This window comes from Nicotiana tabacum, chromosome 22 (genome assembly GCF_000715075.1).
Source record: "Nicotiana tabacum cultivar K326 chromosome 22, ASM71507v2, whole genome shotgun sequence".
NCBI lineage: Eukaryota > Viridiplantae > Streptophyta > Magnoliopsida > Solanales > Solanaceae > Nicotiana > Nicotiana tabacum.
Genome location: NC_134101.1, coordinates 28,817,483 through 28,961,661, shown reverse-complemented (window position 1 = coordinate 28,961,661; position 144,179 = coordinate 28,817,483). Strand labels below are relative to the sequence as shown.

At 38.9% G+C, this 144,179-nt stretch overlaps 4 protein-coding genes and 1 non-coding gene across 13 annotated transcripts; 4 read left to right on the top strand and 1 right to left on the bottom strand.

Moving 5' to 3' along the window:
* The first annotated feature begins 12,154 nt into the window (after positions 1-12,154).
* On the top strand, positions 12,155-21,590 carry LOC107767464 (bifunctional 3-dehydroquinate dehydratase/shikimate dehydrogenase, chloroplastic-like). Of its 6 annotated transcripts, none has more exons than XM_075244139.1 (12): positions 12,268-12,608; positions 12,879-13,120; positions 14,852-14,908; positions 15,416-15,521; positions 15,946-16,164; positions 17,116-17,462; positions 17,775-17,838; positions 17,979-18,084; positions 18,169-18,306; positions 18,390-18,538; positions 20,847-21,009; positions 21,111-21,590. In XM_075244139.1, exons 1-12 carry the CDS (start codon positions 12,600-12,602, stop codon positions 21,149-21,151), a joined length of 1,641 nt encoding a protein of 546 aa, XP_075100240.1. In that variant the 5' UTR covers positions 12,268-12,599; the 3' UTR covers positions 21,152-21,590. The 6 variants fall into 6 exon arrangements, with proteins under 6 accessions (XP_016441958.1, XP_016441957.1, XP_075100240.1 ...); XM_075244138.1 differs by having other exon boundaries at positions 15,946-16,173; XM_016586472.2 differs by lacking the exon at positions 14,852-14,908 and having other exon boundaries at positions 12,155-12,608.
* A 40,862-nt stretch (positions 21,591-62,452) lies between these two features.
* Positions 62,453-69,764, top strand: LOC107767466 (uncharacterized). The gene is made up of 2 exons (XM_075244786.1): positions 62,453-62,580; positions 66,154-69,764. The coding sequence occupies exon 2, from the start codon at positions 66,274-66,276 to the stop codon at positions 69,475-69,477; it is 3,204 nt and encodes a 1,067-aa protein (XP_075100887.1). The 5' UTR covers positions 62,453-62,580; positions 66,154-66,273; the 3' UTR covers positions 69,478-69,764.
* Positions 69,765-74,433: 4,669 nt separating this feature from the next.
* Positions 74,434-74,505, top strand: TRNAP-UGG (transfer RNA proline (anticodon UGG)). The gene has a single exon. It is a non-coding gene; the product is annotated as a tRNA-Pro (tRNA).
* Positions 74,506-75,439: 934 nt separating this feature from the next.
* On the top strand, positions 75,440-82,081 carry LOC107817964 (uncharacterized). Of its 2 annotated transcripts, none has more exons than XM_075243966.1 (9): positions 75,440-75,643; positions 75,812-75,933; positions 76,517-77,017; positions 77,676-79,942; positions 80,025-80,294; positions 80,370-80,450; positions 81,360-81,471; positions 81,567-81,633; positions 81,825-82,081. In XM_075243966.1, exons 2-9 carry the CDS (start codon positions 75,822-75,824, stop codon positions 81,913-81,915), a joined length of 3,501 nt encoding a protein of 1,166 aa, XP_075100067.1. In that variant the 5' UTR covers positions 75,440-75,643; positions 75,812-75,821; the 3' UTR covers positions 81,916-82,081. The 2 variants fall into 2 exon arrangements, with proteins under 2 accessions (XP_075100067.1, XP_075100066.1); XM_075243965.1 differs by having other exon boundaries at positions 81,819-82,081.
* A 493-nt stretch (positions 82,082-82,574) lies between these two features.
* On the bottom strand, positions 82,575-128,505 carry LOC107817965 (FHA domain-containing protein PS1). 3 transcript variants are annotated; one of them, XM_075243964.1, is made up of 11 exons: positions 127,996-128,505; positions 112,091-115,195; positions 111,785-111,900; positions 105,450-105,576; positions 94,461-94,527; positions 86,491-86,557; positions 85,835-85,907; positions 85,583-85,689; positions 85,383-85,501; positions 82,907-82,978; positions 82,575-82,806 (listed from the first exon to the last, which is right to left on the bottom strand). In XM_075243964.1, the coding sequence occupies exons 1-2, from the start codon at positions 128,300-128,302 to the stop codon at positions 114,957-114,959; spliced, it is 546 nt and encodes a 181-aa protein (XP_075100065.1). In that variant the 5' UTR covers positions 128,303-128,505; the 3' UTR covers positions 82,575-82,806; positions 82,907-82,978; positions 85,383-85,501; positions 85,583-85,689; positions 85,835-85,907; positions 86,491-86,557; positions 94,461-94,527; positions 105,450-105,576; positions 111,785-111,900; positions 112,091-114,956. The 3 variants fall into 3 exon arrangements, with proteins under 3 accessions (XP_075100065.1, XP_075100064.1, XP_016455234.2); XM_075243963.1 differs by lacking the exons at positions 85,383-85,501; positions 85,583-85,689 and having other exon boundaries at positions 112,091-112,366; positions 112,702-115,195; XM_016599748.2 differs by lacking the exons at positions 82,575-82,806; positions 82,907-82,978; positions 85,383-85,501; ... (2 more) ...; positions 86,491-86,557; positions 94,461-94,527 and adding an exon at positions 102,315-102,883.
* Positions 128,506-144,179: the final 15,674 nt, after the last annotated feature.

The following is a 144,179-nucleotide window of genomic DNA, read 5'->3' as shown; positions in this document are numbered from 1 at the left end:
TTTCAAAAAGTCAACAAAAGTCAACGCGAGGCTCGCCTCTCATAACCCGACATAATTTTTATGAAATCCGAACACCCATTCCGATACGAGTTCAACCTTACCAATTTTATCAAATTCCGATAACAACTCGACCTCCAAATCTTAAATTTTCGTTTTTGGAAGATTTTGCCAAAAATCTTAATTTCTTCCATAAACATCCAAATGAAACGATGAATATAATCATATATTCGTGAAATATAAACACCTTAAGATATAGAACACTTACCCCAATCCATATGGTGAAAATCGCCTCAGAAATCGCTTCAATCCGAGCTCCATAGCTCCAAATATGTTAAAAATAGCTGAAATCTCGAAATATAGCTATTGCCCGGGTATTTACTCTTTGCGATCGCGGAAAATGCTTCGCGGTCGCGAAGCACAACTTTTCTCGGCCCAAAATTTGCCTTTCGCGATCGCGGAAAATGCTTCGCGGTCGCGAAGAACAAGTACCCAGCTCTTTCCGATAGCCTCTACTATAATGGTCATATCGTTTTGTACAAAACTCCAAATTATAAATGGTTTAGCTTTCTGAAAACTAAACACCAAGGAATATAACTGTTATTTGTTGATCATTTCCCAATTCCTTATAGATTACTAGATATAATCTTTCAAAACCAGCCCTGTGCAACAGAGATTTCCAAACTCTTACCAGACAGCCTATAGTTTATCTACCGTAACTCTTTGTATACAACTCCAAATGAAAAATGATTTACCTTTATGAAAACTAGACACAAAGAGCTACAACTTTTATTTTTGGATCATCTCCAAATTCCTTATAGATTGCGAGATATAAGCTTCTAAATTCGGGTTAGTGCAGCAGGATTTTCCTCTACGCGATCGCGAAAAGGCTACCGCGATCGCGATTCACAGTGTCCAAACAGCAAAATTGCTCTTCGCGATCGCGATGCATACCTCTGTGGCCAAAAACTAGCAACTTAAAATGTCACGACCCCAAATTTCCTCCGTAGGATATCGTGATGGCACTTAGTCTCTAAGACTAGGTAAGCCTATCAATGGGGAATAATAATAAATATGTGAAATAAATAAACTACAATTCAAACAATTTCAACTCCCAAAACCCGATAAAAATAAGTCACAAGCTTCTAAGAATTTATTCTCTATGTCTCTATACATCAGAGTCTAAAACAAATAAGAAAGCAACATAGTAAGATAGAAGGGGACTCCGGAGTCTGTGGACGCTGGCAGGTATACCTCGAAGTCTCCTCGTACATCTAGTTTACTGATACCTAGTCTGATAAGATGTACCTGGATCTGCACAAAAAAATGTGCAGAAGCGTAGTATGAGTACACCACAGCGGTACCCGATAAGTGCCAAGCCTAACCTCGGTAGAGTAGTGACGAGGTCAGGTCAGGCCCTACTGAAAAATAAATAATAACATGGTAAAATATTTAACAATATAATAAGATAAAATGACAATGGAAATGAATCAAGTAGCAGGTCACCATTTAATTATGCAAAATAATGGCAAATAATATCTTGTAGAAACCAACAAAATTTCCTTTCAACTTAAGAAAATCTCAACAAATAATCAACGACAACTACGGCCATAAATCAATATCAACAAGGGCACTCCCGAGGTACCGCCTCATAGTCCCAAATCATAAATAAATTCACAATATCTCATTTTCTTATCTCACCGCAGGAGCCTTCACAATTTATTTTAAAGAAAATATTTTTCCCGAAATAGCATCCCGCGTTTAAGCCATCCTTATCATACCGCATGACTTCTAATAGTTCCCCCTACTAGCCACGCATATCAAGCCACCCTTATCTCACCGCATGCGTTTCAATACCCAGACCTTATACCACCGCATGCGTATCAATATCACCACATATCACAAATTGCACCTCAAGTGCCCAAATATTTCAATTTGCCAAAGTAAATCAACAACAATATTTTTTCACAATAAAGAGCTCACGGCTCATGCCAACATAAATCATCAATAATATTTTTCTACAATAAAGAGCTCACGGCTCCATCACAATGAGTACAAAAATCTTACAAAAATATTCGGAAATAAATAATTTAGCAAAATAATATTTCAAATCTTTAATACGTTGCTTCAATACCAAATTTAAAAATGTCAAATACTTCATATTAATAATATTTAATTTAAAGGAAATCAATTTCTAATAATGCACAGAATAAAAGAAATCAAGTTTTAACTAAGCAGAAAAAGATCAAGCAAATTTTAAGTATACAAATCAAATCAATGATGAAGAATATAATAAGATTTAATAATTTAATTAATGTGCAACAGTGATCTTCACAATTTAAAAACATAATTCTTCACATTTAGTCCATGTACACACTCGTCACCACGTGTACACGACTTTCATCACATTACAATTAATACCAATCCTATGGAAAATTTCCCCCACACAAGGCTAGACAAGTCACTTACCTCGACTTGCTCCAATTTAACCAAGTAGTATACTTTTTCCTCGATTTTCCGATTCCGGTTTATCGTATCTAGTCATAATTAATTCGATACAGTCAACAAAAATTATAGAATTAATTCTATAAGAAAATACTACAATTTTTCAATAAAAATTCGAAATTAACTTTAAAAATAGCCTGTGGGACCCACGCCTCGAAATCCGGCGAAAGTTACGAAATATGAACGTCCATTCAATCACGAGTCTGACCATACTAAAATGACTAAATTTCAATAACAATTCGACCCTCAAATCTATCCATGAGGGTTTTTCAAATTTTTCCAACTTAAATTACCAATTAAATGTTAACAATAGTGATGGATTCAGGTAATCTAACCTAGATTGAGTTAAGAACACTTACCCCGATGTTTTCTCTGAAAATCTCCCAAAAATTGAGTTAAGAACACTTACCCAGTGGTTTCTTCTTCGCGAACGCGACCCTTGACCCGCGTTCGCGAAGTGCAAAAATGTGCTGCCCGACTTTATTCTTCGCTAACGTGACCTACGCTTCGCGAACGCAAAGCTTTGCAAACTCAGACCTTCGCGAATGCGTCCCTTACCTCGCGAACGCGTAGAACAAAAGACTGGGGTTCCCAGCTGCCTCACTCTCCTTCGCGAACGTGACACCACTCACGCGTTCGCGATGCACACACTGCCCTACCCTTCGCGTTCACGTCCTCACCTCTGCGAACGCGTAGAACAAAAATCTCACCAGCTCAGAATACTCTTCGCGAACACGAGGCTCCTCTCGCGAACGCGAAAGAGGAAACCAGAAAAATTGTAGCAGCAGATATCAGCTATCTCACCAAGGCCAAAAATGATCTGTTAACCATCCGGAACACGCCCGAGCTCCTCGGGACCTCAACCAAATATACCAACAAGTCCTAATATATTATACGAACTTAGACGAGTCTTCAAATCACATCCAACAACACTAAAAACACGAATCACACATAGATTCAAGCCTAATAAACTTTGAAACTTTCAATTTCTACAAATGACGCCGGAACATATCAAAGCAAGTCCGATTGACCTCAAATTTTGTACACAAGTCATAAATGACATAACGGAGCTGTTAAAATTTTCAGAACTGAATTCCGACCCCGACATCAAAAAGTCAACTCCCCGGTCAAACTTCCAAACTTAAATTCCTATTTTAGTCATTTCAAGCCTAATTTTACTACGGACTTCCAAATAAAATTTCGATCACGCTCCTAAGTCCAAAATCACCATACGGAGCTGTTGGAATCATCAAAATTCCATTCCGGGGTCGTTTGCACATAATTTGACATCCGGTCACTATTTGAATTTAAACTTTTAATTTTTCTTCAAAATTTCATATCTCGGGCTAGGGACCTCGGAATTTGATTCCGGGCATACGCCCAAGTCCCAAATCACGATACGGACCTACCGAAACTTTCAAAACACTAATTTGAGTCAATTTGCTAAAAATGTTGACCAAAGTCAACTTAGTTGAGTTTTAAAGCTCTAATTCACATTTTAATTCATTTTTTGCAAAAAAACTTTCCGAAAAATTTTACGGACTGCGCACGCAAGTCGAGTAATGATAAAACAATGCTTTTCGAGGTCTTAGAACACATAATTAATTATTAAATTTAAAGATGACATTTTGGGTCATCACATAAAATGGCCTAGAAATGGTCTGAAACTACCCCGAAACTCACCTGAGCCACTCGGAACCTCGTCCGAACAAACCAACAAGTCTCAAAACATATTACGGACTTACTCGAGGCCTCAAATAACATCAAAACGAAGAATTTTACCTCAAATCAAAATCTATGAACTTTGAACTTTCAAATTCTATATCTTGTGCCGAAACATAACAAATCAATCCGGAATGACTTTAAATTTTGCACACAAGTCATAAATGATATAACGAATCTATTCAAATTTTTGGAATCAAAATTCGGCCTTGTTATCAAAAATTCAACTTTCGGTCGGACTTTCCAAAAATCTTCTATTTTCTAATTTTCGCCAAAATGTGTCGAATTGTCCTACGGACTTCGAAATTCAAATTCGAATATACGCCTAAGTACGAAATTATCATACAAAGCTATTACCATCATCGAAATTCCATTCCGGGGTCGTTTGCTCAAAAGTCAATTCTCCAGTGAACTCTTTCCATTTAAGCTTCTAAATAAGAATTGTTCTTTTAATTTAATTCTGAATCTTTCGAAAATCAAACTCGACCACACCCGCGGGTCATAATACATATTGCGAAACTTCTCGAGACCTTAAGTCACTGAGTGGGGCATTAATTCTTAAAATGACAAGTCGGGTCGTTATATTCTCCCCTTCTTAAACATACGTTTGTCCTTGAACGTGCCAAGAATTATTCTGATGACATTAAATTACTGAGTGCATTATTTCACACATACTCACAGGTGATTCTACGTCACCGTAAATTTAATAGGGGCCCGACAATATCATCTCGGTGGAGATTATTTCTTTTATTCATACTTGTAAGCTTTAAAGCCAATTTCCTTACACTCCAATAAATTTCAAATTCCTCACATCAACACACGGTATTAGTCCCAACCGGTTGTAGAAATTCCTGCCTACGCACACATCACACACATGTCCATAACCACATCTCTGGTCATAATAGATGTTTATAATTAATTTCAGCATCCTCAATTAATCTCATATTCACCAAAATCTCATTTCAACTTCTCGTAACACTGACAGCAACACGCGAGGCATGAATACCTCAGAATTATTTACCCGAATTAACGAGTCACATTTAACGCCACCCGGGCACTCACCTCGTAGGTTAAAACTCAATAATTACAGCACAATTATGGCTAAATATGCACAGAAGATATACAAGAATTATCAAATAAGCCCATCAGGCATGACTCCCTATTAATACTATAGTACAAATTTAAATTTCGCAAAGGGAGAATTTAAACTTATAAAAAATTTTACCACAAGGACCTCGTCCTTATACAACTTCCACCGAGGCTTATAGCCCGATTTAAATACTTCACATCATATAAAAATGCAAGAATCTCGTCCTCAACTCCGAATCACAAGTATTTTACACATTGTGCCAATTGAAATTTTCAATTTCCTTTCTTTCTTCTTTTCGATATATTTCGTAAACAGTTTTCATAACACATAATGAACTCTCATCCTGGTAGGTCATATAATTCATAAAATTGAAATCAATTATTCCGAAATCACATCAAAACCCACTGTAGTGAATAATAAAATTACTTTTGGACTTATAACCCTCAATGGTGTACAAAATAAAAATGATAGACACGGGCTAACATCATCAAATCTCCCCAACAAGGATAACATATAAGTTGGTCAAAAAGTTACGAAGCTCATCCAGAAGCGGAGCATAATAGGAGGACTCGCCTCAAAATTCAGAACCGAATCAAATTAAGGAATATATCCTTTTATAACAGATCAGGATCATGCCTGTAGTAACACCACCTGGTGTAGTGGCCTCAGCCACACCATAACAATTATATCAACGGGCTGGGCCTCCCCATCTAGGATGCCCTCTACCCGCATGCCCTCCACCCTTAACTGGTTGTGCACGTGGAGTAGTAACTGCATTGGGGCCCATAGCCTGAGTGTTCTGATGAAATCTGCCTCTCCTTAGTCTGGGACAATCTCTCATGATGTGCCTAGTATCACCATACTGATAACAAACCCTCTGCAGGATCGGCTGCTCATACTGAGTCTATGCCAGATAACTAGAATAACCATTATAGGAACCTTGTGTCGGTGGTGCATTAAAAAAACTTACTGGAGCACTCCAAGTATTCTGAAATTGTTTTTTTGACCCCTCTGGTACTAAAATGTAGAATTATTAAGGACGCGAGAATACCGCAAGTCTCAACATCATCCCATACAAATCTCACCTCTTAATAATATACGAGTTTCGGAGAACCTTTCAATACCATATAAATACATCTCAGGTCAAAACTGATATAACACATGACCCCGCAATCTGATCGTTGATAGGGGACTCCCCTCACTTGGCGCGAATTCCATAGGACATATTCCGATGATTCACAATACTAACCTTCATCGCTCGTACGACACCGGTCATAAGACACCTCAAGCCATTTATTTGGTGCATGTCATCCTCGTGACAGTTAAACTCGCTTCCTCCAGTGCCTTGGCTGCTAGTATGTACCCTTCGCTAAATAGAAATCCCATACGAACTACATAGTCTCTAATACCACCAATTTTTCAGATCTACATCCACCTCGTGACCCTACCACAATTGTGACGATTAGGCAATTAATTAAACCTTCTTAAGATCATACTTATTAACCAGATGTCAGAACCTGCTGCACCCCAATGTGCACAACTGAATGATCTCTCAATACTTCCGCATCCTCGATCTGGACGACACGTTACAACAATAATTGAGCAACCCTGGCTCCCTTATAACCCCTTTGTAGTATCACGAACCGTTGGCGCATAGTTGATACCGAGTGCGCAATTTCATACACAAGTGGATGCAAAAGAACATAAGATATATGTTTCATGCTAAATAAATACCGCACGATAAGGAATGAAAGAAGTAGATATTTTTCTACTAGCTTTGTAGTCTCTCGAAGATAAGTACAGACGTCTCCGTACCGATCCGCAAGACTCTACTAAACTCGTTCGTGACTCGTAGAATCTATGAACCTAAAGCTCTGATACCAACTTGTCACGACATAAAATCTCACCTCAGGCGTCGTGATGGTACTTAGTCTCTAAGACTAAGTAAGCCGATTTTAATTATAATTCAAGCCATTTTTATATATATATATATATATATATATATATATATATATATATATATATATATATCAAATAATATGGAATACTGGTAATACTGAGTCACGAATCTATGAACTTTGAAATTTTAAATTCTATATCTTGTTCCGAAATATATCAAATCAATCCGGAATGACTTTAAATTTTGCACACAAGTCATAAATGATATAAAAAATCTATTCAAATTTCCGGAATCGAAATCCGACCTCGTTATCAAAAATTCAACCTTCGGTCGGACTTTTCAAAAATCTTCTATTTTCTAATTTTCGCCAAAATGCGTCGAATTGTCCTACAGACTTCCAAATCCAAATCCGAATATATGCCTAAGTTCGAAATCATCATACGAAGCTATTGCCATTATCGAAATTCCATTCCGGGGTCGTTTGCTCAAAAGTCAACTCTTCGATCAACTCTTTCCGTTTAAGCTTCTAAATAAGAATTGTTCTTTTAATTTAATTCTGAATCTTTCGAAAATCAAACTCGAACACACCCGCGGATCATAATACATATTGTGAAACTTCTCGAGACCTTAAGTCACTGAGAGGGGCGTAAATGCTTAAAACGACAAGTCAGGTCATTACAAGCCATTATGTGGCAATGCTGATCAACTATACCAAAAGCTAGATTACTCGTAGATAGCAGAGGAGAAATTTTTATGATTTTTGTTTAAGATCTATTTTTTTGTATAGTAGGAAAGCTATTGAGTAAATGAAAAGAACAGAAAAGAAAGACACGGAAGAGGATAGTTTAAAAATTGAGAGAGAGAGAGAGAGAGAGAGATCTACGTTGAGAGAGGAGACTCTTGTCCCAACAAAATGTATCATATTTTTCTCTCACTAAAAAATGGGACTCGAAAGACACTTGGCGAAAGATGAGAGGAATTTCATACAACTTATGTCTGCCATGTAATAATTATGTCTCACGCATAATAAAATTGTGTCTCATGCAAGAAATTTTATTATGTGTGATATATGCCACATAATACTTGTGTGAGGGATTTATTATATGTGCCACGACCCAAAATTCATAAAGGTCGTGATGGCGTCGGACATCACTGTCAGGCAAGCCAACAATAATTATTTAATTGGTTTCTTATTTTATTTTATTTTTTTGAAATCATATTTTCCTTCAATTTAAATAGTAAAGAATGAGGATTTACAGAGTAAATAATAATACTTTTAACAAATTCAATACAGAACAACCCATAATCATCCCAAAACCCGATGTCACAAGTGCATGAGCATTAACTAGGAATATAAAATAAAATACAGCAGTTGTCCGAAATACAAATTGGACAGAAAAAATGTAAATACTCTTAAGGAGACTCTGCTGGCTGTGGGTCGACAAATGGAATGCAGCTCACCTAGGTCCCCGCATGTATACACGCCTCTGCTCTCACATGGCCTCTAGACATATATGTACCTGCACAAAAATGTGCAGCAAGTGTAGTATGAGTACGTAAGCAACGTGTACCCAGTAAGTATCTAGCCTAACCCCAGAGAAGTAGTGATGAGGGGTCGACATCGACACTCACTAGTGGTCCAACAACATAAGGTACAATAAAGATGTAGTAAATATGAGGCAGAGTAAGTAAGTGAAATAGACAAATATAGATCACGTGGTACAAATTCCCTCTCTTTACGAGGAACTCAAGCTCTTCATTAGAAATTCCCTCCTTAACCGGAGCATATATATAGGTATAGTAAAACTCATCAAGTGGCTACCATAATTCAAATCCGGAATTTACAGATACACTGGCTTCTTGCCAAGTTTTACGCACGATTTCATGGGAGTGTGATATAGGAAATGCCGAGGCGTACGGCCCGATCCAACATAATAATAAAATTGTGCATTATCGAGGGTCGACGTCCCGAACCATATGATAAATCAATTAACCTGCCGAGGAGAACGACCCGCTCCCATGAGAGTGTGGTATATAAATCCTGCCGAGACGAACGACCCGATCCCATAAGAAGTGAAATACAAATTCCTGCTGAGGCGAACGACCTGATCCCATAAGAAGTGAAATATAAATTTCTGCCGAGGCGAACGACCCGATCCCATAAGAATAAGAGATTTTGACAGGTCCTTGACCCCACTCACGAATAAACATGTGAGTTATAATTTCTTTAACAAAACCTTTCAATGAAACATATATATATATATATATATATACATACATGCCGTAAGAGGAGTAAAGTTACTCGGTGACTAATCGTGAAATCGTGAAGTCTCTATAATAGCAAGTCTACTCTTAAGTAGAAAGGAAAAATAAAGAATTAAACGAGCATGGAAAATCCCTATAGTACAAGTACAGCATGGTGTGAACCAAAGTCTACCCGGACAATAACATAAATCTAACTACGTACGGACTCTCGTCACCTCGTGCATACGTAGTCCCCGCAACAAGTTGCACACATTAAATACATCACCTAGGGGTAGTTTTCCCCCTCATAGAGTTAGACATGAGACTTACCTCGCTTCGAAGTTCTATAACCGGCTCCAACGCCGCTCTAACACCTCAAACTGATGCATGTCGCTCCAAAACTAGTCAAACAATATGCAAACCAATAAGGATATACTCTAATACTCGTGACAAATCAATTTAGACAAATTTCCAACTCCGTTTGAAAAGTCGATAAAATCACCGTCAGGCCCACGTGCCCGGATTCCGAAATTTTTTGAAGATAGTTGTTACCCATAACCTCACAAACTCAAATATATAATTTATTTTCAATTCCATGCCCAAATTCGTGGTCAAAATTCAAAAATACCAATTCTAGGTTTTCTATCAAAAATCTCACAATTTCTACCAACTTCTATGCTTGAATCCATATAAAAAATCATGTATTTAACTTGTAATAAATGAAAATCACTTACCTTGTATTGCTTGATAGAAACCTCCCTTTGAAGCTCTCCAAAATCGCCCCAACCAAATGAAAAATGAAAGAAAATGGGCCAAATCCCCGTTCTTAAAGAACCGTTCTGCCCAGCGAATCCCGCACCTGCGGCCGCTTCACCGCATCTGCGGTCTCGCAGGTGCGGCCAAAACCTCGCAACTGCGCATGCCCTCTGTCCAGCACAGCTCCGCACTCGCGATGCCAAACGCGCCCCTGCGGTCTCGCACATGCGGAGACCTTCCGCTTTTGCGACTCCAGCTGCCAGCTCGCATTCCGCTTCTGCAGAGCTTTCCTCGCATCTACAGGCTCACAGATGCGGAAACATCATCGCATCTGCGGCCATCCCAGCTCCGTCCAGGTGTCACTTCTGCGACCCAATCGCCCCACTTGCGGGCTCGCAGCTATGGCCCTATTCACGCAGGTGCGATTGCACCAGGTATCAATTGCCTCATCACTTCTTCCAAGTCCAAACTCGGTCCATTTACCATCTGGAATCTACTCGGGGCTCTCGGGACCTTAACCAAGTATAGCAACATGTCCCAAAACACATTACGAACTTAATCGAGGCCTCAAATCACGCAAAATAACATCGAAACTACGAATCACCCTCCAATTCAAATTTAATGAACTTTAGAACTTCAAACTTCTACCTTTGATGCCGAAACCTATCAAATCACGTCCGATTGACCTCAAATTTTGCACACAAGTCATAATTGACATTACGGACCTACTCAAGCTTCCGGAATCGGAATCCGACCCCGATATCAAAAAGTCCACTCCCGATCAAACTTTCCAAAAATCTTCAAATTTTTATTTTTCGCCAAATGACTCCGAAATGACCTACGAACCTCCAAATCCACTTTCGGACACGCTTCCAATACCAGAATCACCATACAGAGCTATTCCCAGACTCGGAATCCCAAACGGACATTGATAACATTTGAAATACACCCCAACCCAATTCTTTTGAAATTCTTCTAAAATGCCAATTTTCATAATAGGTGTCGAAACGCTCCCGGATCATCCAAAAACCGATCCGGACATACGTCCGAGTCCAAAATCATCATACGAACCTGTTGGAATCTTCAATTCCCGATTTCGAGATCGTTTACTCAAAAAAATCCCAGTTTGGGTGATTCTTCCAACTTAAGGCTTCTGAAATTTGAATTTTCTTTCCAAATCAACTCCAAATTTCCCGAAATTAAAATCCGACCACGCGTACAAGTCATAATACCTGAAGTGAAGCTTCTCGAGGCCTCAAACTGCTGAACGACGCGCTAAATCTCAAAATGACCGGTCAGGTCGTTACATTATGACAAGTGTACTATGGAGCACATCTGTCAAAACAATTCCACCCACCAAACCCTCAGTTGCCGATCTCCTCTATTCTTTACCACTTTTGAGTTTTGATTTCATTTCTACACCCATAAACTAATTTTCTTTTACACCCATAAACATTAATCAACAGAATCATCTCATCGCCCCACCCTATTCATCGTCCAAACACCATCGTCTACGCCTCCTTAGAAGATCTCCTTCATTCCATAAAATATAAAAAAGCCCAAGGATCCCCAATTGTCACTAAATCACTATTTCATGCAAGAATAATGCAAAAAATCATCTCACCGTCAAAGAAGCAGCTTTCCACAATAAAAACCACCTTACTTGCGGCCACTTAACGGCAACACAATAGTAATGGTGGTTGTTATATATTTTTTAGATTTTTTTTTGGTGTTGTTACCATGAATCCCAAGAAAAAAAACCCAGTCATCAACCAAAAAATATACTCAATCAATTACTTATCAGATCCAATTTTACAAATTAATTCTTAAGCATAGGCATCTATTATGTGACAATGCTGATTAAATATGTAGAAAGTAGAAATTTTTATGATTTTTGTTTAAGCTAGTAAATAAAAAGAACAGAAAAGAAAAATAGGAAAGAGGATAGTTTAAAAATTGAGAGAAACATAATGCCAAAGATGAGAGGAATCTCTCATGCAACTTATGTCTACCACGTATAAAATTTCTCGGGCAATTAATTTGTCTTGGGTCTGCCTTTGTTCATCCTCTTTCTCTGCTTCATCTTTAAATTTTCTTTTATCTCAAGTTTACCAATTTTGCTGCTACTTCCGACATCACCGGTTAATCGGAGCTCTTTACACTTATTTGAGTTCTTCCTTGGTTTAATTTCGTTCTCCTTAATTGTTTTGGTTCTTCCTTGATTTTGATTTTGTTTCCCTCATTGTCTATCATCATCATATAAAAGCTAAAGAAATACCACACCCACTTGTATATATCTATATACCTGTCACTTGACTTTTTCAAGCTGGCTGCTGAGTCCGCACTTCCCATTTTTGTGCTCTAGAAGTTGGTTGCTACTTGCTAATGGAGTTGGTGAGTCCTCCATTTTCCTTTAACAACTTCCCTATTTTTGAATTTCCTTTAATATTGGTCTTTCAAAAAAAAATGTTAAAGAATTTGAAATTGGTTTGGCTTCCTTCAGTCACCTAACTTTGTTAGACTTGTACCAACCCACATTGCCTTAACTTTCGAAAAAATAAAAAGAACATTTTTTTATTTTTATGTTTAAGTTCTTTTTTTTTTTTCTTTTATATTTTGAGGGGTGAGATTCTTGAATTGTGGGGGGTGAGGTTTTTTTTTCAGGTTGTGGAATCAGGGGTGAAGAAGATGGAGGGGGGAGAGGCAATGAGGAGGAACCAAACTCTAATTTGTGCACCAATTATGGCTGACACAGTGGATCAAATGTTGAATCTAATGCAAAATGCTAAAACTAGTGGTGCTGATCTTGTGGAGGTTCGGTTGGATAGCTTGAAAAGCTTTAATCCTCAATCAGATATTGATACTATTGTCAAACAGTCCCCTTTGCCTACCCTTTTCACTTACAGGTTTTAATTCCAAATTTAAGCTCCAAAGTTTGTCTCTTTACACTAATGAATGTGTTATATCTGAATTGGGTTGCTCAAGTTTGTTCCTTTGTGTGTGTGTGTGTTGATTCTTTTGTGTTTGTGATAGCTGGAAGCTGATAGCGATGATTAAGATTCTATCTTCTTTTCTTGTTTTGCTTGGAAATCCAAAAATAATAAGGAGAATAAGCTTGACCAGTATTAATTTTAAGGATTCAGGACTTCTTACTGCAAGCTGAAACAGAAAAATTGAAAATGAGCGGGGGAGAGATATGTAGCATACAGTAGCAAATTCTTGTTTTGATAAGGGAGGGATAGGCTAGTGGAAAAGGTTCTCCACCTTCAAGGCTCCAACCATGAGTTGGAGAGTTTGAGTCACCAAGGGGACAAGCAGGAAAAACCATTCTTGCCCCATTCCGAGGAGAGAGTTTTTTTTGGGGGGTGGGGGGTTTACCATATCGAGAGAAAGAGGACTCTGGAACTGAACAAGAGACTTACCTGATTATGCTCTGATCCTTAATGAAATGGCCTTAAGCATGACCTCTGCTTAGGTTGATAAGATTAGCCAAGTGTAGTCAGCTTTTGGCTGGAAGAAATGCTATAGCTTCAAAATTTTGTAGTCATAAAGAAGTGTAATGCATCGGTTTAAAAGAGAAATTGACTGATATGTCGAATCTCCACCGAATCTCTAGCCAATTTCTACAATGAAGTTTTATAACATTCCATCCTCCATTTTGTTTTGAAGCCTTTTTCTGTTCAACTTCATACTGAAAATGTATATTTTTTATCTGTTGCTATGGAAGGTTACATCCCTATTTGTTAAGCAATCTTTGCCCCTAGGGTTTTGGTCTAGTGGTAAAAGCGCAATTCGTGATGTGCGGGTTAGGTGCACGTCACGGGTTTGAACTCTGCCGCAAACAAAAGCCTGGTATTTAAAGTGGATAAGGGTTGGGGAGGGGGGCTAGTATCCACTGAGCTTTGAACCGTGCGCCACGGGCCCTCGAGGATTTCTTGGTTATTATGTGTTCTCTTTTCTTTCGGTTAAGAACTTGTCACCAGCTTGACTTGCAACAAATTAGAGCACAGAACGAGCCCCTACTTGCAAGCACTGCCTTAAAAATAGGATGAAAAGGAATGGAAATACTTTCCCCTGGTTGATCGCTTCACCTTTGATTAGTACACAGTATGTTCTTCGATTTGCAGCTATACTTTTGGTGTGAGGCAGAGGGTAAATATTAGCAAGGTAATATCTGATATATCCTGTAGATACACAACATAAGGAGCATCAAAATCTAGCTTAGACTGTTCTAAAGGCAGAGAGGTATGATTGCTTGCTACTTTATCTAATTTGTCCCTGCACTCGGGAAGACATTAATGGCACTAGGATCTTTTCTATATAAGTTTTGAGCCGTTGACTTTCTCATCATTGGCTTTTTCAGGACACCAATTGCAGGAACTCAGAAAGATATTAATTTTTCTGTCTGGCTTAGTATAACGTAAATGAGCCATTTTCTTTATTTATATTGATCCATATCCTGTAGATACACACATAAGGAGCATTAAAATCTAGCTTAGACTGTTCTAAAGGCAGAGAGGTATGATTGCTTGCTACTTTATCTAATTTGTCCCTGCACTTGGGAAGACATTAATGGCACTAGGATCTTTTCTATATAAGTTTTGAGCCGTTGACTTTCTCATCATTGGCTTTTTCAGGACACCAATTGCAGGAACTCAGAAGGATATTAATTTTTCTGTCTGGCTTAGTATAACGTAAATGAGCCATTTTCTTTATTTATATTGATATTCTTGTTCGTCAACAACCTGTGCTTCTTCAGTTTTATGATGCATGTTTACACATGGAAATCTGTGAACCACACTTCAATAACACAAGCAGGATAAGCATGTGCTGGATTTTGGTGTAATGACTATTAAACAGTTTCAACCTTATAAAACTAGGACACTTCTATGTCTTCATGCAAGATATTCAGGGCTTGACTAGCTCTGAGTTCAACCTTATGATAGAATTTGTAGCAGCTGTTGCGAACAAGTGATAACAAATATTTGTTCTTTTATAATAAAGGGCAGTCCGGCGCACTAAGCTCTCGCTATATGTCGGGTCCAGGGAAGGGACATATAATTACAGTTTACGTTTATAATTCTAGCTCTACTTCCTGATTTATAGTTCTCCTCTTACTTCATTTCAAATAATGTTTTTCTCTTACTTCTAGACATTGAGAAGTGCATTCTAAAATTTTCCGACGTTGCCCCCGTTTCTAGGCCCACTTGGGAAGGTGGTCAGTATGCTGGTGATGAAGCTAGTCGACTGGATGCACTTCGATTAGCAATGGAGTTGGGAGCTGATTACATTGATGTTGAGCTAAAGGTATTGATTCTAAACAACAATGGCCCTTCCCACCTTATCCCAGAAAATAAAATAAATTATAAAATGATTGCCTTTCCCTGAGTAGCTGCAGCTAATTGTCCTCAAACGGAATTCAGTTAAAGCATAAGAATAGGTGTATTAACTTGCCAGTTTTGTATTGAGACTTTTAACGTGACTTTTTTTGAAATGTATGGCCTATGATGCTTCTTGCATGAAGAAACATTGATCAATTTTGCAAACTAAGGATCACTTCCTGTTGGTTATTACATAAATGTTAAATATATGATATCTAAACCTTTGCTAGCTTTAAATCGATATTCTTTATATTTTGAGTCGTCATTTCTTCTTCCTTTTTGCTTTGACAGACACTTGATCAATAAATAATAATTGCTGCTTTTTGTTTCTTTTTCTCCCACTCCTTTAGGCTATTGACGAGTTCAATACTGCTCTACATGGAAATAAGTCAGCAAAATGCAAAGTTATTGTTTCTTCTCACAACTATGATAATACCCCATCATCTGAGGAGCTCGGCAATCTAGTAGCAAGAATACAGGCATCTGGAGCTGACATTGTGAAGTTTGCAACAACTGCACTGGATATCACTGATGTTGCACGTGTATTCCAAATTACTGTACATTCTCAAGTAAGCAGCGTAAGTGGTATAGCAAGTTTTTTATGCCATAACTTGCTTTCAAATTTGTTTGGTGATAAATCATGGTTTCTCTTGAGCTGGTTTTGGTGCGTGATAATAATAGCTTGAATCTAGAAGCAGGCTGCTTCTTGTAGATTTGTATTAGGCCACACACACCAATAAGTTAGGTATAGTTGGATAAACTTCAGGCCGGGTATATATTTATGACCTAGATATATGCTAAGGGCAATGAGAGGGACAAAGACATTGAGAATAGCTTCCAAAATTAACTGTCTTTCTTTCCCTCTCCCTTTCTCTCCCTGAAAAAGGTGGGGGTTTGTTAAATTTTTTTTAATTATCTGATGATTTTTCCCATTGCAAGAAGAACTCAAAGGTAGATAGTAGAACAATATTGTTGTATGTGTCGATGCCTTTGAGACATTTTCTCAAGTGAATGACATTTGAAATCCCTTGTCAATTAAGGGGCCTTTCGTATGTCAAGTGATGAGGTTGTATTATATGTTGTTGGGCTGAAATAAGGTGATTTGTGGGTGATAGATTATAACATCACTGGATTCTAGTTAAGACTGATGGATTCTTATTTGGTGAGACCCAATAGGCTGGACAGCTCTAGGGACTTAATATTGTGAGACCGACACTCTCAACCTTGTATGTTCTATTGAATTTAAAAATAATCCGCTCCAATCATAAGCTGGTTGTCATCATGTTGAAGTTCGTTTTTTCCTGCTCTCACTATAATATTATTAACATGCATAAATGCAGAAATGTATTTATTTGTTATTTAGGTTTTGTTATGCAAAATATATTTGTCCTCCATCTCCTTAAGCCTCTGGCTTTCTTTTTCTTTCTTTTGAGTTTGCTGCTTGACTGTGAGCTTGCTTGCATTCTGAGATGCTTCTCATGATTAAACAATAATGCATTTCTTGCACTTTGTTCAAATAGGTACCAATAATAGCCATGGTCATGGGAGAGAAGGGTTTGATGTCTCGAATACTTTGTCCAAAATTTGGTGGATACCTCACATTTGGTACTCTTGAAGTGGGAAAGGTTTCAGCTCCTGGGCAACCAACAATTAAAGATCTTTTGAATATATACAATTTCAGACAGTTGGGACCAGATACCAAAATATTTGGCATTATTGGGAAGCCTGTTAGCCATAGCAAATCACCTTTATTGTATAATGAAGCTTTCAGATCAGTTGGGTTTAATGGTGTTTATATGCCTTTGCTGGTAGATGATGTTGCAACTTTGTTTCGGACTTACTCATCTTTAGATTTTGCTGGCTTCAGGTTTGCTCTCAAAACAGAAACTGGTAGTTTATACAGTTGCTTTTTAGTTTCATCAGGGTAGTCATGCCAAATTCCCCCCTTTCTCACATCTTAAAAAGTATCACTTACATCTACATGTATATACCATATCTCATGGGGTTGAACGTACGTACTGGATTTTTCTTTTATGTTTTGCTTTCTGTTTATTTTTGTTTTTCATGGGTCATCCTTGCGTTCTTCCAAAATTTTGTGTGTGTCGGCCATGCCTAATAAATATAATTCATATGCATGTTTACTTGTTTAGAAGTAGTTATGCAACTTTATGTTGTGCAGCTGTACAATTCCTCACAAGGAAGCCATTGTCGACTGCTGTGACGAAGTTGATCCTACCGCTAAGGTATTAGTTATATCATGATCTTATAATGCTTTTCAGTTGTTTTTTATTTGTTTTGTATTTTTACAGGGATCAATATTGCAAAATATTCTGATGATTTCTTATATCACATGCAATTACTTGGTTTCTTAATTATCCTGCAGTTGATAGGGGCTGTCAATTGTGTCGTAAGGCGACCTGATGGGAAGTTGTTTGGTTGCAATACAGACTATGTGGGTGCAATCTCCGCCATTGAAGAAGTGTTGCAAGGTCAGAGTCATTTTATCAGCTGCAAACATCCTTTTCTGAAGTTAGAGCTTCTTAATGTTTGAGCTTTGTTATTTCCTTGTACAGGCTCACAGCCAATTATGTCTGGGTCACCCTTAGCTGGTAAATTGTTTGTAGTCATTGGTGCTGGCGGCGCTGGCAAGGCACTTGCTTACGGTGCAAAGGAAAAGGGGGCTCGGGTGGTGATTGCTAACCGTACCTATGGTAGTGAAATTCCGTGTAGCTAATGACAATTGCTGAAGTTGACTATGTTACTTTGTACTGATGTGCTGTCTGATTACTTGAAGAACGAGCAAGAGAACTTGCTGATGTAGTTGGAGGTCAGGCTTTGTCTCTTGACGAGCTTAGCAATTTCCATCCAGAAACTGACATGATTCTTGCAAATACCACCTCCATTGGCATGCAACCAAAGGTTGATGATACACCAATCTCTAAGGTTTGCCTCCTTGCATTACTCGTCTTAGATAAAACAACTTGTTATTGAATCCATGTCTTATTAGTTGAACAGCTGCATGGTTAATATCATGCACAGTAAATGGGTAAACAAAGAGGGTTCAGTATTAAAAATACAAGCTTTATAAATTAGAACGGGGCAGAATTTTTTAATTTCATTTTGTTTGGGGGGTCGGTGGAGATCCCTTTTTTTTTTCTTATTTTCTTTTTCCCTCAATTAGCTCATACCCAGCATTCAAGAATTGCTTCATGTGTTTCACTGTTTTCTCAGAGGGTTCAATATTGGAAATACATGCTTTACAAATTTGAATGGGAGCGGAGCTTTTATTTCTTTTCTTTTGCTTGGAAAAATATTTTTCCGTCTATTACCTTCATATCCAGCATTCAACAATTAATTCTTTACGTTACACTGTTTTAATAAAGAATAGAGATCTAACCATAAACCTGAAGTATCTTTGTAAAGAAGTCTATGTTTGGTAACCGTATTTATTGCTCATCTCTTTCTCACAGAAGTAGCAAAAGATATATGGGTTGTTCTTTGGTTTTGATCATAAAGAAATTAAGAAGTTTGAGGAAAGTGTATGTATGTTCCGGACCATAATGTGTGTGTAATCCTAATTCCTATATAGATAGATATCAACCTTCTTTAAGTTAAAGAACCCAATTGTAGGCCTTTCATAACCTTACAAACCTGCCTAGTCAACAGATGATGTATCTAAATATATACCTTTATTGTCCTTACGGAAAAGGTTCAAAACTACCCCTATCGTTTTGTAAATGGTGTAAAATTACCCTCCATCCACCTTTTGGTCAATAAACACACACAATGTTATCTTTGTGCTTAAATTTACCCCTCCCGCCAATGGCACAATATCAAAAACACAGCCAACACATTAAAATGGAGCCCACATATTGTGCCGTTAGCGGGAGGGGTAAATCTAAGCCCAAATATAACATTGTGTGTGTTTATGGACCCAAAGGTAGACGGAGGGTAATTTTAAACCATTTACCAAATGATAGGGGTAGTTTTGACCATTTTCTGTTGTCTTTATAAAAAATTATATACCTTGTTGTCATGGCTCACAATCTCAAACTTCCTCCTCTATTCTTCGGTTCTTCGAGGAATGGCATTCCATGAGTGGTTTAAACGGAAGTTCTGGTCTATGTAAGGAGTATTTTGGTGATTTCTTCCATTGGAAGAATAATGGGATAAAACAGATAAGACCTGTTCTGTCAGAAATGGAAGTGGTTGTAAGAATCCACTTCAAGATCATGGTCTGCTGCTTTCAATCTGAGCTTTACTCATTGTTAAATGCTTCTAACGCTGCTTCTGTTGAAATAGGGTGTCGTTGACAGGTTTGATATAAGATGTGGGCGGATAACTGGCATTTCAAAAGCAGCAAATAATTTCATGCTTTATTTTCTATAAGACAGACAAAATGCACGCTCAAGTTCGACATTTCTGTGGGTCAGAAAAAACTAACTTTGGTCCTGAGGAAGCTGGATGCACTATTTTCAGCAGAATAGCCCATGAAATTGATAGAACATATAGTCGGGGCAGAGCATTTGTGGCTAAAAGAATAAATCTCCATGTTGCTAGGTCGTTGCAGCCAATAACATAAAGACTAGTTTACTGTTAGCCAATCTTCTTAACCAATACATGCACACACGCAAACACACACTGTCATCCAATCTTGATTCACAAAAAGCTCTTGTCCAACTCCTTACATCTTCTACTTGTGGATAGTAAAACATAACCCTGGGCATGAACTTAGCTGCCCGCTAGCCACTCAGGTTTTGGATATAACCGCAATTTTATGATTTTGAAAAGTGAAGCGGATCAAATGAGAAACTATTATTGGTGTCTATTTAAACATGAGCAAGATATCTTTCTGGTAACTTGAACTTACCATCGACAGCTATAAGGAGGATAATGTTAAACAGACGTGTATCACATTCTTGGGCATCTCAATGCCAATTAGCTTCCCATGAGATATTCTTCAGTGTTGTTCTTAGTTTTACTTAATTTTTCTTCAGCAATGAACTTCAAAATGTGCCTCATTTGCTAATGGAACTTTTCAGCACATACTATACTGGGGTGTCCGTTTTCTCTATGTGACCTCGTGCAGGTTTAATGTCAGTTTACATCACTATTTCCTGAAACCGTTTCCCGTCATCTAAGATTCTTCTTATTATTCAAATAGACGTATATTTTTTGCTTCATGCTCGTACATGCTATTTGTACTGATAAAACGTTGTTTAAATTTCGATGAACTGCTTCCAAATTACAGGAAGCTTTGAGGTACTACTCACTTGTATTTGATGCTGTTTATACGCCCAAAATCACTAGACTCTTGCGGGAAGCTCAAGAGAGTGGAGTAAATATTGTAACAGGAGTTGAAATGTTTATCGGGCAGGCATATGAACAATATGAGAGATTTACAGGGTTGCCAGGTAATTTTTAAGATAAGTTCATTCCTCAACTTGTCTGGTCAAGGCATAACACTGGCACTGATTATCCTTTTCGTGTGGTGATTCTTCTCTTGAAACTCCAGCTCCAAAGGAACTTTTCAAGAAAATTATGGCTGGATATTGAGAACAAGGTCTCTTTCCCTTTTCAACGCGGCCTGCTAATTACTTTTCCTCCTAAATCCTACATGATTCTGTAATAGCAATGCTCTTAGATTCCTCTGTCCTACCATTTGTGCTTCGGAAGAATTAATTCGTTCCAGGTAAATCGCGTTTTTCACCAAAACAACTTCTTGAGGATGTTCAGAAAAAGCAGTCAGACATACCAGTGGACAATCACCATCATTCTGGCTTATATTAAACTCTTGTAGCACCTCATTCTTTGACAACTATGGTTCTTTGGGAGGAAATTTCTTTTGTACCTCTAATTCTGGTGTCATCAAACACAGATTTATCCAGTGTTTCATCATTGTAACCCCCATACTGGGAAATCCTCTTGATTATCATTATTATTAAATCTTGTCACATTATTGTATCACACCAAAACAGTTTTTTACTTGAGTTCATTGTCTTGGGAATACAACATTGATTTATTTTGACTTTTGAGTAGCAAGCGTGGTCTACTGCATGTTTGACATTTTAGCCAATCCAGGTCTGCGTGCCGGTCCCACTTTTTCTGGGCTGCCATGTTTTAAGGTCAAAAGTGCCCATGAGGCAAGCGGGGGTCAAAAAATCAAGACCATCCATTTTCAAGATCGCTGGGTGTAATTTCCGGATATTTTAATGTTGGTGTGATTATGGGTAACATGATGCACATGCTTATTGTAATGTGTTTTACATGTGACACAATGGCAATAGAATTAATTTTGCTAAGTATTTTAACACACTAATTTTTAAGGCTTAGCTTAGCTATTATATGATTTGCTTGTAAGAAATTGAAAGGTGTTATAAGAAAAATCAAATTATGGTGGATGTCTACTCTTCCTCCATGATCTTCTCAAATGCTTAATGACATATTCAATGATATATTTTTCTTCACTTTTCATGCCTATATAAAGGCCTTGTAATAGATAGGAAAATACACACAATTGAAGAAGAAAATCTCTTCCTTCTCTCTATCTCCATTTCTTGTTCATGTTTTACTAAATTGATTTTATTTCATAACAACATGTCTTGTTCATGTTTTACTAAGTTGCTTTTATTTTATAACACGTTATCAGCACGAATTGCTCATTTCATGATCTTCTATGTCAAGACTATGTAAATTATAAGCAGGCAATGAGATCAAGTACTTTGAAAAATGTCTTGGATGATAATACAAAGATAAGTTTTACATCCATCTAAACCCATTCATATTTTCATATCTTTGCATTAACTTTATGTGCAGTGTTTAGTAAAAATATTTTTTTCAATTGTATCCAGTGAAATAAAGAACTGGAAAGGTATGTCTTTATTTGCTACATCTCTTATAGGACAAAGATAATATTCCAACGTATATATATGTTCTGACCTTTTACATACTATGATAGATAATTATTAAGGTAATTTAGTAATAATATTTTTATCATCACATGATGTATTTCATTGAAAGCAAAATTATCAAATATGTAGGTGATTTTACAGTACCTTGCAAATTTGGCATTCGAATATATAATCAATATAAACTTATTATAGTTATAATTTATAATAGTCACAGTTATGCATTAAGCCTTAAATATTTTTGCTGGAAACATAAGGCTCATTCCTCCGTATTGGATTTTTTTGGTGAAGTTCTTATAGTCTTTGAAATATAAGTGGTTATAGGTTATCTGCACCTTTTTCCTAATTAATTTATTAAAATATAAAAGTGATTGTATCATTTGGAAAAAAAAATGGCATATATCCTAACTAGTATTTTTGTTGCAGAGGAACTGTTTCAAGATTGAAATAGTTATATATGTCTTCTTGAAAGTTAATTTACTTATGCCTATAATTATGAAGTAATAATATTTTAAAGGCTCGAGTGCGAGTCCTAGTGAATTTTGGCCCTTTATGCCAAAGATTGAGGGTAAGACAATGTGTTCAAGTCCTAACGCACTATGTTGATGAAAAGACGTTGGATTCAAGTTCTAACGCATTATGGCCTAACATGCCTTTATATGGGTAAGGCATTGGGTTTGAGTCCTAATGCACCATATTGATAATAATAATAACTAAAAAAAATAATGTAATTTTTATGAAAAAGCATGAAGCTTGTCCCACTTGATTTGCTCCATTCTTGAAGTGAATGTGATAGCAGTGCATGATAAGTCTAAATGAAGACAAGTGGTTGACCAATGAATGTGGGCGTGCGAAAGGCCAAAATAATAATAGTTATCACTATGATAATTATAAAAAGGGAGAAATTCTTTGAAGACAATGTGACTTGTGATAAACATTGAGATTGCATACTCATTCCTGAAAGTGAATGTGAAAATATATATATGATAAAGATTATGCATAATAATGTACTTGTGCATAGTTAGATAAATACTACAACTCACCTCTAAGGGAGGTTTGAGACAAAGAAAGATAATGAATATTATTGTGTAGTTACATGAATATATCATTGGTCGCATGCATATGATACGCCAAAATATATTTTGTCATGCCTTATGAAAGTTATTAAAAGCAAAACTAAAGCAAGAAATTATTTTGCTTGTGATGATTTTGAACATTACAATTATTATGATATGATTATCTTTGTGAAGGAGACATTCATTATATGGATGGTGTAACAAAATATCTTGTAGTACAAAAACAGTTAAGAGCTCTGAAAGAACTAATTTGTTACTACCCGGATGAATGAAATTGTTCATAACATTAATATTGTAGTAAGTCTCAAAAGAAATATTTTGATTTACAAATATATTAGCCAAAGTGATTGGCATATTGAGACTATAAATGAAAAGAAGATTGAATATCTTTATATTACTATAATCATACCGGGTAAATATGAAAGGTTATCTGACTTTTCTTTTATTTGTACTACACAAGTATAAGCATGATGATGCAATCACAAGCCACAAGTAAACTAGAAGTTTACTAAAATAAATATTAGTTGGCATGACCGGTTGACCATCTCGGTTAAATTATGATGCGAAAAAATTAATTGAGAATTACATTGGCATATATTGAAGAAATATAAGATTCTTCAAGAATTCTCTTGTGTTGCTTATTCTCATGATATACCAGTTAAGGTTAGGGGTTGAATCTCTTGATTTCTGGAACGAATAAAAGGTGATAAATATATGGGCCCAGTCACCTTCTATGTGGACCGTTTACTATTATATGATTTTAATAGATGCATCTATTTTATGGTCACATGTGCATTTGTTATCAACTTGTAGTTTGACTTTTGCAAGATTGATTGCTCAAATTATTAGAGCAAAGTTTCAGAATATAAATTATGATGATTTATCTTGATAATATTGGTTTAAATCCAAGTTGGTTTAGTAGAAATTGTATGCCTCCAATTATATCTAAACCATTGGTTATGAGAACAAAACTGCCAAAATAAAATTTGGTATTTGATGTATTATTTAATATACAACAGCACTTGTAAGCATCTAGCCAAGTTATGATAAGTTCTCCCTATCACAATCGGTTCAGGGTCAGGAACCAAATAATTTTCATCTAGAAATATGAATGTGCTATATGATTTAATTGTTCCACCACAGTGCACAAAGATGGATCCCCAAATAAGGCTAGGGATATGTGTTGGTGATCCCAACAATAGGGGGAGAAAATGGGCAGCTGAAAAAGTAATACATGTAATGAATTATTATGAGTACATCGAGATCCTCGTACGAGAAAATGTGAACTTGAAGTTCAAGTGATAATTCATTTGCAAAATATTGCCGGGCGTATTTGCTGACCCAAAGCTAAATGTCATATTCAGTTGCTAATGCTCCAAATAAAATAAAGTCCATAATGAATAGAGTTCATGGCATGCATAAAGCATAATAGACTAATCGGTTCCAAAGATAAAACTCCTTGAAGAAGGAGAGGAGCAAATGTTCAAGATGGTCATAATAAAGAGGTAAGTGCTCTAGAAGAGCACCACGATATAACACTTCATAAGACCTCATGGGAGAGGCTCAGGTACCTGAAAATAATAAGATAAAGAGATCTCAATAAGTTATGTCTTTATTGAATAATAGTAGAACCGATATAAAATGATCGTCGACGATATTGTTAATATAATATAGCGCTTAATATTATTAATATTGACGAGGATCTTGAGCTCAAATCTGTCATGAAATTTGGACAGATAAATGATTGGCCAAATGAAAAATACGCAATGAAAATTGATTTCATATGAAAAATATGAAGTTTGACGGATAGTCCTAACACCTGAAAGTATAAAGTCAGTTGAGGTATAAATGTGTTCTTGTGCGAAAAAAAGAAGAAGGTCAAGTCGATAGACATAAAGACGACTTGTGTCACAAGAAGAATTGCAAATATCCTGGCATTGATTATATAGAGACATGTTCTCCTGTGGTGGATGTCGCCATTTCAGGTTTTAATCTGGCAATACAAGAAAAACGTGATATGCGTATAATGGAAATCATTGAAGGATTTAAATTGTTCTGAAGCATATTAAGGTTTCCAAGTAATTTATTAAATAAAGCTTCAAAAATTCTTATACGGATTGAAACAATTAGGGCACATGTGGTATAATCGCCTGAGTGAGTACCTGTTGAAAGAAGGGTACAAGAATGATTTTGTCCTTGTGTCTTTATAAAAATATTTGGATCTAAATTTTTTATAATCACCGTGTATGTTGATGATTTAAATATCATTGGAACTCCTAGGGAGCTTCCTAAAACAGTAGAGCTTCCTAAAGTAGTAGACTATCTAAAGAAAGAATTTGTAATGAAAGATCTTGGAAAGACAAAATTTTGTCTTGGTCTAAAAATTGAGTATATGAAAGATGAAATTTTTGTCCATCAATCAACATATACTAAAATGATTTTAAAGCGATTTTATATGGATAAAGCACATCCATTCCGACCTCATAAAAATAATGAAGAGCTTCTTGGTCCAGACGTACCATATCTTAGTGCAATTGGTGCACTAATGTATCTTTCTAACATTATAAGGTCTGACATAACTTTTTCAGTTAATGTCTTAACAAGATATAGCTCTGCTCCTACAAGGAGACATTGGAATGGAATCAAATACATATTGCGGTATCTAAAAGGGACTACCGGTATGGGATTATTTTATGAAAATGATTGCAGTCCCGATCTTGTTGGTTATGCCGATGCTGGATATTTATATGACCCACAAAAGATTCGATCTCAAACGGGCTATGTGTTTATATATGGAGGCACTGCCATATCTTGGAGATCGACTAAGCAATCAATCGTGACTACTTCATCTAATCATGTTGAGATAATTGATATTCATGAAGCAAGTCGAGAATGTGTATGGTTGAGGTTTATAATACACCTTATTCGAGACAAATATGGTTTGAAGTGTGACAAACCACCCATAATTTTGTATGAAGACAATGCAACATGCATATCCCAGTTGAAGGGAGGATTCATAAAATGGGATAGGACAAAGCACATTTCACCAAAGTTATTTTTTACACATGATCTTCAAAAGAATGGTGATATCAATGTGCAACAGATCCGTTCAAGTGATAATATGGCTGATTTGTTCACCAAATCTCTACCGGCGTCAATCTTCAAGAAACTAGTGTACAAGATTGGGATGCGAAGGCTCAAGGATGTGAATTGATGCTCTCATCAGGGGGAGTTAATACGCGTTGTACTCTTTTTTCCTTACAAGGTTTTGTCCCACTGGGTTTTCCTTGCAAGGTTTTTAACGAGGCAACCAAAAGGCGTATTTCTAAATATGTGTACTCTTTTTCCCTCACTAGGATTTTTTTTCCCATAGATTTTTTTTTTCTAATAAGGTTTTAACGAGGTACATTATCTATGGACATCCAAGGGGGAGTGTTATAAGAAAAATCAAATTATGGTGGATGTCTACTATTCCTCCATGATCTTCTCAAATGCTTAATGACATATTCAATGACATATTTCTATGCTTAATGACATATTCAATGATATATTTTTCTTCACTTTTCATGCCTATATAAAGGCCTTGTAATAGATAGGAAAATACACACAATTGAAGAAGAAAATCTCTTCCTTCTCTCTATCTCCATTTTTTGTTCATGTTTTACTAAATTGCTTTTATTTCATAACAACATATCTTGTTCATGTTTTAGTTGCTTTTATTTTATAACAAAAGGCTATTTCTCTCCTATCAAGAAGAAAGTTACTTGCTGCTTAAACATTAGAACATTGTAAGTACAGGTAGTAGAATAATTGACAGTAGCCTTTCCTGCATGTGTACTGTAATTCAAAAAAAAAAAATCATAGCTGGTCGTATTTTATCTCTTCATGTAAACCCTGTGATAGGTGTAATCTTGAAATCTTATTGCCCCTCTTGAAATATTAAAGAAAACACAAAAATGGAAAAGAGCAACAACTTTGTCATGTTGTTTTCAAAAAAAAATTCAAAATATCTAATATTAAAACAATTTCAAAATTACAGCATGAGTTGTAATCGAGGGGAAAAAATAAAAGCCAAACTTTGGTTACTTTGCTCTTTCAAATCGATGTATCACATATGAAATCAAGTAAATGAAAAAATAAGGGTGAATGGCACAGTTACCCACAAAATTAAAATTATTTACCCTTATCTATTCATTTGTTTCGCTACTCATCAAACTAATTACGTTTTTTACCCATAGTAGTTTTTGTGGGGAATGTTCTCTTTTTTCTCCAATTCTTTTTTATTTCTATGCTTTTTCCTTTTTTTCTTTCTTTTCTCCTTTTCTTTTTTCTCGTTTTCTTCTTTTTTCTTCTTTTTCTCTTTTATTCATTTATTTTTGCCCAAATCGTATTATTTTTATTTTTACCATAACTTATTTCACACTCAAATTGGACTCCTTCTTTATTTATTTTTTCTTTTTATTTATTTTCTTATTTCTTGTTCCTTTTCTAATTCCACGTGATTGTCATGTAAACCATGATCTCCTTCTCTACAAATATCAGTACTCACTCTACCATTAGCAGTAACACAAGTAGTTATGGAGCAAGAAAATATAATTTACGGCCACCAAATCTCCATATATACTAATTAGAATAGATATGATAGTAAAATATTGGAAAATACAATAAAAATATAAGTAGAAAAATGACTTCTAGTACCATATGATACCAATATGGTATACATGTATACCAACACAGTATATAATTGCTCTAGAATATTGCTACAACTATCTACGACAATACTACTGTTCCAAAATATTAAAGGATGCAATAAAAATATGAGAAAATTACATGCTCGCATTGCAAGCTAAATATTCGCAAAGCAACTTGCTCATTCTGTATATTAACAGGGTATATAGTTGTATGGGGTCGTTCCAATAATTACCTGTAATTATAAAAATTATTACATAATACACATAATCTATGTCTATCGGCACAAAAAAATCTCAACACTGCAAATCATGTTCATATAAATAATTCCATAATAGAATTCACTTAAATTGCAGCTAAAATAACCAAAAAAAATGTTCAAACTACCATATGATACCAATATAGCATATAACTATACCAATGTGGTATACAGTTTTACTGGTTAATTTTTGGCAACTATATGACTATACTACTATTACATAACACACATGCATAAAGAGAAAAATAAAAAAATAGTGTACCACATATTAATATAATAAAATATTTCAAGATATTGTACTATATTAATATTATTAAAAGAAAATTAAATAGTGTACCAATTAAATACAGCTAATCAACCAAAAAAGGATTCAACTAGCATATGATACCAATATAGTATATAGCTATACTAATTGGGTATATAGTTATACGGGGTCGTTCCAACAACTGCATATAACTATAAAAACTATTACATAATACACAAAATCTATGTCCATAGGTACAAGAAAATCCAACACAGCAAAACATGATCATATAAATCATTTCAGAATAGAATTCACTTAAAAATGCAGCTAAAACAACCAAAAAATATTCCAACTATCATATGATACCAATATGATATATAATTAAACTAATAGGGTATACAGTTCTACTAATTAATTTCAGTATAACTATACTACTATTATATAATACACATGCATAAAGAGAAAAATCAAAAAATAGTGTACCACATATTAATATAACAATATATTTCAAGATATTGTACTATAATACTATTATATAAAACAAACACATAAAGAAAAAATCAAAATGATTACATAATACACATTCATAAAGGAAAATTAAAAAAATTTAAGATATTGTACTATTCTACTATTACTAAAGAAAAATCAAACAGTGTATCAATTAAATGTAGCTAATACAACCAAAAAAGGTTCCAACTAACATATGATACCAGTATAGTATATAGCTATACTAGCAGAGTATACAATTGTATGCAAAGAGTTTAAAAAAAAATTAATTCAATTATTAAACTGAAATAATATCAGCTGTTATATAATCTAATGAACTCATATAGATGATACCCACATGGTATATATCATATATTATCAAAGTATCATGGAGGATTGATTCATTCCTTCAAAAAAAAATTAGTAGTATACTACTGCAATTAATTATTGTATACCAATATTATATATATTATAACATTTTGGTATACAATACAAATCTATCTTATTCGCTAATTCAACTCAATTCTTTCGTTTTGTTTTGCTTCTGCTATCTGCCTTCTCCGCCACAAAGTAGTGCACAAATAATTCCTAAAACTGAAAAATAACCATTTCATTAGTTTTGTAGTCAAATATTCTCAAAATTGGCCAAAGCCTATAGTATGCACACAATCTTCTTCCTAACATATGTCGGCTCAACCGTTGAAAATTTTACATTTCCGGTGATCCTCCAACAAAGGTCCCTACTTCTACTAATCATTTTTTCATAAGTAATTATCAATTCGATTTTTTCTGTCGCCGATCCAGCTTATCCCTCCCCTCTATGGTATTGAAGCAACAACTTTTTGTCAATCAGCTAGTTCCGATGACCTAATAATTCCCGTCAATCGCAAAATCTACAGAGATGGCCGAATTTTTTATGTACCAGGTACAACAAATTCAAGAGAAAAAAGGAAATGGGTAGTCGGGTAATAAGTTCGGGTTGAATAGGTAGGAATTGTAATTAATTCTTAAATAGGCAAAAATGAATAATTAATTTGAGCATAATGGGTATATTGTGTAGTTTCCCCGAAAAACAAAGGGACCAAGAAAAAAAGAGAAATTTCTCTTTATCATATATAACAAGTGACCAACTCTCATATTTACATTAAAACCCTTAATTAATAGTAATTAATTAGTTTCGTTCTTTGTAAGTTAAATATTTTATTTTTAAACTCCGTAAACATATACATTCTACATAAAATTAATTAATTTATTGTCAGACTCTTGAGTCTAATTTTCTTGGAAGGAGGAGTGAAGGAAAGAACTGATGTATTAATTCTTTATACGAAACCAGAAATCTACTCATTACTCATTAAAATAGTTTGAGCAACTACAAATCTTTCTGTTTCTTAGATAACTTTATTTACTTGTACCCCACAGCAAGTAGGCTTGTACACTCCCCTGATCTATTAAAGCTTTAGCCAATTAATGATTGATTTTGGCCAGATAGGCAATATATTCACGAGTATCAAACTTATTTTCAATTTCTCTGTCTTTGGACAACAGAAATACCTTAAATTAGTTTGAAGGACACACTCCAAATTATCTTTATTTCCCAATAATGTGTATTATACCATAAAATGACAAGTTGATTAGTTAGCTCATGAAACTATTTCTTTCAAGAAATGGTAAATTATCCACCACTAAGTAATAGCATAAGAATACAAGGTTCTCTGCAGAGAAAAGCCATTTATTAATGGCTTAAAACCCTCCTAAATTATTACTATATGTTTGCATATTTTATGCTTAAACTAAAACTATAGCTTTCAAGGATTAAACCCCTAGTTCAATATTTTTTATGTGTGTGTTTACTCTCCTAAAACACTTTAAAAAGTGCCAAGTGGCACTACATGTGTCATTTAATTCTTTTTAGATTTCATTTGAAAATAGTTGGTTAAATTATTAATTAGGAAGGAAAAAAATGTAAAAGTAAAATAAATAAAAAAAAGATAAGAAAGATAAAAAGGAAAGAGACTCATTTTATGTCCCATTTCCTTAGAGACGTGAATTAATAGTTGATTTTGGTTGTGCGCAAAAATGTGATAGTTTAGGGAGTTATTAAGCCGTTAACTCATAATAATTTATACAAAGAGTAATGATGACCCTGAGGAGAAAATAGGATAAGTCACGGAAAGACTTATGTAGAATATCTCCGTTTTTACAAATTCACCCCCTTTTTTTATTTCCCTCCGCTTTGATTCCCTTTTGATCCCACTTTGTTGGAGTTATTCTCCTTTGGTAACTCGAACCCACGACCCTAGGGTTGTAGGTGAAGGGTGCTGACCATTTGAGCCACCCCTCTTCTCTCGAACTCACCTTCTTCATTTTCACTATTTTACTAGAAGAGATATTTCAATCGAGTATTGTTGCAATTAATATACATATGTGGTCTGCAAAGAGAAGGATTATCCTCGTATATGATCTCATCAAATGTACTGAGATGACCTTTAGGTATGGAAATAACACCTAATAAATTGTTGTTTAATAAAGATTGTCAATGAATAAAACTCCAGTTTCTCATCACGTATTCTGCCACTTAAATTGTTATCGGAGAGATCTAAACATCCATTTTCATGCAAATTGGAGAATATTTTTGGAATTTGTCAAGTGTGATTGTTATGCGAAATATTTAAAACTTATATGGAGCATATGTTTTCAAGCTCAATATGAATTTCACCACAATTAATTCTAATAAAGATCCATTCCTGCCATGTACGTAGCGTACGATGTTACCTTCATAATTAAAGGAAAGCAATTGTGAATTATACTTTTAAGTTGACCTTTAGAGAAAAAATCTAACATCGGTTCAAAAGCAGAACAATATTTGTCAAAGAAGAAAAAGTCGATTTAAGTTGGGGCAAGCAGAACCATGTCTTGGATTTTGATAAGCCATCTCCATGTTGATTATGTTACTCAAACGTCAAGGAATTGGACCAGCAAACTTATTACGAGACAAGTCAATCATTCCTAATCCTTGAAGATGGCATTGATAATTTGAAATTTCACCTAATATTGATTTCTTTTAAGAAAAAGATATTCAATTCAGAAAGGTTGCCAATTGGGTAATGCTTCCTACAAGATTATTATCACTGAGATCTAAGTGAGCAAACCAGAGCATTGCGAGAATATTGTCTATGTATTTTTAACAGTTAGGTGATTCTTGTTAAGAAAAAGATATTTCAATTAATAGAAATATTTGGAATTTGCTCGAATGTAACGACTCGATCGGTCGTTTTGTGTAATTGCGCCATGTTACCCCTTTTATTGATTCACACTCGTTTGTTTATGTCTTTATGACTTGCGGGGTTGATTAGTTTCATTCCGGGAGGCTTTCGGGTTAATTTGAACCCTTGATTCTAGACTTATAGCATGTTTGACCAAGCTTCTAAAATCAGTTTATTTTGAGAAGTGCTTTTCTCAAAAGTACATTTTAAAAAAGTATTTTTGGTGATAAGCAGTTTGTGTTTGACTAATTAATTTGAAAAGTACTTTTAAGTAGTAATTAGTGTTTGGCCAAGTTTTTAAAAATTACTTCTATGTGTATTTTTCTCAAAAGTGCTTCTCAGAAAAGTGCTTTCGGAGAGAAACTACTTTTTTCTGGTTCTCAAAAACTGTTTTTGCTTCTCCTCAAAAGCACTTTTTTTCTTCTAAAAGCTTGGCCAGACACGTTAATTTTTGGATAAAGCACTTTTGGCCCAAAAAAAGCTTGGCCAAATAGGCTATTAGAAGTTTAAATTTGAAAATGTTGACCAAACTTTGACTTTTGTGAAAACGATCTCGAAACTGTATTTTTATGACTCTGATAGCTTCGTATCGTGATTTCAGACTTGGGAGTATGCTCGGAATTGATTTTGGAACTCCGTAGGTTGATTTGTGTTGATTTGCCAAAATTTGACAATTTTAAGTTGAAAAGTTTGACTGTAGGTTAACTTTTACCTATTAAGCTCAGAATTGATTTTGGGACTTATAGGTCCTTTATGGCATTTAGAACTTGTCTGCAAAATTTGACGTCATTCGAAGTTGAATTGATAGGAATCCGACGAGTAGTTGTAATTTTAGAAGTTCTTGAAATTCTCTTTGAAAATCATACGTTTTAGAATTCAATTCATAGTTTTAGATGTTATTTTTTTGTTTTGATCGCACGAGCGAGTTTGTATGATGTATTTAGACTTGTGTGGATGTTTGGTTTGGAGCCCCGAGGGCTGGGGTGAGTTTTGGACGATTAGCGGAGTGTTGTTGGAATATTTAAGTTGTTGGTTTCTGCATAGGTCTTAGATCTCGCAATTGCGAGGTCTGAGTTCACATCTGCGAAGTTTAGCCAAGCCTGCTGGGTTCGCATTTGCGAACCCAGTGTTTGCATTTGCGAAGTATGCTGGGTATGAGCTAGTTCGCATTTGCGAAGGTCCAGGGTTCGCAATTGCAAACTTTTCATCGCAATTGCGATGATAGAGATAGGAGGGTCTTCGTATTTGCGACATCTCCGACTGATCAAATAGCTGAGGGACGGGATTTTTGAGTTCATTCTCTCATTTTTGTACCCTAGACTCGGTAGGAGGCGATTTGGAGAGGGGATTTTCACCTACAAACCTTGGGTAAGTGATTCTAATATATTTCTAATCATATTTCATCAATATATCTTAGATTTTAATATCAAAATCATGTAAATCAAAGTAGAAATTCATGAAACTTGTCAAGTTTTTGAAAAATAAGAAAATTGAGTTTTGAGAGTTGATTTGGACTCAGATTTTAAAACTAATCACATATATGAACTTGTGGAGTCATGGGTAGACGGAATCAACCGTTGGACAGGGTTTTGACCGGGCGGGCCCCGTGTTGACTTTTGAAAAAAGTGTAAAAATCTTTAACTTTATCAATTGTAATTGAATTCTTTAGCATTGTTTGATATTATTGAGTCGATTTTGGTTAGTTTTGAGTCGTGTGGAGGCAGATTTTAAGGGAAAAACTATTTCCGAGTGTTGAATTTGCCTAATTGAGATAAGCGTCTTGCCTAACTTCGTGTGGGAAACTACCCCTTAGGATTGGTATTGTTTGATTTAATTATGCTAAGTAAAATTCGTGTACGCAAGGTGACGAGTGGATACACGAGTTGTACGTAGTATTTGACCGGTTTAGGCTACTTAGAGTATTTTCATGCTTTAATTGAAATACCATATTATGTTCTAAATTCTCATAGTTATATCATCCTTAATTGTGTTAGACTATACTTAAATGCCTTAGTTGACATGTTTAGTAATTGTTCTATATCCTACTTGCTAAATTGCTCCCATGCTTTAGTTGAACTTGTTGTCCCCTTTTATTGTCACATGTTATCTCTTCATTGTTAATTAGAATTATTGAATTAATTATTCATGTCGCCCCTTTATTTGTTGACTTCCGTTATTTGATACTCGTTGTTGAAAATTATTTCTTTTATTGTGAGTTAGTCTTATCTAATATCGTGGTTACACGTCATTTTCTCATTGTTGATTTATTTGATGTTGAGGTTGTGAAAGTTGTTAATACGTTGAGGCGATGTTGGTTATTGTTGAAACTTCTATCCTATTGAGCATTTTTCATCCATTATTATTGTCGATATTCTCGTATACGTTGTGTTGGAGCCATGGGCTATTGTTGTGGAAACATTGATATAGTTGTTGTTGGCAAGTTGTGATATGTGGGCACTTGTGGTGCAAATTGTTATTGTGATATGATAATGATGCGCATGCGGCGATATAAGGCTTGGGTTTATGTGCATGCGGCGGTATAAAGTGGGACTTATGTACGTGATTGCTTATAGGGGAACTACATGAAGCCACACGGTATCATAAGGTGGGCTAAAGTGCGTGTAGCTATTTCAGAAAAATTATTTTCAAAACCTATTTTCAAATGTAAGGCTCACGCGGCGGCATAAGGAAGGATTGTGATTGAAATTGAGAAATGTGAATACGAGGCGATACCTCTGTTTGATTTCATTATACACGAGACGGTACCTCATTGTGTTTCTTCTGTTATTTCATGTTGCAAAGTGTCGTGGAAGGAATATTTCTTGTTGCTCCATTCTCTATCATTCTAGTTGTTGTAGTTCGTACATGATATTTGTATCACTTCAGTTGTTTCTTTCATGCTATTTCTACTGTTTATTTTTCCAGTATTAGATCATGCTATCATCTTTTTCTGTATTAGTTGTTTTCTTACTTTACATTTTATATCTGTATTTCATTTTATACTGTCTATTTCATATCTTAGTAGGTGTCTTGAGCTGGCCTCGTCACTACTCCACTAAGGTTAGGCTTGATACTTGTTGGGTACCGTTGTGGTGTACTCATACTATGCTTCTGCACATCCTTTTGTGCACATTCATGTACGTCTACTCGTGCCGGTAGATAGAGATTCATGCTAGCTGTTTTATCGGAGACATCAAGGTATGCCTGCTCGGCGTTTGCAAGCTTCGGAGTCACCTTCCTTTATCCTCATTTACTGTTGTATTTACTTTCAGATGGTGATGTAGTAGTTTCTCTCGTTATACTCTGTAGAACTTATGACTCGGTTCCACCGATTTTGTGGTGTGTAGTGTGAGACTTGGGTTTCAGAAGGTTTTCATCTATTGTGGTGCCTTCAGCGGTCAGTCCAGCCGACCAGGTCTGAACCAGTCCCAACCGCCACATCCATCGAGAGCTTGTTTTGAGTGTAGTTCTACCCGCCACATGGTCAGAGACTGTCCCAGACTTAGTAGGGGTGCACCTTCCCAAACTACTCTGGCTCCATATATTCAGTGAGGTCCGCAGACTTCACATGCCATGATTGTTGCCCTAGTTGCCGCTCCACCCACTCAGCCAGCTAGAGGTAGATGTCGGGTAGGTAGAGGTCGCCCTAGAAAGGGATATCATGCCAGATATTATGCTCTTCCTGTTAGGACGGAGGCGATTACATTCGACTCAGTTATCACAGGTATTGTCCCGGTTCGTCATAGAGATGCATCAGTCTTATTTGATCCGGGATCCACTTATTCATATGTGTCATCTTACTTTGCTTCGATTTAGATATATCATGTGATTCCTTGATTTCACCTAGTTATGTGTCTACACCTGTGGGAGATTCTATTGTTGTGGACCATATGTATTGGTCGTGTCTAGTTGTTATTGGTAGTTTTGAGACTAGAGTTGATCTGTTATTACTTAGTATGGTAGACTTTGATGTAATCTTGGGTATGGACTGGTTGTCGCCCTATCGTGCTATTCTTGATTTTCATGCCAAGACTGTGATGCTGGCTATGCCAGTTTACCACGGTTAGAGTGGACGGGTGCATTAGATTATGTTCCTAGCAGGGTTATATCATTTCTAAAGGCTCAGCGGATGGTTGAGAAGGGGTGTAATGCTTATCTAGACTTTGTGCGGGATGTCAGTGCTGATACTCCTACCGTTGAGTCAGTTCCGATAGTGAGAGACTTTCCATATGTATTTCTAGCAGATCTTCCGAGCATGCCGCCCGACAGAGATATTGATTTCGGTATTAACTTGTTGCTGGGCACTCAGCCCATTTCTATTTCACCATATCGTATGGCCCGGCCGAGCTGAATGAGTTAAAGGAGCAGTTATAGGAACTGCTTGATAAGGGATTCATTCGGCCTAGTGTGTCGCCGTGGGGTGCTCCGGTCTTGTTTGTGAAGAATAAAGATGGATATATGCGCATGCGTATTGATTATCGTCAGTTGAGCAAGGTTACAATGAAGAACATGTATCCATTTCTACGCATTGATGACCTATTTGATCAGCTACAGGGTGCCAGAGTGTTCCCCAAGATAGATTTGCGGTCAAGTTATAATCAGTTCAAGATTAGGGATCTGGATATTCCGAAGACTGCCTTTAGGACTCGGTATGGTTACTACGAGTTCCTCGTGATGTCATTTGGGCTGACCAATGCCCCAACAACATTTATGCACCTGATGAACAGTGTATTCTTGCCTTATCTTAATTCATTCGTGTAACGACCCGGCCGGTCATTTTGAGAGTTAGAGCCCTGAACCCCTATTAACTGCTTTCCCTGTATCTATTTCTGCTATTGTGACTTGTCGAGATAATTGGTTTTGAGTTTCGGAGTGTTTTGGGACACTTAGTCCCTAAATGAGAGCTTAAGCCTTAGAATTTGGACCGTAGTCGGAATAGTGTGAAGACGGTTCCGGAATGGAATTTCGTTAGGTATTTTGGACTTAGAGGCGTGTCCAAAATGTGTTTTGGGGGTCCGTAGCTCATTTAGGCTTGAAATGGCGAAAGTCAAAATTTTGGAGTTTTGGACTGGTAGTGGAAATTTTGATATCGGGGTCGGAATCCGATTCCGGAAGTTGGAGTAAGTCCGTAGTGTTGAATATGTCTTGTGTGCAAAATTTGAGGTCAATCGGACGTGGCTTGATTGGTTTCGACACCGGTTGTCGAATTTGGAAGTTTCAAGTTCTTTAAGTTTGAATCGGAGGATGATTTGTGATTTTAGCATTGTTTGATGTGATTTGTGGGTTCGACTAAGTTCGTATGGTGTTTAGGATTGGTTGGTATATTTGGTTGAGGTCCCGGGGGCTCGGGTGAGTTTCGAGTGCTTAATAGGTCAAAAGTTGGATTTGTGTTGCTGCTGAAGTCTTCAGGCATCTGTCTTTTTTGCACCTGCGATGGAGAGACCGCAGGTGCGTGATCGCACGTGCGGAGAGGCAAGCGCAGAAGTAGATTTGGGATGTGTGGTCAGGGGTCACAGGTGCGAAGGGAAATGTCGCATATGTGATACCCGCAGATGCGCTAAAGGACCCACATGCGCGGAGGAGATCGCAGAAGCGGACCCAACCCTCTTAAGTCGTTTCCGCACCTGCGAAGGAAATTTCGCAGGTGCGACCCAGGGTCCGCAGATGCGGAATAACTGGGCAGAAAAGGGGCAGATTCGAGGGTTTGAAGTTCACTTCACAAATTTGATTGAGAGCTCGGTAGAAGGCGAAATTTGGAGAGATTTTCGGAGAAATTTTTTGGGTAATGATCCCCCTGCACATTTATGTTTGGGACTACGGGACGATATCTCGGAAGATCCCCTGTTGTGTTTCTGTGTACTGAGCTGTTACCTTCTATGATTTCATTGTTGTTAAATTACAGCCTTTATTTTATTGCGGTATTACACTCTATATTATTTTATTATATATTTACCAGTATGGCCCTGACCTCGTCACTACTCGACCGAGGTTAGGCTTGGCACTTACTGGGTACCGATTGTGGTGTACTCATGCTACTCTCTGCGCATATTTTTTTTCGTGTGCAGATCCAGTGTACCTTATCAGCCACACTATCAGTGAGCCGGAACAGCTTTGGAGACTTCAAGGTATATCTGTCGCGTCTGCAGACCTCGGAGTCCCCTTCTACTCTTTCTCATGTCCATTATCTTCTGTATTTTTCCTTGTTAGATTCTAAGGTATAGAGACACTAAATTTTGTTTTTCTTCTGTAGTTTGTGATTCACGATGTTCCGGGTTTTGGGATTTGTTATGTATTTTTGAATAGTTGGTTAAATTTATATTTTTATTTTATTATTTCGCAAAGTGTTAGGCTTACCTAGTTGTAGAGACTAGGTGTCGTCACGAAGTCGCACGGAGGGGAAATTGGGTCGTGACAAGTTAGTATCAGAGCTCTAGGTTCGTAGGTATCGTGAGTCATAAGCCGGTTTATTAGAGTCTCGCGGATCGGTACGGAAACGTCTGTACTTATCTTCAGGAGGCTATGAAACTGTTAGAAAAATTTCACTAATTTGATTCCTTGTCATGCAAAAATTTGTTGACTTCAGAGATTCTAAATTTCTGTATTCTATTCTCTCACAGATGGTGAGGACACGTTCAAGAGGATCTGATGAACAGGCACCCGCACGCCCAGTTAGCACCGCGAGAGGCCGGGGCCTAGGTAGAGGCTAAGGACGTCCACGTGGTGCAGCCAGAGCACCCACACGAGCCCCTACAGAGGAGCCCCTAGTCGCTCAAGCTAGAGGGCAGACACATGAGATACATGTTGCTGCACCAGCCCTCCAGGAGACTTTAGCCCAGTTTCTGAGCATCTTCAATACCTTAGCTCAGGCAGGATTGATTCCACTTGCTCCTGCCACATCTCAGGCCGGGGGAGGAGCACAGACTCTCGTCGCCGGTACTCCAGAGTAGCGTGTTCAGGTCGACCAGATTCCAGAGATTGTACCAATGTAGCAGGTAGCTCCATCTCAGCCTAAGGTTAGGGCAGCAACTTCTGAGGTGGAGCAGCTCAGACTTGAGAGGTACAAGAATTACCACCCACCTACCTTCAACGGATTGGCTACAGATGATGCTTAGGGTTTTCTGGAGGAGTGTCATCGTATTCTCTGTACTATGGGCGTAGCGGAGACGAGCGGGGTTTCTTTTACTACATTCCAGCTTGGAGGAGCAGCCTATCAGTGGTGGCGTGCTTATGAGTTGAGTAGTCAAGCTGAGGCAGCTTCACTTACATGGACTCAGTTCTCGGACATATTTTTGAGAGAGTATGTCCCTTAGAGCCTCAGGGACTCATGGCGCGCGAAGTTTGAGCAGCTGCTCTAGGGTGCTATGACTGTGTCAAAGTATGCAGTTCGCTTCAGTGATTTGGCCCGACATGTACCGACCTTATTTGCCACAGTTCGAGAGAGGGTTCGACAGTTTATTGAGGGTCTCTATCCCAGCATCCGGAGTAGTATGGCCAGGGAATTGGAGATGAATATTTCTTATCAGCAGGTTGTGGGTATTTCCAGGAGATTCGAGGGCATGTTTGCCCGGGATAGAGAGGAGAGAGAGGTAAAGAGGTCTCGAGAGGCTGGTTATTATTCAGGAGCTCATGTCCCAGCAGCTCGCCACGGTAGGGGTTATGTGAGTCGTCCCGTTCATTCAGCTCTTCCAGCCTCCAGCGGTGTTCCAGCTCATTCTAGACCCCATGAGCCTTATTATGCACTGCCAGTATCTAGTGTGCCTCATACATAGGGTGTTCCTAGCAGCCAGTCCAGTAGACCTGGCCCGATCCAGTCACAGAAGCCACGCCCTCCCAGAGCTTGTTTTGAGTATGGCGGCACTCGCCACATGGTGAAGGATTTCCCCAGGATTAGGAGGGTGCAACTCCACAGACTATTCAGCCACAACGTGCTCCATCGGGTCCTCAGGCTATGATTACAGCACCAGTTGCCACCCCACCTGCTCAACCACCTTTAGGTGGAGGTCGGGGAGGTAGAGGTCGCCCTAGAGGGGGAGGCCAGGCCAGATAATATGCACTTCCTGCTCGTACAGAGGTAATTGCTTCTGATTCTGTCATTACATGTATTGTTCCGGTCTGTCATAGAGATGCGTCAGTATTATTTGACCCAGGCTCTACATATTCTTATGTGTCCTCTTATTTTGCCCTGTATTTGGGCGTATCTCGGGATTCTTTGAGTTCCCCTATTTATGTATCTACTCTTGTGGGAGATTCTCTTGTTGTGGATCGCGTGTATCGGTCGTGTCTGATTGCTCTTAGTGATTTTGAGACCAGAGCCGATTTATTATTGCTCAACATGGTGGACTTTGATATTATTTTGGGCATGGATTGGTTGTCACCCTATTATGCTATTCTTGATTGTCATGCTAAAACTGCGACGCTGGCTATGCTATGTTTACCGCGATTAGAGTGGAGAGGTACCTTAGAGTATACTCCCAACAGAGTTATTTCTTTTCTTAAAGCTCAACGAATGGTTGACATGCGTATCTAGCTTATGTGAGAGATGTCAGTTTTAATACCTCTACAGTTGAGTCATTTCCAGTAGTGAGGGACTTTCCAGATGTGTTTCCAGCTGATCTTCCGGGCATGCCGCCCGACAGAGATATTGATTTTGGCATTGTTTTGTTGTCGGGCACTCATCCCATCTCTATTCCTCCATATTGTATGGCTCCTCCTGAATTGAAGGAGTTGAAAGAGCTGTTACAAGAATTACTTGATAAAGGCTTCATTCGGCCCAGTGTGTCACATTGGGGTGCTCCTATCTTATTTGTGAAGAAGAAGGATGGTTCTATGCGGATGTGTATTGATTACCTCCAGTTGAACAAAGTCATAGTAAGGAACAGGTACCCATTGCCTCGTATTGATGACTTATTTGATCAGTTACAGGGTGCCACAGTGTTTTCCAAGATTGACTTACATACAGGTTATCATCAGTTAAAGATCGGGAGTCGGATATCCCGAAGACTGCTTTCAGGACCAGATATGGTCACTATGAGTTTCTTGTCATGTCATTTCGGCTGAACAATGCCCCAACAGCCTTTATGCATTTGATGCACAGTGTGTTCCGGCCTTATCTTGATTCCTTCGTCATTGTATTTATTGATGACATCCTGGTATATTCCCAGTCTCGGGAAGATCATGAGCAGCACCTGAGGACTGGCTTCAGACTTTGAGGGAGAAGATATTGTATGCAAAATTTTCTAAGTGTGAATTCTGGCTTGATTCGGTGGCATTCTTGGGCCACATAGTGTCTTGTGATGGGATCAAGGTAGATCCGAAGAAGATTAAAGCAGTGTAGAGTTGGACCAGGCCATCCTCAGCTACAGAGATCCGAAGTTTTCTTGGTTTGGCGGGGTATTACCGTCGCTTTGTAGAGGGATTCTCATCTATTGTAGCACCTATGACCAGGCTGATCCAGAAGGGTGCTCCGTTCAGGTGGACAGAGGAATGTGAGGGGAGCTTTCAGAAGCTCAAGACAGCTTTGACTACAGCCCAGTATTGGTATTATCTGCAGGTTCGGGGTCTTATATTGTATATTGTGATGCATCGCAGATTGGTCTCGGTGCGGTGTTGATGCAGGACGGTAGGGTGATTGCCTACGCATCCAGACAACTGAAGGTGCATGAAAAGAACTGTCATGTCCATGACCTTGAGTTAGCAGTTATTGTTCATGCCTTGAAGATATGGTGACATTATTTGTACTGTGTTCCTTGTGAGATTTACACCGATCATTGGAGTTTGCAGCATCTATTTAAGCAAAAAGATCTTAACTTACGTCAACGGAGGTGGTTCGAGCTACTTAAGGATTATGATATCACTATTTTGTACCACTCTGGGAAGGCCAATGTGGTGGTCGATGCTTTGAGTTGTCAGGCAGAGAGTTTGGGGAGTTTAGCATATCTACCAGCAGTAGAGAGGCTATTGGCGTTGGATGTTCAGGCCTTAGCCAGCCAGTTTGTGAGATTGGATATTTCGGAGCCGAGTCGAGTATTGGCTTGTGTGGTCTCTCGGTCTTCTCTTTATGATCGTATCAGGGAGCGTTAGTATAATGACTCTCATTTGCTTGTCCTTAAGGACACGGTCCAACACGGTGATGCTAAGGAGGTCGCTATTGGAGATGATGGTGTATTGAGGATGCGGGGTAGGCTATGTGTTCCCAATGTAGATGGTTTGCGTGAGTTGATTCTTCAGGAGACTCACAGCTAACGGTACTACATTCATCTGGATGCCGCGAAGATGTATCAGGACCTGAGGCAACATTATTGGTGGAGGAGGATGAAGAAATACATAGTAGAGTATATGGCTAAATGTCTAAATTGCCAACAGGTGAAGTATGAGCATCAGCGACCAGGTGGGTTATTTTAGAAGATAGAGATTCCAGAGTGGAAATGGGAGCGGATCACTATGGTCTTCATTATTGGTCTTCCACGGACTCAGCAGAAGTTTAATGCAGTTTGGATGATTGTGGATAGGTTGACCAAGTCGGCTCATTTCATTCATGTGATGACTACCTATTCTTCCGAGCATCTAGCTCAAATCTACATCTGTGAGATCGTCAGGCTTTATGGCGTACCGGTATCTGTTATCTCTGATTGGGGTACGCAGTTTACATCACAGTTTTGGAGAGTCGGTACAACGAAAGTTGGGTACTCAGGTTGAGTTTAGCATAATATTTCACCCTCAGACGGACGGGCAGTCTGAGCGCACTATTCAGATATTAGAAGACATGATGCGCGCTTTTGTCGTTGATTTTGGAGGGTCATGGGATCCGTTTCTACCACTTGCAAAGTTTGCTTACAATAACAGTTATCAGTCTAGCATTCAGATGGCACCGTATGAGGCTCTGTACGGTAGGCGGTGTCGGTCTCCAGTGGGTTGGTTCGAACCTGGTGAGGCCAAATTATTGGGTACGGACTTGGTTCAGGATGCCTTGGAAAAAGTGAAGGTGATTTAGGATAGACTTTGCACAGCCCAGTCCAGACAAAAATGTTATGTGGACTGGAAGGTTCGCGATGTGGCATTCATGGTTGGAGAGCGATTTTTGCTCCGCGTTTTGCCTATGAAGAGCGTTATGAGGTTTGGAAAGAAGGGCAAGCTGAGCCCAAGGTTCATTGGTCCATTTGAGGTGTTGCGTCGGGTTGGGGAGGTTACTTATGAGCTTGTCTTGCCTCCCAGTCTAGCAGGAGTTCATTCGATATTCCATGTTTCTATGCTCCGAAAGTATCATGGCGATCCGTCTCATGTGTTGGATTTTAGCTCAGTTCAATTGGACAAGGATCTATCCTATGTTGAGGAGCCAATGGCTATTTTAGACAAGCAGGTCAAAAAGCTAATATCAAAGAACATTGCTTCTGTAAAGGTTCATTGGAGGGAACAGTCGGTCGAGGAGGCAACTTAGGAGGCCGAGCAGGAGATGTGCAGCCAGTACCCTCATCTTTTTACAGTTTCAGGTATGTCTTTATACTCGTTCGAGGACGAACGATTGTTTTAAGAGGGGAAGGATGTAACGACCCGGCCGGTCGTTTTGAGAGTTAGAGCCCCGAACCCCTATTAACTGCTTTCCCCATATCTATTTCTGCTATTGTGACTTGTCGAGATGATTGGTTTTGAGTTTCGAAGTGTTTTGGGACACATAGTCCCTAAATGAGAGCTTAAGCCTTAGAATTTGGACCGTAGTCAGAATTTTGTGAAGACGGTTTTGGAATGGAATTCTGTCGGTTCCGTTAGCTCCGTTAGGTGATTTTGGACTTAAGGGCATGTCCGGAATGTGTTTTGGGGGCCCGTAGCTCATTTAGGCTTGAAATGGCGAAAGTTGAAATTTTAGAGTTTTGGACCGGTAGTGGAAATTTTGATATCGGGGTCGAAATTTGATTCCGGAAGTTGGAGTAAGTCTGTAGTGTTGAATATGACTTATGTGCAAAATTTGGGGTCAATCGGACGTGGCTTGGTTGGTTTAGGCATCGGTTGTCGAATTTGAAAGTTTTAAGTTCTTTGAGTTTGAATTAGAGGATGATTTGTGATTTTAGCATTGATTGATGTGATTTGTGGGTTTGACTAAGTTCGTATGGTGTTTTAGGATTGGTTGGTATGTTTGGTTAAGGTCCCGGGGGGCTCAGGTGAGTTTCGAGTGCTTAAAGGATCAAAAGTTGGATTTTTGTTGCTGTTGAAATCTTCAGGCATCTGTCATTTTTGCACCTGCGGTGGAGAGACCGCAGGTGCGTGATCGCACGTACGAAGAGGCAAGCGCAGAAGCGAATTTTGGATGTGTGGTCAGGGGTCGCAGATGAGAAGGGAAATGCCGCATCTGCGATGCCCGCAAATGCGCTAAAAGACCCGCATGCGCGGAGGAGATCGCAGAAGCGAACAATAGTCCGCAGGCGCGCACTCGCAGGTGCGGCCCATTTTCCGCAGAAGCAGACCCAGCCCTCTTAAGTCATTTCTGCACCTATGAAGGAAATTCCGCAAGTGCGGCATCGCAGGTGCGACCCAAGGTCAGCAGATGCGGAATAACTGGGAAGAAAAGGGGCAGATTCGAGGGTTTGAAGTTCACTTCACAAATTTGATTGAGAGCTCGGTAGAAGGCGGAATTTGGAGAGATTTTTGGAGGAAATTTTTGGTTAATAATTCTTAACTCTCTTATGGTTATATTCCACTAATCTATATTTGAATTCATCGTTTAAAATCGGATTTGGGGTGAAACAATTGAGAAAAGTTCTTAGGCCGAATTTTGGGGTTTTGATCGAGATTTTAGTGTCGGATTTTTGTAAATTTGATATGGTTAGACTCGTGAGTGAATGAACTTTCGTATTTTATGACTTTTACCTTATTTCAAGAAGTGGACCCCATGGGCATTTTTGAGTTAAATTTCGGAATTTTCGTTAAATGTTGATTTCGTTAATTAGATGAGTCTATTATTGTTGTATTTATATTACGTAATTTCTTTTGGCTAGATTTGGGCCATTCAGAGCCGAATATTCGTGGGAAAGGCATTGTGACCGATTGATTGAGCTTGACTCGAGGTAAGTGGCTTACCTAACTTTGTGTGGGGGAAATCCCCTTAAGATGTGGAACTATTGTGCTATGTGAGCGCTGTGTACGTGAAGTGACGAGTACGTACACGGGCTAGTTATGGAAATCCCGATTTTCTTATTAAGCAGCAACATGTTTTCCTGTTATTTTGAGTTATACCATTTTAATGAGTACTAATATATTTTCATTCTTAATTGAGTTATTCCAATATGTGTAGCTATAGTGTTTAGTCTAATACAACGTGTCTACAAGTCTTAATTGTTTATGTGAATTATGTGCAGCATGCTTAATGAATTTCCTGCTTCTTCCCTGACTGGTGCTTAGTCTAAATTGTAAGAATTTCGTGATGTAGTTGTATTTCTATCATTCGCACTGCATATTTACTTTGGGACTACGGAACGGTATTGTAACAACCTGGTCGGTCGTCTTGAGAGTAACAACCCTGATCCCCTATTAACTGCTTTCCCCATATCCATTTCTGCAATTGTGACTTGTCAGGATGATTAGTTTTGAGTTTCGAAGTGTTTTGGGACACTTAGTCCCTAAATGAGAGATAAGCCTTAGGATTTGGACCGTAGTCGAAACTGTATGAAGAAGACTCCAGAATGGAATTCAGTCGGTTCCATTAGCTCCGTTAAGTGATTTTGGATTTAGGGGCGTGTCCGGATTGTGTTTTGGAGCTCCGTAGCTCATTTAGGCTTAAAATGGCAAAATTCGAATTTTTAAAGTTTTAGGCCGGTAGTGGAATTTTTGATATCGAGGTCGGAATCTGATTCCAGAAGTTGGAATAGGTCCGAAATATCGAATATGACTTGTGTGCAAAATTTGGGGTCAATCGGACGTGGTTTGATAGGTTTCGGCATCGGTTGTAGAATTTTAAAGTTTTAAGTTCTTTAAGTTTGAATTGGAAGGTGATTCATGATTTTAGCATTTTTTGATGTGATTTGAGAGCTCGACTAAATTCGTATGGTGTTTTAGGACTTGTTGGTATGTTTGGTTGAGGTCCCGGGGGCCTCGGGGTGAGTTTTGGATGCTTAACAAATCACTTTTGGACTTTGGAAGATAGAAGATTTCTGTTGTTCTGTTGCAGCCATTTTCTTCATCGCGTTCGCGAGGGAGTCCTCGCGTTCGTGTAAGGTATCTGGGAAGGGCAGCTGAATTACACTTTGCGTCCGTGATGTAGCTCTCGCGTTCGCGAAGGTGTGGAACCTCGAAGCTATGCGTTCGCGACATGGTCCTCGCATTCGCGAAGAAGAACTAGAGGCAGACGAGATTTCGTGCTTCGCGTTCGCGATGAAGATCCCGCGTTCGTGAAGGGTCAAGCTGAGTGGTCTTCACATTCGCAACATGTGCATCGCGTTCGCGATGGAGGATTTTTGGGCCGAAGTAAATTGTACTTCGCGAACGCGAGGGTGTGGCCGCTTTCGCGAAGAAGGACGCGTTTGGGCAGTATTAAAGTTTCCAAAAACGGGGGTTATGCCATTTGGATCAAAAACTTGAGTTGGGAGCTCGAATTTTGGACGAGGGATTGAGGGATTTTCAGAGATATCGATTGGGTAATGATTCTTAACTCCTTTATGGTTATACTCACTAATCTATACTTGAGTTCATCATTTAATTTCGGATTTGGGGTGAAAAATTGAGAAAAGTTCTTAGGCCGAATTTTGAAGTTTTGATCGAGATTTTGCTATCGAATTTGAACAGTTTTGGCACGAGTAAACTTGGGAATGAATGGGTGTTCGTATTTTGTGACTTTTACTCGATTCCGAGACGTGGGCCCCACGAGCGACTTTTGAGTTAATTTCAGAATTTTTGTTAAAATGTTGATTTCATTAATTAGATGAGTCTATTATGGTTGTATTTATGATATGTAATTGCTTTTGGCTAGATTTGGTCCATTCGGAGCCGAATATTCATGTGAAAGGCATTGTGACCGATTGATTGAGCTTGGTTCGAGGTAAATGGCTTGTCTAACTTTGTGTGGGGGAAATCCCCTTAAGATTTGGAACTATTGTGCTATGTGAGTGCCGTGTACGTGAGGTGACGAGTATGTACACGGGCTAGTTGTGAAAAACCTGATTTTCTTACTGAGCAGCAACATGTTTTCCTGTTATTTTGAGTTATACCATTTTAATGAGTACTAATCTATTTTCAGTTCTTAATTGAGTTATTCCAATATGTGTAGCTATCATGTTTAGTCTAATACAATATGTCTACGTGTTTTTATTGTTTATGTGAATTATGTGCAGCATGCTTAATGAATTTCCCGCTTCTTCCCTGACTAGTACTTAGTCTAAATTGTAAGAATTTCGTGATGTAGTTGTATTTTTATCATTCGCGCTGCATATTTATTTTGGGACTACGGAACGGTATTCCGGGAGATCCCCCTGTCTTGCATATTTACTTTGGGACTACGGAACGGCATTCCGGGAGATCCCCCTGCACATTTACTTTGGGACTACGGAACGGTATTCCGGGAGATCCCCCTGCTCATTTACGTTTGGGACTACGAGAACGGTATTCCGGGAGATCCCCCTCCACATTTACGTTTAGGACTATGGGACGGTATCTCGGGAGATCCCCTGTTGTGTTTCTGTGTACTAAGTTGTTACCTTCTATGATTTCATTGTTGTTAAATTTCAGCTTTTATTTTATTGTGGTATTATACTCTATATTGTTTTATTATATATTTGTTAGTGGGGCCTTGATCTGACCTCGTCACTACTCGACTGAGGTTAGGCTTGACACTTACTGAGTACCGATTGTGGTGTACTCATGCTACTCTTTGCACATATTTTTCGTGTGCAGATCCAGGTGTACCTTATCAGCTACACTATTAGTGAGCCAGGACAGCTTTGGAGACTTCAAGGTATATCTGCCGCGTCCGCAGACCTCGGAGTCCCCTTCTACTCTTTCTCATGTCCATTATCTTCTGTATTTTTCTTTGTTAGATTCTGAGGTATAGAGACACTAGATTTTTCCTTCTATAGTTTGTGACTCACGATGTTCCGGGTTTTGGGATTTGTTGTGTATTTTGAATAGTTGGTTAAATTTATATTTTTATTTTATTATTCCGCAAATGTTAGGCTTACCTAGTTGTAGAGACTAGCTGCCGTCACGATGTCACACGGAGAGGAAATTGGGTCGTGACAGGTATTCCGGGAGATCCCCCCTATCTTGCATATTTACTTTGGGACTACGGAACGGTATTCCAGGAGATCCCCCTGCACATTTATTTTGGGACTACGGAACGGTATTCCGGAAGATCCTCCTGCACATTTATTTTGGGACTACGGAACGGTATTCCGGGAGATCCCCCTGCACATTTATTTTGGGACTACGGAATAATATTCCGGGAGATCCCCCTGCACATTTAAGTTTGGGACTACGGGACGGTATCTCGGGAGATCCCATGTTGTATTTCTGTGTACTGAGCTGTTACCTTCTATGATTTCATTATTGTTAAATTTCAGCCTTTATTTTATTACGGTATTACACTCTATATTATTTTATTATATATTTACCAGTAGTGACCTGACCTCGTCACTACTCGATCGAGGTTAGGCTTGGCACTTACTGGGTATCGATTGTGGTGTACTCATGGCTACTCTCTGTACATGTTTTTTTCATGTGCAGATCCAGGTGTACCTTATCAGCCGCACTATCAGTGAGCCGGGACAGCTTTGGAGAATTCAAGGTATATCTTCCGCGTTCGCAGACCTCGGAGTCCCCTTCTACTCTTTCTAATGTCCATTATCTTCTGTATTTTTCCTTGTTAGATTCTGAGGTATAGAGACACTAGATTTTTTTTCTTCTGTAGTTTGTGATTCACGATGTTCCGGGTTTTGGGATTTGTTGTGTATTTTTGAATAGTTGGTTAAATTTTTATTTTTATTTCATTATTCCGCAAAGTGTTAGGCTTACCTAGTTGTAGAAACTAGGTGTCGCCACAACGTCACACGGAGGGGAAATTGGGTCATGACAATGATGTAATGACCCGGCCAGTCGTTTTGAGAGTTAGAGCCCCGAACCCCTATTAACTGCTTTCCTCATATCTATTTTTGCTATTATGACTTGCCGGGATGATTGGTTTTCAGTTTCGAAGTATTTTGGGACACTTAGTCTCTAAATGAGAGCTTAAGCCTTAGAATTTGGACCGTCGTCGGAATAGTGTGAAGACGGTTCAGAATGGAATTTTGTCGATTCCGTTAGCTCCGTTAGGTAATTTTGGACTTTGAGGCATGTCCAAAATGTGTTTTGGGGGTCCGTAGCTCATTTAGGCTTGAAATGGCGAAAGTCAAAATTTTGGAGTTTTGGACCGGTAGTGGAAATTTTGATATCAGGGTCGGAATCTGATTTCGGAAGTTGGAGTAAGTCTGTAGTGTTGAATATGACTTGTGTGCAAAATTTGGAATCAATCGGGCGTGGCTTGGTTGGTTTCGACATCGGTTGTCAAATTTGAAAGTTTCAATTTCTTTAAGTTTGAATCGGAGGATGATTTGTGATTTTAGCATTGTTTGATGTGATTTGTGGGTTCGACTATGTTTGTATGGTATTTTAGGATTGGTTGGTATGTTTGGTTGAGGTTCCGAGGGGCTCGGGTGAGTTTCGAGTGCTTAATAGATCAAAAGTTGGATTTGTGTTGCTGATGAAGTCTTCAGGCATCTGTCATTTTTGCACCTGCGGTGGAGAGACCGCAGGTGCGTGATTGCACGTACGGAGAGGCAAGCGCAGAAGTGGATTTGGGGTGTGTGGTCAGGGGTTGCAGGTGCGAAGGGAAATGTCGCATCTGCGATGCCCGCAGATGCGCTAAAGGACCCGCAGGCGCAGAGGAGATCGCAGAAGCGGACAATAGTCAGCAGGCGTGCACTCGTGCGGGTGCTCTGGCTGCACCACATGGACGTCCTTGGCCTCTACCACTGCCCCGTCCTCTCGCAGCTCTAGCAGGGGGCGGGTTCCTGTTCATCAGATCTGCTTGTACGTGTCCTCACAATTTGTAAGAGAATAGAATACAGAAATTTAGAATCTCTGAAGTCAACAAATTTTCGCACGACAAGGAATCAAAGTTGTGAAATTTTCCTAACAGTTTTATAGCCTCCCGAAGATAAGTACAGACGTCTCCGCACCGATCTGCGAGACTCTAATAAACCGGCTTGTGACTCACGACACCTACGAACCTAGAGCTCTGATACCAACTTGTCACGACTCAATTCCCCCTTTGTGTGACGACACCTAGTCTCTACAACTAGGTATGCCTAACACTTTGCGGAATAATGAAATAAAAATATAAATTTAACCAACTATTCAAACATATCAACCAATCCTAAAACACCATATGAACTTAGTCGAACCCACAAATCACATCAAATAATGCTAAAATCACAAATCATCCTCCGATTCAAACTTAAAGAACTTGAAACTTCCAAATTCGACAACCGATGTTGAAACTAACCAAGCCACATCCGATTGACCCCAAATTTTGCACACAAGTCATATTCAACACTACAGACTTACTCCAACTTCCAGAATCAGATTCCGACCCCAATATCAAAATTTCCACTATCGGTTCAAAACTCTAAAATTTCGACTTTTGCCATTTCAAGCCAAAATGAGCTACGGGTCCCCAAAACATATTACGGACACACCCCTAAGTCCAAAATCACCTAACGGAGCTAATGGAACCAATGAAATTTCATTCCAGAACCGTCTTCACACAGTTCCGAGTACGGTCTAAATTCTAAGGTTTAAGCTCTCATTTAGGGACTAAGTGTCCCAAAACACTCTGAAACTCAAAACCAATCATCTCGGAAAGTCACAATAGCAGAAATAGATATGGGGAAAGCAGTTAATAGGGGTTCGGGGCTCTAACTCTTAAAACGACCGGCCGGATCGTTACAATTTGTCATTGTGTTTATTGACGATATCTTGGTATACTGCCGTAGTCGGTAAGATCATGAGAAGCACTTGAGGATTGTGCTCCTGACCTTGAGAGAGAAGAAGTTAAATGCAAAGTTCTCAAAGTGTAAATTCTGGCTTGATTCGGTGGCATTTTTGGGTCATGTGGTGTCGAGCGAGGGTATCAAGGTAGATCCGAAGAAGATTGAGGCGATGCAGAGTTGGCCCAGACCGTCTTCATCTACTGAGATCCGGAGTTTTCTTAGTTTAGCCGGGTATTATCGTTATTTCGTAGAAGGCTTCTCATCTATTGTTGCACCTATGACCAGATTGACCTAGAAGGGTGATCCTTTATGATGGACCGAGGAGTGTAAGGCGAGCTTTCAAAAGCTCAAGACTGCTTTGACCACAGCCCCAGTACTGGTGTTGCCTATGGGCTCGGGTACTTATACTGTGTATTATGATGTCACGTGTTGGCCTTGGTGCGGTGTTGATGCAAGAGGGTAGGGTGATTGCGTACGCGTCTCGATAGTTGAAGACTCATACGAATAATTATCCAGTCCATGATTTGGAGTTAGTAGCCATTGTTCATGCATTAAAGATCTGGCGGCATTATTTGTACGGTGTAGGTCTTTACCGACCATCGGAGTCTACAACATTTGTTCAAACAGAAGGATCTTAACTTGCGGCAACAGTGGTGGTTAGAGTTATTAAGGACTATGATATCACCATTCTATATCATCCGGGGAAGTCCAATGTGGTGGCTGATGCCTTGAGTCGAAAGACGGAGAGCTTAGGCAGTTTAGCATATCTACCTATAGCAGAAAGGCCATTAGCATTGGAGGTTTAGGCCTTAGCCAACCGGTTTGTTAGATTGGATGTTTCGGAGCTTAGTCGAGTTCTTGCATGTGTGGTTTCTCGATCTTCTCTATATGACCGTATCAGAGAGCGTCAGTATAATGACCCCCATTTGCTTGTCCTCAAGGACACGATTCAGCATGGCGATGCCAAGGAGTTCACTATCGGGGATGGCGGTGTGATATGCTTGTAGGGCAGGCTGTATGTGCCTAATGTAGATGGGTTGCGTGAGTTGATTCTTTAGGAGGCTCACAGTTCGCGGTACTCCATTCATCTGGGTGTCGCTAAGATGTATCAGGACTTCAGGCAACACTATTGATAGAGGGGGATGAAGAAAGACATTGTGGAGTGTGTAGCTCGGTGCCTAAATTGTCAGCAGGTGAAGTGTGAGCATCAGGGGCCGGGTGGATTGCTTAAGAGGCTAAAGATTCCAGAGTGTAAATGGGAGCGAGTTACTATGGATTTTGTTTTTGGGCTCAATCGGATTCAGAGAAAGTTCGATGCAGTATGGATGATTGTGGATAGGTTGACCAAGCCAGCTCATTTCATTCCAGTGGTGACTACTTATTCTTCAAAGCAGCTGGCTCAGGTATATATTCGCGAGATCATCAGGCTTCATGGTGTGCCGGTATCCATCATCTCTGACCAGGGTACGCAGTGTACACTACGGTTCTTGAAGGTTGTACAGTGTGAGCTAGGCACATGGGTGGAGTTGAGTACAATATTTCACCCTTAGACGGACGGACAGTCTGAGCGCACTGTTAAGATATTGGAGGATATGCTTCATGCGTGTGTGATGGAGTTTGGGGGTTCTTGGGATCAGTTCTTGCCGCTTGCGGAGTTTTCCTATAATAACAACTACCAGTCGATCATCTAGATGGCTCCATATGAGGCCTTATATGGGAGGCAGTGTCGGTCTCTAGTAGGTTGGTTTGAGTCGGGCGAGGCTAGGATATTGGGTACAGACTTGGTTCAAGATGCTTTGAAAAAGGTCAAATTAATTCAATATCGGCTTTGCACAGCCCAATCTAGACAGAAGAGTTATGCAGATCAGAGGGTTCACGACATTGCATTCATGGTTGGAGAGAGGGTCTTAGTCCGGGTTTCGCCCATGAAGGGTGTTATGAGGTTCGGGAAGAAGGGCAAGTTGATACCTAGGTATATTAGACCTTTTGAGATTCTTGAGAAGATCAGAGAGGTAGCCTACAAGCTTGCATTGCCACCTAGTCTAGCTTCAGTTCATCCAGAATTCCATGTTTCTATGCTCCAGAAGAATCACGGTGATCCGTCTTATGTGTTAGACTTCAGCTTAGTCCAATTGGATGAGGATTTATCTTATGTTGAGGAACCGGTGGCCATCTTGGAGCGACATGCTCGAAAGTTGAGATCAAAGGATATTACTTCAGTGAAGGTTCAATAGAGGGGTCATCCGGTTGAGAAGGCGACCTGGGAGATCGAGCACGACCTATGGAGTCGTTATCCTCATCTATTCACCACTTCAGGTATATCCTAATGTACGTTCGAGGATGAACGTTTGTTTAAAGAGGGAGAGAATGTAATGACGTGATCGGTCGTCTTGTGTAATTACCCCTTTTATTGCTTCACATTCGTGTGTTTATTTCTTTATGACTTGCGGGGTTGATTAGTTTCGTTCCGGGAGGCTTTCGGGTTGATTTGGACCCTTGATTCTAGACTTAGAAGTTTAAATTTGAAAATATTGACCAAACTTTGACTTTATGAAAATGACACTGGAACTGTGTTTTTATGACTCCAATAGCTTCGTATCGTGATTTTGGACTTGGGAGTATGTCCAGAATTGATTTTGGAAGTCCGTAGGTTGATTTGTGTTGATTTGCCGAAATTTGGCAATTTTAAGTTACAAAGTTTGACCATAGGTTGACTTTTAGCCATTGAGCTCGAAATTTGATTTTGGGATTTGGAATAGGTCCGTTATGGCATTTAGAACTTGTCTGCAAAATTTGGCGTCATCCAGAGTTGAATTGATAAGAATCGGACGCGTAGTTATAATTTTAGAAGTTCTCAAAATTCTCTTTGAAAATAATGTGTTTTAGATGTTATTTTTGTGTTTTGATCGAGCGAGCGAGTTTGTATGATGTATTTAGACTTGTGTGAATATTTGGTTTGGAGCCCCGAGGGATGGGGTGAGTTTCGAAAGATTAGCGGAGTGTTGTTGGAATTTTTAAGTTGCTCGTTTCTACACAGGCCTCAAATCTCGCAATTGCGAGGTCTAAGTTCGTATTTGCGAAGTTTGGCCAAGCCTGTTGGGTTCACATTTGCGAACCTAGTGTTCGCGTTTGCGAAGTGTGCTGTGAATGAGCTAGTTCGCATTTGCGATCGCTTTGGTCGCAATTGCGAAGGTCCATGGTTTGCAATTGCGATGATAGCAGAGATATGAGGGTCTTCGCATTTGCGGGGTTCGCAATTGCGAACCCCAGGTCGCATTTGCGACATCTGCGACTGATCAAATAGCTAAGGGACGAAATTTTTGAGTTCATTCTCTCATTTTTGAACCCTAGATTCGGTATGAGGCAATTTGGAGAGGGGATTTTCACCTACAAACCTTGGGTAAGTGATTCTAATCCACTTCTAATCATATTTCATCAACATATCTTAGATTTTAACATCAAAATCATGTGAATCAAAGTTGAAATTTATGAAACTTGTCTAGTTTTTGAAAAATAAGAAAATTGAGTTTTGAGAGTCGATTTGGACTCGGACTTTGAAACTAATCACATATATGAACTCGTGGGGTCATGGGTAGAGGGAATCTACCATTGGACCCGGGTTTTAACCGGACAAGCCCCAGATTGACTTTTGTTGACTTTTTGGGAAAAGTATAAAAATCTTAACTTTATCTATTGCAATTGAATTCCCTAGTATTGTTTGATATTTTTGAGTCGATTTCGGTTAGATTTGGGCAGTGTGGAGGCAGATTTTAAGGGAAAAGTTATTTTCGAGTGTTGAATTGGCCTAATTGAGGTTAAGTATCTTGCCTAATTTCGTGTGGGGAAACTACCCCTTAGGATTGGTATTGTTTGATTTAATTATGCTAAGTAAAATCCGTGTACGTAAGGTGACAAGTAAGTACACGAGTTGTACGTAGTATTTGACCGGTTTAGACTACTTAGACTATTTTCATGCTTTAATTGAAATGCCATATTATGTTCTAGATTCTCATAGTTATATCATCTTTAATTGTGTTAGACTATACTTAAATGCCTTAGTTGACTTGTTTAGTAATTATTCTATATCCTACTTGCTAAATTGTTCACATGCTTTAGTTGAACTTGTTGTCCCCTTTTATTGTCACATGTTATCTCTTCATTGTTAATTAGAATTGTTGAATTAATTATTCATGTCGCCCCTTTATTTGTTGACTTCCGTTATTTGATACTCGTTGTTGAAGATTATTTCTTTTATTGTGAGTTAGTCTTATCTAATATCGTGGTTACATGTCATTTTCTCATTGTTGATTTATTTAATGTTGAGGTTTTGGAAGTTGTTAATACGTTGAGGCGATGTTGGTTATTGTTGAAACTTCTATCCTATTAAGAATTTTCCATCCATTATTGTTGTTTATATTCTCGTATACGTTGTGTTGGAGCCATGGGCTATTGTTATAAAAATATTGATATTGTTGTTGTTGGCAAGTTGTGATATGTGGGCACTTGTGGTGCGAGTTATTATTGTGATATGATAGTGATGCGCATGCGGCGATATAAGGCTTGGGTTGATGTACATGTGGTGGTATAAAGTGGGATTTATGTGCGTGATTGCTTATAGGGGAACTACTGAAGCCACACGACGTCATAAGGTGGGCTAAAGTGTGCGTAGCTATTTCGAAAAACTGTTTTCAAAACCTATTTTCAAATGTAAGGCTCACGCGGCGGCATAAGGAAGGATTGTGATTGAAATTGAGAAATGTGAATACGAGGCGGTACCTCGGTTTGATTTCATTATACACGAGGCGGTACCTCATTGTGTTTCTTGTTGTTATTTCATATTGCAAAGTGTCATGAAAGTAATATTTTTGTTGCTCCATTCGCTATCATTCTAGTAGTTGTAGTCCGTACATGATCTTTGTATCACTTCGGTTGCTTCTTTCATGCTATTTCTACTGTTGATTTTTCCGGTATTAGATCATGCTATCATCTTGTTATATATTAGTTATTTTCTTACTTCCTATTTTATATCTGTATTTTATTTTATACTGTCTATTTCATATCCTAGTAGGTGTCTTGACCTGGCCTCGTCACTACTCTACTGAGGTTAGGCTTGATACTTGCTGGGTACCGTTGTGGTGTACGCATACTATGCTTCTTCACAACTTTTTGTACAGATCCAGGTACTTCTACTCATGCCGGTAGATAATGATTTTCCTTGCTAGCTGAGTTATCGGAGATTTCAAGGTATGCCTGCTCGGCATCCGTAGGCCTCGGAGTCACCTTCCTTTATCCTCATTTACTGTTGTATTTACTTCTAGACGGTGATGTAGTAGTTACTCTTATTATACTATGTAGAGCTTATGACTCAGTTCCGACGGTTTTGGTGTGTGTAGTGTGAGACTCGATTTTCAGAAGGTTTACATATATTGTTCAGTTATTTTCCGCAATTTGTTAATTCATATCTGTTCAGTTTTCATTATTGTTAGGCTTACCTAGTCGTAGAGACTAGATGCCATCGCGACATTCTACGGAGGAAAATTAGGGTCTATCACATCGAAGCATTGATTCTTTGACAAGCCTAAGAACCTGAGATAAACACCAAAGTTGTACAATTCCATGTGAATATGAACTTGAAGTTGGCTCTGAGACATGGCAAGTACTAACATTCCTATAATATGATCACTCCACTTCGATAACATGCCAGAAAAGTCATTGTTGTTAATATCGAGTATATGCAAATTTAAAGAAGAAAGGTTTTTTGGTAATTCACCCATCAATTTGTTGTCATTTAAATATAAATTTTCGAATGACGATTAGATGACAAGTTATGTCGGTAGTTCACCTGAAAATTAATTGTTTGATAAATTTAATACTTCTAGATTTGTCCTGTTATAAATACTGGAAGATATATGACTCTCGAGACATCTAAGGTTTGAAAATACTGATTTTATATTTGTGTGAAGTTACTCACATAATCGATTATATGACATGTCAATTGCTTTCATATTAGGTTGGGTGTACGAAGGCCGATTGAAAATCCTATGAAAGCATTACTACTAATGAGAAATGTTTCAAGTGTGTTATTCTTCCATAGAAAAATTGAGAAACTTTCACTATTTTTTCCCCGAAAGATCAATGATTCTCAATTTAAAAGTAAAGAAAGTTAGGTTGTGTCTGAAGAACGTGAATATAATTCAAAATTAAAAAGTAATTCGATTAGAATATTAGAATGTCTCGAACCCCAATATTATAATCACCATTTATCAATACTATAGTCTCTATGCACGTGCAATTTATGTGCAAAAAATGCACACACATTGCACTTGTATTTCATGTTAATTAAAATAAAATCGAAGGAGATAAAATAATAAAAAATACACTTTCACTCACATTCCACCTTTAATTATTTAAAATGCATGCTTTTGATCCCTTTGTTTGTGAAATTTCACAAATTATACAAGTGTCTCCAAGGAAGTATTAACGTCACTTTACCATATGTCAAGCGAGTGGGGGAGGAGGTGTTAACCTCGAAAGTTAAAAGTTTATGGAGGTAACGGGAATAAGGTATAGTTTAAAGTATGAAACAAGCAAAAACATGATAGTTTAGGGGGTTTTAAGTCATTAACTCATAGTAACTTAAATAAAGAGTAATTATGATATAGGATAAGTCACTAAAAAAGTTTATGTAGATATCTCCATATTTACGAACCCACCTTCTTCATTTCCACTACTTGATTGGAAGAGATGTTTCTATCAAATATTATTGTAATTAATATACAATTATGGTCCTTAAAGAGAAGGAGTGTCATCGTAGATAATCTCATCAAATGTACTGAGCTGGCCTTTAGGTATGAAAATAACACCTAATAAATTATTGTTTATTGAAGTTTATCAATGAATGAAGCTCAAGTTTCTCGTCACATATTCTGTCACTCAAATTATTATAGGAGAGATCTAAGCATCCAATTTCATGCAAATTAAAAAAACAATTGGAATTGCTCTACTGAGATTGTTATACGAAATGTTTAAAACTTGTATGGCACCTATGTTTTCAAGCTCAATAGGAATTTCACCACTTAATTGATTCAAAGAAAGATTAATTCCAGGCATATAAGAATTATACGATGCTACCTTCATAATTAAGGAAAAATAATTTTATTGTGAATTCTACTTCAAGTTGATCTTTAAAGAAAAAATCTAGCATTAGTTCAAAAGGAGGATAATCAAGATAATTTGTCAAAGGAGGAAAATTGGATCCAAGTTGTGGCAAATGGAACCATGTCTTGGTTTTTGAAAAGCTATCTTTAGGTTACTTATGTTACTCAAGCAGCGAGGACTTGGACCAACAAACTTATTATGAGATAAGTAAGTCATTCTTAATGCTTGTAGATGGCATTTATGACTTGTGTGCAAAATATGGTGTCAATCAGAATTGTTTTGATATGAATTGACATTGGTTTCGGAATTTGAAAGTTCATAGGCTTGAATTTGGGTTGTGACTCGTAGAATTTATATTGTTTGATGTGATTTTTAGCCCCGAATAGGTTTGTTAGGTATTTTTGAACTAGTTGGTATATTCATACGGGGTCTCGGGGGCTCCATGTGTGATTCGGATTGAATTCGAAACAAGTTTGGATTTTTGAGACTGCTGAAGCTGGGTTGTTCTGGTATCGTCGCACTTGCGGAGGGATTAACCGCATGTGCGGACTCGCAAAAGCGAGAATCTAGTCGCAGGTGCGAATATGGCTTAGCCCAGCTGGGATCGCGTGTGCGAGATGTGGACCGTATCTGCGCGTCCGCAGATACGAAGAATTAGTCACAAATGCGAAAGAGGAGTTGCTTGGTCGTTCATCACAGAAGCGGAGAATCCTTCGCAGGGGCGCACTCGCAGGTGCAATATTTTGTCCGCAGAAATAGAGTTTTCTGAGCTAAGTGAAATCCGCACCTGCGATAGAAATTGCGCAGGTTCGGAGTCGCAAATGCGGCAGTTGGGTCGCATGTGAGATTTAACTGGGCAGAAAAGGGGATAATTCGAGGGTTTTGATTCATAATTTATTTTGGGACTTAGAGAGATCGATTTGAGGCGAAATTTCCAGGGATTTTCAGAGAGATCTTTAGGGTAAGGAATTCTAACTCGTTTTTGATTAATCCATATGAATCTATTGATAATTTTTTCATTTAATTAGTGCTTTGGAGTTGAAAATTAGGGGAAAATGGTAAAAACTCCTTAGGCTAAATTTTTGAGTTTTGAAAGACGAATTGAGGTCGTATTTGAGTAATTCTTGTAGGGTTGGACTCGATATCGAATGGGTGTTCGAATTTTATAATTTTGGACGGGTTCCGAGATGCAGGTCTGGGTTGACTTTTTGGGGCGATTTTTCAATTCTTTGCAAGGATCGTAATTTTATTGGTTGAATTAGCTTCATATAGTTATATTTATAGTATGATATTGTTTTGGCTAGATTCGAGTCGTTTGGAGTTGGAAAATCGAGGAAAAGACCTTCTAGTTGATTGATTTAGCGTGGTTTGAGGTAAGTGACTTGTCTAACATTGTGTGGGGGAATTACCCCTTAGGATTGGGTATTGTTGTGATAATTTTGATATGTGAAAGCCGTGTACGTAAGGTGACGAGTGTGTACACGGGCTAAATATTGAAATTCCAATTTTTAGCTATGTAGCTTCCTTTCATGCTTTAATTGAGTCATTTTAACATATTATAGTCATCATATTTAGTCTAATTTCACATGTCTACTGTCTTATCTCTTATTTGCAAATTGTCTATCATATTTAGTTAAAGTACTTACTTCCTTTATTCCGTATTCATTATTTGACTGCTGAATTCTTTACTTGAAATTGCTATTCTTGGAATATCTTGTTGTTGAATTTGGTATTGAGTTGCAAAGGTTGTGATTCCTATTGAGGCAAAGTGTAAGTTATGAAATATTATTTTATTGAGTTACTCTCCGATTGTTATTGTTGAGACTTTGTGTATATTGTGGTTGAGCCGTGAGCTCCTTATTGTGAAATTCTGTTATTGTTTGGCTTTCCTGGCAAGTTGTGATATTGGGCACTTGAGGTGCAAATTGTGATACATTGTGATATTGATACGCATGCGGTGGTAGTCTGAGTGTTGAAACGCATGCTGTGAGATAAGGTGGGCTTGATACGCGTGGCTAGTAGAGCTAAAACGTGAGATGTTATTTCGGAAAAAAAAATAAACTAAATGTAAAGGCCCCCGCGGTGATATAAAAAAAGACAGTGAGTTACTTTTATGATTTGGGACTACGAGACGGTACCTCGGTAATGGCCCTCGATGATCTTCTTCTATTTGTTGTACTTGTCTTGGTTGTGTGTTTTCTTAGCATGTCAATCCTTGTTTTCTTTCGTGTTGTGTTGTTTGCCTTGATTCTGTGTAGTTAACTTTTCATAAATTCCGTATTTGTTTCATTTCCATTATTATCATTGTATTGCTATATCTTTCGTCATGTTTCCTATTATTTTCAATAGGGTCTTGACCTGACCTCGTCACTACTCTACCAAGGTTAGGCTTGGCACTTACTGGGTGTCGCTGTAGTGTAATCATACTACGCTTTTACATATTTTTTTGTGCAGATCCATGCACATCTTATCAGTCCCGACACTAGTGAGCTGAGTTTGCATTTGAAGACTTCAAGGTACACCAACCCGCGTCGCAACCTCGGAGTCCTTTTCTATCCCTTTTTATATTTTCCTTCCTTATTAGACACAGTTGTATAGGAATGATTTGGCATTGTCACAGAGCTTGTGACTTGTATTACGCCGGATTTTGGGCTATTGTATACACTTTGAGATGTAGAGATTTCCCTTTTTATATATATATATATATATTGTTGAGTTTTGAGATTTTAGATTATTATTTTTATTCACTTCCGCATGTTTGTTAGTCTTATTTAGTCTTAGAGATTAAGTGTCATCACGAGTCACGACATCTTACAGAGGGATATTGGGGTTCTCACAATATTTTATGTGAAGTTGTTCCCTTCATCAATTCTCTTATATGTCAATTGCTTCCGTATCGGATTAGGTGTCCGAAGATCGATTGAGAAATTCTATGAAAGCATTACTATCCATGAGTAATGTTTCAAGTGTGTTATTCTTCCATAACAAATTTGAGAAACTTCTCTTGTTTTTTCCTAAAAGAATAATGATTCTTAATTTAACAGTAAAGAAAACTAGGTTGTGTTTGAACGATGTGAATACAATTCAATATGAAAAAGTAATTCAATTAAAATTTTGGAATCCAAGCACGACTTTTAGTTTCTCCAACCCCATTATTATCATCACCATTATTTATCGATATTAATCTTTATGTGCGTGCAATTTATGTGCATAATACACTCACACAGCACGTATATTTCATATTAATTAATATCAAAGAAGATAAAATAATAAAAAAGTATATATACTCACATTCCACCTTTAATTATTTGAAATGCACAATTTTGATCCCTTTGTTGGTGAAGTTTCACAAATTATACAAGTTATTAACTTTTGAACTATTCTATTATCCGTGTGTTAAGTTAAAAATGTATTGTTAATTTTTTATATTTAAAAATAATATTATTCTAAAAATAATCTAAATATAACATATTTTATATATAAAATACTTAGTAAAATATCTCAAGGATTAAAATCAAAATTTATCAATATTTGGGGGTTCAAAAGTATAATTAAATTATACAAAACGTTTCATAGTATATATTAAAAGTAAATGTTCTACAATCACGCAAAATTATATACTCAATGCCATTCTTGACGAAAAAACTCAAATTAATTGCTTTGTCAGGGGCATAATTGGAAAAGACTAAAACTTTCCTAGCCCCTGAACTTAGGCAAAACAACAAAAAGACCAACAGAAACATGCCGTAATTAAGCCCAACTCTAAGGACCTTTTTTATCCTCATCCCGTTCTGTTCATTGTTCATCTTCCAGACAAATTTTCAGTCCCTTTGCCACTACTCTATTTTGCATTCTCTTTTCGTCAAACAATTCATCAACTCCACGTTAAACCCAATGTGTAAGCTTCTTCATACACTCTATGCTTCTTTCTTAAAAAAAAGAAAAAGATTAAAAGCCATTTCTTGTTTGTTTACATATAAAAGTGATTTTTTGTCTTTTTTTTTCTTTGTGTTTTTTTTTTGATCCGCCAGTTTGGGGTTTGTGTTTTTGCATAAAATTTTGATTTTCCGGGTGAAAGTATGGTTTTTTGTGCAAGTTAAGTTTTATTTTAGTTGTATTTTTGGCGAGAATGACTTATTTTTACTTACTCTGTTTAGAATGTTTATTGTATTTGGTTTAAGTACACTGCGTGAAAATGTTAATTATAGCGTTGCATGTTAATGGGAAGCACTAAAAATGGCGTCTTTGTCTAATTCCTTTAGTCTCTGAAAACACCCACTTTGTTTGTTTGCCGTGATATGAGAAAGGTGAGATTTTTTGTTTGGCTGTTTAATCATTTTCTTTGAAAGTTGTGATCTTGTTGATACATGAATAGTGAGATTCTTTCCCATTAGTGCTGGATTACTGGGTATGAAATACATGCAAGTAAAATTGTCCATGCTTCCATTTTAGTTGTTGATTTTAGTTTTTTGTCGGTCCATTATAGGAGTTTTTTCAGTTTGGTTGGAGATTTGTATGTTATTATAGTAAAAATAAGAGATTTTAGAGAACCTCTAGTTTAAAACTTCTATGATTAGGTCGGAGGCAGAGGTGGAGCTAGAATTTGAAATTTATGGGTTCTAGGTGTTAGTAACTAGGTCTGATTTTAATATTTATAGGTATTTAGTAGATTTCTTAATACAAATGAGGGTTTTGACTGAAACTACGAATTGGCCGAATCTGTACGTAAACCTTCCAGCTCCACCACCGGGTGGGGGTGGAGATAGCTAATGCACTCGAAGAAACTTAGATAAAACAATACCTTCTTGAAAAACCATAAAAAAAATCTCCTTTTGATGACTGAGAAGTCTTTTGGCTTGCCTTTTACGCAATACCAAGTTTTTTACTAGTGAACTGTACCTAGCAGACATCTTGCGCCGTACTACCTTTGCCGATGCACCAAAGTCATAGGAGAACCCATAATTTGTTGTAAAGGGCAATTTATTGAGTAGGAAGATGGAATGGACTCACATAGGGCACAATGGATGCAAGAGTATTCATATAATGGACCCCAACTAGTTTAGGATTTTAGATTTTAGTTGTTGTTGGTTTAACTTCCCTTCTAAATTGAATTTGAAGTCCAGGATGTGGGTCATTTAACATTAAAGGAGGAATATTTGAGGTGCACGAGTTGCTTCTACTTATTACTTTTTTTGAAAAGTAGTAAAGAGAAAAACTTCTTTAAAGCGAGGTAAAGGTGGGATTCAAGTAACTTTTGGTTTAGTATAATAGTAGTATGTGGTAGAAGTCGGTTGTTAGCACATAATATGGAAAAAAAAACTAAGAAGCAAATTGGACGTTCGTTTTGGGACGGAGAGTATAGAAGTAAATTGCTTTTCTAATTTTATAGCAAGACCTCAATCATAAACTTCCCTTTGGCTCAGGTTTCAACTCCCTTTTTCCTCTATAGCCAGTAAAATGATACTATATCCAAAAAATTACAAGATAATATCTGGGGAGTACACAAAACCACAAAGGTTTTAGTTTGCAGAATAATAAGAATAACACAAATACAGAAATAAATATTAAATTCCTTAAGATTGTTAGTCCCGCCAATATTGCTGTATTTGTAAATAATAATTCTGCAAAATATAAGTTAACGTAATGAAACAGTAATTAATTCGAGCCCACTGAATTCACAGTGTTTCCTTAAGGAATTTAATCCCCTCCTAGTACCCAAGGTAATGGATTATTTCCTCCCAGGAGAACGAATCACACACTGGTGTAGCGGTACTTCAAACCCCAGTGTTTCAGCGAACACAAAGTTCGGTAGCAAATCACACTTATAGTTGCTTTGTTTGAAGTTAAAACAATGCAGAACGAAGGAGTAGAAACTCAGAAAATCGTATGGAAATGCTGAGAGGAAGGAGTGCAATGTATAGCCAAAGTTGAGCGTTTTCAGGATTTCAGTTTGTGTGTTGTGTGTCTTTCTTCAACAGCTGCTGCACATATATATAGCAGCCAGTGTTGAAGAAGACCAATCGTCCACCCTCCATGGTGGAGCAAGCACATTAAGCCGAAGCCGTAGCCGAGCCGAGCGAGCGACGACGACGGCGCGAGGCTTGCTTTCTTCTTAACTCTTTAAGAGCTACAAGAAGAGCAATTATATATATACCCACCAAAAATCTCTTCCTCTTCCAATATGGGAAAACTTAAAATTTTACTCAAAAATTTCATTTTCTCTCCATTTCTCATTCACCCTCATTTTAAGACTATTTCATCTTAAAAATTAAAACCTCAACAATGGATGTATGTGTACACGCACACATACTTGCATGTGTGTATTTATGTAATTCAAATGAGCTTGATGCCTACTCTTTTTACAGTGAAAAGCAATTTTAGGTTTGATCTGCTCTCTTTTTACAGTGAAGAGCAATTTTAGGTTTGTTAAGTGTTTTAGTTGAGTATCAAAGATTGAAAAGTTTGCTATCACAAATTGGAAATATAGAGAATCTATTTCAGACATTGCAACTGTTCAAATTAGTAGTTCCTTGAATTATAAGCATAGGCTTTGTTGTAGTCAAGGGAAGTCTTGATAGAATTCAGGTTAACAGAGAAATCTAAGCAATTGGTATTGAGGAAAGCATGGAAAGAGAATGAGTGTCTGCTTTAGTGCAGCAATATTTTGGTTGTGAAAATCAGTAACATGGTAATATGTGTGAAAATATAAATGAATAGAATGAAGCTTTCAGATTAGATGTGAGTGTGTAGTAATTTAAAGCATATTCTTGGCCAAGTCAACCATTTTTAGAGCTGCGTCACCTCGTTTTATTTTCCTCTCTGGTAGATAACTAGAAATGGATTGCTCTTCCTGTTGAGTAGGAGAAATTTTTTTGGTGATTAGTATGGTAGATTATCTATCTTTTCTTTATGTTCAATCATAATTAGTTTGTTGGATAATCTGATTGAGAAAGCACATCTTTAGAAGCTTGGTTCTAATTGTTATATTGGTGTATGTTCTTTAACTTGACTTTGAATTTTACGGGCTAAAAGAGGATTATTCATAGAGCAAAGCATTGGATTAAGTCAGAATTAATATTTTGTAAAGTTGGGTAGAAGGAAAGTGATAAAGGGAGTTAAATATTATTTCCCCACTGAAAGCCAGTATGGATCGTGGTACTGTTTAAATTGGCGAGGTATTTAGATGATCACTTTGGGGTTGAATTGTGTAGTCATTAGATGAAATTATACAGTAACTGATTTTGATATCTAACCCACCCCATGCTTGGCAACACCTTTTCAATTCTTTCTTTTCCACTGTCAAATGTGAATCCTTTTCGATTTAAACTGCTTAGAGTGTTACCATTGCTTTTTTCTCATTAAAATTGTAAAAATAGGAAACGTCTAGCTGCATGACCTGCATTTCCGAACAACTAATCATTTTAGTTTTTTCTTTCTCAATTAAGCTGAGAGCTGACCTATATTTTTTCAGGTTACACGAACTTGAACAGCTGATCTGGATATTATAGTTTCTTAAACATTTGCTTCTATTGAATTCTACCTTCTGAAGCATAAGGTAAATAGAGGAGCGTTACTATCAAATTGTAGACCAATGATGGACTGCAACAAAGAAGAGGCGATCAGGGCTAGAGGGATTGCTGAAAAGAAGATGGAAAATAGAGATTTCATTGGAGCTAAAAAGCTTTTATCTAAAGCCCAGGAGCTCTTTCCTAATCTGGAAAACATTGCGCAGATGGTTTTGGTTTGTGACGTGCATTGCTCTGCGGAGAATAAAACTTTTGGAAACGAGAGAAACTGGTACGATATTCTTAAAGTGGAGCCAACAGCTGATGATTCTCTTATCAGGAAGCAATACCGCAAGTTAGCTCTCTTGCTACATCCTGATAAGAACAAGTTCCCTGGTGCAGCTGATGCCTTTACGCTGATTGGTGAAGCTCAAATGGTGCTTTTGGATAGAGAAAAACGAATGTTGTATAACAATAGACGCATTCCTTCAGGAAGATCTCAAGTACCAATGCAGCAAACAAGCAGCAGCCAGCCAGATATCAGGTCACATCCTTGGGTACAAAACAAGTTCAATGTCAAATCAGAATTCATGAATCAGCACGACACTCAATCAGGAGTTCCTAGAAGCCAACCAACTTTTTGGACCGTATGCCCATTCTGTTCTGTTAAGTATAAGTATTATAAGACCATGCTGAATAAGCTTTTGTGGTGTCAAAATTGTAAAAAGTCCTACACAGGTCATGAAGTAAATGCTTCAGATGCAACACCCGGAACCAGTAGGAGTCAGCCTACTTCCAAGAAGAATGATACAACAAACCAAGATCATATTAAAGTTAGCTCCCAATACACTTGTATGAGCCCTGCAACCAAGAGAAGAAGTCAGAAGAAGGCTGCTGATGAATTTATACAGTCAAAACTTCCCTCAGAGGTTGGTCGGGAGTCTAATAGCAATGGAAACTCGGAAAATGCATATGGAAAAATTAATAAGGAGGGCTTATCAGGGGAATGTAAAAGGAAAAACACAAAGAGAAAGAAGATATCAGTAGAATCTAGTGAAAATTGTGATTCATCAACGAGCATAGATTCTGAAGAAGATGTAAATTTTGAAGAGTGTGATCATCCGCCTGGGCAGAATTCTCAATGTCTTGGTGACCAGAAACGGCGAAGATATACTCAGTCCAGACAGCGTGTCACTTACTGCGCGAATCTAAGTGGTGAAGAAGAAGAAGAAGAAGACCCTTCGATTCAGAATTTGTCTGAGACAGCAACTCCCAATGAAGAGAAGAAGAAACTAAAGGAAAGTTTGTCCTCTGAAGAGAGCTTGCAGAACACAGAGCAGGAAGCTGAGAATGCAAATGCAAGAGCGGCTGTACCTGAAAAAGGCTGTGGACAAACCTTTGATCTTCCCTCAGATCTAGGGCCTTCTATTATGACTGAGCCAGAATCATTTGAATATCCGGACCCAGATTTTAATGATTTTGAAAAGGATAGGGAGGAATCTTGCTTTAAGGTTGGACAAGTATGGGCTGTTTATGATACTCTGGATGCCATGCCGAGATTCTATGCAGTCATCAGGAAGATTTTCTCTCCTGCATTTAAGTTGCGCATTACTTGGTTAGAGCCCGATCCGCTGGATAAAAATGAAACCAAATGGCTATCTGAGGGCTTTCCAGCTTCTTGTGGTAGGTTCAAATTGGGAAACTCAGAATACGCTGAAGATCATCCTATGTTCTCACATTTGGCCTGTGCAAAAAATGAAAGCAGCTGTTCCAATACGATGAAGATATTTCCACGGCAAGGAGAAACTTGGGCAATCTTTAAAGATTGGGATATGAACTGGTATTCTCATATTGAGAGCAAGAAAAAGTACAATTATGAGTTTGTTGAGGTGCTGTCAGACTATGCTGATGATATTGGTGCTCATGTTGCATACTTGGGTAAAGTAAAAGGCTTCACTTGTCTTTTTCATCGAGCTGCAACAAAACTAGGGGAAAGTGGCCAGTTTCTAATTCCTGCAAAGGAGATATTTAGATTCTCTCATAGAGTTCCTTCATTTAAGATGACAGGCATGGAGAGGAATGATGTTCCTGAAGGATCCTTCGAACTAGACCCTGCTTCTTTACCCATTGACCAACTAGGCATTTCTGTGTCTGCAGATCTTGACGTCGAGCATGGGAATGCATACAATGATGTCTCTTGTCCTAGATCTCCAGCAAAGAGGGTGAGGCGAGAGGCACCTTCTTTGCCAAAATCAAACGCAGGGTTTGAAAACTATCTGTTTTCTTCAATGAATTCGGAACCGATGGCAAAGTCTGATAAAGATATATCACCTCTAGACATGATGGAACAATGGGATGATAAGCCACATGACGTTTTATCTCCTGCAGATGGGGTGGAAGTGAAGCTAAAATCCGAAGGAGATACATCTTCTGTTGATCTGAAGGGGAAGTCTGAAGGAAATGCACATCCCGCTGATAGACAATCCAGAATTAACTTGGGAAATAATTTATCCTTAGACCAAAGAGAGACAGCTAACTGTATGATGTACAGTCGCATGGATTCAGTAAATTCTGCAGAAAACTGTATTGCATCAGTAGCTAATGAGGTTCCTGAACCCGAATTCCACAACTTTGATGTTGAGAGATCACTGGAGAAGTTTCAAGTTGGTCAATTTTGGGCAATTTACGGTGATGAAGATGCCATGCCGAGATACTATGGCCAGATAAAGAAGATAGATCCTTTCCCTAATTTTACCTTGCACGTGGCTTGGTTTTATGCCTGTCCACCACCTAAAGGCATAATACAGTGGCGTGATAAAACAATGCCAATTAGTTGTGGAATGTTTAAGTTTAAAAATAGAAAGCTGAACACATATACGGAAACCAATGCTTTTTCGCATCAAGTAGGACCACAACCTATGGAGAAGAAGGGTGTCTACAAGATCTTCCCCAGAACAGGTGAAGTTTGGGCAGTTTATAAAAACTGGAGTGCTCAGCTGAAATGTGACAAACTGGAAGATTGTGAGTATGAAATTGTTGAAGTTGTGGATGTTACTGATAAGTACGTATCCTTAAAGTTCCTAATACAGGTAAATGGTTTTAAGTCTGTCTACAAGCCTCAAGTGGAAGAAGAGGCAAATGGAACGGTGAAAATATCTCTAGCCGAGCAGCTCAGGTTCTCTCATCAAATTCCTGCTTTTCGCCTGACAGAAGAGAGAGGTGGCATCGTGCGAGGTTTCTGGGAGTTCGATCCAGCAGCAATGCCTGTTTATTTCCTTTGTACAGACTGAACAAAGGTGACGTGAAGCAGCATTTAGCTTTTCTTTGTTTATCCTAGCCCAAAATGTGAAGATATTTGTACAGGATGGTCATGCCTATTAACTTATCTTTTCTTAGTTTATATCCTAGCCCAGAATGTGAGGGTTTTTGTACAAGAGTTAGTTTACTCTTGATACATATGCTGAAATGCTCCCCAGGCTATGCCTTTAAACTTAGTTTAATAGTCTTTGTTTGAACTGATATGCAGCTTTTGTGAACAGCTAAATTATGAGTAATGGGTTCTCATTGCCTTGTTACCAGTTGAATGTTATGTTTAAGTCCTGAATTTTAGCTTCTCTGGGTTCTTACTTCACAGTTGATCAGTATTACATTGCAAACATTAGATGTGAAACAGTGAAAGGTAATCATGCTTTCTGTATTGTTTCCAAGCCAAGGCTTACTACATTTTTAGTACATGTGCATGAGTTAGCTATATACAAGATACTTTTATCAGGATTTGTTTCATCCCTAGGGCTCGAACCCGAGATCTCCGGTTAAAGGTGAAGGAATCCTATCCAATCCACAACAACCTCTGGTGGTATATAAAAGATATCTTGTAAACTATACAGTCTCCTAATGCCTTAATATCTCTTTTTTTTTGTTCGTTTAAGTTATTGTACTAGCGGTTTTTTTCCTTGCTTGAGGTCTCTTTTACTGGGTTATGACAGTGTATCAGCAAGGGAAAGTTAAGACTCCTTAAGATTGATGATGTTTTAGTGTGATCCATCTTGATGTTAGTGACAGCACCGATAATCTTGAGCAATTTCACAATCATGTGGTCCAAGCAGTGGCATATGTAGTGTTCCACCGATGGGTTCAACTGAACCCATAACTTTTGACACGGAGTAAATCCTGAATTCGCCTTTGCACCCTTACCATCTTAAAGATTTCTTGCTCATACATCATCGTATGGGTTGCAGGTTCTTTTCATATGGTTTTTTCAGAAAACAAAACACATGAAAAATGCCATGAATTAGACAAATTCACATCCTTTATTGCAAGGCTAATGAGCAAGTATTTTTGAAAATAGATGTTCAGTTTGAATATGACTAGATTTTGAGCAACTGTACCCTGCCTTGGATCTTACATTTTTGTCACATGTCAATAGCTCAAGGAGGTACACGATCTTTGTGGTGATTGTTTCTGTTATTACTTGAATACCATATTGTTCCCTTTTTAGTTAAAACTGTGCTTCAACATTGTAAGTTACTCTGTTCTTTCGGTTCAAGTTCACATAGTGTTCGCAGTTTGTGCTTTGATGCAATACATTCCTTGTGCAAACAAGCTTCTCTCTTTTCAAAAAAAAAAAAAAAATCGAGAAAAGATGACCAAAAAGAACAGCTAAATACACTAAGCTCCCGTTATACGCGGGGTCCGGGGAATAGTCGGACTACAATGATCTATTGTACGCAACCTTACTCTGTATTTTTACAAAAGGTTGTTTCCACGGCTCAAACTCATGATCTCCTGGTCACATGCAGCGGCGTAGCCAGAAATTTCGGTAAGGGTGTTCAAACTTTACACAAGTCAATAATTTTTTTTGTGGATGAATGGTGTACCGGAATTTTTAGATCAAACTACGCAACATTTAGCTAAATAATAAAAAAACTTTTAATAGAACTATAATTTTATAAATCAAAATTAAAATAAGGCAGAATAGCTTAATAAACACGTTTACTTGTCCGTTTTGTCATTACGGTCCCGATACCCTACGAAATTTTATCCACACACTTGTAGTTTTTAAAACTCATTATTTTAAATCCCTCCAGCCTCGCTTGTTCTTCAAACACACGATATGGATGATATATCATAGTCCACATCAGATTTTTAATGACACTTCTTTTTTTACTTTAATTTCAAAAATTTAATTTTTTCCTTTTTTTCACTCCACTACTCCCCACCCTTGACCACCTATCTCTATTTTACAGAGCAGAAACAACACCACGATTTTACCGTCTTTACCGTGGGCAGCACTACGGTGGACCACTAAAACCCACCATTTTTCAACTTTTCATCGTCCATCTCCCTTTCAAAGATTTTGTCAAACATCGTTGCTCACTATTTCAAATCCACCATGTAAATCACCTTGAACTTCTTTCACCACTGAAATTTCTTAATATTCCCATATGCCACATAATTTTACATTGTACACCTCACCTAATTTCACAAAGACCTTCGTCAACCACTCTTCACCCTCCAAAACCACTCTTCACCAGCACCTCACCATAAACTGCCCAAAAATTATATTTTCAGCTTCCCTGATCAAATAAAATTCCACCATTAAATATGCTCTCCACCACCTGCGAATCTATTAGTCCTGAAATGATTGTTACCCAAACCAAATTCAACACTAGCAATAGAAACGAATCTAATACATCTCAAAAAATTTAATGGTGGTTGCTCTTCAAAAAAGATTTATTACTTTTTTCTCAAATATTAACTGAAGGTTTGTGAAAATAGGGAGGTCGGGAATAACAGGAGAAAGAGAAAAGAGAAACGGAGGAGGGGAATAACGGAAAAGGAATAAGGGAAGAAAGAGAAAAGAGAAATGAAGGAGGGGTGGGGAAAGAAAGGGAAAGGGGAAGGGTAGAAAAAGAAAAAGAAATGGGATGGGGGTAGGGGTGGGGAAAGAAGAAAGAACAAAGATATTTAATTTTTTTCTTATATTATTTTTTTGTCTTTTACGTTTACTTTTTTTCTTCTTATTTTAATCATTTTTAGTCTAACTTTTTTATGTTTACTCTCGTTATACGCGTGAAATTCACGTATTTTGTCCAACTCAATCATGAAGTTGCCACATATGCTTGGTCAACGGTCAGAGGAGTTTAAAGTAATGTGTTTTGAAAACTAGAGTGTATGGATGAAAACTTCGTAGAGTATCGAGAACGGGATGACAAAGCGGGACAAGTAGAAGTGTTTATTAGATTATTCTGCCTAAAAATAACAAAATTATACATTATAAATTTTACTAATAAAAGTAAGCATACCAAAGACATGATAGAGCCAAAAGGATCTAGAGTTTGTAGAAAGCTTTCGTTGAAGAAATTATTGTAGAGCTTGACTTTTAAATTATAAAATTATTTAAAAAATAACTTTTAGGGTCTGTTTGGAAAGTCACCCGGTAATTAAAATTTGTGTAATTACTAGGGTAGTAATTACGACGGCCTGTTTATTTGCCATAACATAACTACAGTGTAATTACAAACGTACTATTTGGTTGCACAAGTATAATTACACAATCAAATTAAATTTTAAATTACGTAATTATCAAAACTTAAAAGTTAACATAATAAATATATGCTTATAAATATTTTTTTTATAAGTATAAATGATATTAGATTTGGTATTTAATATGCATATTTTTTCTTGAATATACCTTAATTACTAATCATATATTTATAACTGATATTATAAAAATAATTGAAATATATTTTTCAAATTAATAATATTTAGTTTAATTAATTATAAAAACTAAAAATATATGTTTTGTAAGAACGTCATGAAATGCATGTTTGATAAAAAAAATTAATATTTATAAATATAATGTCATAACATTATTCAAGTGTTTGACAAAATCAATCTATCAATTCTAACTAAAAAACGAACAACATGCAATGTGAAATAACAAGTCGATACTACTAAAACAAGTAAATGTGACATAAATATAACACAATTTCAAAATAAAAAAAAAGTAGTTTAATATATGTCAAATTCCAACATAAAAATAAGTTCCAATACAACTTAAGATTAAGAAACATAGTAAGTTTATAACCTCGTTCAGCAACAAAATTCTACCTTAATGACTCATTATATGCCAAGTTTGTTAATGACTCATTATTTCTAATATTTGGAGGTGTAGTTTTAAAAATTAGAATAATAATGCAGTTACGCTAAATGAAGAAAATAAAACAAATAAGAAATAAAATATACGAGCAATTACATGGAATCACAGGAAGTAAAGGTAGAGAAATAATAGATAAATAATGTACAAGGAAATGTATATTTTAAAATTAAAAAAGAACTTATAAGTAAAAATAAAATATGAAGAAATTTAAAATAATGGAAATAAAAAATTATAAAGAAAATAAATTAAAATAAAAACAAAAGGTAAAGAAATTAAAAAGTAACCTTGTAATTACACAATGTAAGTATCACCAATTCTCATTTTCCCCTTGAGTGACTTTCCAAACAGACTCTTAGTTAAAAAAGTTACTTTTAAGATTAGTTATTTATTTACAAATTTTAAGTTTGAAGAGTTATTTTATTAAGATTTTTTTTAGATTGAAAAAGAATCAAATAGACCACGCATGGTGGTCTACGTTTAGTTATGGCAAAATAAAATGGGCAGAACTTTGAACCCATTAATAACACTTCACTTTGAATACCCTAAACCACTAGAATGTCTCACTCAACTGTGTTAAGGGTGTTCAAATTATAATATCTAACCATATAACGTACTAGTATTTAACTTATACACGCAATATAATTTTTCGACGAAGGGTATGCGCTTGATCTCCCTTGACACAGGGTGGCTACACCGCTGGTTACATGACATCAACTTTACAAAAAAATAAAAAGTATATTTCCATGCGGTTGATAATTTTATTGTAGTTTATTATCTTAATCACCATAAAGATGCGATCGTTAGTATACATGATAAGTTTCTTAGAATTACATATATAGGAAGTGCGAAAAAAAAAGAGAAGAAAATGAATTAGGAGCACCGTAATTGAAGAAATGATCAAACCACAAATATTCGGAGAGTAACATACCGAATATATCATCAGAAAAGCCAATTAGCTTACCGTTATCCAATCAAAGTCTAACTCAAGCTTGTGTAGAAGTATCTACATAAAAGATAAGACTGAAATGATACATCCGTCTTCTAAAATTGATTAGAACAAAATAATTGGCCTTTAAAAGAAAATGGGCATTTGGTCTAGTGGTATGATTCTCGCTTTGGGTGCGAGAGGTCCCGAGTTCGATTCTCGGAATGCCCCTTTTTTCACAACACATAATTTTTTTGGCTCAATTTCAACACTAGCATATACATGTTTACCTGTTTTGTAACTTCTACAAGCAAATCCAACCTATTTTACCTTTCTTTGTTGGCCGTGAAACAAGCCTTTGTTTTCATTTTTGTAAGAGAAATATAGTGATGTTTGCATGGTAAATGCAGGTAATACTACAACAAGAGTATTAAAATAAATTTTGTTCTTCAAAAGACAAGATCCAATTATTTGTAAGAGAAATATAGTGATGTTTGCATGGTAAATGCAGGTAATACTACAACAAGAGTATTAAAATAAATTTTGTTCTTCAAAAGACAAGATCCATAATTGATACTACTATATATTACTCTTATGTCTCATTTAGTAAATACTATTAGAGAAGCATTTTAAATAAAAGTTGCGACTCAAAATATACTCCCTTTGTTTCAAGTTAAATGAGTTACTTTTCTTTTTAGTCTGTTCCAAAATAAATTATATATTTTTAAATTTGAAAATAATTCAAATTTAAACTCTTTATTTATCTATTTTATCCTTAACGAGAAACTTTTATAACTACACAAATGTCATGGCCCCCCCAAAACTTTTACCCTTAAGCTTTTAAGACCACAAGTTTTAAAAGTCTTATTCTTTTTCTTAAACTCTGTGCCGAGTCAAACTACCTCATCTAAATTGAAACGGAGGGAGTATATACTTATATTTAAAACCTAAAGACTTGATGTATGATATTATATAAAATTTTGACCCAATTTTTTTCAAGGAACGAATTTCTGTTAAAGAAAAATTGAAGTGGCTTAAACATTCTAATGTAACATTTTCAAAACGCATTTTTATTCCAAAGAACCAAAGCGGGTTAATTGTACAAATTGAAATAAAGGAAAAGGAAAGAAGAAGTAAATTAATAAAAGTACTCATTTACCAAAGGCCATGGTAGTGTGTCGAAGTAGAAACTCGGGAGAATATAAAAACGCAGAAATTTCCCTCCAAATTAAGAATTTTTCCCACTTCTCCCTATTTTCCCTCCTTTAATCTCTAAACCTATACTTACCCCCCCCCCCCCCCCACAACTATACCCACAACCTCTCCGGCGGATTTCTCCGACGTTTCCGATTCAATCCGATTTGATGCAGTTAGTATTTTATTTTTGTGTACTTTTTCCAGTTTTTTTTCTTCTAAATTTATTTCTTCAATTGCGATATTGTGTTCTAAAGGCATAGTCTTTGGCTTGGTGTCAATTAATATTATCACTATTGTTGTGATTATGATTTATTTACTATTTTTTGGTATGTAATTGTAGATGAATTAAAATGGTAGACGGTGGAAAAAAGAATGCGAACAATCCTGACCCGAAAAGGGGTATTTTGAGTAATGACAATACACAACCAGTGGACACTCAAATTTCATCCGAGTCATTCCCAGGCAAGTTTATTTTTATTTTTTCTAATTTTTTTGGGTAAATTAGGGTATGTTGATTATTCCTAAATGTTAATATAAGGGTTTTAATTTTCTTGCTTGTTAAGGATAAAGAAAAAAAATTGAATCCTTTATTAACAGAAGATATCTTCACTGCTTATCAAAAAAAAAAAAAAAGAAGACATCTTCACTCCCTTTGCCCCACCTTATGTGATGCAGTTACAATTCGGAGAGTCAAAAAAAAATTTCTTTGACCTCGACGCCTTTTCAATGTTGTAATTTTTTTGTGACTACTACTTTTTACGTAGTTTCCAAATATGTTAATTTTATTTCAAAAAATTTGAAGATTCTATGTTCGAATTTACACCTAAAATTAGATAGTTTGACCCTTGTACTCCAAATCGCATCACATAAAGTGGGAGGGAGGGAGTACTACCTTTTTCTTTAGGATGAGAAGGGGGTTTCAGAAGATTAAGAAAATGCAAAGTTAGTCAAATATATGGGAGATACTTTTTTTCTCTCTAAGATTTGGAACTCTAATTTGAAATTGCTTTTTCCCCTAAAGATACAATTTGGTCTATATTTATAGGGAAGGATCCTGAGTTGTACCGTAACCAATGTATGGTTCCTGCTGATGACCGTCTTTTCTTCAATGATGCCTTTGAGACCCAACTTGTAAATCTTTGTGGTGAAAACCAGTTTTTGGATTTCGGTGGTGAAACACAAGTGGTGGATTTCGGCGGTGAAACGCAAGTTGTGGATTTTGGTGGTGAAACACAAGTGGTGGATTTTTGTAGTGAAACTCAACGGGTGGATTTAGGTGGTGAAACCCAAGTGGTGGAAGATCATGATGGTCTACAAAATGAACGCATCCGGACTTCTGAAAAGTGCAACGTCGAAGTTGCCGTAGATAGTGAAGGAAGTGATAGAACTGAGGTCTTGTGCGATACTGAAGAGTTATCAGATGATGATTCAATGAAACACAGTTCTATTGATCAGGTGAAGTTTACTAAAAGCAGCAATTCCAACACAGGTGATAAGAGTTCGATTTCACAATCAGATGTTCTAAGCAATGACAAGCATCAATCAGGTAAATTGGTTTCGCTATCATGAGATAATTTGTTTTAATCAAGTTCTAACGCTATACATGTTTGGCCTAAATTTATCATTTTACCATCTCTTTTCTTCCATTTTGATTATGCAGGATCTGCATGGAACTATAACTGATCAAATAGTTCCCTTTCTTAATCCATTCCTTAAATTTGCAATTAATTGAAATGTTCTTCTACTAGTGTAAAGTTGGACAACATTTTGCGTCATCCAGTTTTTAAAATTCACTGTAAATAGGCCTCCTCACTTAGCTGGATCTGTATATTCTTTGCCAATGCGTCAACTATCATGTATTTTGATATTTAGTATGTAATTGCTGACTTTGGTTCTGAACTCTATGTGTCTACAGTTGGTCATTTCTGCTGTATCCAAGAAAAGTTTTACTATTGAAAGAGAGGCTTTGTCTTCGCTTTCTCTGTTTTATATTTTAGAATCTGGATTTCTCTTCTCTTATGCGGTACATGAAAGTATTTAATATACACTTGCATGCTGGTACTTTTAGGTGGTTGATGAATTCCTTTTATGTTTTCAGCTTTTATATTCTAGCCATATTCGTTATCAGACAGAATGCCTTTGAAGATTTGATAACAAAGCTGCTTCAGAATTTTGGAGGTCTTATATTCATGTATTTTTTTCAGGATCTCTGCAACGAGGGTTTACTTCAATCCGTGCTGCATCTGTCAGGGCTTCTGGTTTGGCTGCTTATGACATGAGCCATAAAGGGACAAAAGGAAGTACATGGTCTATTAAAAATGACAATCTTCTGGAGCAGGAAAGTGCAGGCCAAAATGGGACATCTATGGTTGGACCTCAATCTGAAGTCAGGAAGGAGCTTAACCCGAATGCTTGTGAGGAGTATGACGAACAAATGAATGATGTAGGTAATGGAAACCGATGCAAAGTTGGTAGTTCAGCTGTGAGGAAACTTTTCAGAGATGAGATACTTGTTGAAATTAAAGGGTCAGAAGATGGCAACAATGATGCTCAGAAGACAGTGGACTTGCCTCAATTTGCCTATGAAGATGGATTGGCAGGTTTAAGTTATGTAGATTCTCAAGAACCTGGAGAGGAGTCTCAGGCCAATGCACTAGATGTTGTTGACAAGTTTCTTAAGCTCAATCCTTTGGATTTTGATCAACATATTGACTTTGGGAAGTCCTCCATTGGAAAATCGAAATTTGTCTCTGCTGCAAAAGGGACAAAAAGTTTGGCTCGGAGAGCAGCGGGAATTGCAGATGCAGAGGGTGAGATTTTTGATTGGGATGACAATCGTGAAGATGAAGGAGGTGGAGAGTTTTTCCAGAAGAAAAAGGAACTTCTTGTTGGCAGGAGTCCTGCTACTGAACCTCCGAAGCGTGTTTCACTTGATCCCTTAAGACGGGGAGTTAAAGGCAGTGGAGAAAAGGAAAAGCACCCGTTGAGCAGCAAAAAGTTGAAGGGTTCCCCCCGTTCTGATTCTAGGTTATTGTCTAGTAGAAGTAGAGTGAAAAGTGAGTTATCAAAGTCCAGATCTAGAAAAAACTTTATTAAGAAGCTGGATGAACAACTGAATTCGGGGGCTGGTGATGGAATGATTGACGATGGTAATGGAGACGATGTTCCTGACATGCTAAATGTTGGTTTAGATACTCAAATAGCTGCTGAAGCTATGCAAACATTATGCTTTGGAGCTCCTGTGCTGGAAAATGATTGTAGCAATGAGAAGAAAGGTGATAAGACATTGACGGATGGTTCTTGCAAAGATCGAATTGATGATGAGAGTCTGTCAAAGCGAAGGTCCTCCAAGAAAAAAGCACGATCTTCAAGAATGTCCATGAGCACAATGCAGAAGGATGCCAGATTAGTTGAAGAGAACTATCAAGAAAGAGTGAAACAACAGAAAAGTATCAAGAAGCAAGGCAATGAAGAACAAGGGGCCCGATTAAAAATGATCAAGCCAAATATGACGAAACTCCATGCTTCAAGGGGAAGAGAAGAAGAGATAAGACAGGAGGAAAGACCACCAAAAGCAAGCGCAGGTTCCATGTCTGTCAAGGATTGTCACTCCACACCTGTAGCTCATCGAACTAGGCAGCACCAGGTAGAGAGTCAACCAAAAAGACGTCTGTCTGCCACTGCCACTTTTGATAGAAGCGGGACAGATGCTGAGGCTTGTGAGACTTTGATGGATCGAAGTACACTTGCTACCAATCAAACTGCCAACCTAAGAAATATGGAATCAACATGGGCCAGCCTTTCTGCTGTAGACTATCCCAAGGGAAGAAGAAGTCACCGGAAGATGCCTACCATGGGGCAAGAGACCACTACTCAATCTTGTAGAAGGTCAAAGAGATTAAGAGGTGACCAGACAAGTACTTCAATTAATGTCAGCACAAAAAAGAGAAAGTGTTCATCTGAATGCACTCTCCCCGATATTGCATCCTCAGAGAGGGGGTCTCATAAGAAGCTCTTACAGGAAGGCATAGATAAAAGACATCTGGATGGTAACAGCACTAATGATGCTTTTGCTGATGGAAGTGCAAAAACAATTCTACATAAGTCCATAAAAGATTCTAATAGGAAAACTAATGTAGAGATAACAAGATCTGTTGATGAAGCACAAGGAACAGAATCTTCAACAGGAGAGCAGTGTAAAGCGTCAGCTTCAGCGTGCACCACTCCCACCAATTCAAAAATCCAGAAGAATGCTGTGTCACCTATTTGTATGGGTGATGAGTATCATAAACAATCGTGCAGGAAGAATATGTCAAGATCATCTCTTTTGAGAGAAATCACTTCCTTACATTCTACTGGAACACAAATTGGCTCCACCATAAAAGATTCTAGGAAGAGGCGAGAAATGACTAATGTTCGAGTCTTGTTCAGTCAGCACCTGGATGCAGATATTATTAAACAGCAAAAGAAGGTAATTTCGCTATGATCTTTTCTTTGTTTGTGCAAATATTGTATGTTTTAAACCGGAATCACTTTATCATCTCTTCTTGCAGATCTTAGCCCGGTTAGGAGCCTCAAGCGTATCATGTATGTCCGATGCCACTCATTTTGTGGCTGATGAATTTGTTCGCACTAGAAACGTGCTAGAAGCTATTGCTGTAGGGAAACCTGTGGTGACACATCTATGGCTTGAGAGTTGTGGACAAGCTAGCTGTCTTATTGATGAGAAAAATTATATCTTGAGAGATGCAAGAAAAGAAAAAGAGTTCGGCTTCAGCATGCCAGTTTCATTAGCACGAGCATGCCAACATCCCCTTTTACAGGTAAACATGCTGCCTTAGGTGACTTTTAGATGCAGCAGCTGTGCTTTTCCTTTTCTCATAGTAATTTATTTTCAGGGATATAGAGTTTTTACCACTCCAAATACAAAGCCTGGTAAAGATATATTGGCAAGTTTGGTGAAGGCAGTTCATGGTTTGGTGTGTACTCTACTCTTTACCCCTTTTTTATTTCACTTTAAAATTCAACCATCCTGGATAAGATATTCATATGCTCTATCCATTCACCTGAATCACCTTCGATGCCACAATTTGGTACCGTTCTAAGTTCCGCTTTGAGAAAAAAAGTGGTGTCAAGTCCAAAGCAAGCAGATTCAAAATGTTCAGTCTATCTTCTCATATATTGGTGCTTCTGTGAATACCTGAGACAAAACCAGTCTTTCATTAGTATTGTCAGGAGGATATGGTAGAGTGTAGGCTTCCTATCCGCTATAAATGCAACATGATTAGTTATGAAAGATTAGAACCAGCCTAATTAAATATGTTGGATATCATATATTTGAATGTGTGCTCAAGATGATGCCCATGGTAACATAGGTGATAAGTGGTGACATATTAAAGATCATTAGTTTGACTTTTTTAATATTAAGATCTTCATTAGTTTTGACTTTTGACTTTGATCTGTAAATAGGATGGCCAGCATTTCCTTAATGCTGATGAATACACTGTTACCATTTTCAGAAGAGAAAAAAGATCATTAGTTTGACTTACGGTAGCTGAAGCAAACATTTGTAACCAATTTTATGGAAGGTTTCTTTGATAGGGAAAACAAGTGGTATGGATTATAATCCACACTAAAGATGGGCGGATTTGAATTCTTGAAACTTATACTCTATGGTTATGTGTAAAAGTACGTCAAATATTTTGGAATTCCTATAATTTGAAGTTAGTGTCTACTAGTGTTTCTAGTGTTTATCATTATCGCATCCTCCATGCGAGAGTTCCATAATCAATCTGTATTTGTTCAGGAATAATCCTCTCTCCGTAATTATAACTATTTTATTGACTGTTTGTTCGTGCTTGGTAACGCCTGTTCCAAATGTTTTTCAGGCAGTGGAGCGACTTGGTAGATCGGTTATGAAAGAGGAAGTTGTTCCTGACGATCTTCTAGTTTTATCTTGTGAAGAAGACTATGAAGTTTGCATCCCTTTCCTTGAGAAAGGTAGACTTCTTATTCTTTTGCCTTGTAAAATCAGTAAGAAGTTTTGTATTAAATTTGAATAATCATGCAAATGCAATCCCATGTTACATCTACAGGATCAACAGTATATAGTTCGGAGCTCCTATTGAATGGGATAGTTACTCAGAGACTGGAGTTTGACAGGTGGTATCTTAATTTCAACTGCGTCGATTATTTATGATAATGATGATAAGTCCTTATGTTTGGGTTTGTGAATGTGTGGATGGTTCAGCCAAAATATTGCAATATGTGATCCCATTTGCCTCCGAATTTTAGTTGCTGATATGAAGATGAATATCCTTGTCTAACCAGCCATATTTGTCCTGTAGGTACAGCCTCTTCACAGATTATGTTAAGAGAACTCGTTCAACAGTATGGGTGAAGAAAAATAACAATCAATACCTCGCTGTTGCGAAATGCAAATAAGCTTGAGGCTTAGTTGTCTTTTAAAAGAGTGGCGTATGCATTCCTTTAAGAGGCAGTTGTATCATAAGTGTAGGTATCTGTAAATTTAATTTGTTTTTAATGTATAGCGTTTCAGTCTTCTCTCATGCAATTTTGTGCTATGTAATTTGTTTTTATTCTGCTTTTATATGGCTTCTTGGTACCGTCCCTTGCCTATATTTTTATTAATGTGGTGCTTATACTTTCCTAAGTCGAGGGTCTATTGGAAACATCCTCTATCCTCACAAGCCAGGGGTAAGGTCTGCGTACACACTACCCTCCCCAGACCCCACGGTGTGAGATATTACTGGGTATGTTGTTGTTGGTCTTTTTTCAAACAGTTTGTCCTGTTGGATCTTGAACTGGCTTCAGATTCCGACTAATAATGGACATCTAAAAAAGATAATTAAAGTTAGATGCCAGCAATTTTTCATCTACTGTGGTTCAAATGTCACATGGTCTTTTTTCATCTACATTGAGCTACTATCCTCTAGTACTAGACACAAAAAGAAGACAAGCGATAACTACCTTACCTATATCGGTATACATATTTGACTACCAGAGGTATCAACCACCTCATCACATAAGATGATGAGGAAAAGATATAAGAGAAAATAATACAAAGAAAATACATTTTTAACGTGAAAAAGAAGCATATACAATATCCAATGGGTTTGTTGTTGTTACAATATTCCTATACAGCCTCATCATTTCTCCATCATACTCATTTCATGCAGGGTTAGAATGGTATGGAATGTACATTGCATTGACTCATAGAAGCACCAAAACCCAATACTGATGCTATCTATCATTACTGAATAGACTGCCTGCAACTGAAGCTGCCAAAAGCCAAGATTACTCCTCATTTCATATCTGCCAAAAGTGTTGTGTGCGCACAATTTAAAGACAGGATCTTCGATTAACAGACTAGAAATTATCCAAGAGTTATCAAATATCAACTGCATAATCTTACCATAGAGTAGAAAACATGTAGAGTAATGGCCACAAGAGAAAACTCTAGAGCGGCATATGTACTCTCTAATAGCTGCATTTCCAATGAAAAATCTATAACGTAAGTCTTCTAGTATTTGATAAATAAAATTTAGGCGCAAAAATAGATGCCAAAAGACCTAGTGTTAAACGCAAATGGTGCAGTAATCACAAGCGTCTGAGTTTTCACTTTTCATGTTCAAGAGACAGATTTAAAATATGAATTTCACAAATAATAAAAATATTATAAAAATATAGTATAAAAGTTGATGGATGACATGACATTCCACGTAGTTGGCGTCATCAAATTCCACCTTTCTACTTAAGAGTTGGCAAAAGATATAAAAGCTGATGGATGTGCATATATTCTATTCCAAAGCTGACATCAAAATGCAGCTGACACACACACTAATGTTTTTAATTGAGAAAGGAAAGGTAATCAATTCTACAAATTATTGTTTGATAAAACTTTATGACCCTTTTTTTTTGCTTCCTAAGCAAGGTGGATTTTATAGGCAAATAATGAATTTTATTATGTTTATTGTTTAGTAGTTTAAAGTTTAAACTCTAATGAAATGTTACATAAAAGGACCAAGATAATGGTCTAATTTCTGAGGTAATAGGGGCGGATTTACATGTAAAACTTGGGTGCTCGAGCACCCATTAACCTCGACTCGGAGTATGTATAATTACATAGAAAATTTAAGCGAACGGATATAATTAAACAACAAGCACGCAAGTAAGTGCTGGAGGGTTATGAAAGTTGAAGGTTGAGAGACCGAAGCTGAATCCTAGCAAGATTAAGATTGTTTTACTCCCTTTTTCTTTTCTTATATTATCAAGCACTATTTTTCTTTTGCCCCAATTATTAGGTCATCTTTTTTGCTTTTCACCAGCTATTTTTTTTATCCAATACTACTGTTTTATTATTTCTTTTGATTCTGACTTTTTTTCTTTGCTTTTCCTTCTACTTCATCTAATTCACCATAGGAAAGAAAGAAAATGAAAGTTTGCTTCAAAAAATAAAGAGTTCCTCCGGAACGGTAAAATTCACTAATTTTCTTTCTCGTCCATTGCGTTATCCATCACAGTTTTTATGGCATTTGTAATATTAATTCTATGGGTTTCTCATTAATTTTTTATCGTGTTTAAATAGTTGTGCACTTATACGATTTGATTGGTGGTAACTTTACGTCAAATAAAGTTAAACACTCACGAACACAAAATCCTGAATTCGCCTCAGTGAAGCAAGCAAACACGATATGTTGGAGAAAAATTATTGTTTTTGAATGCATCACCAGGGAAGAATAGGCAACACTGATATAGAGGAACTGTTGGAAATTTTAAGCTTTTCCAACATTATGGAACCAAGTTGGGGAAAATGAAAGAAATGCCATATAGTTGCACTTTGCTTTACTCATCTAGAATATATTACTCCATCCGTTTCAATTTAGATGACACACTTTCCTTATTAGTCCGTTCCAAAAAGAATGACACATTTCTATAATTGAAAACAATTCAACTTTAAATTTTTTATTTTACCCTTAATAAGAAGCTTTTATAACAACACAAATGTCATGGCTCCACAAAGCTTTTACCCCTTAAACTTTTAAGACCACAAGTTTCAAAAGTATCCCTCTTTCTCTTAAACCCGTGCCGAGTCAAATTACCTCATCTAAATTAAACTTCGTGCTTTCTATTTGGGATTAGCCATCTATTTTTACACTGCAGGATTACAGATCAACTATGAAAGATATTGATTAATTTCAAAGGTATCTCATGGACAATGCCCTCTAAGATTACTAAAGTGCTTACTAGTTGGGATGAAGCTGAAACTGGAGCTGGAAACAGAGATAGATGGAGGATTGTCCCTACATGTATATGGTGGACAATCTGGAAGGAGAGGAACTCTAATTGTTTTGAAGACAGTAGCAATTCAGTGCATAAGACAAACTGAATAGTGTTCTTCTTTTTTTATTTTTGGTGTAAACAGAAGTGCCCAGAAGATACTGTATCAATCCTAGAAGTTTTAGAATACTGCTCGGATTGTAGATCATTTTATTCTTTCCTTTTGTTCTCTTGTAATTATGGTTTCAGTACAACCTATGTACCGTTATATATTAATACACACAAATGTTACCATCTCAAAAAATTGAAACGGAGGGAGTATGCTGTAATTTTTCATTTTCTAGCTATTCAAAAATCTGAGCTCAATTATTTCTCAGGACAGAGGACCTAGCATCATAGCTCTTAAAGTCGTGACATAATGAGATAGCACAGTGTAATAACAAGATGCAAGCAGAGGTCAGGCCTGCCTTATGTTCTAAAGGGACATCCTTTCCAACCAGGCTCACTGGGTATAATTATATAAAAATGATTATCAAATGGATATTGCTCAAAACCCAATATTCAATCAAAGTAAAAAAATGTCATTTTGTCTAGTGGATAGACGTACTTACAGTGGGGAATTTATAATAGAGATCATGCTATCTGTGTTTCAGAATCCTCTCTCTTTTTTCTTGGATATGGTAAACCTCAATCCAATAGGAACCAAGCAGTGGCTTTACCTACTTTGCTCCTTCGGTACAAAAGTAGATATACCGGGAAATTAAGGGAGTCAATACATAGTATATATATACATATAATTTTTTTTACCTACCTACACAGTGTATTTTTTCCGCGAAGTGGTGTTTCCTGCTTAGTACAATAACACTACCAAAAGACCCTGTTCAATTACTCCTACCCAAGTCTCGGATAAACAAGCAGCTGAACAGGAAATAAGAGCATCCAAGGATCAGGAATTTTACCTTTCTATGTTCCAACAGTTGTGTGTGTGTGTGTGTGTGTGTGTTTTGGGGGGGTCTCAAGCCAAAGTTATTTTTAAAATTCTATTTAAAACTAAAATACTAACCAGTAACTTCTCAAGGAAGAAGAAATAACATATTGTGCTGATCAAAACAAGCACCACAAAGTCCTGCCAAGCACTGAAATGACAGAAATTCAAATTTTGATTAGATTCCAAAAACAGACACAGTAACTCAGAAACTAGTTCAACAACGTTGCACAGAGTGTTGCTCCATCATCCAGTACAAGAGCTTCTTCCCACTATTCACAACTATGGATTCAATTTAATTTTTAATAATAAATGCAGACAGATGTTGAAGAAGCACCAATTGGAAGGATCAAACGGAAACGGGAGATAGAACTTCTTCAAATCTCACAAGGCAAACATGTAACAATCAATGCGAAAACTAAGAAAAATTTAGAATGTGTACTTGACACGACCCGAAATCTCATCCGTCGTGATAGCGCCTATTTCAATACTAGTCAAGCCGACAACATCAACAACCCATAATTTCTTTTAAATACGGAAAATATAATAATTAAGTTTAAGAGAAAATCCCACAAATACTGGATATAAATACACTCCCAAAACCCGGTGTCACTGAGTACATAAGCATCTATATATCACTAGTCTAGAAAACACGGTCTATAATAGTCTGAAACCAAATACAGTAAACAAAAGATAGGGAAGGAGAGACAAGGTCTTTGAAACACGGCAGGTACCTTGGAATTTCCGGAAAATCAACTGTGCGAAGGAATTAATACTCACTGTGTCCGGGAACACCTGGATCTGCACATGAAGTGCAGGGTGTAGTATGAGTACAACCAACTCAGTAAGTAACAATATTAAATAAAGAACTGAAGATAGTGACGAGCTTCACACCTAAGTCCAAATACAGTAATTTTCAACATAAAAGGGTATGCATGCTCTCAAGTTCAACATTTAAAATTTCATAGTAATTTCATATCAACTTCGACTGAAACAGAAGATAATGTCTTTTAGAAAATTTTCAAAACAGTGATATATGACCACTGAAATGCAACAATAATGAAATTAATGCATCCTCTCAGAGTAACAGTCACTCAGTCCTCCCATTCACTCCAACCTCACAGTCACTCTTTCCTCTCAATCACTCAGCACTCAGCACACGGCACTCGCACTCAGTAGGTACATGCACTCACTGGGGGTGTGTACATAATCCGGAGGGGCTCCTTCAGCCCAAGCGCTATAACAAGTCAATCATGGCATAAATCAATAAAACATGCTGCGGCGTGCAACCCGATTCCATAAATATCCTCACAATTAGGCCAACGGCCTCACTCAGTTATCAACCTCTCTAGTCTCTCGGGCTCTCAGAAATCATAATAAGCAGCCCAACAACAATGATATGATGCATCAATAATGAACAAAAGAGACAGAGATGTAATATGCAAGTAAAACCGTGACTGAGTACAAAATAGTAATTTAACAGATAATTCAACATGTACACGACCTCTGTGTGTCCCAACAGTGTCAGTCAACACATGGTTTAAACATGATTTATAGTTCAATTTCCCTAATACGTGGAAAAATGTACGGGTAGCAATAATTTATTCAACAACACAGATCCATGGAATTGACCAAGTCACAATTCCTACGATGCACGCCCACACGTACCTAGCAAGTGCGCCACCTCAAAACCAATCACATAACACGTAATCCGGGGTTTCATACCCTCAAGACCAAATTTAAAATTGTTACTTAACTCAAACCGTGTAATTCTTTATTCTGCGATGCCTTTGCCTCGCGAATCGGCCTCCAAACGCCTCGAATCTAGCCACAAATAATTCGATCCAGTCAATACAAATTATAGGAATTAATTCCATATGAAAATATAATTTTTTCCAACAAAAATCCGAAATTGCACTCAAAAATCGTCCGTAGGGCCCACGTCTCGGATCCCGACAATAGTTATAAAATATGAACGCTCATTCATCCACGAGTCCAACCATACCAAATTTACCAAATTACGACAACAACTCGACCTTCAAATCCTCAAATCTTATTTTCAAATCCCTAGGCCCAAATACTCTAATTTCACCTCAAAACTACGTAATCTAGTCGAAATACTCAATGATAATCCAATAAATGCTTCTTATACGATACCTTATACACTTCCTTCTTCCAACTTCAAGAAGCATATCAATAATAACACAACAACAACCTCAAGAACATGTAGGAGAGATGGAATCTTACCTTAATAAACTAGGACCTGCCAATTATGATCCAAACAGTCATGCCATAAGCAGCTACGACAAGCTAATCTATGAGAGATGGAGGGATAAATTCTCTATTATGATTTTGCTGCACACGTTTTGCCCCATCAAAAGATAGAAATTTTTTGAAAATAAAATCCCAAAGTTGCCTCTCAATCTCTTACGTTTTTGTACTTTTAAGGCTAGGTGATGATGCTTGTTAATAATATACATATTCTGAAAATGAAACTTTGAAGTTTACTAATACTTAGTGGGTTGTGGGGCCCACATGATAATCATTTAATAAGAAAAAGAAGCTTGACCATGGAGCAACCACCAAGATATATCTATCCATGGAACATGAGTCATAAAGTAGAGATTTGAGTAGTCCTACGTGGACTCCATAATTGTCCCCTATTTTGGATACTTGTCTTCCACTAATCCCTAATTACATCCTTGCATTTAACTAATTACCCACATAATTAATTTCTAAATCTCATTTCACTTAAATACTAATATAATTCATATACCTTACTATCAAGGCCATATGGTATAGCACTAGTCCATAAATATGAGGTATTATAGCTTGGACCGTATTTTATCCCAAAATGTAAAACTTCGACCAACCTCATTTTCTTCAACTCGTTTACTCTCTGACCTTCACGACTCTTACTTATCACTTGTTTGAAATAGCATAATACTTATAACCATCAAAATTCAAATCAGGAGTCGTTTACACATAAGTCAACATCCGGTCAACTTTTTCAACTTAAGTTTTCAATTATGAGACTAAGTGTCTCAATTCACTTCAAAATCCTTCCGGACCCGAACCAACTAACATGGTAAGTCATAAAACGAGTGTAAAGTATAAATTGAGCAGTAAATGGGAAAACGGGGCAATACTTAAAACAACCGGTCGGGTCGTTACATTCTCCCCATCTTAAACAAACGTTCGTCCTCGAACGGGTTTAGAATCATACCTGGAGCCTCAAATAGGTGTGGATATTTGCTCTGCATCTATTGCTCAATCTCCCAAGTAGCTTCTCCGACTGGTTGGCCTCTCCACTGCACTTTCACTAAAGTTATGTTTTTTGATCTCAGCTTTCAAACTTGCTGGTCTAAAATGGCCACCGGCTCCACATCATAAGTTAAATTACCATCCAACTACACTGTGCTGAAATCCAATACATGAGACGGATCCCCGACATACTTCCGGATCATAGATACGTGAAACACTGGATGAACACCTGATAGACTAGGTGACAAAGGCAAGTTCATAAGCCACCTCTCCAATCTTCTTAAGCACCTTGAACGACCCAATATACCGAGGGCTCAACTTTACCTTCTTCACGAACCTCAACACAGCCTTCATGGGCGAAATCTTGAGCAGAACCTTCTCCCCAACCATGTAAGTAATATAACGGACCTTCCGGTTAGCATAACTCTTCTGTCTAGACTGCGTCATGCGAAGCCACTCCTGAATCAATTTAACCTTCTCCAAAGCATCCTGAACCAAATCAGTACCCAATAGCTTAGTCTTACCCGGCTCAATCCAACCCACCGGAGACCGACACCATCTCCCATATAAAGCCTCATACGGAGCCATCTGAATGCTCGATTGGTAGTTGTTATTGTAAGCAAACTCTGCTAGTGGCAGAAATTGATCCCAAGAACCCCCAAAATCAATGACACAAGCGCGTAGCATATCTTCCAATATCTGAATAGTGCGCTCGGACTGTCCGTCAGTCTGAGGGTGAAATGTTGTACTCAACTGAACCTGTGTGCCCAATTCTCGCTGCACTGCTCTCCAAAATTGTGATGTAAACTGCGTGCTCCGATCTGAAATGATAGACACTGGCACACCATGTAGGCGAACAATCTTGCGGATATAAATCTCAGCCAACGGCTCTGAAGAATAATTAGTACCAACTGGAATAAAATGCGCAGATTTGGTCAACCAATCTACAATCACCCAAACAACATCAAACTTTCTCAAGGTCCGTGGGAGCCCATCTATGAAATCCATGGTAATACGCTCCCATTTTCACTCCGGAATTTTAAGTCTCTGAAGCAATCTTCCCCGTCTCTCATGCTCGTACTTCACCTGTTGACAATTTAAACACCGAGCTGCAAATCCAACTATATCTTTCTTCATTCGCCTCTACCAATAGTGCTGCGTCAAATCCTGATACATCTTCGTGGCACCTGGATGAATGGAGTACAACGAACTGTGAGCTTCCTGGAGAATCAACTCACGCAAACCATCTACATTAGGCACACATAGCTTGCCCTGCATCCGTAATACACCGCCATCCCCAATATTGACTTCTTTGGCATCACCGTGCTGAACCGTGTCCTTAAGGACAAGCAGATGAGGGTCATCATACTGACGTTCTCTGATACGATCATAAAGAGAAGATTGAGAAACCACACAAGACAAAACTCGGTTCGGCTCGAAAACATCCAATCTAACAAACTGGTTGGCCAAGGCCTGAACATCCAAGGCTAAAGGCCTCTCTGCTACCGGTAAGTATGCTAAGCTGCCCAAACTATCCGCCTTACGACTCAAGGAATCGGCCACCACATTGGCCATTCCGGGATGATAAAGAATGGTGATATCATAATCCTTAAGCAACTCCAACCATCTCCGCTGCCGCAAATTAAGATCCTTATGTTTAAACAGATGTTGTAGACTCCGGTGATCAGTATAAACCTCACAATGGATACCGTACAAATAATGCCGCCAAATCTTCAAGGCATGAACAATAGCTGCTAACTCAAGGTCGTGGACTGTATAATTATTCTCATGTACCTTTAACTGTCTGGACGCATAGGCAATCACCCTACCGTCTTGCATAAGCACTGCGCCGAGACCAATATGCGACGCGTCACAATACACAGTATAAGACACTGAACCTGTAGGCAACACCAATACTGGGGCTGTAGTCAAAGCTGTCTTGAAATCAATACCCTTGTCGGGCGGCATACCCGGCAGGTCTGTAGGAAATACATCCGAAAAGTCTCGCACGACCGATACTGAATCAATAGTAGGAGTATCTACATCAACATCTCTCACAAAAGCCAAATATGACAAGCACCCCTTCCCAACTATATACGTTGGGATTTTAAATAAGAAATTACCCTGCTGGGAACATGATCTAGAGAACCTCTCCATTCGACCTTCGGCAACCCCAGCATCGCTAATGTCACGGTTTTTTCATGACAGTCCAGAATAGCATGACATGGAGACAACCAATCCATACCAAGGATTACATCGAAGTCAACCATACTGAGCAGTAAGAGATCAACTCTAGTCTCCCAATAGTTACCAAACAAGACCGATATACACGGTTCACAATAATAGTATCGCCCGCCGGCGTAGATACACGAACAAGTAAAACTAAGGACTCATGGGGCATATCCAGATAATGAGTACAGTACAATGATACATACGAATAAGTAGAAGTAGGGTCAAATAATATTGAAGCTTCCTTGTGGCACACTGAGACAATACTTGTGATCACTGCATTTGAAGCAACGACATCTGGCATGGCAGGAAAAGCATAGAATCAGGCCTGACCGCCACCTGATCGGCCTCCCCCTCTTGGGCGACCCCTAGCTGACTGAGCCCCACCCCGAGCTGGCTTGGTGGGTGGCGAAGTAACTGGTGCTGAAGTTGTAGTCTGACTCCTCTGCTGCACTGGACCTCCCGGACGACGAGGACACTGCCTCCACATATGCCCAAACTCCCCACACTCAAAGCAACTCCCCGGTACTGGTGGTGGTGAGGATTGAATCGGGCCCCGAGAACCAGAATAACCGCTAGAAGCACCCGGTGCAAATGAACCCTGAACTGAAGGAGCACGGGACGAACTCTGGGCTGGAAGGGCACTGAGAGATTACTGACCCTGATGAGAACTATATGAACCATGACCGGATGATGCACCACAGTGAGCTGGACGACCCCTCTGAGCGTGTCTGTAAGGACGACCCCTGCCGCGGTAAAACTGACCCCCTGAAGGAATACCGCTGAAACCACCCGGTCCACGAGGCCTCTTGGCCTCCCTCTCTCCACGCTCATGGCTACGGACCATCTCTATCTGCCGAGCAATGTCAACTACCTCATCAAAAGTAGCACCAGATACCCTCTCCCTAGTCATAAGCAACCACAGCTGATACGTGAGGCCATCAATGAATCTCCTAATCCTTTCTCTATCAGTGGGAACCAGCCAATCTGCGTGACGAGCCAACTCAGAAAATCTCATCTCGTACTGTGTCATATACATGCCATCCTGATGTAACTGTTCAAACTGTCTGCGCAGCTTCTCTCTGCGAGACTGCGGCACGAACTTCTCCAAAAAGAGAATAGAGAACTCCTGCTATGTAAGTGGTACTGCACCAACCGGCCTGCGCCGCTCATAAGCCTCCCACCATCTGAAGGCAGCCCCAGAAAACTTAAAAGTAGTGAACGAGACCCCACTGGTCTCCAGACTACCTGCTGTCCGAAGCATCCACTGGAACTTATCCAGAAAATCCTGAGCATCTTCTGACTCAACACCGCTAAATGATGGAGGTCGAAGCCTCCCAAATCTCTCAAGTCTCCTCTACTTATCATCTGCCATAACAGGGACTACCGGGGCCTGAACAGCTAAAGCCGGCTGGGCTGGTAGTGCCCCCGGTATCTGAACTCCTTGCACTACCTGCTTTGGAGTACGGGCAACACGGGTATGAGTACCTCCCCCGACCTGAGAAGTGGTTGGTGCGGCCTGAGCCGAAACCACCTGAGCAAGGCCAGTGCAAACTGTTAATATCTGGGCCAAAGCCGCCTGAAGGCCTGGAATTACAATGGGCACAGCTGGTGGAGCAACTATATCTGGAATCTGCTCCTGAGTTGGAGCAACTAGTGGTACTAACAGAAATTTAGTCTCCGGAATCAACAAATTCGCACGACAGAATACAAGAAAATGAATTTTTTTTAAGGGTTCGGTAGCCTCTCGAAGATAAGTACAAATGTCTCTGTACCGATCCGCAAGACTCTACTAAACCTCCTCATGACTTGTGACACCTATGTAACCTAGACTCTGATATCAACTTGACACGACCCGAAATCTCACCCGTCGTTATGGCGCCTATCTCAATACTAGGCAAGCCGACAACATCAATAACCCACAATTTCTTTTAAATACGAAAAACATAATAATTAAGTTTAAGAGAAAATCCCACAAATACTGGATATAAATATACTCCCAAAACCCGGTGTCACTGAGTACATGAGCAGAAAATCCCACAAATACTGGATATAAATATACTCCCAAAACCCGGTGTCACTGAGTACATGAGCATCTATATAGCACTAGTCTCGAAAACACGGTCTATAATAGTCTGAGACCAAATACAGTAAACAAAAGACAGGGAAGGAGAGACAAGGTCTGCGAAACACGGCAGCTACCTTGGAATCTCCGAAAAATCAATTGTGCGAAGGAATCAACACCCACTATATCCGGGAACACCTGGATCTACACACGAAGTGCAGGGTGTAGTATGAGTACAACCAACTCAGTAAGTAACAATACTAAATAAAAAACTGAAGATAGTGACGAGCTTCACAGCTAAGTCCAAATACAGTAATTTTCAACATAAAAGGGTAGGCATGCTCTCAAGTTCAACATTTAAAATTTCACAGTAATTTCATATCAACTTCGACTGAAACAGAATATAATGTCTTTCAGAAAATTTTCAAAACAGTGTTATACGACCGCTGAAATGCACCAATAATGAAATCAACGCATCCTCTCAGAGTAACAGTCACTCAGTCCTCCCATTCACTCCAACCTCACAATCACTCTTTCCTCTCAATCACTCAGCTCTCGCACTCAGTAGGTACATGCACTCACTGAGGGTGTGTACAGACTCCGGAGGGGCTCCTTCAGCCCAAGCGCTATCACAAGCCAATCATGGCATAAATCAATAAAACATGCTGCGGCGTGCAGCCCGATCCCATAAATATTCTCACAATTAGGCCCTCGGCCTCACTTAGTCATCAACCTCTCTAGTCTCTCATGCTCTCAAAAATCATGATAAGCAGCCCAACAACAATTATATGATGCATCAATAATGAACAAGAGAGACTAAGATGTAATATGCAAGTAGAACCGTGACTGAGTACTAAATAGTAATTTAACAGATAATTCAACATGTACACGACCTCTATGAGTTCCAATAGTGTCAACACATGGTTTAAACATGATTTACAGTTCAATTTCCCTAATACGTGGAAAAATGTACGGGTAGCAATAATTTATTCAACAACACATATCCATGGAATTGACCAAGTCACAATTCCTACGGTGCACACCCACACGCCCGTCACCTAGCAAGTGCGTCATCTCAAAACTAGTTACATAACACGTAATCTGGGGTTTCATACCCTCATAACCAAATTTAGAACTGTTACTTACCTCAAACCGTGTATTCTTTATTCTGCGATGCCATTGCCTCACGAATCGGCCTCTAAACGCCTTGAATCTAGCCACAAATAATTCGATTTAGACAATACAAATTATAGGAATTAATTCCATATGAAAATACAAATTTTCCAACAAAAATCCGAAATTGCACTAAAAAAATCGTCCGTAGGGCCCACGTCTCGGAACCCGACAAAAGTTACAAAATATGAACGCCCATTCATCCACGAGTCCAACCATACCAAATTTACCAAATTTGGACAACAACTCTGTAACACTGTTCAAATTTATAAAAGTTTCAAGACGCGCTAAATATAGAATTTAATTCTTTTTATCTTAAATTATACTTCTATTATAGATTTAAACTCTTGTGATTGATTTTCGAGTTAATTTTCTATTTATAAATAATTGGATATACAATTAGGGGAATATTAATAATTTTAATATTATAAATTATTAAAAATGGGTATCACTAATTATTAGGTAAGTTAAAAAAAAAGAAAAAAAAGGAAAAAGGGCCTAAAGCCCATAAAATGGGCTGTTGGAAAACAAAAGCTTCAAGCCTTAAGAAAAACAGAACCTTGGTTCTGCCATTCACGCAAAAGGGCAGAAGGCAAAATCCTTAAACGAAAAACAGAACCAGTGTTCTGTTCACTCACGAAACAGAGAGCCACGAAACAGAGGCTGCTTACTCACGCAGGCAATAGAAACTCTAGGGTTCTTTACAAATCACTAATTCTTGAACTCAGGTATATAAAATTTCCTATTGTCAATTACCCTACAGTAGTATAATAGGTAAGAATTGAATAGTTAATTCCCTTCTTTCTATATATCAACAATAAATTTCATGTTTAAGTGAGAGACTTTAAAATTGATTAAAATGCACTGGTTGTTGTAGAATCGATTGTTTGACGGGTATAAATTGGACTGGGGCCTACGTATTGGCTCAAGGAGTTTTGAGGTGAATTGATATAACCCTTTACTAAAGTGGTTTAACTCATAAAAGCACGCATACAAGGTGTTTGATGAATTGCTTAAAAAGGTTTATATGTACTTAATTGGAGCGAGTGAGTACCTATTAACTTAGAATTGTTCTAGCTAAAGTTTAGATGATTTATTATGATATATGTGCATAAATTTTCAGAATTTTGTGTTATTCTTATATGCCATTTTCATGTTGAAAATTCATGAAGGAGCAAGAATCTTTAGATATACTTTTGAATATTTATTTCATTCTTATGCCATGCTTTACAATTAAGGATACCGGTATGAGTATGTATAGGATGTTTCAGAAAAGATTTAGACGTGAAAAGTCACAAGAAGAAGTTTTAGAAAGAAAAGATTTTTGGGAGTATCTGAGCAGGGGTTATTGTCCAGGCCGAGGGTCCTGACCAAGGCGTTGACTTCCTGAAACTACTTGTGACAAAGTAGGGAGCACACGAGCCGAGGGTCTTGTTGCTAAGAATTTGCCTAGCCAAGCTAAGGTATGGCACATGGGCGCTGAGAACCATGAAGTGAGTGGCACCTCGTGGATTGGGCCTATTCGATCAGGTTGGGATCGAACCCGTGCCGATCACACGGTGACTGAGACAGAATTAAGTCAGGATAGTTGGAACTCCCGAAGTATAAATTGAAGTATTTTTTTATAAGAAAGAAAAAAAGAATTTCTTTTAGAATATTCATAAACTACTATTATGCAATTATTTTAGAAATCTTCTTAGAAGCTTTATGTCTTCTATGCATTTAGAATCTTTGCTCGTAATGTATATTTTATTAAAGTTTAGTCCCCTGTCGTTGAGACTCACTGAGTACAATGGGTGGTACTGACGTTCTTTTTTGGGAACCTACGTTGGTCTGCGGTACAACGTATGAACCGGTTTTGCAGGCGAGCAGACTACGGGTTAGGACTTCCCTCACTTCCAGTGCTATTGGTGAGCTCCGCTTTTGTTCGTGGAGTACTCCTTTGAGTCGTAATTATTTAGCTATTTCTTTGCTTACTTAGAGAACTGGCTAGGAAATCTCATGTCCTCAGCAGTGCGTCAGTTTATCAGTAGAGGCTTCATAGACACAGTCGGTGTGTTAAGATTCAAATGTTTTTGACAATAACTTAGTATTTCATTGGTTACTACGAATAGAGTTTTGGAGTTGATCTATTTTAGATATTTAAATTAATTAAAAGTATTTGGTTAAAGTATTGCCTGGTTGAATATAAAGTTTGAAGTTATAATAGATTTGATAGGCGCAGATGGTTCGCTCGGTCACGTTTAGTGATCGGGTGCCGATCTCGGCTTGTTCAGAAAATGGGTCGTGACAAACTCGACCTTCAAATCCCTAGGCCCAAATCCTCTAATTTCACCTCAAAACTACGTAATCTAGTCGAAATACTCAATGATAATTCAATAAATGCTTCTTATACGGTACCTTATACACTTCCTTCTTCCAACTTCAAGAAGCATATCAATAATAACACAACAACAACCTCAAGAACATGTAGGAGAGATAAACTAGGACCTGCCAATTATGCTCCAAACAGTCATGCCATAAGCAGCTACGACAACCTAATCTATGAGAGATGGAAGGATAAATTCTCTATTATGATTTTGATGCCCACGTTTTGCCCCATTAAAAGATAGAAATTTTTTGAAAATAAAATCCCAAAGTTGCCTCTCAATCTCTCACGTTTTTGTGCTTTTAAGGCTAGGTGGTGATGCTTGTTAATAATATACATATTCTGAAAATGAAACTTTGAAGTTTACTAATACTTAGTGGGTTGTGGGGCCCACATGATAATCATTTAATAAGAAAACGAAGCTTGGCCATGGAGCAGCCACCGAGATATACCTATCCTCCATGGAACATGAGTCATAAAGTGGAGATTTGAGTAGTCCTACGTGGACTCCATAATTGTCCCCTATTTTGGACACTTGTCTTCCACTAATCTCTAATTACATAAGTGCATTTAACTAATTACCCATATAATTAATTTCTAAATCTCATTTCACTTAAATACTAATATAATTCATATATCTTACTATCAAGGCCATATGGTATAGCACTAGTCCATAAATATGGGGTATTATAGCTTGGACCGTATTTTATCCCAAAATGTGAAACTTCGACCAACCTCATTTTCTTCAACTCGTTTACCCTCTGACCTTCACGACTCTTACTTATCACTTGTTTGAAATATCATAATACTTATAACCATCAAAATTCAAATTCGGGGTCGTTTACACATAAGTCAACATCCTGTCAACTTTTCCAACTTAAATTTTCAATTATGAGACTAAGTGTCTCAATTCACTCCGAAATCCTTTCGGACCCGAACCAACTAACCCGGTAAGTCATAAAACGACCGTAAAGTATAAATTGAGCAGTAAATGGAGAAACGGGGTTATAATACTCAAAACGACCGGCCGGATCATTACAGTAACACAACTGTGTGAAAGAAATCATAATTTCCACGTGATGTTCACCTTATTCTTCTAGAGTTGTTGTGCTCCTGTCTGTTATCTCGTTGACTAGTACTTGGGACCCAAAGCAAAGTCACTGGTAAATTAGAAACTGTTTGTCGACAAACATCACAAGTTTTGTGTAATGATCCAATAATCATCACAAGATCAGTGTTGCCAGCGAGGTTCGATGAGAAGAAGCTGAAGATAAGCAGTAACAGAATCTGTGAAAGAGAATAACAGAAATTCAAATTAACGGCTAGGATTAATTTCGAGTTAATGAGCTACAAGGGCTAGGATCGAGCCACGTCAGCTGAAGTTGTTATAACAACTTTCAACTGAAAGAGGAAGCCAACGATTCCCAGGTCATTTTCTCTCGTTCTCTCTTTCCTCACTCGATCTCTGCCTCTACTCTTCTCTTCTCTTCTCTTCTGACTTCTTCTTCTTCTTCCTTCTTCATTCTGCAGATCTTATCCAGCTATGGAGTTCAACTTTAGGAGATAGTTATTTTCAGTTTGGTTATTGTAGTTCAACTTCTTCCTTTCATTTAATATAAACAGAAAATTGTCCCAAAATTCTCTTAATTTCGCAATTTAGTTGTTTAATTTCTTTGGCTCTTATTGAGATCATTACATTTGGTATCAAAGCCTCAATCCTGCGACTGTGAAGGTGGTGATGGTTGAAGGAACTAGGCTGAAAGTTATGGATGATAAGCGAGTAAGACACGATGAGGTTTTGAATGAAGTTCTGACCACTCAAGAGGAACTACGCAACACTCAGACTAGAATACAAGGGTACCCTCGAGCTGATCTTAGAGAGGTTGACAAATTTGGAGAGAGTTCCCCAACGAGCTCAAGGTGACAGACCTCAAGGAGATGAGCTCTTACCCATACCAGGTCAGGAAATGAGGCAGAACAGACCTCAAGCTGTGCAGGCTCCTTCCCCTAAATGGGAGCTGCCTTATTTTGAAGGCCATGAACCTAAGGCATGGATTCGAAAGTGTGAAAGATATTTCAATTTGTATAGAGCCCCAGACAATCTGAAGGCCGAAGCTGCTGCACTTTATCTAAATGGATTAGCTGACACTTGGTACGACTCATTAGTACTAAGCAGGGGTGAAGTGAGCTGGGCTGAATTCAAAGAGGAGTTGCTTATTCGATTTGGGGAGGAACTAATGGGGGATATAGTGGATGAATTTAACAAGCTGAGCCAAGTAGGATCTGTTGATGAATTCCTAGGCAAGTTTGAAGACTTGAAGGCTCAAATGTTGATAAGGAATCCTCACTTGGATGAGTCACACTTTATATCCAGTTTCATTGGCGCTTTAAAGGAAGAGATTAGGTTTGGGGTGAAGCTGTTCAAACCTACAACTCTAAGGTTTGCTGTAGAACAAGCTAGACTACAGGAGAAGGCAATAGAAGCTGCTCACAGGAAGACCAAGGGCATTCCAAAGCCCTCCTTTATGGCTGGCAGTTCTGCTAATACAAGAGCACCTGTTGCAACTGCAGTTAAACCAAACTCCTTCAGGCTTAGTCCTGAAGTTTATGAATACAGGAAGAGCAACCATTTGTGTTATAGGTGTGGTGAGAAGTATGCTCCAGGCCATCAATGTAAGAAGAAGCAGTTGAACTGCATGATAGGGGCAGCAGAACCACTTCCTGAGGGTACTGAGATAGAAGAAGAACAACCATGTACAAACTTGATTATTGAAGGAGAGCTGGAGCAAGAAGTCATGGAAGCTGTGTGCATGAATGCTCTATCAGGTGACAACAGAGGAGTCAATGCCATATTGGTTAGAGGTACCATAGGGAACAGGAAACTGACAGTGCTAATTGATTCTGGCAACACTCATAGTTTCATTGATGTTATCACAGTCAGAGACAGGCTACCAAGCTAGGCATTGCCCACCAGTGAGAGTGACGGTGGCTGATGGAAATTATGTCATGTGCACTTCCATTTGCACAGGATATCAGTGGAAAATGCAAGGTAGACCCTTTTAGGAAGACTTACTTATCATTCCACTTGGAGGCTGTGACATGGTGATGGGTAATGATTGGATGAAGAAGCATAATCCCAATAAATTTGACCATGAAAAGATGTGTGTTACCATTGGCAAGAAGGGCAACAAACTAATATTGCAGGGTATCTCTGAGGAAGGTAAGCTGAATATGATTTCAAGTGGAACACTGGGGAAGATGCTGAAGAAAGGCCAAGCTCTGATAGCTCATCTGTTCATGATGAATTCCTTGGTGACAGAAGGTCAGGAACCAGTAGGAGAAGCCATTCAGGAGGCGTTACATCTATATCCTGATGTGTTTGCAGAACCTAAATCTCTGACTCCTGTCAGGGCCTTAGATCACACCATTCCTTTGAAACCTAGAGCCAGACCAGTCAGTTTGAGGCCTTACAGGTACAACTACTACCAGAAGGATGAGCTGGAGAGGCAGGTTAAGGAGATGCTCACCAATGGCACCATCCAGCATAGTCAATCACCCTTTTCATCACCAGCATTGCTTGTCAAAAAGAAGGATGGAACCTGGAGGTTTTGTGTAGATTATAGGGGAATGAATGACATCACAGTAAGGGATAAGTATCCTATACCTATTGTGGATGACCTCCTAGATGAACTGAGTGGATCTGTGATCTTTTCCTAGGTGGATTTAAGAGCTGGTTATCACCAGATCAGAATGAAGTTAGAAGATGTATGCAAGACAGCTTTCAGAACTCATTTAGGCCATTATGAATTCAATGTGATTCCATTTGGATTAACAAATGCACCAGCTACCTTTCAAGCTCTGATGAACCAGGTTTTACAACCTTTCCTTACAAAGTTTGTTTTGGTCTTCTTTGTTGATATCCTTATCTACAGTTTGTCTGAGAAGGATCATGTGACTCATCTAATTGCTGTATTTGATACCCTAAGGAAACACTCCTTATTTGCTAAAAGGTCTAAATGCTCATTTAGTCAATCTAAGGTTGAGTATTTAGGACATATCATAACTTCAGAGGGAGTATCAACTGATCCTTCTAAAATACAAGCTATGGTTGATTGGCCTAGACCAAAATAATTGAGAGCACTGAGGGGATTCTTGGGGTTGACTGGGTACTATAGAAAAGTATGTTGCTAACTATGGAGCTATTTGTAGACCCTTGACTGACTTACTCAAGAAGGATGCTTTTAAATGGAATGATGAAGCTGACCTAGCCTTTACAGCCCTCAAGAGAGCTATGTCTTCTACACCAGTGTTGGCCTTACCTGACTACACTAAGCAGTTCATAGTTGAGACAGATGCTAGTCAAAGTGGCATTGGGGCTGTGCTAATGCAAGAAGGTAGACCAGTAGTCTATTTTAGCAAGGTTTTGGCTCAAAAGCACATGGGTAAGTCAATCTATGAGAAGGAGTATATGGCCTTGTTGAATGCAGTGGACAAGTGGAGGCACTATTTACAGTACAGACATTTTGTGGTCAGAACTGACCACCACAGCTTAAAATACCTTCTTGAACAAAGAGTTACTTCTGCTATACAACAGAAAGGACTGACCAAATTACTTGGGTTGGATTATGAAGTACAGTACAAGAAGGGGGCTGAAAATAGGGTAGCTGATGCCCTTTCTAGGCAACAGGAAGGATCAGAATGCAACACAAGCCCATTCCAAGGAACACTGCAGGAAATCAGTGTCTCAGTTCCTTCTTGGATGCAGGAGATAGCACACAGTTATGAAGGAGACACTAAAGCTACAGAATTGATCAGTCAGGCAGCAGTGACTCTACAAGGGCCTAGCATCTGGCATTACACTTCCAGCATACTCAGGAGAAAGGGAAAGATCTATATTGGTACTAGTGGTAGTCTCAGAACTCAGCTGATCTCCACATTCCAGGACTCTCCTGTAGGTGGACATTCAAGACAGCTTGGGACTCTTAAAAGGTTGTCACAGGTGTTCTATTGGCCTAGGATGAAACAGATGATCATTGACTTTGTGGCTAGCTCTGATATTTGCCTCAAGAGTAAGGATGACAACATGGACTATCCTGGACTATTGCAGCCTCTTCCCATTCCAAACCAAGCTTGGAGCCACATTAGTATGGACTTCATAGAAGGGTTGCCCAAATCCAAGAACAAAGAAGTGATCCTTGTAGTGGTTGATAGAAGAGTTATAGGAAATTCCAGTATTTGTGGGCAATGAGATAAGCCATGTATTCATCATGCAACAAGTGGCAGAACGAACATGAAAAGTAATCGCTTATATTTAAATACAACTAAGAAAGCACAAGAAGAATTATCTGACCCACAACTTAGAGTTAGCCGCGGTGATTCATGCACTAAAGATGTGGAGGCACAATTTGTATAGAATTTATGTTGATGTCTATACGAATCATAAGAGCCTTCAGTATATATTCAAGCAAAAGGAATTGAATTTACGTCAGAGGCGATGGTTGGAGCTACTAATAGACTATGATGTTGATAATTTATACCATCCAGGAAAGGCGAATGTAGTAGTGAGAACTGAGCCCAAGTGAGAGGAGGTGAACCTGCTGGTCTGCCCCGAACATACTCCTGCCACTACCTCTTGGCAGAGCCATGCATCTGATACACTACGAAGTCAACTTTATTGGACTCCACTATACCTATGTTGCGAAATACCTCATGGCAACGGTCCAAGAAATCCTGAGGGTCCTTAGAAGGTGTACCGCCAAAGCAAGTGGGAAACAACTTGGTGAACTTGTCCAACCTCTTCAACCCCTCGGTTGACATCACGGGTCCCTTGGCCAAAAGGATTTGTTGATAGGAGAGAGTGGGCAGCAGGAGCTACGGGACGCCAATCTGCCATTAAGGTGCCCTAAATGTAGAAAGGATTGATCCTGGGTGTCCCATGTATATTGATATTTATTCAACAGATTGAGCACATGAAGTGCTAATACCATACCTTAAATACATACCAATATACTGAGATGGAACCATGTACCTGCAAAAAAGAACAAACTGGTTAGTGAACTGGGCACACACAGTGCTTGTCTGCTGTTAAGGCAGTTGTTGCTGCTACTGGTTTCTTTGTTGTTGTAGCTCATTCGACCTTGGACAATTAGGTCTGCTCCCATTATTGCGTGACTGTCATCCATACCCATGAGAAGTAAAAGGAGAGGCTAGGTGTAGTGCGATGATGATTTTATTGGTTTTCTTATGTCTGAATGCCGATGTTTCAAGGAAATCTTGATGGATTTTAATCTGACTGGGCAGTGAGTGGAAAGAATGAAAGTTGGTGAGTGTTGTGAGACTATGGCTGAGCTTTGACAATGAGTCTGCTGGAAAGTTAGCTTCTCTGTAGACATGAGAGAAACTGATTGCTGCACATTGATCACATAACTGTTTCAGTTTCAGTAGCAACATTTTCAGTGCCCATGGTGGTGTAGTCTCACTGGTGAGCCAATGAATGAGTAAAGTTGGGTCTGCTTCAAGGTGCACTTTGGTGTAACCATTGTCCAAGCACCATGTGATCCCAATAATTGTTGTTTCTATCTCTACTTAATTGTTGGTACCTTCACCCAATGGGCCTGCTAAGGCATGGATAAATGTACCTCTGTGATCCCTGATGATGGCCCCAACACCTATCTTCTATGGGTTTGTAAGTGCACTGCCATCACTGTTGATTTTAACAAATTCTTGTGCTGGTTTCCTCCAGGTAACTTGCTGAACATTGGTGTAATGAGATATATCTTCAATGGCTTGGTACAAGTCAGTCCATTGCAGTGACCATTTAATAGAGGGGTAGTTGGTTTTGAGAAGGAGATGGATATCAGAATTGATGGCAAACAAGACTCTAGTCAAGGAGGACTGTTTGATACCATATTTTGCACTGCATCTATTTTTCCATAGGTTCCAGGTCTTTTAAGCAGCCCCCATTTCATTAGGAGTAGTCTGTGAGGTAATCCTGCTGTTTGGATACCAACTGCTTCTCCAAATTTTCTCCACACTATTGTTGCAAAATGCCCTGTGCATGGCAGGTTATGTGTGCCTAATGTAGATGGTTTTCGTGAATTGATTCTCCAGGAGGCTCATAGTTCGCGGTACTCCATACATCCGGGTGCTGCGAAGATGTAGCAGGACTTGAGGCAACATTTTTGGTGGAGGAAGATGAAAAAAGGCATAGTGGAGTATGTAGCTCGGTGTCTAAATTGTCAACAAGTGAAATATGAGCATCAACGACCGAGTGGATTGCTTCAGAAGTTAGAGATTCCAGAATGGAAATGGGAGAGGATCACTATGGATTTCGTTGTTGGGCTCCCACGGACTCAGATGAAGTTCAATGCAGCTTGGGTGATTGTGGATAGATTGACCAAGTCAGCTCATTCCAATCCTATGATGACTACCTATTCTTCCGAGCAGTTGGCTCGAATCTATATTCGCGAGATTTTCAGATTTCACGGCGTACCGGTATCTATCATCTCTGACCGGGGTACGCAGTTTACATCACGGTTCTGGAGGGCAGTACAACGTGAGTTGAGTACTCGGGTAGAGTTGAGTACAACATTTCACCCTCAGACGGACGGGCAGTCCGAATGCACTATTCAGATACTGGAGGATATGCTTCGTGCGTGTGTGATAGTTTTTAGGGGTGCTTGGGATCAGTTCTTACCACTTGCGTAGTTTGCTTACAACAACAGTTACCAGTCAAGCATTCAGATGGCTCCGTATGAGGCCTTGTATGGTAGGCGATGCCGGTCCCCAGTGGGTTGGTTCGAACCGGGCGAGTCTAGGCTATTGGGTACAGACTTGGTTCAGGATGCCCTGGAAAAGGTTAAGTTGATTCAGGATTGACTTCGTACAGCCCAATCTAGACAGAAGAGTTATGCGAATCGAAAGGTTTGTGATGTTGCATTCATGGTTGGTGAGCGGGTATTCCTCCGGGTTTCGCCTATGAAGGGTGTGATGAGGTTCGGGAAGAAGGGCAAGTTGAGCCCTAGGTATATTGGGCCTTTTGAGATTCTTGAGAGAGTTGGAGAGGTGGCTTACGGACTTGCACTACCACCTAGTCTTTCTGTGGTTCATCCGGTATTCCATGTTTCTATGCTTCGGAAATATCACGGCGATCCGTCTCATGTGTTAGACTTCAGTTCGGTTCAGTTGGACAAGGATCTATCTTATGTTGAGGAACCAGTGGCTATTTTAGATAAGCAGGTTTTCCGAATACACTAGGAATTAGAAGTCACTAAAATTTTTGAAACACTTATTTCAATTGATTCAGGAGAAGAATAAAGATTCAGATGCATGGGACTCATTAATCAACTTATAAAAGAAATCATTTTATAGACCAGTAAAGACCAGAGTTGGATCAGATAGTAACACGTCTGTGAACAAATGGTTACTTTACATTATTGATTTATTTACTTGGAAGGCTTCACTAAACATTTGTGACGAATACAGTAGAATATGGATAAGCTTAACATCATACAGCTTCATAATTAGTTTGACTTGATTAAACATGGTACACTCTTTTTTGATGATTCAGGCACACAGCTTAAACACTGACTTACCATCTCCAGTATATGGAACATGCTCTTCATGGGTAGCAAAGGACATTGATCTAACAATGACAAAGTTTCTCCCAGGCACAGAAAGAGACCTTGACATGCTAGCTTTGGATGCCCCAATCCGCGATGACTGCAAACAGAATTACAAGACAGACATGAGTTAGTGTATGGAAAGTAGAGAAACCATTAGATGTAACAGCTATTATCATTACAAGTAGGAGACATCTAATATGTTAATGGCCTCCTAACTGGTAGAAGGTTCCAGCGAGAAGACGGAAAGAGGATAAACTTTAGATTACAATTCCTTTCAAAAGTGAGTTTCTAAACATTTACAATGATAGTAGATCTTCTTGGCCATTAGATAACTGAACATACAGCAGAATGAGGCCGGCTTCCAAAATATTATTGCTTTTTCTGTGGCATTAATTCCTATCTTAGTGTGTATGACAAAGTATGACTAACCCAAAGATCAACAGGTTGACTTGACTAGCATGTTATATACAAAACATTAGATTATCTGTTGAAGTTTGTCGAACCAGATATTTATATAAAAATTAATTGCATCATAATTTAACTTAGATTTGTTTTTTTTTTTTTGGTAATTAAGTATTTTTATTTCCCAGGAAAAAAATATTTTACAAAATAGAACAAAACCCATAATACTTGGACAACCCCAAGTATTTCAACTACTATCTGCTACTATCCCTCCTCCCCTGTACAAATTTCATTCCAACACTGCTATGGGTAGAAGTTCATCCTACTCAATCTCCCTGCTAACTTTTTGTTCCATTGCCCTCGACCATGGGTGTCTTGAATTATCAATTTGCATAGATCTTCAATTCTTCTCTTCTTGCCTTGGAAAATTCTTAGATTCCTTTCTTGCCATAAGGTGTATACACTCCCAGCCATCACAGTTCTATAAATCTCAACCATTGCATTATTCCCATTCGTATATTTGACAGTCCATTCCACTTTCTGTTGCCGCCCCATTGGTGCTCTTTGTATTCCCTGCCAACTGAGCATCTTGTACCACACAACTGATGAGTATTAGCATTTAAAGAATAGGTGATCAGTAGACTCCTCCTCCCTTTCGCACAAAGAACAAATTGGATTTATTACCATGCCCCATCTAGCTAAGTCTATCTTTAGTAATTAGCCTGCCAAGAGCAGCTATATGCATTATAAACTGTAAAGAGTCATTTAGGGCATCCAGAATTATTACAAATTAACCTCTTCCAGGCCACCTTTGGGAAGTCCCCTCTGAGTTGTAGGTAACAACTTCTTAATAGAAAAATAGTTTATGTTCATTAGCTCCTCGTGTGTTATCCCTGCTTCATCAACTGTCTCCTTAGCCTTCAGTATCTTCCTCACCATCCAAGAAGCATGCGTAGGATTAGTCTCCCATATCTGTTTTTCTTTTACATTGTAGATGTGGATCCATTTGATCCACATTCTGTCTTTCTTTTTGCATAAGTTCCAGAAATGTTTACAAATGACAGCATTATTCCAAGCGTAGATATCAATGACATTGAGTCCACCAGCTACTCTTGGACAGCATACTTTATCCCACGACAATGGAGCTTTCTTAGATATATCATTTCCTCCCGTCCATAGGTAGCTTCTGCATATAGCCTCCACCTTATGAAAGGGCAGCCCATTGCACTAAGCTCCCGCTATGCGCGGGGTCCGGGGAAGGGCCGGACCACAAGGGTCTATTGTATGCAGCCTTACCCTGTATTTCTGCAAGAGGCTGGACCACTAAGCTCCACTTTATGAATGATCTTTTTTGGTAAGACAAAGATATGGCACCAGAATGTTTGCATAGATAACAAGATGCCTTTAATCAGTTGTAGTCTAGCTGGAAAAGACAAGAATTTAGTAGTCCATGAGGTAACTCTTCCCACTATTCTATCGAGCAATGACTGACATTATGATACAGATAACCTCTTTATACAAAGTGGTACTCCTAGATATCTCACTGGCAAGTGCCTTTAGAGAATCCCATCACAGTCAGAATATCGAATTGATCCTTTTCCGGTATACCTCCAAAGAAAACTGAGCTTTTGCTTTTATTAATTGTGAGCCCTGAACTCTGAGAAAACTAGAGGAAACAATCGTACAATAGTTTCACTGATCCTATGTCACCCCTGCAGAATAGAAGCAGGTCATCAGCAAACCAAACTGCACTATCTTCATTTTGTCACATTTGGGGTGGAAATTGAAATCTGGTATCAGCCTTAGTGACTTCAAGTTTCGTGTCAGGTAATCCATAGCTAAAACAAAAAGGAATGGAGATAAGGGATCCCCTTGCCTTAGACCTATTTTTGCATCAAAAGGTGTTGTTGGCTAGCCATTCAGCAAAATAGAGTAAGAGACACTCTGCACACAATTCATGATCCATTTAATGAAAGTATCAGGAAAATCCAAGTCTATCAAAACCTGCTCCAGGTAGACCCATTCGAGTGAATCATATGCTTTCTGCATATCCAACTTCATCATGCACCTTGGTGATAGCCCTTTTCTGCCATAGCCTTTAACTAACTCGTGGCTGAGTATTATGTTATTAGTTATCAGTCTACCTGGTACAAACATCGATTGACAGTTATCTAGCAATACCTCCATAACCTCATGTAGCCTCTTTGTTAGGACTTTAGAGATGATTTTATACAGAAAGGTACAATATGAGATAGGTCTGTATTTCCTAACTGATTCTGGATTCTTAACTTTAGGAATAAGTGTTACTGAAGTGCAATCAATAGCTTTAAACATCTCAGTAGTTGCAAAGAAGTGTAGAATTGTTAACAGAGCTCTCACAAAAGGTGCCTCAAATATTGAGCAAGCAGAAGCAATATCAAGACATAGTACATATAGTTGTCTAGTTGTATAAAATATAGTTGGTTATGGGTCTTTGTCCTTTTTTTTGTTTTTGTACAGAATTGGTTATGGCCTTATGGGTCTTTGTCTCTTTGTCTTTCCCCTTTGTTTGTATAAGTAGAGGTACGTATACCATGTACAAAGACACACGTTCGGAAAAAAAGGTGAAAAGATTCCTTTTGCTTTCATGGTATCAGGAGCAGGTGCTCTAATTTAGAGATCTTATTTCTCTATCCTTTGTTGTTGTTTTTTTTTTCCTTTTTTTTTCTCCTTCATCTTTCTGTTCTATCATTTCCTTGTTATGGTTGTTGCTTCAGAATCCTTGAGAAGTCACACCCGGGACTATCCTTGATGCTGCTGTTGGGAATACCACAGTAGTAGCTTCAAATTTGGTGGATGGAACTCATCCATATTTTCTCAACTCTTCTGATTCTCCTGGAATGAACCTTATTAATGTCAGTTTTGATGGAACCAGTTATGGAAATTGGAGAAGGGGGGTATTAATCTCTCTTTCTGCTAAAAACAAACAAGGATTCATCAATGGTTCATGTCAAAAACCAGTTGAGAACTCACTTCTGTTTGCACAATGGAGGAGATGCAATGACATGGTCATTGTTTGGCTGTTAAACTCCTTAAGCAAGGATGTAGCAGAAAGTGTCATTTACTCTCAAACAGCTGGAGAACTTTGGGCTGAGCTAGAACAAAGATATGGCCAAGCTGATGGTGCAAAATTATTCCAGCTACAAAGAGAACTTAACAACATTTTGCAAGGAATAAATGATGTTGCAGCATACTTTACCAGGCTCAAAAGAATCTGGGATCAAATGAAAGTTCTTAATACCTTCATGGCTTGTGGGTGTGAGTGCAACTGTGGAGCAAAAACTCACAATCACAAAATGAATAAAGATCAAAAGCTAATCTAGTTCTTGATGGGGCTCAATGAGGGATAAGTAAAGGGAAACATCCTCATGATGAAGCTCTTCCTTCCACAGCACAAGCTTATTCAATCATTTTACATGAAGAGTCTCAAAGGGAGGTACGCTCTGATCACCATGTGTCGGTTGAGCCCAGTGCTTTCAATGTTAATGCACAAAAAACTAATAGTGAGTACAGGGGTAGAAATTATAACAGTAACACTGAAGCAAGGAAAACAACTTCTGCTCTTACTGTAAGAAGTAGGGACACCAGAAAGAGAAATATTATAAACTGGTTGGGTACCCACCGTCTTTCAAGTTCACTAAGCCAAAGAGAAACTTTGGAAATATTCAGGCTAATGCAGCAGTGATTGAGGAAGGTGAAACATCAGGAGGAGGAGCAGTTATCACTCGAGGTGTTGCACCTAGCCTAATGAATCCACGGGGGTTCACAAAAGAACAGTGTGAGCAGTTGATTCAGATGATACAATCTGTGCAAGCTGGAAACATAGGTACTTCAGGTTCTGATGCTAATGTAAGTGCCAACTATGTGGGTAAATGTACTGCTTTTCACGCCTTTATTTCTTGTTTTACAACTATCACATCCAAGTTTTGGATAATTGATTCAGGAGCCTCACAACATATGACTCATGATAAAACACTTCTAAACAATTTCAAACAACTCCCTTTCCCTATTCAAGTTACACTACCAAATTCTTATAAAGTCAAAGTGTACAGTTTAGAAAGTGTATTAATTTCACCTGAACTTGAGTTGCATAATGTTCTTTATATTCCTTCTTTCAACCATAATCTTTTGTCTGTTAACCAATTGTGTCAAATTCTTATAAAGTCAAAGTGTACAGTTTAGGAAGTGTATTAATTTCACCTGAACTTGAGTTGCATAATGTTCTTTATATTCCTTCTTTCAACCATAATCTTTTGTCTGTTAACCAATTGTGTAAGCAGCTAAATTCTAATATTTTGTTTACTAAATCTGAATGTCTTGTACAAGCCCCTTTTCTGAAGAGGCAAATGGTACTTGGTGAAGCTTTTGCTGGTCTCTATGTGTTGAGAGTTGATTCAACTAAGTCTAGAGTGTCCAATGAGCCTTTCTTTCTTTTCCCTAAAAATCATGTGAAGACTTGTAGTGCAGCCAACTTGGAGTCTTTTGTTCAATCGTGTAGTTATGTCCCAGAGTCTATTCAAATATCTGTAAGAGGAATTTTTCCATCTAATGAAAGTTTGAAAATGAATAAAACTGCAGTTTCTGATTCTATGAATTCCAACAGACTTTGGCATTTAAGATTGGGGCACTTACCTTATCATGCAATGAAAAATATAAAGAATATATCTCTTTCATCAAAAAATAAACAGGTTTTTCCTTGTGACATATGCCCAATGGCAAGACAGTCTAAATTGCCTTTTCCAACAAGCTCTATTAGCTCTAAACAGTGCTTTGAATTACTACACATAGATACTTGGGGTCCTTATAATGTTCCCACTTACAAGGGAGAAAGATATTTTCTTACTATTGCGGATAATTTTTCAAGGGCAACTTGGGCCTATCTTTTATCTACAAAGTCTAATGCTTTCCCTACCCTTAAATCCTTTTTAGCTCTTATAGAAACACAATTCTCAGCCAAGGTTAAGATCATAAGATCAGATAATGCATATGAGTTAGGGACAGGAATAACTCCTTCAGATTTCTTTACTTCCAAAGGGATAGTTCATCACACATCATGCATTGGAACCCCACAACAAAATGGGGTAGTTGAAAGAAAACACAAACACTTATTAGAGACATGTAAAGCTTTATTATTCCAGTCTCATTTACCAAAGAAATATTGGGGTGATTGTTTGCTAACATCAACTTACTTGATTAATAGATTCCCTTCAAGAGTTCTAAATAATAGATCACCCTATCAAGTTTTGTTTGGCAAATTGTCAGATTACTCTCATTTGAAGCCTTTCGGTTGTTTATGCTTTGTCTCTACTCTTTCTAGAAATAGAGATAAACTACACCCTAGAGCAATCCCTAGAGTCTTCTTAGGTTACCCTTTTGGAAATAAAGGATATAGAATTTTGAACATTCAATCGAATCACGTATTTATTTCTAGGGATATCAAATTCTTTGAGTCTATATTCCCTTTTTCTTATTCCACTCCTATGTCAAAATTGTTTCCAGCCAGTTTTCCTGTCTCTGATGAGGGAATACATATTTTTTCTTCACAACAGGAATCTAATTCACCTAATGTAACTACACCAGGTGTTATTTCTTTATCATCTTCCAGTCCTAGAGGCAAAGATTGCCCCATTGTTACTCTGTCTACATCTAGAGTTGAATCAGCTCCAGCAGATGGGCTACGTAGATCTTCTAGAGAGCATAATGCACCTAAATATTTATCAGACTACATATGCGATGCTGCTTATTCAGTAATTTCATCAAACCCACCTTTTACCCCGTTTCACTCTTACTCTTTTTCTGCACTTTCTCAACCAAATTAATAGTTTGTTAACTCTATATGCCAAATTTCTGAGCCAAATTCTTACCAAGAAGTAGCCATTCATCCCGGTTGGCAAGCAGCTATGGCAAAAGAACTTGAGGCATTAGAATCCAATTGCACTTGGGAAGTAGTTCAAATCCCTTTTGCAAGGAAAGCATTGCCCTGCAAATGGGTGTACAAAGTTAAACTCAAATCTGAAGGAAGTTTGGAAAGACTCAAAGCAAGGCTAGTAGTACGAGGAGATACACAACGAGAGGGAGTAGACTACACAGAGACATTTTCACCGGTGGTGAAAATGACAACTATCAGATGTTTGTTAATTGTTGCAGTGAAGAAGGGATGGAACATATACCAGTTAGATGTTAATAACGCCTTCTTACATGGCGACTTGCACGAGGAAGTGTTTATGAAGTTTCCACCAGGAATTGCACCTCCAAGCTCTTCCCATGTCTGTCGTCTTCGCAAGTCCCTCTATGGTTTGAAACAGGCATCGCGCCAATGGTATGCTCGACTATCCTCTGCTTTACGATCCAGAGGTTTCACCTCCTCGGTCAATGACTACTCCTTGTTCTTCAAAATATCTGGGACTCTAACGACTATATTAGCCGTATATGTTGATGACATTCTCCTAACAGGAAACAATCAAGAAGAAATCAGTGAGATAAAATCATTCCTTGGTTCTGAATTTTGAATTAAGGACCTAGGAGAAGCAAGTTATTTTCTAGGTATGGAACTTTTACGAGCCTGGAGATATCATTTTGACTCAGAGGAAATTTGCAATTGACCTCATTTCTAAGTTTGATTTTCTACAATCGAGAGATGTTTGCACTCCGCTTGATTCACACATTAAGCTTACTGCTGATTCTGGTGAGCTTTTGCCTGATCCTACCATTTATCGGAAGCTCTTGGGGAAGCTAAATTCCTCACAAATACCCGACCAGATCTATCCTTTGCTATACATACCTTGAGTCAATACATGCAATCTCCAAGATCTGGACACTATCAGGCAGCTTTACATACTCTTTGATATGTTCGAAATGATCCAAGTTTGGGACTTTTCTTCTCATCCGAGCCTTCATTTCAGATTTTGGGTTATTGTGACGCAGATTAGGCATCTTGCTCGGATACTCGAAGATCAATTAGTGGTTTCTTATTGAGCATAAGTGGATGCCCCGTCTCCCGGAAATCGAAGAAACAATAAGTGATTTCTTTGTCTTCGGCAGAAGCTGAATATCGATATATCCGACGTTTGGTAGCAGAACTTTCATGGATTGTTCGTCTTCTTGCTGACATATCCATTTCCCCTTCGCTTCCAGTCTCTGTCCATTGTGACAATCAAGCTGTGATTCACATAGCGAAAAACCTAGTTTTTCACGAACGAACAAAGCACATCGAAATTGATTGTCACTTCGTCCGCGAAAAACTGCTCGATGGTCTAATTTCTTTGTCTTTTTGTTCCAACTACAACCCAAATCGCCGGTATCTTCACAAAAGGATTGGCAGGACCTCTTCATCGGAGTTTTTTTGGGCAAGTTGGGAGTCCGATCTACGGGCTCCCACTTGAAGGGGGTGTTAACAGAGCTCTCACAAAAGGTGCCTCAAATATTGAGCAAGCAGAAGCAATATCAAGACATAGTACATATAGTTGTCTAGTTGTATAAAATATAGTTGGTTATGGGTCTTTGTCCTTTCTTTTTTTTTTTTTGTACAGAATTGGTTATGGCCTTATGGGTCTTTGTCTCTTTATCTTTCCCCTTTGTTTGTATAAGTAGAGGTACATATACCATGTACAAAGACACACGTTCGGAAAAAAAGGTGAAAAGATTCCTTTTGCTTTCAAGAATAGCGTCAGTAACTTCTTCTCCTATAATGGGCCATGCTTTCTTAAAAAATACATCATTCAGTCCATCACACCCTGGTGCTTTCATATCATCTATATCTTTTAGTGCCTGGTATATCTCCTCTTTTGTGACTGGTCTGATCAATCTTGTTGTTCCCTGTTCAGGGTTGGTCCATCCTTGATCACATTAGGATTAATTGCAGGTGGAGTACTTGTTGTTGTTCCAAGCAGTCCCCTGTAGAAACCAATAACTTCTTCAATTTCAACATCAGACTGTGTGATGTCCCCTCGATCAGTTTTAAGCCTTCTGATATGGTTCTGGGAGCATCTACTATTTTTCATGGTTGCGAAGACATAAATAGAGTTTGAGTCACCCTCTTTAAGCCATTGTACCCTGGATTTTTGTTTGTAGATGCTCTCTTTAATCCCACCCCATTTTTCCAGTTGGTTTCTTAGGTCTCTTTCTTCTTCAATCAGAGAACTATTCTGATATTCTGTATCCATTTTCTTCTGCACCTCATGCAATTGTTGTCTGATCTGCTTCAGCTTCTTTTCTACTCTTATAGATTGCTCAGAGTTAAGCTTCTTCAAATCTTGCTTAATCTATTTCAGCTTGCTCCACACCTTCCTCATGTAGTTACCTGCTATTTGCTTCTCCCAGTTGTTCTCTATCAGTGTCAAGAACTGTTGGTGTTCAGCCATACAGTTAAAGAACCTAAAAGGCTTTCCCTTGCATCTTGTTGGCCATATCAAAACTGATTCCAAGTGGGGAATGATCCGAGAACATTGGCTCTATTATTTGCACTGTTACTGTTGACATTGTATTCATCCAAGTTGCATTAGCAACGGCTCTGTCAATTCTACTGTAAGTGTGGTTATTTGTCCATGTGTACTTCCTACCAAAGGTCCTTACCTCAGTCAGTCCTGTATTCAGCAGGAATTCTCTATAGTCCCTTGTTTCATAGTCTTGTATTGGTGTTCCATGTTGTCTGTCTTCTTGATTCAAGATTGTATTGAAATCCCCCCATAGCTAACCATGGTCCCTGTTGCACATTCACCAATCCCTGCAATTTCCCCCATAGTTTCCTGCTTTCTTGTATTGTATGAAGTCCATAGATCGCAGTGAAGTCGAATACCAGCTTCATCTCATGCATCCTAACTTGATCATAGATAAATTGTGCATCATTGTCAATCATACTAAAGTCACATAATCTAGGATTCCATAGTATCCATATTATTCTTTAGACACCCAACTCCATCCTGGTGCTATTTTTTGGATAATTTTTGCTTCTTTATTTTCAGTTACTCTATGCTCAAGTATAGCTATCGGCCTCATTTGTTTCTCCTTTATAGTTTTAACTCCTTTTGCTTGTGTGCTTTATTCACTCCTCTCACAATCCATGTGACTATCATACTGGGATGGATTGGGAATTTGATAAGGCTTCATACCCCTTGTAGCTACATTGCCCTTCATCCTTGCTTCCAGTAGAGTTGGAGTTTGTCGATTGGATTCTAACATTAACATTGAGAGGATTGAATCCATTACTGGTTGCAATATTGCTCTCTTCTTGGCTGCCCTTGGTTCAATCTTGTTACCAGAAATCCATGTCCCATGGACTAAAACAACAGCAAAACCACAGTCAGAAACTACTACAGTAATAAACAACAAACAACAAGGCTCAGGTAATAAACAACAACAGAAATGTGAATTAACTGGAAAATCCACCAACATATGCAGAGAAAATTAACTGACCACAGTCAGAAACTACTACAGTAATAAACAACAAACAACAAGGCTCAGGTAATAAACAACAACAGAAATGTGAATTAACTGGAAAATCCACCAACATATGCAGAGAAAATTAACTGACTAGATAAATCAAAATCAAATGAAGGTGTTTACCCGAAAAACGGATAGAGTTGAATTTGTACTTAGTTCTAAGGATATGTGGTATAGCTTAATACAAATCGTAAGGATAAATAGAAATATCAAATATAGATTGCAAAGAATGCAAAATAAACAAGGTTGGAAAGAAAATGATTTTTAGGATTAAGTAAAATGAATCAATTAATGAAGCCTAAAAGAATAATCCTTGAATATAGGAGAATATGGTGCTTGAATTACAATGTAAGCAAAAAACTGCCCTCTACAGAAATGTAGTCATCCTCTTTATAGTGGAGGATCCTACTTTAGATATAATTAAAAATACATAGTGGAGAACCCATGATAAATCAGCTTTTCCTTAATTTCCGCCGAGATTCTCTCCCTTAGTGTGTTTGCAACGGCTCTTGTCTGTGAGCTCGAGCTCGATCGGCCTCGATGCAGGTTGGTATTGCTTCTAGAGCTCGATGTGGACTCGGGATCAGGTGATGATTCGGGCTCGGTATCGGTTGGCCTCTGCCCCTTAAGCTCAAAATCATCTCATCATAGTTCGATTCGAACCCGAGCTCGATAATGACTTCGAACTCAGTGTTTGACTTATACTTGAAATCTGAACCTCGTTCATACCATCTTCGTAACTCATCTCGATATTACGAAGTCTTTCTTCGATCCATTATGTTTTAACCTCGATCAATCGTACGAAGGTCGAAGTCTATTTCGACTGTATACAGATAGTCCCCTCGTTTCTCGGGAAGGATGTGGTGAGAAACGATATGATTTCTCAATGGCTCGATTGGATTATAAGCTGACGTTCACATCGGGTTCGATCATGACGCACGTGATAGCTGTCCCGTCGATTTAGTTATTCAAGGCATTTAATGCATGTCAGACGGTGGTCGGCCACCGCTGATATTGAACCGCCATTGCTTTAATCTATAAATAGCCCTTCCTTTTACCATTTACCACTTTTACATCTTCAATCTTCCAAATTTCCCAAGTTCTTTTTCATACCCTTTGAGTTTATTCGCAAATCTGTGATTCTTCTTTGCAAAAGTCCTTCAAAACTACCAAATCTTTGTCACTTTCTTCTATTCTTGACCTTTAAATTTGAAAATGACGAAAACATCACAAACCATTCCTCAGAAAGAGAAAGCTTCATCTTCACAGTCTGCCGCCGACGAAACACCAGTAGAGCCACGGCCTGAGGAGTGTGTTCCTGGGGCGTGTGTTCTTACCTCTGATTTTAAGGTCGATAAAGGCTCATCGGTTCCCGGCCGATGTGAGCTAGTATCGAGGTACATGTGTTCGATAACCGAGAGGCACCTCAAACAACTAAAGAAAGATTGCAATTGGGAAGACAAAGAAATAATAATCCCTTCTTCTGACGAAGATATCACCACTTACGTGAAAGGGTTTTTAAGTGTGTATACTTACCCTTTCACGTTAGGTCCCCTTGATTCTGTTATTATTGACTTCTGTCGTCAATACCAAATAACCCTAGGCCAGGTCCATCCTTCTTTTTGGCGGATCGTTATTTTGATCCGATACTTTGTGAACAAAATCGAGGGGGTGTCGTTCACCCTTGACCATCTCATCCGATTGTACCGTCCCCGCCTTTTTCGAGGAGGGTTAATAAAACTTCAGCGTCAGGCTACCAAAGCTCTGTTTTCGAGCCACGAGGACAGGGATCGAGGCTGGATGGGCAGGTTCGTTCGGGTAAGGACTTCGGATCTGATTCCGACTGAAAAGATACCTTTTCCCAAGGAGTGGAATATGAAGCGTAAGTGTAATTCTATTGTTACTTCCTTCTATTTTGCCCTTTCATTTCTTTTCTCACCGATATTTCCCTTTTTGTGATGCAGCGGTTCCCTGGATGCCCGGCGCAATTTTCGATCTCAAGAACTGGGTACGTGCTCTGGCTTCGACCTCCACATACGTCGAGCGCTCATGGCGTGATTTGTCAAAGGGCCGATGGGAGGCCAAAAATCATGGTAAGCTCCTTTCTCGTATTTTTTGGTAGTTCGAACAAGATGCTTTCCGTACACTTTGATAAAATTTCCCGTATGTAGGTGTGGGCAAAGATGCGGTTTTGAGGCCCTCGTCCGTCGAGGAAGAGGCTTCGGCCTCTGTCCCAAAGCCGATGAAAGATAATAAGAGGAAAAGGCCCTCCGTTTCCGAAGATCCAAAACCGAAGAAGAGGACGGCTCGTAAGCCGAACAAGAATACCATTCCTTTGACCGTAGAATCAGTTCTGCGCCTAAGGGATGAAGACGAAGAAGAAGAAAATGATGGCCGCGCTGGCGGCCCGAACGAAGAAGACCACCGACGTTTCCACAGGCAACTGGATCGATGGTGGTTCATAAGGCTCCGCCTCGAACTGAGGATATATCGGAGAAAGATTCGGGCAGAGTCCCTGAGTTGTTAGAGATCGAAGATGCTTCCCATCGAAGCCAACGGATGGGGGATATGTCTGAAGGGGCTCTCCTCGAATATCTTCGAACCGAAGAGGATGCTCCAAGTGATTCTTTTGGGGCACTAGCAATCGAAGACTCGCCCACCTTTCCTGCTTTTTCCGCAGGGGCGATTCGGGAAGCCCAAGCTTTGGGGGCCCTCCAACTAGACAGGCCTCATGATGGAGAGGATCCTTTTCGTGACATGTTTACCGGTGTCGAGGACGTTGCCGGTACTAGTGATGCATCGGATCTTTTTCACGGGGTGCAGCAGGATTTGAATTAGGTAAGCATTAAATTATTTTGTTGGTATTACCTTTATGTTTGCTTTTCTTTTCTAACTTCTTTTCTTCTTTCTTTGCAGGCCGCGGCAGTTCATCGAGAAGCATGTTCTCGATCCCGAACCAAGCTGCGTCGATACGAGGCCGCCCTTCAACGGGTTACGGAGGAGAGAAACTCCCTAAAACTCCTCTTAGGGCAAAGGGGAGAGGAAATAAAAAACCTCCGAGCTGAGTTGGCCAAGGCTCACCAAGATTAGACCGATCTATCCAAGCAGGTAATAATACTTTTAAAAGCCTATGGGCTCGATACCGGAACGATGGCTAATTTTTCGGTCTCACAGCTGCAGCAGAAAATTGAGATGATCGAAAAACTTCGTGAAGAGGTCGATGTTATAAAAGCAGAGTCTTTGAAGTGGAAATAAGGTATGGACCGCTTTGCTGCAGAGAAAGAAGCTGCTCGAGCCCAATTATCATCGGCCGAAAACCAACTCCAAAGAATGAAGGAGAAAGGCTCGGTTCAAGCAAGAAGAATAGAGGAGCTTGAGGCTCGATTGGCCTCTGAACTTGCTAAGGCCGAATATGACGCCGAAAAGGCAAAGGTCGATGCGGATGCGCTCGTGGCCGTCTATCAGGCCGATGCTGAAGCTGCCCAGGTCCAAGCAAGAGAGGCAGCCGAAACTGCTGATACTCGAGCACATTGGGTCGCTGAACTTGCTAAGTGCCGATCTCGGAGGAAGACCCTCGAGAAGATCCATGCTCGAGGTTTCGATCTCGCTGAAAAGATAAAAAGGGCTAAAGAACTCGAAGCCGATGCTGAAGCCTTGGCTTTCGATGATGAAGCCTTGGCTTCGGATGATGATGATGATGATAATGATGATGATGGGAATAAGAGCGTGTCCGAGAACGGGGGGGAGCCCGGTGGAGAAGAGACCGCTCCCGGAGATAACCAAGAAACTTAGCCCTTAGTTTCTACGTTGCAATCAATCATGTAAACAATTTTGTATATATATAAATATCTTTTTCTTTTACCGACTTGCTTCTGTTTTGTTTCCTGCCTTGTGAAGATTTTATTCATGCCTTATGAATATTTTCATAAGGATTTAGGCAATTTGATCGAATTTGGACTTCGTAGCCTTTATAACCGAGTGAGCGCTTACTCAAACTTGAAATAAGGTAGCTCACACGCTTAGTAGTCGAGTTGAGTGATTGCTCAAACTTGAGATGATGTAGCCCTTAGGCTTATTAGTTGAGTGAATGATTCGAACTCGAAGTAATGTAGCCCATAGGCGTAATAGTCGAGTGACTGTTTCGAACTCGAAGTAATATAGCCCGTAGGCTTAGTAGTCGATTGAACGATTCGAACTCGAAGTATTGTAGCCCGTAAGCATAATGGTCGAGTGAGTGTTTGCTCGAACTCGGAATAAGAGTAGCCCGTAGGCTTATTAGTCGAGTGAATGTTTCGAACTCGAAGTAATGTAGTCCATAGGCATAACAGTCGAGTGAGTGCTTGCTCGAACTCGGAATAAGAGTAGCCCGTAGGCTTATTAGTCGAGTAAATATTTCGAACTCAAAGTAATGTAGCCCATAGGCGTAATAGTCGAGTGAGTGCTTACTAGAACTCGGAATAAGAGTAGCCCGTAGGCTTATTAATCGAGTGAATGTTTCGAACTCGAAGTAATATAGCCCGTAGGCATAATGGTCGAGTGAGTGCTTGCTTGAACTCGGAATAAGAGTAGCCCGTGAGCTTATTAGTCGAGTGAATGTTTCAAACTCGAAGTAATATAGCCCGTAGGCGTAATGGTCGAGTGAGTGCTTGCCCGAACTCGAAATAAAAGTAGCCCGTAGGCTTAGTAGTCGAGTGAATGATTCGAACTCGAAGTAATGTAGCCCGTAGGCGTAATGGTCGAGTGAGTGCTTGCTCGAACTTGAAATAAAAGTAGCCTGTAGGCTTAGTAGTCGAGTGAATGATTCGAACTCGAAGTAATGTAACCCGTAGGCGTAGTGGTCGAGTGAGTGCTTGCTCGAACTCGGAATAAGAGTAGCCCGTCTTATTAGTCGAGTGAATGTTTCGAACTCGAAGTAATGTAGCCCGTAGGCGTAATGGTCGAGTGAGTGCTTACTCGAACTCGAAATAAGAGTAGCCCGTAGGCTTATTAGTCGAGTGAATGTTTCGAACTCGAAGTAATGTAGCCCATAGGCGTAATAGTCGAGTGGGTGCTTGCTCGAACTCGGAGATTTATCTCAATCCTGTTTGCATAATAGATCTCGAAATTGAGGAATTTTTCTTGGATACAAGATTTGGGTAAAGAAGAAAAATTTCTTTGCAAGTCATTATACATGTGTTCATATTTTGCGTCAGGGCTCGGGCCAACTACATGAGCATGGTTCGTTTTGACTATTTGGCTCTTACAACTTTTCCTATTGGAACCCTATTGTTACGAAATAACTTTCTTGCATCAGAACTTGATATATTTGAGGGCAAATGCCCCCCAGTATTCGAGGTCGATTGTAAAGAGGCCTCGGATACTGTCAAATTGTTTCTATGTTTAGCACGATCAATGGTTGCCTCATTAAAAATCTTGCCGAAAAATCCATTTGGGATAAAACCGGTCTAAGGGGAAAAGAGTGCAACGCGTGCTTTCAAACCTAGGGCTTCGTATTGAAGGATCCATCCTAGCTCCTGATCGGACTCCTGCAGGGGTTAGTTTCGAAATGTAAACGAATATGGGAGGGTCATACCTTAGCAGTAGTATCGTTTTAGGTGCGACACATTCCAATTGCTTGATAGTTGTTTGCCGTTTATAATACCGAGCTTGTAAGATCCTTTTCTGACGTTTTCGAGAACCTAATACGATCCTTCCCAGTTCGGTCCTACTTTTCCTTCGTTTGGATTTCGGGTACTGAGGGTGACTTTCCTTAGCACTAAGTCCCCGAGTTTAAAATGGCAAAGCTTGGTTCTTCGATTATAGTATCTTTCGATTCGCTGCTTTTGGGCAGCCAATTGGATGAGAGCAGCTTCTCGTCTTTCATCCGATAATTCGAGGCTAGTGTTCATAGTCTCGTTATTTGACTCTTCTGTTGTATATCGAAACCTGGCACTGGGTTCCCCGACTTCGACTGGAATCAAGGTTTCGGAGCCATATACTAAGGAGAACGGGGTTGCCCCCGTACTGGATTTTGATGTTGTTCGATATGCCCAAAGAACTTCGGGTAGGATTTCTCTCCATTTTCCCTTAGCGTCGTTCAACCTCTTCTTTAGGTTTTGAATGATAGTTTTGTTCGTTGATTCAGTCTGTCCGTTCCCACTGGGGTGATACGGTATTGATAATATCCTTTTTATTTTGTGGTCTTCGAAGAATTTCGTCACTTTGCTGCCGACAAACTGTTTTTCATTGTCACACACTATTTCAGTGGGTATCCCGAATCGACATACGATATGATCCTAGATAAAGTCTATAACCTCTTTCTCTCTTACTTTCACGAATGCATGTGCTTCAACCCATTTAGAGAAATAGTCAGTCATAAATAAAATAAACTTAGCTTTACCTGGGGCCGATGGCAGGGGGGCGACGATATCCATTCCCCATTTCATGAATGGCCATGGGGATAGGACTGAGTAAAGTTGCTCTCCGGGCTGATGGATCATCGGTGCAAACCTTTGACATTTGTCACATTTTCGAACAAAGTCCTTTGCATCTTTCTCCATATCGATCCAATAATACCCTGCCCTGATTATTTTTCGGACTAATGAATCGGCACCAGAGTGATTTCCACAAGTGCCTTCGTGCACCTCACGTAGGACATAGTCGGTGTCTCCTGGACCTAAGCATACCGCCAATGGTCCATCGAATGTCTTTCGGTATAACGTTCCGTTTGCAGTTAATGTCCTTCGGTATAACGTTCCATGGGGATAGGACTGAGTGAAGTTGCTCTCCGGGCTGATGGATCATCGGTGCAAACCTTTGACATTTGTCACATTTTCGAACAAACTACTTTGCATCTTTGTCCATATCGATCCAATAATACCCTGCCCTGATTATTTTTCGGACTAATGAATCGGTACCGGAGTGATTTCCACAAGTGCCTTCGTGCACCTCACGTAGGACGTAGTCGGTGTCTCCTGGACCTAAGCATACCGCCAATGGTCCATCGAATGTCCTTCGGTATAACGATCCGTTTGCAGTTAATGTGAATCGAGCAGCTTTGGTTCGTAGGGCCCTCGAATCTTTAGGGTCCGATGGGAGCTTTCCAGTCTTTAAGTATTCAATATACTTATTCCTCCATTCCCAGGTTAAGCTTGTAGAATTTATCTCGGCATGACCTTCTTCGATCACGGATCTCGAGAGTTGAACGACAATCCCTGAGCTTATCTCGATTCCTCGACCGATGATCCCAAATTTGCAAGTGCATCGGCCTCACTGTTTTGCTCTCGTGGAACATGCTGTAAAGTCAATTCTTTGAAATGGTGCAGAGTGACATGCAGTTTGTCCAAATACCTTTGCATTCTATCTTCTCGAACTTCGAAGGTTTTGTTCACTTGATTTACCACCAGCAAAGAGTCACACTTGGCTTCAATGACTTCTACTCCTAAGCTTTTAGCTAGCTCGAGACCTGCAATCATGGCCTCATACTCGGCCTCGTTGTTAGTCAACCTAGTAGTTTTGATAGGTTGCCTAATAGTGTTACCCGTGGGTGGCTTTAAAACGATGCCTAGCCCGGACCCCTTCACATTCGAAGCCCCGTCCGTAAAAGGGTCCATACCCCCGATGACATACCCGATTTCAATAAGAGTTCTTTTTCAACTTCGGGTACGAGGGTCGGCGTGAAATCGGCCACGAAGTCCGCTAAAATTTGAGACTTGATGGCCGTACGGGGTTGATATTCGATATCGTACCCACTGAGTTCGACGGCCCATTTGGCCAATCGGTCTGATAGTTCGGGCTTGTGCAAAATATTACGGAGTGGGTAAGTGGTCAATACGCATATGGGGTGACATTGAAAGTACGGTCTTAACTTTCTAGAGGCGCTTATCAGTGCAAGTGCCAATTTTTCTAAGTGTGGATATCTAGTTTCTGCTTCTCCTAAGGTTCGACTTACATAATAGACGGGAAATTGCGTATCTTGCTCTTCTCGAACTAGGACACCGCTTACCGCGATTTCCGATACTGCCAAGTACAAGCAAAGTTTTTCGTCTGTTTTTGGAGTATGAAGCAGTGGTGGGCTCGATAGATATCGTTTTAATTTCTATAATGCCTGTTGGCATTCCGGGGTCCAAGCGAAATCGTTCTTCTTTTTTAGTAGAGAGAAAAATTTGTGACTTCGATCTGACGACCTTGAAATGAATCGGCCTAAGGCGGCAATCCGTCCCGTTAGCCTCTGCACGGCTTTTACGCTGTCCACGATGGCGATGTCTTCTATGGCCTTGATTTTATCAGGGTTAATCTCGATCCCCCGATTTGACACCATGAAGTCGAGGAACTTGCCCGAACCGACCCTGAAAGCACATTTCTCGGGGTTGAGTTTCATGTTGTATTTCCTTAAAATCTCGAATGTTTCCTGCAAATGGGTCAAATGGTCCTCTGCGCGCAGGGATTTAACTAGCATGTCATCAATATAAACTTTCATTGTTTTACCTATTTGTTCCTCGAACATTTTATTTACTAGGCGTTGGTAAGTAGCTCCTGCATTTTTTAGCCCGAAGGGCATCACATTATAACAATATGTTCCATATTTGGTGACAAATGAAGTCTTTTCCTGGTCTTCCGGGTTCATTTGGATTTGATTATACCTAGAATAGGCATCGAGAAAAGTAAGGATCTTGTGGCCGGCCGTAGTATCTATCATGCGATCGATGTTATGCAGTGGAAAAGAATCTTTGGGGCATGCCCTGTTTAATTCCTTGTAATCTATACACATTCTAAGTTTGTTCCCTTTTTAGGGACTACAACTACATTGGCTAACCATTCGGGATATTTTACCTCCCGAACGGACCCTATTCTGAGAAGTTTAGTTACCTCGTCCTTTATGAATGCGTGCGTGCTTTACCTCGGATTGGGGCCTTCTCTTTTGCTTTATTGGTTAGAACCTAGGGTCCAGGCTTAGCCAATGCGTCGTTATATCCAGTGGGATCCCTGTTATATCTAAATGGGACCAAGCAAAATAATCCATGTTATCGATAAGAAATTGAATAAGCTTGTCCCTGAGTTCGGAGGTTAATCTCGTTCTCAGGCATACCTTTCGTTCGGGCAAATGCCCGATTAATATGACTTGCTCCAACTCTTCAATCGTTGATTGGGTAGTGTTGGAATCATCGGGAAGCACGAAGGATCTAGGGATCATTTGATCATCATCTTCATCGATCTTCCGATTTTTTGGTTGGGTTAAAGCTGGTGTCTGTGATTGCTATTTGGCATCTTGTTCCTCTTTTTAGCTCGATCTCTTTTGAGTTCGCTTCCTCGACGGCAAACATTTCTCTCGTGGCCAGTTATTCTCCGTACACTGTTATGACCCCACTCGATGTTGGGAATTTAAGAACCTGGTGTAGGGTCGAAGATACAGCTCTCATGTTGTGGATCCATGGCCTTCCAAAAATGGCGTTGTACCTCATGTCGCCTTCGATTACGTGTAACTTCGTTTCCCGGATGGTCCCGGCCATGTTTATCGGCAGAATTATCTCGCCTTTGGTGGTTTCACATGCCATATTGAATCCGTTTAAAACCAGGGTCGCGGGTACGATCTAGTCCTGTAGACCGAGCTGTTGTACGACCTTCAATCTAATGATGTTGGCCGAGATACCTGGATCAATTAACACACGCTTAACTTTAGTTTTATTCATAATTACGATATTACAGTGCATCGTTATGAGGTTGTATGACTCCTTCTGCATCTTCATCATTGAAGGACAAAGTTCCTATGGGTGCGTAATCCTGAGTTCGAGATCGTTTTTCTCTCACAATCGATGACTTAGTGTGTTTAAGCACCGGCCCTTGAGGGGTATCGAACCCGCCGATGATCATGTGAATGACGTGCTGTGGTTCTTCTTGTTCGTTTTGCTTACCGAAATCCCTGTTTTTTAAATGGTTCTTCGCCCTGTCGCTTAAAAATTCTCGAAGGTGCCCTTTATTGAATAACCGGGCTACCTCCTCTCTTAGTTGCCTGCAGTCTTCCGTTCTGTGGCCATGGGTGCCATGATATTCGCACATTTGATTGGGACTGGGCAAAATCGGTCTGCATGGGCCGAGGCCATTTAGTGTCTTTGATGCGTCCGATAGCCGACATAATGGCGGATGCATCAATGCTGAAGTTATACTCCGATAACCGAGGCGCTTCCTTAGATCCGGTAGGCCTGTCGAACCCACTTCTGTTCATCAGCCCCCGAGGTCCTTGACCTCGATCACTTCTTTTGTTGCTTTGTCCGGGGTTACGTCTCGATTCATTGATTTTGTGGTTTCTGTTATATGATTGATATCGATCCCTGATCGGACCTTGTTCTCGATTAATATCCCTTCGAGCAGCGGGTTCAGACCCCAACTGATCATCTTCGACCCTAATTTTTGATTGGTACCGATTGTGCACGTCGGCCCACGTGATGGCTGGGTATTCGATCAGGTTATGCTTCAACCACTGTGAAGCCGTCGAACTTCGTTCGTTCAAACCTTGAGTGAAAGACTGAACAGCCAATCGTCTGTGACTGGTGGCAGATCCATTCGTTCCATTTGAAAACGAGATACGAACTCTCTTAGCATCTCGTTATCCTTTTGACTTACCTTGAAAAGGTCTGATTTCCTTGTTGCGACTTTTATGGCGTAAGCGTGTGCTTTTACAAAAGAATCTGCTAACATGGCAAACGAGTCGATGCAATTCGGCGGTAGGTTGTGATACCAAATCATTGCTCCCTTCGAGAGGGTCTCTCCGAATTTTTTTAACAACATAGATTTGATTTCATCGTCTTCTAAATCATTGCCCTTGATGGCACACGTGTAAGAGGTGACGTGTTCGTTGGGGTCGGTCGTTCCGTTATATTTAGGAATTTCGGGCATACGGAATTTTTTGGGGATTGGTTTTGGGGTTGCGCTCGAGGGAAAAGGCTTTTGCACGAATTTTTTGGAATCTAACCCTTTTATCATTGGTGGAACTCCCGGGATCTGATCGACCCTGGAGTTATATGTTTCTACTTATTTATCGTTGGCTTCGACTCGCTTCATGAGCTCCTCGAGTATTTTAGCAATTTCGGGAGTAGTCCGCGATTCTTGCTCATTTGACCTCACTATGGTTGGCTCCGTTCTGTGAGCAATTTCTCGAGGTGGACTGGGCTCCGGCCTGCTCGGTAGCTGGGTTTGGCTCTGCAACGGAGCTATCGCTGCTTGTTGAGCTTGCAACATTTCGAAAATCATACGCAAGTTGACTCCGTTTTCCTCGACGTTATGGTTATCTCGAGCTGCAGATCGAGTGCTACCATGAATGCTATTTTCAGGTTCAGAATGTAGGTTCGCCTCAATGGCCACATGCGAATTGATATCTATCGGCACTTCGATTCGAGCTCCAACGGCGTTGACAATTGGTCTTTCGGTACTGGGTGTCAAGTTGTTGTTCTCATCTTGAAGACCAGTTTCGTTGTCGATAGGTGAGGCCATTTGATTGGTAGTTAGTCGTTGCTAATCCGAAATCCAAGATACTTCCGGAAACAAGCGCAAAACGGTGTGTTTTTGCAGATTCGTATCAAATAATCAGTGTTACCCTTAGCCCCACGATTGGCACCAAACTATTTACCCGAAAAACGGATAGAGTTGAATTTGTACGTAGTTCTAAGGATATGTGGTATAGCTTAATACAAATCGTAAGGATAAATAGAAATATCAAATATAGATTGCAAAGAATGCAAAATAAACAAGGTTGGAAAGAAAATAATTTTTAGGATTCAGCAAAATGAGTTAATTAATGAAGCCTAAAAGAATAATCCTTGAATATAGGAGAATATGGTGCTTGAATTACAATGTAAGCAAAAAACTGCCCTTTACAAAAATGTAGTCATCGTCTTTATAGTGGAGGATCCTACTTTAGATATAATTAAAAATACATAGTGGAGAACCCATGATAAATCAACTTTTCCCTAATTTCCGCCGAGATTCTCTCCCTTAGTGTGTTTGCAACGGCTCTTGTGTGTGAGCTCGAGCTCGATGTCTCGATGAAGGTCGGAATTGCTTCTAGAGCTCGATGTGGACTCGGGATCAGGTGACGATTCGGGCTCGGTATCGGTTGCCCTCTGCCCTTAAGCTCGAAATCATCTCATCATAGTACGATTCGGACCCGAGCTCGATAATGACTTCGAACTCGTTATTTGACCTATACTTGAAATCTGAAGCTCGTTCATACCATCTTCGAAACTCATCTCGATATTACGAAGTCTTTCTTCGATCCATTATGTTTCGACCTCGATCAATAGTACGATTGCCGAAGTTTATTTCGACCGTATATAGAAGGAAAGCAGAAAAAAAAAAAAGAATCAATCAAAATGTCTAGAGCAAAGAGAAATGAAGCATGTTAAACAATAAATTATACAGAGAATTCATAGTACGCTGAAGCAAAATGATAGAGAGAAATACTAAGCATAAAAATTCTTGTCTTAATCAAGAAAAAAATAAAAATAAAGAAACATTAGTGCATTAATAAAATCACCAATATGCAAGATTATGAAGAAAAAAAAACAGTAGTAAAATTTCCACAACCCTCTTCTTTTAAATATGGCTTACAAAGGCAGAGCTTGAATATATAGTCTAAATAAGATAAGAGAAATTAAAGAATTACCAGAAGACAGATCAATAACAGAGAGGGAGTGAGTAGAGGGATTAGAATGAATGCGGAGGTGGAATCTGCTGATGCTTGGGTGTTCCAAGACTATGTTACAATCTGGATGTCGTCCAACCACCAACAAAATCTCTTCAAAATCTGGTTTCGTTTCTTCAATAGAAGCTGTGGTTATAGGTGGGGGATTATCAAGAAGAAAGATGTTTTTGAGGATGGCTCCATTCTTTAGCACTGTAAACAGTGGAATCTTCTTCTCTAATTCAGTCTGTAAATTGGGTTTTTCCAAAGATTCTTGATTCTCTGCCATGAAAGAGAAACAGAAAGAATTTGTCACAAAGAGATGGGGAGAGGGGGGTGTTTTTGAACGAAATGTTGCAAATATGACCGTTAGCTTATTTTATATAGAGGGAGTACTGCTTGTGTGAAACGGGCTAACTTTTCCTTTTAATTAGCAGAATTATTACATGTTAAGCTTTGTAATTTTTGTTTTTTTGTCGAGGCACTTAGGACTTTCTTTTTGGGGACTTTTACCAAAATGACAGTGGAGTTTACTGTTTACTTCTCTTATTTGTATATCTAAATTATACAATGATCATACACGGGTATTATATATGAATTACACATATATTATACAATTGCATGTTATTTTTAGTTCAATTCATTCTTTTCTTTTTTAAAACTTATTACTTCTTCAATCCTATTTGATGCACTTTGACTAACATGAAATTTAAGAAAGAAATAAAGACTTAAAATGTATGGTCTAAAATAAATTATTGGTGCATGAAAAAAGGAATTAACAAATTGAAATCCAGAAACCCATCCAAGAATTCTTGCCCTTTTATCCACTAAAAGTATAGTATAAATGAACTTTTGTATAATCAGTGCAATTTAACCTACTATAAGAATTTATTCGTCTTATTTTTTTGGGTTACTAACTTGATTTGCTAAGTATTGTACTTATCTTTAGTTACATTTTAATGATCTCTAAGTATTAAAAAAATTACATTGTACGTGCATACAAGTTAAACCCTTTCTTTCTCTTGTTAGTTGGGTGCTAACTGCCCTTTTTCTCATATACCGTTTTCCCATTTAAATACTTTAAACCATGATAGATAGATATAACATGGGAAAAGAAGCGAGAGATCAATGAGAGGAATTGGACTCTGCCAGCCTTTTAAGTAACATATACTAACAATTCCTTTCAAACTCAAAAACGGTATGTTAATATATATATTTAACATCATTAATTTGTACAGCCATTTACAAAAGGAAGGAAAAGAAAAGCGCGACCTTCAAAACTGTGTTACTCTAATTCTGCATTATGAACAAAAAAGGAAGAAAAAATTAGTGATCAAAACTTGTTTTTGTGATGTCCAGACTCCAGTACTTTGTCAGTGGGAAGCAACGGCGAAAATGGGGCTTGGTTTGGCATCAGGCTCAGGAGGAGAAGGCAACAATGTGAGTGCCAAAATACTGCTGACTGCAGCTGCAGCTGCTCCCGCCACAAACACCGGCAAGTTCCCTCCTCCGAACAACGCATCAAATGGCCCTCCCACTAGTGACACTAACGTCTGTATTTTAACAGAAAAATTGCGTATCAACACTTTTTTTATCAAACACAATAACACCTACTTATTTTCAGCTTCAACACTTTTATCCAAATACATAACCAGCACTTGAAAAGTATTTTTCAGTATTTGATACTCAAAAGCTACTTAAATTCAGCTAAGCAAGATAGGCTCTAAGTCTTATTTTTCTGCATTAAGTTACTCCACTTCTCTAGCATTATCACTGCCCTTGTTTGTGCTTAGGCTACAAATACATTTTGTTTTTTATTATGATAATCGAATCATTAAAACGTTATCAAGTTAGGAAAATGAAAATCCTAGAGGTGCAAAATTAGGAAATTAAATATCCAACGTCACGTTAGTTTAAACTAGAAAAGGCAAAAGACATCGAAAATATATACGTGAGAAAGAGAGAAAACGCGCGAGGAAGTTATAGTTAATTACCTGTGGGACAACTATTGCAAGATTTATGACTCCTTGTGATAGACCTGTGGAATTAAACAAATTAAAAAATATAGTTTTGATCTGATTGTTATTAACATCATAACAAGAATATTCAGGATTAATTACCTTGCCCTGCCCCAGCATTACTAGAATATATAGATGCCATAGCAAATGGGATGCTATAAAGGACCTGTACAAGACGAGATTTAAAAAGAGTCAATTTCATGTTAATACTAGTAAGATTAAGATTAATGATATTCTAGCACGCAATAAGTAATATTTGTACGTGCTGTTATATCGTAAGTCAATTTCTGTACTATTAGAGATGCAGATGTTAATTAATAATGATAGTACTTGCTTAATAATTATGTTATAAGCATGTGTACATGCATATCCTAAAGTAGAGTTTTCAAAAGCGTTTGTTAAAACGTACGTACTACGACATATTGGTGGGACGTAAGTACGTTGAATTTCCCCAAAAAGTCCTTTTCTTGATACTTAAAAATGCTCAAAAGTCAGCTCATTGAAAATTGTTAAACTAAAAAAACTAGAAAGTGTTATAAAATAAAAACTGTAAAGTAAAGATAAGTATAGAGAGAAATTGATATATTATTCAAACTTCAAATTTATGTATATAATGAACTAAAAACTCCTCTATTTATAGAAGAATGGAAGCAGCTGCGAGGCTTTTCAGGAAGTAGCTGCAAGACTTTTCTTTAGCTGCTTGTAAGCTGTCTGCATGAGCTGCTTGCAACCTGCCTGTTTAATAAGAAGCTGTTGCAAATCATTTCATTGAGTTGCTTGCAACCTGCCTGCATCAGCTGCTTGTAGATAAACTTCAACAGAGTACTAAATGGATAATCTTCTTCGGAAAGATTATTTATAACGGAGTAATAAATGAACATCCACAATATAATTATTTTCATAACACTCCCCCTTGGATGTTCATTAAAAGGTATCGTGCCTCATTAAAACCTTACTAGGAAAAATCGAGTGAGAAAAATCCTAGTGAAGAAAAAAGAGTACACATATTTAGTAATACGCATTTCTAGCTGCCTCATTAAAAACCTTAAAAGAAAAACCCTGTGGAAAAAAATCTTAGTAACGAAAAAGAGTACATCGCGTATTTTACTCCCCCTGATGAAAACCTTGTTTCAAATATTTGAGTCTCCGCATTCCAATCTTGTCTTCTCAAAAGTTAAAGTTGGCAAAGATTTAGTGAATAAATCTGCCGGATTGTCACTTAAACGGATTTGCTGCACATCAATGTCACCATTTTTCTTAAGATCGTGTGTGTAGAATAATTTTGATGAAATGTGCTTTGTTCTATCTCCTTTTATAAATCCTCCCTTCAATTGGGCTATGCATGCAGCATTGTCTTCGTATAAAATTGTGAACCTTTTATTGTCACGACCCAATTTCGCCTATAGGTCGTGATGGCGCCCAACACTACAGCTAGGCAAGCCAACTAATAAGTCAAACATATATTGGTTAAACTTTTATTCCAAGAAGATAATAAAATACCAATTTCTACTAATGTGCGTGCCAAGACCCGATGTCACAAGTGCATGAGCATCTAGTAGATTATACAAAACTCCAAATACTGTCTGAAATAAAATAGACAGAATAGAAATATCAGAAGAGACACAGGTAGCTGCAGAACGGCTCAAAAAGGCAACTCACCACTATGCCTCGGGATGACGTGGGTATGTGATGATAGGTCCTCCACTAGTACCTGTCTCAGATCCTGCACAAAAAGTGCAGCAAGTGTAGTATGAGTACGTAAACAACGTGTACCCAGTAACTATCAAGCCTAATCTCAAAGTGGTAGAGACGAGATGGCCGACTTTGACACTCACTATAGGTCAATAATAATTGAAATAAAAGTAAGATATTTAAATCAGCATGATTTACAGAATTTACAAATAATTTATTTACTCAGCGGAAATAATCAAATTCCTTCAAATGTAACAATTCTCAATATATTAATTAAATTCCTTCAACTCAAATAATTTCCAATTTATCAATTAAATATCATTTGCAGGAGTGACAATTAATTCCTTAACAAGCAAGAATAATAATTTATTAAATTCCAAGGATTTTTTAATTTATTAATTAGCTTCACGAGCTGAAATAATTTATTAAAGTATCGTGTAATTATTATTATTAAGCACGATTTCTGTCGAGGACGTACGGTCCGATCCAGAGTGTCGTATACACTGCCAAGGGACGTGCGGCGCGATCCATAGATGCATCTATCCTGCCGAGGCGTTCGGCCCGCTCCACAAGAAAGGAGGACATTTTCTTATGTGCCTCCGGAAGGAGAGTATATTAATTATGAGATGAATTTGGGAGGAGAACAATTTCTTTTAATAATTAATTGATTTAAACAAACAATAAAGCCTATGAGATTTCCATCCTTTAATATCTTTATCTAACAATTCACAATATATTCATATAGATATCAATTAATATAAATAAATCAAAGAATACAATTTACACAAGTAAGGCATGCTTTGAGTCCTAAACTACCCGGACTTTAGCATTAATAGTAGCTACGCACGGACTCTCGTCACCTCGAGCGTACGTAGCCCCCACAATTAGCAACAATTATTTAATTTTTAATCTCCTATGAGGTAATTTCTCCCTCACAAGATTAGACAAGAGACTTACCTCGTCTTGCTCCAATTTAATTCACTATAAGGCCTTTTCCACGATTATCCAACCCCACCTGGCTCGAATCTAGCCAAAATAATTTGATACAATTACTAAATATTATAGGAATCAATTCTATAAGGAAATACTACATTTTTGATAAAAATTCCGAAATTAATTAAAAATTCTCCCGCGGGGCCCACATCTCGGAATCCGACAAAAGTTACGAAATCCGACAACCCATTCAATTACGAGTCCAACCATACCAGTTTCACTCAAATCCAACTCCGAATCGATACCGAAATCTCAAAATTTCGTTTCTATGAGATTTCTAAACTTTTCCAAATTTCAATCTCAAAACACTAATTAAATTGTGAAAATAATAATATACTTGTATATGTAGACCAAATTCGAGTTAGAATCACTTACCCCAATGTTTTTCCCTTGAAAATCTGCCAAAAGTCGTCTCTGCTCAAGCTCAAGTTCGCCAAAAATGGCAAATGGGACGAATGTCCTCTGTTTTTATAACTTACAACTCTGCCCAGTTCGATCAAGGAGCTCGATCAAGGGAGCTCAATCTCAGGAGCTCGATCTCAAGGAGCTCGGTCTCAGGGAGTTCGATCAGGGTATCGAGGTTGGGCCTTCGATCATAGCTTCAATCATTGCATCGAGCTTGAGCCTTCGATCAGGGCATCGAGCATGGGTCTCGATCCTAGCCTCGAGCCTTACCTTCGATCATGCCCTCGAGCCTTGCCTTCGATCGAGGCTTCGATACTGAGCCTCATCCCTGGCTTCGACTCAGGACTCGATCGTGGGCTCGATATCTGGGGCTCGATCTGAGGCTCGATATCTGGAGCTCGATCTGAGGCTCGATCACAAGCCAGAATATGCAGCAGAAGAGAAAATTGCAGCAGCTTTTTAAGTCTAACTTTTGATCCGTTAACCATCCGAAACTCACCCGAGGCCCTCGGGACCTCAACCAAATATACCAACAAGTCCTAAAACATCATACGAACTTAGTCGAACCTCTAAATCATATCAAACAACGCTAAAACCATGAATCATACCCCAATTCAAGCTTAATGAAACTAAGAGTTTTCAACTTCTACATTCAATGTCGGAACTTATCAAATCAACTCCAATTGACCTCAAATTTTACACACAAGTCATAAATTACATAACGAAGCTATGAAAATTTTCAGAACTGGATTCCGACTTCGGTATCAAAAAATCAACTCCCCGGTCAAACTTTCAAACTTTAAATTCCTATTTTAGCCATTTCAAGCCTAATTTCACTACGGATTTCCAAATAAAATTCCGATCATGCTCCTAAGTCCAAAATCATCATACGGAGCTATTGAAATCATCAAAATTCTATTCCGAAGTTGTTTTCTCCAAATGTTGACCGAAGTCAAACTTAGCACTTTAAGGCCAACTTAAGGAACCAAGTGTTCTAGTTTCACCTCAAACACTTCCAAATCCCGAACCAACCATCCCCGCAAGTCATAAATCATTACAAGCACCTACAGGAAGTTTTATTTTAGGGAATGGGGTTCTAAAAGTTAAAATGACCGGTTGGGTCATTACATTCTCCACCTCTTAAACAAACGTTCGTCCTCGAACGGGTTTAGAATTGTACCTGGAGTGCTGAATAAGTGTGGATATCTGCTCCGCATGTCTTCCTCAGTCTCCCAAGTCACTTCCTCGACTGGTTGGCCCCTCCACTGAACTTTTACTGCAGAAATCCTCTTGGACCTCAACTGGCGAACATGTTTATCAACAATGGCAATTGGTTCCTCTTCATAACCCAAGTTATTATCTAGCTGAACTGTGCTGAAGTCTAACACATGTGATAGGTCGGCATGATACTTCCGGAGCATAGATACGTGAAACACCGGATGAACTCCCGATAGGCTGGGAGGCAAGGCAAGCTCATAAGCAACCTCCCCAACTCGTTTCAACACCTCAAATGGGCCTATAAACCTTGGGCTCAATTTGCCCTTCTTCCCGAATCTCATAATTCCCTTCATCGGCGAAACCTTCAAGAGAACTTTTTCACCTACCATAAATGATATATCACGCGCTTTCTGATCCGCGTAACTCTTTTGTCTGGACTGTGCTGTACGAAGTCGCTCCTGAATCAACTTTACCTTTTCCAAGGCATCCCTTACCAAATCAGTACCATATAACTTAGCCTCACCTGGCTCAAACCATCTGATAGGTGAACGACATCGCCGACCATATAAAGCCTCAAATGGAGCCATCTCGATGCTGGATTGGTAACTGTTATTATAAGCAAACTCGGCCAAAGACAGGAAACGATCCCACTGACCTCCAAAGTCAATCACACATGCCCTGAGCATATCCTCCAAAATCTGAATTGTCCTCTCTGACTGTCCATCGGTCTGCGGATGAAAGGTTGTGCTGAGCTCTACACGGGTCCCCAACTCACTCTGTACTGCTCTCCAGAAATGCAAAGTAAACTGAGGACCTCTATCTGATATGATGGAAATTGGCACACCGTGCAACCGAACTATCTCCCGAATATAAATCTGGGCCAACCTCTCTGAAGTATACGTAGTCACAACAGGAATAAAATGTGCCGACTTAGTTAACCTGTCAACAATCACCCAAACGGCATCAAATTACCTCAAGGTCCGCGGCAATCCAACTACAAAATCCATAGTAATTCGTTCCCATTTCCACTATGGTATGGTCATCTGCTGAAGTAGGCCACCTGGCCTCTGTGCTCATATTTAACTTGCTGACAATTTAGACACCGAGCTACATACTCAACTATGTCATTTTTCATTCATCGCCACCAATAATGTTGCCTCAAGTCACGATATATCTTAGTAGCACCTGGATGAATAGAATATCGAGAACTGTGTGCCTCTTCTAGGATCTTTTTCCTCAGTTCATCCACATTAGGAACACACAGACGATCCTGGAGTCGTAGAACACCATCTGCACCAATAGTGACTTCCTTGGCACCACCTCGTAGTACCGTTTCACGAAGAACCACCAGGTGTGGGTCATCATACTGGCGAGCCTTGACCTGTTCAAATAGTGAAGATTGGGCCACAACACATGCAAGAACTCGGCTGGGCTTTGAAATATCCAGCCTCACAATTCTGTTAGCCAAGGATTGAATATCTAAGGCTAATGGCCTTTCCTCTGCTGAAATGAAAGCCAAACTACCCATACTCTCCGCCTTTCTGCTCAAGGCATCTGCAACCACATTTGCTTTGCCCGGATGATACAGGATAGTAATATCATAAACTTTTAGTAACTCTAGCCATCTACGCTGCCTCAAATTTAGATCCCTCTGCTTGAACAAATGTTGCAAACTGCTATGATCAGTGTAAACTTCACAAGACACTCCATAAAGATAATGCCTCCAAATCTTAAGAGCGTGAACAATCGCAGCTAACACCAAATCATGTACCGAATAATTCTTTTCGTGGGGCTTCAGCTGACGTGAAGCATATGCAATAACTTGCCCTTCCTGCATCAATACACAACCCAAGCCAACGCGCGAAGCGTCGCAATACACTGTATACATTCCTGAACCAGAAGGCAACACTAACACTGGTGTTGTAGTCAATGATGTCTTGAGCTTCTGAAAGCTCACCTCACAATTATCGGACCATCGGAATGGAGCACCCTTCTGGGTTAATTTGGTCAAAGGTGCTGCAATAGATGAAAAACCTTCCACGAACCGACGATAATAACCTGTCAAACCCAGAAAACTCCTGATCTCCGTCGCCGAAGTGGGACGATGCCAATTCTGAACTGCCTCAATCTTTTTGCGATCAACTTTAATATCTTCGCCCGATACGATATGTCCCAAAAATGCTACAGACTCTAGCCAAAACTCACATTTAGAGAACTTGGCATATAACTTTTGTTCCTGCAATGTCTGAAGCACTACTCTCATATGCTGTTCATGCTCCTCCTTACTACGTGAGTAGATCAAAATGTCATCAATGAAGACAATGACAAATGAGTCAATATATGGCCTGAATACCCTGTTCATCAAATCCATAAATGCTGCCGGTGCATTAGTTAAACCAAAAGACATTACCAGAAACTCATAATGACCATATCTAGTACGGAAAGTAGTCTTCGGAACATCCGAATCCCGAATCTTTAACTGATGGTACCCCGACCTCAAGTCGATCTTAGAGAATACCCTAGCACCCTACAACTGGTCAAATAGATCATCAATACGCGGCAACGGGTACTTGTTCTTAATAGTGACTTTGTTCAATTGGCAATAATCAATACACATCCGCATTGTTCCATCCTTCTTTTTCACAAATAATACCGGTGCACCCCAAGGCGATACACTTAGTCTGACAAACCCTTTGGCTAGTAACTCTTCAAGCTGTTCTTTCAATTCTTTCGGAGCCATACGATACGATGGGATAGATATAGACTGGGTATCTGAAGCCAAGTCAATACAGAAATCAATATCACGATCAGGTGGCATACCTGGAAGATCTAACGGGAATACATCGGGGAACTCCCGAACTACATGCACTGAATCAATAGCTAGAGTCTCTGCAGTAGTATCCCGAACATAGGCTAGATAAGCCAAACAACCCTTCTCAATCATGTGTTGAGACTTTATAAAAGAAATAACTCGATTAAATGAACTAACATGCGAACCCTTCCACTCCAGCTCAAGCATTTCTGGAATAGCCAAGGTAACAGTCTTGGCATGACAATCTAGAATAGCATGATATGGAGACAACCAGTCCATACCCAGAATAATTTCAAAATCGATCATCTCAAGCAATAGGAGATCTGCTCTAGTTTCATAACCACAGAATGTAATAATACAGGACCGGTAGATCCGGTTCACAACAACAGAATCGCCCACAGGAGTGGACACATAAACAAGAGTACTCAAGGACTCACGAGAAACGCCCAAGAATGGAGCAAATAGAGATGACACATATGAATACGTAGATCCTGGATCAAATAATACTGAGGCATCTTTGCCACAAACAGAAATAATACCTGTAATCACGGCATCTGAGGCCTCTGCATCTGGTCTAGCCGGAAAAACATAGAACCGAGTTGGAGCGCCAACTGGCTGGCCTCCGCTTGGCTGACCTCCACCTCTAGGACGGCCCCTACCCACCTGTCCTCCACCTTCTGGGTGGTCGGACTACTGGTGGAGCAACTGGTCCGGTAAGCATAGGCTGCTGACCCTGCTGTACTGGTCTACCCCAAAGCCTGGGGCAAAACCTCCGCATGTGACTGGGATCCCCGCACTCGTAACAAATCTTCGGTGCGATGGGCTGCTGACTAAGTGTCTGGCCTTGTGGACCTGAATACCCACTGGGAGGACCCTGAATAGCTAGTGGGCGGTAAGAACTCTCTGGGATAGCATTGAGATAAGGTCGCACCGAAGCACCTCGAGGAGGTGGTGGTGCTGGATATGGTATTCTGCTGGACTGTCCCCTCACGAACTGACCTCTGCCCCCGGACGGAGCTCCTCTAAACTCTCCAGAGTACCTGGACCGCTTATCTCTCATAATTTGCTCTCGGCTCCGCTGACGTACACCCTCAATCCTCCGGGCTATTTCCACAACTCGCTCATAAGAAGTACCCATCTCAACCTCTCGAGCCATAGTAGCCTGAATACCAGTATGTAAACCAGCTACAAACCTTCGCACTCTCTCCGCCTCGGTAGGGAGTATCATTAGTGCATGGCGAGATAATTCAGAAAACCTCGCCTCATAATCGGTCACTGACATCTGACCCTGCTGGAGCTGCTCAAACTGAAACCGCAACTCTTCCCTCTAGGAGGGTGGAATATACCTGTCCAAGAAGATACGGGTGAACCTGTCCCAAGTCATGGGAGGAGAATCTGCTGGTCTGCCAAGAGCATAAGACTGCCACCATCTACGGGCTCTACCCTCTAGTTGAAAAGTAGCAAAATCAACCCCATGGGATTCCAATATCCTCATGTTGTACAGTCTATCCTTGCAACGATCAATGAAATCTTGTGGATCCTCATGTCGCTCACCCCCGAAGACAGGAGGATGTAGTCTAGTCCATCTGTCCAATAGTTTCTGAGGATCAGCGGCTACAGCTGGCCTGGGCTCAGGTGTAGCTGTTGCCACTGGCTGGGCTCCACCCACGGGTAGTGCACCCTGGGTCTGATATACAGCAGCTGCTTGTCCATGAGCCTGCGCAGTAGGGGTCTGTGCTCCCCCGCCAGCCTGAGATGTGGCTGGGTCTGCCGGAAATAAACCGGCCTGAGTCATATTGTCCATGGATCGCAGCATACGACCCAAGACATCCTGAAATCCCGGTGCAGATGTGAAGTCCACCGGAGCTGGCTCTGCCACAGGCACCTCACCCTGCTCCTCAATAATGGGATTCTCTGCTGGATCCACTGGCGGCATAAGCGAAATAGTCCTGGGACATCCTCGCCCTCTACCACGGGCTGGAGCCCTCCCTCGGCCTCTGCCTCGGCCTCTAGCAACTGGGGGAGTAGCTCTTCTCTGGTCTGGAATCTCATTAGAGCGTGTTCTCACCATCTGTGAGAGAATAAGAGAAGGATATTTAGTACTACATCAATTGCACGATAGAATATGAAGAAAGGTAGTTTCCTAACACCATATAGCCTCTCGAAGATAAGTACAGACGTCTCCGTACCGATCCGCAAGACTCTATTAGGTCTGCTCATAACTTGTGAGACCTACGTGAACCTAGTGCTCTGATACCATGTTGTCACGACCCAATTTTTCCTATAGGTCGTGATGGCGCCCAACACTACAGCTAGGCAAGCCAACTAATAAGTCAAACATACATTGGTTAAACTTTTATTCCAAGAAGATAATAAAATACCAATTTCTACTAATGTGTGTGCCAAGACCCGGTGTCACAAGTGCATGAGCATCTAGTAGATTATACAAAACTCCAAATACTGTCTGAAATAAAATAGACAGAATAGAAATATCAGAAGAGACACTGGTAGCTGCAGAACGGCTCAGAAAGGCAGCTCACCACTATGCCTCGGGATGACGTGGGTATGTGATGATAGGTCCTCCACTAGTACCTGTCTCAGATCCTGCACAAAAAGTACAGCAAGTGTAGTATGAGTACGTAAACAACGTGTACCCAGTAACTATCAAGCCTAATCTCAAAGTGGTAGAGACGAGATGGCCGACTTTGACACTCACTATAGGTCAATAATAATTGAAATAAAAGTAAGATATTTAAATCAGCATGATTTACAGAATTTACAAATAATTTATTTACTCAGCGGAAATAATCAAATTCCTTCAAATGTAACAATTCTCAATATATTAATTAAATTCCTTCAACTCAAATAATTTCCAATTTATCAATTAAATCTCATTTACAGGAGTAACAATTAATTCCTTAACAAGCAAGAATAATAATTTATTAAATTCCAAGGATTTTTTAATTTATTAATTAGCTTCACGAGCTGAAATAATTTATTAAAGTATCGTGTAATTATTATTATTAAGCACGATTTCTGCCGAGGACGTACGGCCCGATCCAGAGTATCGTGTACACTGCCAAGGGACGTGCGGCGCGATCAATAGATGCATCTATCCTGCCGAGGTGTTCGGCCCGCTCCACAAGAAAGGAGAACATTTTTTTATGTGCCTCCGGAAGGAGAGTATATTAATTATGAGATGAATTTGGGAGGAGAACAATTTATTTTAATAATTAATTGATTTAAACAGACAATAAAGCCTATGAGATTTCCATCCTTTAATATCTTTATCTAACAATTCACAATATATTCATATAGATATCAATTAATATAAATAAATCAAAGAATACAATTTACACAAGTAAGGCATGCTTTGAGTCTTAAACTACCCGGACTTTAGCATTAATAGTAGCTACGCACGGACTCTCGTCACCTCGTGCATACATAGCCCCCCCACAATTAGCAACAATTATTTAATTTTAATCACCTATGAGGTAATTTTTCCCTTACAAGATTAGACAAGAGACTTACCTCGTCTTGCTCCAATTTAATCCACAATTTTGCCTTTTTCACGATTATCCAACTCCACCTGGCTCGAATCTAGCCAAAATAATTCGATACAATCACTAAATATTATAGGAATCAATTCTATAAGGAAATACTACATTTTTGATAAAAATCCCGAAATTAATTAAAAATTCGCCCGCGGGGCCCACATCTCGAAATCCGACGAAAGTTATAAAATCCGACAAATCATTCAATTACGAGTCCAACCATACCAGTTTCACTCAAATCCGACTCCGAATCGATACCGAAATCTCAAAATTTCGTTTCTATGAGATTTCTAAACTTTTCCAAATTTCAATCTCAAAATACTAATTAAATTGTGAAAACAATGATATACTTGTATATGTAGACCAAATTCGAGTTAGAATCACTTACCCCAATATTTTTTCCTTGAAAATCTGCCAAAAGTCGTCTCTGCTCAAGCTCAAGTTCGCCAAAAAGGGCAAATGAGACGAATGTCCTCTGTGTTTATAACTTACAGCTCTACCCAGTTCGATCAAGGAGCTCGATCTCAGGGAGTTCGATCAAGGAGCTCGATCTCAAGGAGCTCGGCTCGAGCCTGGACCTCGGTCATGGCCTCGATCAGGGCATCGAGGTTGGGCCTTCGATCATAGCCTCAATCATGGCATCGAGCTTGAGCCTTCGATCAGGGCATCGAGCATGGGTCTCGATCCTAGCCCTCGAGCCTTACCTTCGATCATGCCCTCGAGCCTTGCCTTCGATCGAGGCTTCGATACTGAGCCTCGTCCCTGGCTTCGACTCAGGCCTCGATCGTGGGCTCGATATCTGGGGCTCGATCTGAGGTTCGATCACAGCCTAGAATATGCAGCAGAAGAGAAAATTGCAGCAGCTTTTTAAGTCCAACTTTTGATCCGTTAACCATCCGAAACTCACCCGAGTCCCTCGGGACCTCAACCAAATATACCAACAAGTCCTAAAACATCATACGAACTTAGTCGAACCTCTAAATCACATCAAACAACGCTAAAACCATGAATCATACCCCAATTCAAGCTTAATGAAACTAAGAGTTTTCAACTTCTACATTCAATGTCGGAACTTATCAAATCAACTCTGATTGACCTCAAATTTTACACACAAGTCATAAATTACATAACGAAGCTATGAAAATTTTCAGAACTGGATTTCGACTCCGGTATCAAAAAATCAACTCCCCGGTCAAACTTTCAAACTTTAAATTCCTATTTTAGCCATTTCAAGCCTAATTTCACTACGGACTTCCAAATAAAATTTTGATCATGCTCCTAAGTCCAAAATCACCATACAGAGCTATTGGAATCATCAAAATTCTATTCCGAGGTTGTTTTCTCAAAATGTTGACCGAAGTCGAACTTAGAACTTTAAGGCCAACTTAAGGAACCAAGTGTTCTGGTTTCACCTCAAACACTTCCAAATCCCGAACCAACCATCCCCGCAAGTCATAAATCATTACAAGCACCTACAGGAAGTTTTATTTTAGGAAACGGGGTTCTAAAAGTTAAAATGACCGGTTGGGTCATTACATTTATCACACTTCAAACCACATTTTTCTTGAATAAAATGAATCACTCATCTCAACCATACGCATTCCCTATTTGCTTCATGAATAGCTATTATCTCAGCATGCTTTGAAGAAGTAGCAACAATTGACTGCTTTGTGGAGCGCCATGATATGACAGTACCTCCACATGTAAACACGTACCCGGTTTGAGATCGAGCTTTATGGGGATCAGATAAATAACCTACATCTACATAACCAACAAGATCTGCACTACCTTTGTTAGCATAAAACAAACCCATATCAAGAGTTCCCTTTAAATATCGCAAAAAATGCTTAATCCTATTCCAATGTCTCCGAGTAGGATAAGAGATATATCTTGCTAGTAAATTAACAAAAAATGCTATGTCATGCCTTGTAGCATTAGCAAGATACTTAAGTGCACCAGTTGTACTGAGATAGGGTGTTTCAGGACCAAGGAGTTCCTCATCCTCCTCTGGAGGTCGGAACGGGTCCTTATTCACTTCAAGTGATCGAACAACCATTAGTGTACTCAATGGGTGCGCTTTGTCCATGTAAAAGCATTTTAAGACCCTTTCTGTATAGGCAGATTGATGTATAAAGATCCCGTTTGCTAAATGTTCAATTTGCAATCCAAGACAAAGTTTTATTTTTCCAAGATCTTTCATCTCAAATTCTTTCTTAAGATATTCAATTGCCTTTTAGAGCTCTTCTGGAGTTCCAACAAGATTTATGTCATCAACATAAACAGCAAGTATCACAAATTCTGATGTCATTTTTTTTATAAAAATACATGGACAAATAACATCATTTATGTAATCATCTTTCAGTAAATATTCACTAAGGCGATTATACCACATGCACCCAGATTGCTTTAAACCGTACAAAGATCTTTGTAATCTGATTGAATACATTTTCAGAGATTTCGAATATGCTTCAGGCATTTTAAATCCTTCAGGGATTTTCATGTAAATATCATTATCAAGTGACCCGTACAGATAAGCTGTAACCACATCCATCATATGTATTTCAAGTCTTTCACGTAAGGTTAAACTGATGAGATATCGAAATGTTATGGTATCCATAACTGGTGAATATGTTTCTTCATAATCGACTCCAGGTCGTTGTGAGAATCCTTGTGCGACAAGGCGAGCCTTGTATCTTTCAACTTCATTTTGGTATTTCCTTTTTCGCACAAAACCCCATTTATGACCAACTGGTTTTACACGAGTAGGTATTTGGACTACTGGTCCAAAGACCTCTCTTTTAGCAAGTTCGTTCAATTCTGATTGAATTGCCCCTTGCCATTTTGGCCAATCAGATCTTTATTGACATTCTTCGACAAATCGCGGTTCACAATCCTCACTATCTTGCATAATGTTAAGTGCAACATTATATGCAAAAATATTATCCACCACTATTTCAGATCGATTTAAATTAATCCCATCACCAGTAGAACTTATTAAAAGTTCCTCACTCACTTGAGTCTCGGGTTCATTGATTTCTTCAGGAATCTCAGAACTAATCAGATCTTGGGTCTCTTCAGGAGATCCCTTCATAATATCATTTTGATCATTTGTCGATTTTCTTTTTCTAGGATTTCGATCCTTAGAACCCAAAGGCCTACCACGCTTCAGGCGTGCTTTAGGTTCACTAGTTCTTATGCTAGTAGATGGTCCTGCTGGGACATCAATTCGTATAGGCACATTCTCTGCAGGGATATGTGACTTAGTTATCCTTTTCAAATCAGTAAACGCGTCTGGCATTTGATTTGCTATATTTTGTAAATGAATGATCTTCTGGACCTCCTGATTACATATAGGGGTACGTGGATCAAAATGAGATAATGATGAAACTTTACACACAATTTCTCTTTTGATTTCCTTTTTCTCTCCCCCTAATTGTGGGAAATTTGTTTCATCAAATCGACAATCTGCAAATC

What these genes read in the sequence shown, in the direction of transcription:
- LOC107817964 (XM_075243965.1), top strand. Translation starts at nt 75,822, where the DNA reads ATGGTAGACGGTGGAAAAAAGAATGCGAACAATCCTGACCCGAAAAGG. An exon ending in TGAAGGCAGTTCATGGTTTG is followed by an intron (nt 80,451 to 81,359) that starts GTGTGTACTCTA and finishes AATGTTTTTCAG; the next exon opens with GCAGTGGAGCGACTTGGTAG. An exon ending in CATCCCTTTCCTTGAGAAAG is followed by an intron (nt 81,472 to 81,566) that starts GTAGACTTCTTA and finishes TTACATCTACAG; the next exon opens with GATCAACAGTATATAGTTCG.
- LOC107817965 (XM_075243964.1), bottom strand. Translation starts at nt 128,302, where the DNA reads ATGGCAGAGAATCAAGAATCTTTGGAAAAACCCAATTTACAGACTGAA. An exon ending in TGTTATTGATCTGTCTTCTG is followed by an intron (nt 115,196 to 127,995) that starts GTAATTCTTTAA and finishes CTGTTGTTTTAG; the next exon opens with TCCATGGGACATGGATTTCT.
- LOC107767464 (XM_075244138.1), top strand. An exon ending in ACATTGATGTTGAGCTAAAG is followed by an intron (nt 15,522 to 15,945) that starts GTATTGATTCTA and finishes CCACTCCTTTAG; the next exon opens with GCTATTGACGAGTTCAATAC. An exon ending in ATGATACACCAATCTCTAAG is followed by an intron (nt 18,539 to 20,846) that starts GTTTGCCTCCTT and finishes TCCAAATTACAG; the next exon opens with GAAGCTTTGAGGTACTACTC.
- LOC107767466 (XM_075244786.1), top strand. Translation starts at nt 66,274, where the DNA reads ATGATGGACTGCAACAAAGAAGAGGCGATCAGGGCTAGAGGGATTGCT.